At 48.9% G+C, this 144,179-nt stretch overlaps 1 protein-coding gene across 1 annotated transcript; it reads right to left on the bottom strand.

Moving 5' to 3' along the window:
* Window positions 1-37,749: 37,749 nt before the first annotated feature.
* LOC147740878 (prostaglandin E2 receptor EP4 subtype-like) lies at window positions 37,750-98,607 on the bottom strand. Its single transcript, XM_086935947.1, has 2 exons — window positions 97,633-98,607; window positions 37,750-39,219 (listed from the first exon to the last, which is right to left on the bottom strand). Exons 1-2 carry the CDS (start codon window positions 98,485-98,487, stop codon window positions 38,587-38,589), a joined length of 1,488 nt encoding a protein of 495 aa, XP_086792073.1. The 5' UTR covers window positions 98,488-98,607; the 3' UTR covers window positions 37,750-38,586.
* Between the last annotated feature and the right edge of the window lie 45,572 nt (window positions 98,608-144,179).

The raw sequence follows: 144,179 nt of genomic DNA, 5'->3' as shown, positions 1-144,179 counted from the left end.
GTCGTTATTACCAAGCTTTTTGCGAGGGATTGCCCCCTCTGCATACATTATACCTGATGCAGATATAATGTGGCGCAGAGTTTTAAAAAGTGACCCATGTACCTAGATGCGTCACTTTTTAAAAATAGCGTCAGGTATAATGCATGCAGAGGGGGTGTTCCCCTGCAAAAAGCTTGGTAATAATGACGCAGTGCGTCACTTTTAGGATGCTGTTGCGTCAGAATCTTGCGCCTGCTTTTTCCATGTGAAAGGACACATTACTGGAGTTGCGTCACTTTTGTGACGCACTCCAGCAATGCGTTACTTTTGTGTTTACAGATACGTCAGAAATACTGACATATCTGTAACTCCTTGCGAATTGATTAGTCATATATTAAATATGACATATCTGGAATGTCATAAGGATTGCGTCCAGAAAAGTGACGCATCGCTGTTTTCACGTAGCGATGCGTCACTTTTCAGAAATGAGGCCTCCAGTTTATTCACTGTGTCATAACTTTCTTTTCTAACACTCACCTTCTTTCATTCCTCCTACTTCACTTCCTTTCACCTCTCATACCTTTCTGTTCTTTCTTACTCATTCTCCTTTCAATTATCAATGCACTATATTTCACTTACTCTTCATTTTTTTAAGAATATAGCTCTTTGATGAGAATTGGAGGTAGTTCTGAAAAGAACTTTTGGTTTTCTTCTTTTAACTGAACAGGAACAAAAACAGGGAATGGAAACTGCTCAACAGGAGCAAAAAGAAAACAAAAAAATTAGGGGTGGGAAGGGCAGCGATGGTTCTCCAATGCTCGAACCATGAGCAGGACACTTTGCTCCCCATAGGTGAGGAGTTGGTTGCAGTATCTGCATTTGACGACCCCATGGTTAAATGCAGGTTGTATGTTTGGCACCTGCTCCTGCGATTGCTCTCTCCCAGAAGAAGTTGCTCCTCCGGTTGATGTAGAGGCCCCATCTCTGGGAACCTCTTGTGCCAGAGCCCTGACACTTTCCCGGGCAAAATTCTGGGGGTGCCTCCTCTCCACATGTCGAATCATGGTAAAGTTGCCAAAAGAGTACTTTTTTTGGGGGTTACCCCGTGACAGGACCTGTTTGCAGATCCTGCACTCCACTTTTGGTGCATTCACCTTTTTCTGGTCTGCTGGAAACTTAAAAAATTTCCAAATGAAATGCTCTTTCACCTTTGGTTGAGGAGGCTCTTCATCGATGAATTCAGGCTCATCTTCACTGCTGGATGGTCTGGCAGCCATGATTAACCAAGAAATATGCAAGAGCAAAAAGGCAGGTCTTTCAGTCACAAAAGTGAAATAAGAAGTGAAGGAAATGGGTGGGGATTTCATTCATTGTAAAAAAAAACTGTTAGCAACCAATGAAAAGTGTTATTTTAGGGTCACATGACCCGACGCGTTTAGGCTGCGCGCTCCGGAGCACTTCCGGTGCGTTTACGCAGCGCGATCGTAGGCGCTTCCGGGGCGCCTACGATCATGAGTGTCATGAGTGATGTAATATGTGACGTCATCAGCAGTGCATTGCACGCGCAAGTTATAGTGAGTCCATCTAACTATAACGTGGGAATTTCAATGGTTTTATATCAGTAAAATTTCCAGCTAACTATAACTGGTGTTAAACCTATGGTTTTTTCAGTGAATATATATATATATACACATATGTATTTCAAAAGGAAACTTTCAAAAAGAATTTTGTCAAAATACACTGTGTTTTCTAACCCGTGAACAAGGTGGGGTTGTTTGTTGAAACTGACCTGTATGAATTACAACTTCAGGATTTAAAGGAACTATAACTTTCCCATTAGTGTGACCCGTTCTTCTTTTTAAAAGTTTAATTTTGGTGTGATACGGCAAGGCTCCTCCCTCAGGTTTCGCACCGCCTGAGTGTTCCGTAGCTGCCACGCTGTGGAGGATATATACATATATATATATATTTGTAAATCCAAATAATTCAAACCAGAGGAATGAGGTGGTACACCAATTTCATAACGAGTGTGTTAATCCTGAGCCGTTTCAATTACTTGACAAAGGCCGCCTCCGCTGAAACGCGTTGTTCTCATGATTAAAACATTTGTTATGGAATTGGTGTGCCACCTCATTCCTCTGGTTTGAATTATTTTAATTTTTGTGGCTTTCTGCCACCACTGCTGGCACCGACACGCAAAGGTAGGGGCACGGCATTTTTGGGAAACTCTAATATATTTGTAAATGTTTCTATAAATTTAAACTGATAAAATAAATTAAATTAATAACGTATTGATTGTTTTAAAGTACAGTTATATGAATTATTATGTATGTGTGTTTAACTTTTTTTATTATTTTTTTATTTATATTAAATCTAAAAAAGTATATTAATGTTATTATTTAACATATTTCATATTTCTCTCTCTCTCTATATATATATATATATATAGAGAGAGAGAGTATATAGAGTATATATATATATATATATATATATAATATATATATATATATATATATACATATATATATATATATATATATATATATATATATATATATATATATATATATATATATATATATATATATTACCTACTGGCGTTCGCCAGTAGGTATATATAGTTAGGATAAATTCCCTATGGGACTTTTGAAAATTCTATGTCTAATAACTTTGGCGTTTGTGGATGGAATCGGCTGAAATTTTCAGGAAAATGGCACATTTTGTTTCTGAGCAGCTCCTGAAAATTTGGTGGGGTTTCGTCAAGGGGGGGCTGAGAAAAAAGGGGGGTCCCAAAACGCGTTTTTTGCATTGAGTTTTCCATAGGGCGGTTGGACTCACTTTTAGCTCGAACGGCTGAATGGATTTGCACGAAACTTGGCAAAATTGTAGGGACTGTTAGCCCGATGTGCCTTTGCTAGGTCTCAATATATGTGCTCCAGTAGTTTTTGAGAAATTAACGTTTAAATCAAGATATATATCTGTAACAGCGCTCTGGGCAGCGATCCGGTCCGCTTACTTTTCGCTTATCGGAACTTTGCGCGCAGAAAGCTGATTGGCTCTCCGGTGTCTGTCAACATTCTAAACAGTCCGGAGCGGCCGCCATCTTGTCTCTCGGTAGGATCGAGAGAGAAGAAGAGGTGAAAAACGAAGGGTGAATTTAATGAAAGGGGGCAAGGTATCCCCCTCTTGACCCCCTAGGAATGCTGTTGGGGTTATTAAAGGGACCCGTGGGGAAAAGAAAAAAAAAATGATTTTTCACGGTAGAAGCGCTTCACGGGCCGCGAACTGGGCCGCAAACTGGTAGCGAAACGGGAATTCGCCATTTTGTGCTTCGTAAATTAAATTACTAGTTATAAGTGGGTACGGGAGACGTATCCTAATCCCCTATGTTTCCTGAGGGTGGGTGAGGAGGCTGATATATGTTGATACATCTCTTCCAGCGGCTGTGCGTGAGCTTTTTTTTTTTTTTTGCTGCGTGACAGTCCGGAGCGGCCGCCATCTTGTCTCTCGGTAGGATCGAGAGAGAAGAAAAGGTGAAAAACTAAGGGGGAATTTAATGAAAGGGGGCAAGGTATCCCTCTCTTGACCCCCTAGGAATGTTGTTGGGGTTATTAAAGGGTCCCGTGGGGAAAATAAAAAAAAAATGATTTTTCACGGTAGAAGCGCTTCACGGGCCGCAAACTGGTAGCGAAACGGGAATTCGCCATTTTGTGCTTCGTTAATTAAAGTACTAGGTATAAGGGGGTGCGGGAGACATATCCTAATCCCCTATGTTTCCTGAGGGTGGCTGAGGAGGCTGATATATGTTGATATATCTCTTCCAGCGGCTGCGCCATCTTGCCTTTTTTCGAATGCCACAATTTTGTCGTGCACGGCAGCCATTTTAGATGCCAGGCTGGTCCCAGGCTATCACCTACCCCTGCGGATGTAGTTTATGGCCCCAGCTGTAGAGAATTCAGACATGCCAATCCTCCTGATTCAGGCGTGTGAGTACTGATTTCAGTGCTAGTCTCCCGCCTCCCGATTTCTGCAAGCAAAAACCCGGGGGCATATTACTAACAACTAGCGATAATTTTTGTCTATAACTTGTTTAGAGACAAAAATTATCGCCGCACATCGGCGATTTTTATCGCAGATAAACCTTGCTATTATCGCAGAAAAGTCAGCGATATTCATGTATTATCGACCTAATGCTCTTAGCCATGTTATCCACCTCCCATTGGATAACATGGCTAAAACCTGCTCAGGGCAGGTGTTAGCTTTTGGAGATATTCGCGCTTAGTGCGAATATCTCCAAAAGTTGGTAATAGAAGGTAGCGATGTTAGGGACTGTTTCCAGTCGCTAACATCTTGGCACGCCACTTTGCATGTCATTAGTGATAAGTATCACTGACATGCAAAGCCGGGCCCAAGATGGTCGCTATCTCCTTTTAGGTGTCACTAACTGGTGTTAGCGACAGCTTGATAATAGGGAAATAATTTTATCTCCGCTTTCATGGTTTTTAAAGCCAAAAAAGCGGAGATAAACCCCCTTGCTAATATGCCCCACGATTCCTTGGGGGTTTCAGCTGATAGGGCTTGGTATTGTGTTACATGGTAATTTTTCCATGAAACGTCAGAGGGTCGATGTAGGGGTTCTAGAAGAGGTGATAAACCATTTAAGCCTCATGAACAAGCGCATGGTCTTTTAAAGATTTCTGAAGTACTCGGGGCGGCGGTGTGTGTGTGCCCTCTTTCAGGAGCGGGCGGGGGGGCACTGCCAGCAACTTGCCAGGTCAGGTAGTGTTCAACACGTGCATCACCCTTTCTCTGCTTGCTATTGCGCTCCATGCTTCGGAAAGGTAAGAAAAAGAACGTGCATTTGAGTTTGAAATGTCCGATCCTGCAGCAGCACACTTCCAAAGCCCACACATGACAATAACCCGATTCAAGGCCCCATTCACCCGTTTTTCAAAAAATAGATAACACTCCAACAAAGTAAGGTTATAAAACTTTATTAACTTTTAACGATAATGAACAGAACAAAAACTAAAAACATTTAAACATTTATTAACACAAAAAGCAACAATGGTTAGAAGCTGTCTTTTGTGCGAATAGTCCCAAGGCAGCACAACGTGCAGAGTTCTGGACGGCACCCAGGTGATGTCGCCTGGGTGCCGCACTGGTTTAGGGATCCTACAATGCTGCTCCGAAAATTGGCGTGGGTCGTCCCGGGTGGGGCGGGGGGAGGCCTCGTCAGTAGCGGTCTGTTGTGCGAATAGTCCCAAGGCAGCACAACGTGCAGAGTTCTGGACGGCACCCAGGTGATGTCGCCTGGGTGCCGCACTGGTTTAGGGATCCTACAATGCAGCACAGAAAAACAGCGTGGGGCGTCCCGGGTGGTGCGGGGGGAGGCCTCGTCAGTAGCGGTCTGTGTCCAGTGTCACATGGCTGACACAACATGTACGACAGGCACCCAGGTGATGTCCAGTAAACTGCCGCACTGGTTTTGGTATCCTACAATGCTGCTCCAAAAATTGGCGTGCGGCGGCCCGGGGGGGGGGGGGGAGGCGGCGTGAACGGGCCTCCCCAGGTGGCGGCCATTCAGCTGTTTACCGCCCGCTCTTGCGACTACAGCGTCTCGCTCACCATGTAGTTGAGTTGTTCCCACTCTTGCGGTGCAGCGATAGGCGGCTGCCACATGACTCTTAAAATGGCGGACGGCTCTTCGGTTTTGGGCCTGGTCCACTGAAATGGCCCTGGGACACCTTGGAAGTCGGATGCTTGCCTGCTAGGGCTTGGGCTCCATTCTCGAAAAGCGTCCCCTCAGCCGTGAAGATTGTATAAAAGTCTTGGGGGCTCCCAACTCCCGCAGGCTTTCGGTGGGGAGCGGCTGCCATGATTGCTCGCGGAATGACCACGACGGAGCCACGAGATGGTGGTGCTCTCATGCTGACGCCAGCTTCAGTCTGAATGATCCAGAAACAAGGTGGGGCTTTCATCGTTTGGGAAAAAAAAATGTTCTAAACCAATGAAAAGTGTTATTTTTAGGTCATATGACCAAGCCTTCCATCTTTAGGAAACCAAAAGTAAAATGAACCAATGAAAAGTTTTATAAACAAGTCACATGACCTGTTATGCGACATAGGGCTACAAAAAGCGTAGAAAATCCGTTGGCACGTGAGGCGGCGTCAGTAGCGGACCGATGTGCGAATAGGCCAAAGGCAGCACAACGCGCCGAGATCCGGATGGCACCGAGGTGGTGTCCAGCAAATTGCCGCACTGGTGTGGCCATCCTACAATGCTGCGCCGAAAGACGGCGTGTCCAGCTGAATTGCGGTCACTGTTGCGGTACAGTGACTCGAACGCGCCGAGATCCGGATGGCGCCGAGGTGGTGTCCAGCAAATTGCCGTACTGGTGTGGCCATCCTACAATGCTGCGCCGAAAGACGGCGTGTTCAGCTGAGTTCCGGTCACTCTTCCGGCACAGTGACTCGAACGCGCTGAGATCCGGATGGCACCGAGGTGGTGTCCAGCAAGTGGCTGCACTGGTGTGGCCATCCTACAATGCTGCGCCGGAAGTCGACGTGGGGTGCCCCGTTGGCTTATGAGGTGATGTCAGTAGTGGACTGATGTGTGAATAGGTCGGAACCAGCACAAGGCGCAAAGATCCGAATGGCACGTCCTGGATGTTGAGTGCCTCAGTTGAGATTTCTGAGCAGTGCTTGTAGAACTGTCTGAAGCTTATTTGCACCTGCTGCAGCTTCACTAGGTCCGGCGGAACTTGTTGCCTTTTCCTTTCTGCTTCTTTTCCTACAATGCGTTTCTTCTGAAGACACGACCAGGTCCCTGAATGTGTGCAGGGGGACGTTATTGAATGAATGAACGCGCCGAGATCTGGATGGCACCGAGGTGGTGTCCATCAAATTGCCGCACTGGTGTGTCCATCCTACAATGCTGCGCCGAAAGTCGGCGTGGGGTGCCCCGTTGGTTTATGAGGTGATGTCAGTAGCGGACCGATGTGTGAATAGGTCGGAACCAGCACAAGGCGCCCTGCACTGTTGAGCCTTTTTCAATGTCTGTTTTTTGTTCTTTCCCTTCCATCAAAAACAAAACAAAAATACAAGGCGCCAAGATCCGAATGGCAAGTCCTGGATGTTGAGTGCCTCAGTTGAGAGTTCTGAGCAGTGCTTGTAAGACTGTCTGAAGCTTATTTGCACCTGCTGCAGCTTCACTAGGTCCGGCGGAACTTTTTTCCTTTTCCTTTCTGCTTCTTTTCCTACAATGCGTTTCATCTGAAGACACGACCAGGTCCCTGAATGTGTGCAGGGGGACGCTATTGATTGAATGAAAATGGCGGCTTGACACAAAGCTGACTCAAGCGTTACTGTTGGTGCTATACAGACAAAAATTGGTTTTCAGTTTGTACATTCTTCAGGTTTTTTTTTCCATCCAAGTCTGATTGAGAGTTTGTAGAAAAATGGCTTCAGATTTTCCACATACTACTCTTCAACATTCTTCCTAAATGTAACAATGTGAAACTCACTAGGAGAACGGCTGTTTCTGTTTCCTTTCAAAATGCTGCCACCAATATTTTCTGAATGGAAGACATCATCTTGTAACATAAAGGGCCGAAAGGGGTTCTGGTCTGGCCGATGGTTGGTGGAGACATTTTGACTATATCTTGGACCTGCCCGGCCTCGCCCAAAATGGCGCCGGTATAAATGGGACTCGTAACTCTTTGCCCGCAAATGTATATCTAGAAAATGTTATTGTAAGTGGCCCTGTCGTATTTTAATTACAAAATGTACGTCCACCGATACCGCAACTGTTAGACACCTTTGTTCTTGTCACCTAATGGCCCGCTCGTTACGTTCTTCTACAGTGTAAATGTCTCCTCATCATATACGATTTGAGTTTGCTCCGTGGCCGGCCCACGTGGTTATAGGCCCGTATTTGTATACTGACATTTTCACAATAAAGGTTTTTAAAACAAAACACGGTAGTAGTATTTTCATTTGTAAAGTTTTTACTTTTAGTGACTGTTTTCGAATCAGTAAAAGGCAAGTGAAATAAAGCAGTCCAATTACATGACGGATAAAAGGTATAATATGTAGGAACGCAGTAAAGATAAATGGTCAAGGGCAGTTGTGTTTTTCATGTCTGCAACATAAAGTGATCGATAAGAATCTGATAATCAGGCGCATCGGCGACTAAGACAGCAGGCCGAATCTCTTTTACTCAACGGCTCCGTCATGGAAGGAAGAAACGCCCTTTTTCTCGAAAAAGAAATATATTTTACTTGCCAGACAGTTGTAAATTTTCCGGGAAAGTACATTAGCCTGGAATATTATAACATATGTTTGAAAAAAAAATATTGTTCGAAAATAATAAAAAGCGTAATTTTTAGGTCATATGACCAAGCTTTTCATCATTAAATTAACAAAAGTAAAATGAACCAATGAAAAGTTTTATTAACAAGTCACATGACCTGTTATGCTTACGTTACGCGCTGCGCGCCGCGCCTCGGATCACTTCCGGGTGCGCTAACGCGGCGTGTCATAAAACGCATTACGCGACAACGTAGGTCAAGAATATAGTCTAAATGTCTCCACCAACCAGCGTTCAGAACACAACCCCTTTCAGCAGTCCAAAAAGTTCTGTTAAATGACAACAGAGGGGACAGGCAACAAGAACCATCAGTCAAAGAGGGGAGGGCAAGTTCTTCTCTTCCGGGTCATGTTGGGGCGCTACCGGAACTGATCGAATTGGTAGTCTACAGTGTTTCTGGATGTTTCAGACTAAAGCTGGCGTCAGCATGAGACCACTACCATCTCGTAGCTCCGTCGTGGCCATTCCACGAGCAATCATGGCAGCCGCTCCCCACCAGAAGCCTGCGGGAGTCGGAGGCCCCCATGACTTTTGTAGAATCTTCACGGCTGAGGGGACGCTTTTCGAGAATGGGATCCAAGCCCTAGCAGACAAGCGTCCGAGTTCCAAGGTGTCCCAGGGCCATTTTAGTGGACCAGGCCCAAAACCGAAGAGCCGGCCGCCATTTTGAGAGTCCTGTGGCAGCCGCCTATCGCTGCACCGCTAGAGCGGGCGCATCTCAACTACATGGTGAGCGAGACGCTGTAGTCGCAAGAGCGGGCGGAAAACAGCTGAATGGCGGAAGAGGCACAGTGTAGCAAAAGCGGGCGGAATGGCAACTAAAACGATAAAGGGGCGCCTCACTACAGCTTGTCTTCAGGTCAAACGGATTGTGGGACAAGGTCCAGAATTGAAGAGTCATCAAAAGGCAAAAAGTACCGCCGGACCCCGGGAGCCGGCCGCCTATGTCGGGGGCGATCTCAGGCTACACCAGTGCTATAAGACTTGGGGAGGGTGTCGGAGCCAAGCGTCTTCTCCGAGTCCATGGCCATCACAGCGCCCCTCAGGGGCCTCCGTCAAGCTGTTTAGGAAGGTAACATATCATATTGTTTTCTAATGCAGTCAGGTCCACAAACGACACTCACTTACTTTGAGAATAGTGAAGCTGCAGTAGGAGGAAATAAGCTTCAGACAGTGTTACAAGCGCTGCTCAGAACTCTTAACTATGGCACCCAACATCCAGAACTTATGCTATTTGAGAATGGTAGTGACATCGAAGCATCTCGGGGACCAAAACCATTAACGTACTTTCACGTATGAAAATCTTACTTGGGGAGGGGGCAGGAGCGAAGCGCCCCCTCCCAGTCAGCGCCACCACACCGTATGTTGAAAATCTGAAGCCATCGTTCTACAAAGTCAACCAAACTTGGATTGAAAAATCTAGAAAAATGTACAAACTGAAAACCAGTTTTGGTCTGCATAGCATCAGTAACAACGCTTGAGTCAGCTTTGTGTCAAGCCGCCATTTTGATTCAACAAAGCACAGGCATCGAAAAAGGCTGAAATTCAGAACTCTAAACTATGGCACCCAACATCCAGGAGCTTGCTATCCGGATCTTGGAGCCTTGTGCTGTTTTCGATCTATTCACACATCGGTCCACTACTGACATCATCTTATAAACCAACGTTATGTAAATAGTTTTTTAATAAAATGTTTTACCCTATTTCTTTGCTGGTGTGTTGTCTATATTTTTAATATTTGCATAGGGTTTGTCATTATTTTGTGCGGGATGGGTGATGGAGCCGAGCTGTCTTGCAGCCCTCATGGTGTGGAGCTCAGTTCATCTCACTATTTTCGTATTTCTCAAGAAGGGTTGTTCCTAATATTTCTATTTTAGCGAGGTCAAAAAGAGATCCAATTAGTGGCCTACTGATTTTGCTCGATTACTTTTATTTTTTTACACGATTTTTCACTATCTGCAAAGACTAAACAGAGTATTGCGACTTTGTGCTTGTTTGTAAATAGAGAATGATCCAAAGAGAACCAATTCTAAAACAGTAAATGCTTGGACAACAATCAATCAAATGGAGAGACAAGGAGGTACGACGGATTACAACGGGGGTAAAGGCCTGCGTTAACTACCCTTCTGTATCTGCAAAGAGAGAGTACTAACAAAGGCAAAAGAGGGGAGGGGGGGGCAGCGTTCAAAGCACATCAGCGTGCATAAATATGAAAATGTTTTTATCTATCACGTATTTGACATTTTAAAGCTTTTCATATTTGCTATTAAAAAACCAATGAAATTCACAGAAAAAACCATAGGTTATAGTGGATATATAGTTAGGAATTTGCATTTACAAAACCTTGAAAATTCAATGAAAAAACCATAGGTTATAGGCCATATATAGTTAGGAATTAGCATTTACAAAACCTTATTTTACTCGCATAAAACCATTGAAATTCCATATATAGTTAGCTAACTATAAGCGCTAACTATATATCGCGCACCCGCAATCCACTGCTGATGATGTCACATATTACATCATTCATGACATGGTCAGTGACATCACTGATGACATCACTGATGACATCTCAAATGACATCACTGATGACAACTCAAATGATATCAATGATGACATCTCAAATGACATCACTGATGACAACTCAAATGACATCACTGATGACATCTCATTTGTCATCACTGATCACATCACTCATGTGATAATACAATGAACCTCTTCAGACTCTAATATAACCTTACATACACTCAGTATAAACAGACACTCACAGACTGTCACTCATCCATGGACTTACTCACACACCTAGTCAGTCATGCAAAGAATCAATCACACCTCCATTTCCTCAACTATACAGTTATACACATCTTACTTATTCAAACATATAATAACACATATTTACTCTCTTATATAATCCCTGATACAAGCTCACAGTGATCGATACAGCCACTCACACATTCACTGGCTCTTATGTTCAGTTATTTATATATCTCAACTCTCACATGTATTGTGTTTTACATACGTACTTACTTGCACATGTAGCAATGAGAAATCCATTCACTCACCAACACACCCATGCACAGTCAACCGCTCATATAGCTGTTTCCACATGCACTCTTGAACTCATACTCCTAGTGAATCAACTGCTTACACATCTATGCACAGAGTCACGCACCTCCCAGCCACCCACACACACACTCAGCCTCCCATTCAAATATTTGGGCAACCAATCAATAACCCATATGGCTACTCTTATAGCTACTGATCAACACAAGCAGCAGTTTACACAACAACAAACATACTGATGCACGAATTAAGACAGTTTAGTCACTAACCCATGCACTCAGTGAGACACATTTAATCACTCACTCATACAGTCAGTCATGCACCTACTAAATTCTTCATCCAGACACTTATACATCCACTCATTCTTCAATATGTGAAACATATTTTAACTTTACAGAAACATACAGTCACTGGATGTTGTAATCAGTGATGTCATCAGTGATGTCACTGACCATGTCATGAATGATGTAATATGTGACATCATCAGCAGTGGATTGCGGGTGCGCGATATATAGTTAGCGCTTATAGTTAGCTAACTATATATGGAATTTCAATGGTTTTATGCGAGTAAAATAAGGTTTTGTAAATGCTAATTCCTAACTATATATGGCCTATAACCTATGGTTTTTTCATTGAATATATATATATATATATATATATATATATATATATGTTTCTCTGTTTATAAAACTGTGAATATAAAATAATAGATTAGCAGGGTTAACAGTCTAGTCTGTTTTTAAAGGAAATGAAGATGGGACTTTAAGCACTTTTCACTTTAAATGGACTGTTTGGACTGCGGGACTCTATGGTCCAGTCGAAGCCAATCGCCGAAACGCGTTGACCGTCCTCCTTGTCTGCACGATGGTGTTGAAAAAATAAAAAAACATCTTACCTGAAATCGAGTGTTGGACCCTGTTTGTGCTGTGGTGTTTCTGGACCTTCTGGCTGCGTACTGGAGCTGGTTGGGTCCGTTCTTTGCTGAAGAATATTGGTGCAGCGGTTGATCTGCACTCCACGAGCACTCCGCATTGAGGTGATACAGCGACACACCCTCGTTTCAGCCCCGGATCGAGAGAGGGAAAGTTGGAGCTGCCGCCTCGGCCACTATAGACGTTACACGGTCCCGGCTAACTTTAACAAGAAAAGGAGAGTTGTGAGACCCGGAGACCCGAGAATACATCGGAAGTGATTGCATTCACGAGCGGCGATAACCGGGCGGTGAGTACGGGGCTGCGGAGGGAGGCGTGGTGGGACCGCCTACCGCACTGCTTGTGTAGTGGGGAGGGGTGTTGTTTCGCCCGTACTAACCCGTTGGCCCCTGAAAGCAGCCTGTGTCAGTAACCGCTTGTTGACTTGGAGAGCGGAAGCCGGAGCACTTTTGCGGTGTCTGCGAGACAATCACTGAGCCTACAACTAGTGGCATACGTGGAACCGGTCTGCTCGCAATTACAAGACGAGCAAACCAAGGGAACAGAGGCTACTCGAGAAAGAGAAATATAAAATAAAAATATAAACAGATAAAACAACACGCAGTGCAGACATTTAAGAATACTTTACTAACCCTAACATCACAACAAAAACGAAGGGAAGAAAAAAAGAGAAAAACACATAAAAATGGCCGAAAGAATGACAAATCGCACGCAGAGAGCAAATCAACTATTGGATGACAATAGGGTGGCCCAAGCTCCCCAAAGCTCAACCAGCGCAGCAATATCTTCAGATAATCAAAAGAGGGGGGCGTGGCTAGCGGCTGAACATGGCGGCAGCATAGAGGACTAGCTCCGGCAGGGAAGCGGCCTCTCCATCTATCCGCACATTAATCCGTGGCTAAATCTTACCTCAGACGGAGGCACCGAACGCCCGAGACCGGGCGGAACTGGCGGCAGGTACCCGGACAGAAATCGAGGGCTGAATGACGGAGTTATCGTCGAGTGCTGTTCCGATCGAAGTACAGGCCTACCTCCGGGGACTCTAGTGGCGAGTGAAGCCGACCGGAAGTGCAGCCTGCTCAGCTACCACAGACAGGAAGTGATCGGTGATGGGGGACTACCCCGAGTAACGGCCGGCGGGCGAGATCCCTGTCTAGGGGCAGAACATTTGCCATAACTGGAGGAAGCTCATCGAAGAAGGTGCCCCCGGATTTTCAGGAAAACCATAAGAATACTGTTCTACCATCTGCTCCGTTAAGATCATCAGGGTGTTCCCCTCATTGCTGCGAAAGCTCCTCTTTGAACCAAACTGAGGGCCGCGCTGTGACGGTGGTCACTCCTGATGCCCCATCGCACCGGCGAACTGTATAATCTTCGTGATCGAACTATGGCCGGGAAAGGTGTTAAAGGCGGTACGACCCAAACTTGTATCGAGCGATACCCGAACGACAGAACCGCTTCCCCTCCGGCGGATGGGAAACTTTCTTCCACGAAACCAGGCGATCCTGTGGGGACGAAAAAGGCGACGCTCGATGATGTTATGAAGGCTCTCTCGCAGGTCCAAACGACGGTGGGTTCCATCTCGACCGAAGTCACCCTTATCCGAGCGGATCTCCACAAGATGGCCAAAAAAGTAGGTTCATTGGAAATGGTCACGAAATCGCTGGTTGAGGATGTCTCGGAACTGCAGACGGCCATGGAAGCGGTCATGGCGGAAAACAAAATCCTGAAAGATAAGCTGGACGACCAGGAGGGCCGTTCCTGGCGGAACAATGTACGCATTCTTGGTGTTCCGGAGTCGGAGGGCACAAGAGCGATTGATCTGTACGTGGAAGAACTCATTAAAACACACCTTCAACCTAAAGGACTGTCGGCCTTCTTTTCAGTTGAGCGGGCACATAGAGTTCCGGGGGGTCAACCTAAGCCAGGGGCATCGCCCAGGCCGATCCTAGCAAGACTGTTTAATTACCGCGACCTGGATGTCATCCTTCAAGCGGCGCAGGTTTCGCCGCCGGTGAAAATCCTCAACTCTACGGTGGCGTTCTTCCCGGATTATACGGCGGAGGTGGCCAGGCGGCGGAAGACCTTCCTGGACGTTAAAAAGGAACTCAGGAAACGAGAACTCCCTTACTCCATGATTTTTCCTGCCAGGCTCCGGGTGGTGGCGGAGAACAGGACCTGGTTTTTCGATAACCCTGAGACTGCACGAGACTGGCTGGACGGCTGGCGTCCTGCCTCCCACTCTCGCCGCCATGGACGGACTAAGAATGGCTCACATCAGAACGACCGGGACGACGCTGGAGAAGCTGGTACGAACAGTGGCAGAAGCTCGCCAATAAGAGACAATGGCGACCTGAACCTGGAGGTAGACTCATGAACACTCGACAGGTATGAGACATTGTCGTTTGGGACTGCGGCTGGAACCGCCATGGACACTGGGCTGAGGGCCTCTGCAGAGGGTATGAGGGGTCGCTAATTCCGGAGTACTCCTCACCCCAACGAGCAAGTAACTGTGTGTTTTCTTTGGGATGGGTATAAGCACTCTGCTAAATTGGGGTGGCGGGCAGTTTTGAGTCCGTGTAGCAGAAAAGCAGGGCGGGTGGAGGTTTTGGGAACGGGGGGGTTTCGTTGGTTTGTTTGTTTGAATTGTTTGGCTCTGTTCATCGTCTGGGAATCATTCATAGTCACACATGGCCGCATTCCTTATACCGGGTGTGCCACCTCTGATCTTCTAGCACTACGAAGGCACCGACAGGCGAATGGTTGCACAGGGCAGGGAAGTTCCTCGGCTACCATAGTTCTGTCCTACCCCATGGAACACCAACTCACACGCACGTCTACACAATGGCGGACCTCCCACGACCTAATAACATAACAACTGACAATGGGGTGGGGCCTGTGCCACCGCTACAGATAATGTCGTGGAATATCCGGGGATTGGGGGACAAAGTGAAGAGGGGACTGGTTTTGCAATGTATTAGGCGACTGAACTGCGACATTGCCCTTCTTCAGGAAACACACTTAGTGGGGGCGGCTACCAAAGCTCTGGATAGGAGAGGTTATCACATGGTAGCACATTCGGACTTCACTTCAGGGTCCCGGGGGACGGGTGTTTGGGTAAAGAAAACATCACGCTTTATACAACACTCTACAAAAACGGACAAACATGGCCGCTTCGCGGCAGTGTGTGGGCAATGGGAAGGTGTGCCCATTAATGTGGTGTCTGTGTACATCCCGCCAGCGCTACATTCATCGGCATTTCCGGACCTGGGCAAATTTCTTCTGGAACTCCCGGATGGGGACCTGATGGTGGGCGGAGATTTCAATGCACTAGCCAATACTGATATGGATAGATACCCGGTCCGCACCCCCCCCCCCCACTGGCCCAACGAAATTCGGGGACTTTCTGGAGGCGCAGGGTCTGGTCGATATCTGGAGGCAGCTCCACTCTACTGATCGCCACTATTCCTACTATTCATCCACTCATGACTGCCTGTCTCGCATTGACTACTTTCTCACATTGGGGGGTGGCAGGCTCACGATCGCTGACGTGCAGATTAAGCCCCGGGGTATATCTGACCATTCTCCCTTGACTGCTACACTGTCCTGCACAACAGCGGCTCACAAACGGCTCTATCCTATTTACCCTGGCTATCTTAAGCTCCCCCCAGTTCGAAAATCCCTAAAAACAACCACCAAACATTACTTTCAGGAGAATTCCGGCTCGGTGTCCTCCCCAACAACACTATGGGAGGCGTATAAGACAGTGCTGAGAGGCCAGGCGATCGCGGCTATAACCGACCATAAACGTAAGCAAAAACAGGAACTGGTAGAGTTAGAACTGCAGTTGGAACAGGCTAACGTAGCTCATATGGATGTACCGTCGGACGACACTCGACACGCATTGCATCTCTGCCAGCAAAGACATGACGACCTTCTTCGACGACGGACATTAGAACATATAGAGTCGACTGCGAGTAGGGTTTATGATGTGGGCGATAAGGCCAATAAATTATTGGCCTGGTTAGACAAGAGACAGGTCGGTGGCAGACACATTCTACAATTGCGGGACCAAGAAGGGACGTGTCACACGCACCCTTCCAAAATTGTTGACCTCATAGCGGACCACTTCCAGATGGTTTATACCCCGGAGGTGGTGGTCACGACGGAGACGGCGGAGCTAGCTCTCCAGGATGTAGAAGTAGAGACGCTGTCGCCGGAGGCGGTAACTGAGCTGGAGGCAGACCTCACGATGGAGGAGCTCAGTATGGCGATAGGTGCGCTGCATACAGGTAAAGCGTTGGGCCCTAACGGGATACCGATCGAATGGTTCCAAACGATGACGGATGTATTGGGCCCACCTCTGTTGGCCATGTTTGAGAACTGCCGAGGGACCGGAACGTTGCCTTTAGACCAGCGCTTGGCGACGATAGTGGCTATCCCAAAACCCGGCAGGCCTCCTGAGGACTGTACGTCGTATCGCCCAATCTCGCTCCTCAACGCGGAGGCGAAGATTTTGGCGTAATTGATTGCAAATAGGCTGACTCCGCATTTATCCAGATTGATCCACCCGGACCAATCGGGCTTTATGCCGCATAGGAGCCGGCACTGAATCTCCGTAGGGTGCACGGCGCACTGGCTCGGGCACACTTACTGAAGGAGCCGGTGGCCATTTTGTCGTTAGATGCCAGAATGGCTTTTGATATGGTAGAGTGGCAATACCTGTTTGCAGTTCTGACCTGGATGGGCTTCGGACCGAAATTTCTGTCGTGGGTTTGACTTCTCTACACAGACCCGGTAGCCCACGTGGCGGCCAATGGCCACATCTCTCGAGCAATTCCTTTGGCGCGTGGGACCCGTCAGGGCTGCCCCTTATCCCCGCTATTGTTCGCACTGGTCCTTGAACCGCTCGCTATTACTATTAGAAGGACACCACTACTGAAAGGTATTAAATGGACGGAGGCCTGGGAAGACAGAGTATCACTGTATGCTGATGATATGTTGGTCTACTTATCTGCTCCCGAATCGAGTGTCCCGATATTGCTGGCGCTCTGCGATAAGCATGGCTCGGCCTCCGGCTATACCATTAATTGGACGAAGTCGGTCCTTTATGTCCTGAAGGGCCCTATGCCGGTCCTCCCTGAACACTGTCCTCTGGTGTTGACCTATGTTTCCTTTAAATACCTGGGCATCCATGTCACCGGTGACGCGGCCATGTTCTATGATCGGAACCTGGCGCCCACCCTCCTTCGTCTGAAGGCAGACGCCCGACATTGGACAGCCCTGCCTCTCACGCTACTGGGGCGCGCTGCCTTATTTAAAATGATGGCGCTACCGCGCCTCCTGTATGCTCTGGAAAACACCCCAGATATAATTCCGCCCTCCTACTTCCATAAAATCACCGCAGTTGTGACTACTCTGCTGTGGGGTGAACGTCCAAAGTTTGTTAGCCCCGTTATATAACCCGAGTCTCCTTAAAGGACTGATTGGCCCTACTAAACATACAGTTGCCTTATGGTACAGGGCGCTCACTCGGCTGAAGTGGAAGGGGGTCATCACGAAACTCACCCCACTTTGGGACACCAAAAAACTGGGTTGCCTTAGGTCTAGCAAGGGGTTTACCCAGTGGGATAATATAGGCATTTCAACGGTGGGGGATCTCTGGACGTCCTCAGGTGTACTCCCCTTTTCACAATTACAACAACAGTATGCCCTAGGCCCCACTGAAACATATAGATACATCCAGATAAGGCACGCTCTTCTGGCGGTATTGGAACCAGGGACCTCCATCCCCGAGTCCTCACCCCTAGAAGACCGGCTTCTTACGGACTTTTTACAGACACGTGCCACCTCCCTCACATATCGCAAACTGTTGAACAATCTCCCGGATCCCCTGCAACACTTACGAGAAAAGTGGGAAAATGAGTTAGGAGCTATGGACGAGACGGATTGGAATGCTGCTATGGCATCTCCAAGGGAGGCAGGGGTGTCGGCCAGGTTCCGGCTTATACAGCTAAAAATACTGCATAGGGTATATTACACAAGAACCACCCTACATAGAATACATAGAGCTGAAAACCCACACTGTCTCAGGGGCTGCGGGGAGGATGGTACGTTACTACATACACTGTGGGATTGCCCATTCATTAGTAGGTATTGGCAACAGGTCATGCGAACAATATCCCAGGCCCTTGACACCTCCATTACACCGGAGCCCCGCCTCTGTCTACTGAATATCTGGGAGGGCACTGACCTTAATCTTAGACAACAGCAGTGGGTTACTATTGGTACAATGGTGGCCAAGCGAGATGTGTCACAAAGATGGGGGGTGGCGGAAGTACCTACATTGGCATTGTGGTGCAGAACGATGGATAAATTGATGCTAACTGAAAGAACTGTATATAAAATGAGAGCTAACCCAAAGAAATGGAACAAGGTATGGGAGGCATGGAACAGATACCGAGGGGACATATGTGAACCGCTGCCGGAGGATGATGACGACGATTCGGAGGATGAGGAGGAAATGGTCGATTGAATCGAGGGGGTGCTCTGGGGAGAGATCGGAAATGTTACTTTATTAATGGGATTTCGGCTTAGCGGGGTGCTTGAGGGGGGAGGGGTATTTACCTGGAAGGTTGGGATCGGCATACTTCATTGACAGCATTTTTTCTTCCTGCTTTGTGACTATGCAACACAGATGAGCCATTGAGTTTGTTTTGTTTATTTTCTTTTTTACAAAAATATAAAAATGGACTTGAAAACGTAAGATTTCATGACTTCGACTACTATATCCTGCTGGCACTCCGCATCATCTTTGACATTCGCTGCGGAACCGGAGGGTTGTCGGCTGAATAGCTGTGTAAAAGTACAAACTACTGCATTACCGTACGAAATGTATCACTGACTAAATGTACTATTGTTATATTGATGATAACTGTCAATAAAAATCTTACACCAAAAAAAAAAAAAAAAAAGATAATCAAAAGAGATCAATACAGAGCATCATCAAAGAGTTACAACAGGCTAAAATCGTGGAGGTCAATAACTGGTGGGAAAAAACAACCCTTGAAAAATATATTGAATTTAAAAGAGTTCCTAGGGGTTTGAGAATCATAATTATGCCTACACTAAATGACCTAGACATGGATTTGATCAAACAATGGCAGATGGATACTAATGAATGTTCATTAAATCTTATGAAGACATTAATAATACATGCTGAACGGAAGCTAGAGGGAGTCTTGGAGAAAATTCAAGAACTTGAAAAAGAGCTGGATAAATATCCAGAGAATGAGGAGAAAAAAGAATTATTGGAGACCATGGAGAAAAAGATTCTCAAACATGAAGCGGATGTAAGCGAGTAAATTCAACCGAGATCACATAGATTATGCAAATGGCAGGATATACACCTTCGCCAGGAAATATGACTCATTAAGAAATAGAGCAGCTATGGACAGATGCATCAGTCATGACAATCAGGGTGTCTATGATAGCTCTGACCAGAGTTCAACAGATGAAGAATCAGATTTGGCGAAGTTGGATTTTTGTGGGGAATTGAGGCTAGCCCAAATGGAGACGCGACAACGAGGAAGAGCACGAGGGACGACATGGGGAAGAGGGAGGGGATCAAATCCCCCGCAACCAGACGTGGCAAAAGAAGGAACAAGGCCCAAAAGAGGTGAAGACAAGAAAAAACAAAAATAAAAAAGATGGCACAGAATAAAGACTTGGTTATAAATTTGTCAAGCATGATCTTGAATAAAGACCATATTAGTCTCCTAAACAAAGGACTTTCTTTTTGACCCAACACTAAAATGGACATCCCCGATTTTCGTATCGACCTATACAAATTCTGTCGCAAAGCAAAACTAAAGAAACATTTTGAAGAGAGACCGCCCAATAAATCCAACTCACGTGTGTTACCAACTGAAACATCTCTGTTGACACGGAAGGAATTACCTGGCTCGAGGATAATGTCAAATCTACATACTGACGCCATAGGAAATAACTCCTCTGAGTCCACAACTAATGAAACTGATCTCGATATCTGCAGAAGCGAAGGCATTAAGACCAACAAGGGTAGAGAGAGTGGGCTTAAATCACAATAAAAATGTTGCCCACAACTACCGCCTGGCAATAAAATAGATCTATTCCATGAAATCGTGGTAGAGGAAATGAACCAGCTTACCAAAAAGAAAAAAAGATATGAAAAAGCATCATGGAATCTCACGAAATCAGAACAAAAGGCCTTGAAAGAACTGAGAGACAATCAAAAAGTCATCATAAAGGCCGCAGATAAAGGCGGAAATATTGTTATGTAAAATCGAGAGCAATATATCACAGAGGCCTACCGCCAACTGAACAACCAAGAACATTACACCAAGCTAGAGATTAACCCAACAGAACGCTGGACCAAAGAGTATCATTCGCTACTTCTAAATTGGAAAGATAGAGGACTCATAAATTTTGAGGAATTTATGTACTTGAAGGTGGAGAATCCCATAACAGCAACGATATACTTTCTACCGAAAGTACATAAGTCTCTCATCAATCCACCAGGCAGGGGGCGTGGCCAAGGCGCCGATGTAGGAGGAAGCGGGACTCCGGAGCTCCGGAGCGCCCGCCTCGCACCACCACATATCTTGGGTCCCGACTCGGACCCCGAGCCCACAGCAGTGTCCAGGAGTGTACTGAGGGCGAGTAGGAGGTATCCGGAGGCCTGGGGGCCCCTGGGTGAGCCCCCACTGAACGGCTGGCGGTGTCCGAAGCACCCGGAGCTGCGAGCGCCCAAAATGGCGCCCGCCGTCCTGCTCTGACACGCCTGGCGACGGAGCCCCGGGCAGAGCTGGGAAGCCCTGGAACACAGCGGATCTGGGCGTTTGTTGCTGGAGGCCTCTTGCACCCATCGGAGGTCAGAAGTAGCGGCGGGCGCCACAGGTCACACGGGACTGAAGGGCGAGAGACGACCGGCCTGCCTGACCCTAACATGGCGCCCGACTGCTGATATCTGCCTTGATCACCGACCTCGGAGACCCTGGGACCTCGTGGAGTGCAGTGTCCACCCTCCGGACGTGGAGATAGTCCGGTGGTCCCCCCCCTGCCCAGAGAAGTGCGGTGCCCCCACAGCCGGCAGGCTAGCGCCGAGCGGACACGGATGGTGGGGTGAGTGGAGGCGGAGGTACCGGCCACCCGCTGTTGTGAGGCCTGTGGGCGGGAAAAGGAGGCTCAAGAGCCAGGGGCGCCCACGCACCAGGAACCACCTTGGGGCTGACTCTAGCGGGCGCGAACTCAGACTGGCACACCCTGAAGGGAGAGACCTCATCCAGTGCCCAGACGGGGTGCACTGGTGGCCGGCAGCCCTGGTGGAGCGGGGCCTGCTCACTGAATTGCTCTGTGGTCCGGTGCACCGCCTGACGGGGGCCCAGAGGCGCGAATGGAGCGAGACGTTGAGGCGGACCTGGCAAGGAGGGCAGGAGTACTCTGTACCGCTAACGACCACCGCGGAGCCACGTAAGGCTAGCTGCCTGGCAGAATGGTGCGAGGGGGCAGGAAGAAGGGCTTTGAGGCCCTGAAGCTAGACGACCCGGGCCACCTCCTGGAAGAGGACCCGCCGGAGCTTGGAGAGGGGAGCTCGTCCCGCCCGCGGGATCCTTCTCTGGGGGACATCATGCAGGCAATAGTGGCGTCGCGGGAAGCCCTCGAGAAGCGCATGGATGCCATCGGGTCGGACCTGACCCTGCTGAAGGACGACCATAGGAAGCTAAAAGAGCGTGTGTCGACTGCGGAGGTAACCCTGAATAGCATGCCTGGGGAAGTGACTGAGTTGAAGGCGTCACTGGCGGAGATGGCGCAGAGGGTTCGAGTGCTGGAGGTCAGAGCTGAGGACAGTGAAGGGCGCTCGAGGCGCAACAACCTCTGCCTCGTAGGGGTCCCCGAAAAAGTGGAGGGGCAGGATGCGGTCTCCTACTTGGAGGGCTGGCTGCGGACTGAAGTGGCCCCAGAAGGACTTTCCCCGTTCTTTGCCATCGAACGGGCACACAGAGTCCCTGCGCGCCCCCCCCCAAGCCGGGGTGACCGCCGCGTCCGATTGTGCTGCGCCTCTTACACTTCAGGGACAGGGACTATATCCTGAGGAGGGTGAGAGACCTCCCGGACCTGAGGATCGACAACAGTAGGGTCATGGTCTTCCCGGACTTTACTAGGGACGTGCAGAAACAGCGGACCTCCTTCCTGGCGGTCAAGCGAAAACTGAGATCACTGCAGATGCCCTACGCTATGCTGTTCCCGGCGCGGTTGCGGGTAATTGCTGGGGAGCGCACCCACTTTTTCCTAACGCCACAGGAGGCTTGGAGCTGGTTGGATGCTAGGGGGAGCCGGACGCGGATCCCCTGCCGCGGACCCCATCCAGGAGGCGTTCCACGGAAACGACGCCGACACGACGATCTGGTTCCCCGTCGGGATGGCAGCAGGAGCATGCCAAGGCAGTGCAGGCAGTGGCGGCCATCAGCCAGGGAGACGCCAGCCCTTCCAGTAGTGCATCGGAGCAGTCGAAGGCCAGTGCTCCCAGCCCTGGCTCCAGCAGTGGGCACGAACTCTCGGAGACGGACCTGCCGGTGGTGACTCCCCAAACAGCAGATGATATTCTTGGCTGATCTGGACCGAGGGACGCTGGCCGAATATGTAAGGTACTGGGGGTGCAGATGGGGGGGCCGCTTCTGGACGCTATGCAGTGAGGTGCGGATACTCCCCCGGGACATATAACTGGTGTTGTGGGGGTAGGGGAGAGTCAGGAGACCTCTCCTGAGTATTGTTGGGGGAGGTGGGGTGGGGGCGGGGGGCTTCGGGCCTGTCTGGAGTAGGCGTTGCGGCCGCTCCAGCCCTATTCTGAAGTGATACACTTTTGATATTTGAGTTTGGATGGGGTTTCCATGTTGGTTGTCTGTCCTGGGAGTTGGGGTAGTGCGCTTGCACAAGTTGGGGGGGATCGGGGGGGGGACCTGGGCGTGCTGGGGGGGTCACGGTGAGGGTAGATAGGATGCGAAGGGCTTTCCCATGGGATCCGACATAGGCTACAAATGTCTCACATGGAACGTACGGGGGATGCATTCGATGCATAGGCGTCACAAGATCCACTCCTACTTAGTCAGACGGGGCATTCACATCGCCTTCCTTCAGGAAACGCATCTGCTAGCTAAGGAGGGGAAGGCGCTGCAGCGTTGCTGGAGGGGACAGGTCTTTCACACTGGCTATTCTGCTTACGCTAGGGGGGTGGCCATCTGGGTACGGGCGGGGGTGCCCTTTCAGTGCACACACCGGGTGATTGACCCGGAGGGGAGATACATAATGCTGCGAGGCAAACTGGATGGGAGGGACCTTAATCTGGGTTGTCTGTATGCCCCGAATGTAGACCAGCCTGCATTTCTCTCCCTACTCTCCAACAAGCTGGCCCCGTTCTTAGTGGAATTTTTGCTCTTGGGCGACGACTTTAACAGTGTAACTGACACTACCCTGGACAGATCATACCCCCCCCTGCTGAATGCACCGGCTGGCAAACTTGTACTTGCGCGTTCGACCTGGCAGCGCCGGTGGGGACTGGTCGACTGCTGGAGGGCTAACCACCCGTCGGACAGGGACTATTCGTTCTTCTCCGCTCTCCATGAGTTGCATGTTTGCATAGATGCCTTCCTGTGTTCGCATGACGTGCACGCGGAAGTGTGCCACAGTGAGTACCTTACGCGCTCGATCTCTGACCACAATCCGCTCCTCGTGCGGATGCGCTGGTCGCAAATCCGCCCGAGGATCCCGGCCTGGAAACTCCGCCCTGAGGTACTAGACGACCAGCTCTTCCGAACTGCAATAGCCTCGGGCATCGAGGCGTACTTCCAGGTGAATGCGGGCACGGCGGGCTCAGACGCATTTAAATCTGTGATGCGGGGCCAGTGCATCGCAGCGTCGTCGGGGGTGCGGAGAACGCTCCTGGAGGAAATCGCAAGGGAGGACGAGGCGCTACGTGTGCTGGAGAGGGCAAGGCCTGAACGCCCAGACACGCACGAGGCCCTGCTGGAGGCACGCGAGGCGGTGGCGGCGTCGGTAGAGCGCCTCCGGTGTTTTGACTACAAGGCTTACCTTACGCGGGCGCACTCGGAACGAGACAAGTCAGGGGCTCTTCTGGCCTGGCTGGCCAATCCGGCTCGCCGGAGCTCGGTCATACTTGAGCTCCGGGACCACATGGGGACGGCGCGATTTGACCAACAAGGGATCAACGCCTTGTTCTATGACTATTACACGGAGCTCTACCGCAGCAGGGTCCTTCCATCGCTGGAGGACTTCCAGGCCTTTACGGAGGATCTTGACCTGCCGGTATTGGGGGAGGAGGACGAGAAGCGGCTCGGAGGCAAGATCGAGGAGATGGAGGTGCGTGTCGCCATCAAGAGCATGGCCAGGAACAAGACGCCGGGCACTGACGGATTCCCAACGGAATTTTATCTCACCTATGCAGATCTCCTCGCGCCCCGGCTGACGTGGCTATACAACGAGTCAAAGCGACTGGGCCGTCTTCCTGCGACCACGAGGGAGGCATTGATCGTCCCCCTACTGACGCCGGGGAAGCAACCATGGGATAGAACGGCATACCGCCCACTGTCCATGCTCAACCTAGATTACAAGATCTTGAGCAAGATTTTAGCGACGCGCCTACTCCCCCATATGCCCATGCTGGTCCACGCTGACCAGTCAGGCTTCATACCGACCCGCAACACGGCGCTTAACGTGCCGCGACTCCTACATGTACTGGAGGCTGACACCTATGATACCGAGGAGGCAGTGGTGTTTGCTGTCGACATGGAGAAGGCCTTTGACAGCCTGGAATGGCCTTATCTCTTCCACGTTCTGCGCACGCTGGGCCTCGGCGAAAGCTTTGTAAACTGGACGAAGCTGCTCTACCAGGACGCGACGGCGAGGGTCAGAACTGGGAGAGTTATTTCGGAGATGTGCTTGGTGGGCAGGGGCACCCGCCAAGGGTGTCCTCTCTCCCCCCTGCTATTTGCCCTGGCTGTAGAGCCCCTTGCGGCGCGAGCCCGGCTGGGCCGGGCGTATCAGGGCCTCGACGTCTATGGACAGATGCACCACATCGCATTGTACGCGGATGATCTGCTGATGTTCCTGGCGGACTCGGCGGACTCCCTGCGTGGAGCTCAGAACCTCCTACAGTCGCTGAGTAGAGTGTCGGGCCTCCGAGTGAACTGGACGAAATCCCACCTGTTCCCAGCCCGCCCTCGGCGCATGTGCCCGCAAACCACGGAGGGCGTGACGTGGGAGGAGAGGAGCCTGCGTTATCTTGTCACCTCAATTTTCCACGACAGAGCGGATATCCTTGAAGGGAATATCGGGGCGGCAGTCAGGCACACCAAAGGTAACTTCGACTTTTGGAGCACGCTCCCGTTGTCACTCATGGGGAGAGTGGCGCTACTCAAGATGGTGACTTTGCCGCGGCTGCTTTATCTCTTCGGGACCCTCCCGATCTGGATCCCGGCGAGCTACTTTCGGCGGCTGCGATCGATGGTTATCGGCTTCCTGTGGGGGGGTGGGCAGGCGCAGGGTGGCGCATGCCACGCTGCTCCGACCTCGGGCGGATGGAGGACTGGCGGTGCCGGATTATGAGCGCTACTACCTGGCGGCGCAGCTGCAATGGCTGACGCAGTGGGTGGCCAGAGCCAGAAAGGGGGAGGACGGCTCGGGGGAACCGGCGGGCCCGGTCCAGGTGTTGTCCCGGATTGTCCTGGGACTTCCGATGGGAGATTTCCACCTCACTCAAGAGTTTGCGACGGCCCGGAAATGCTGGAACAGGTATCGCCGACGAGGCGGTATTCCGGTTCCGTACGCACCTGAGATCCCACTTAAACTCTGCGGGGCACTCCCGCATGGAGGTTCGTGGCACGGGCTGGATGACTGGGACCAGCGGGGGCTGTCATCCATGGGCGACCTGCACGAGAACGGGGCGCTATTGCCGTTTGACCTATTGAGGGACCGCTTTGAGTTGGCGGGTGGGGACTTCCTCCTTCACGCGGCACTGACGGCGGCGATCCGTAAACATTGGACGGCGGGCATGCTGCAACCACCGTTGTCTCTGGGCTGCCAGTACGTTGTGATGATGGCGGGGACGGTCAAGGCTGTCACGTGCCTGTATCGACGCATGGTCTCGGAGTCCGTCACCCCACTGCTGACCTTGAAGGCGAAATGGGAGGCTGACCTGGCGACGGAGATCCCTGAAGAGGCGTGGAATGGCATACTCGAACGGGCCCGGAATGGGACGCGCAATGCCAGGTTCCAGCTGGTGCACTTCTATGTCCTACACAGGGCCTACCTGACCCCGACAAATTACACAAATACTTCCCGACCCACCCGGCTTCCTGCTGCGTTGCCCGGCAGATCTTGCAGACTTCCAACACATGTTCTGGTCTTACCCTGAGCTGAGTTCCTTTTGGGGAGAGGTAGTGGAGGTTCTGAGGGAGGTAACGGAGAGGGACCTGCACCTGACCATGGCACACTGTATCCTACATTGGTTCCCCCACACTTCAAAAAACAAGGTCACTAGCAAATTTCTAGATTTGGGGCTCCTCCTGGCGAAGCGGGCCATCACGTCTCAATGGAAGGCGTCCAGGGGCCCAACGGTGGAGCGCTGGAAGACTGAGCTGCATAAATGGGCACGGTGTGAGGGTGAGCTTCGTCTGCAGGCAGCGCTCAGGGCGGGCAATGACATGGCGCTGGAGAGGGCAAGGGCGTGGGAGTGGCTGGTCCTGGACCTCACGCTCCTGGACATGGAAGAGGATGACACCCCGGCGCATAGCCCGGCTCCGGAGGAGCGCCCGCCGGATGCGGAAATGGGTTAGGCCCCCTGTGATGCTCCCATAGCTGCATTCCAATGTAGAGACTTGCGAATAATTGCTGATGAATCCTGATGCTTTGTTTCGGATCTGGTTTAGCCGGGAGGGTTGAGGGCTCGAATCGGTGGTACTCTAGCATGCCTGGGGGTGTGGGGGGTTCGGGAGAGGGCGGGGGGCGGTTTTGGGTACGTTCTAGGCGAGGGGGGGGCAGTTGGGGTTGGGAGAGTTGAGGGAGGGGGCGGGGGGAGGACTGTCCAGCAGGGGTGGAGAGAGATCCTTGGTTCAACTGGCTGCGGGCCACGGAAGAAGGAGCGTGAGAACTGAAAAGCAGCAATGCCAATTCCCGAACACTTGGTTGCTATGACTCAACACAGTATGCTCTGGTGCGGATTATCCCCTCCTGGTATTGCCGCTCGACCTCTGGGGTGTGAGCTGAATGGCTGTGTGACTCGGATGTGGGGACGTCGTGCATTCCTATGGCGACGAGGGAAATGCTCCTATATATACTCTCTGTATCAATGACCTTGCTGCAATAAAAAGATATTTACAAAAAAAAAAAAAAAATCAATCCACCAGGCAGACCCATAGTCAGCTCTATGGGTTCACTACTTGAGAAAACCTCACATTTTATAGACGTGTTCTTGATGGAGTATGTGAAATCTCTTCCGTCTTACTTAAAGGACACAACAGCCTTCCTGAACAAATTGAAAAATCTAACTTGGAATGAGAATCTTACCATGGTAACAATAGACGTGAATTCATTGTACACGTCCATCCAACATCAAAATTGACTGTCAGCTGTGAGGAAATTCTTGGATTTACGGTCATTAAGCTTCCTCGAACACTCGGAAATGCTCATGGACATGCTAAACTATTGCTTAACTCACAATGTTTTTCTCTTCAATGGGGAAATTTACCTTCAAAGGCAGGACACAGCCATGGGAACATCTGTAGCCCCAACATACGCAAATCTCTTTATGGCAGTATGGGAGGAAAACATATTACGAGGCAAGTACAAGTCCAATATACAAACTTGGATAAGGTATATTGATGACTTATTCGTTTTGTGGGACGGAAACCAAAATCATCTGTCAGAATTCTTAGATGATTTAGACCACAACGACTTGAACTTAACATTTACATCATCTAGTAGCAAAATCATAGTGTTCTACCTGAACGTGGAAGTCTTTGTCAAAAATCAACGGTTCTGTACAAAAATACATAGGAAACCCACTGCCACTAATAGTGTTCTTCATGCTAGCAGCGGACACCCGGACCATTTAAAGTGGAGCATCCAGTATGGAGAGATGCTCCGCGTAAAAAGAAACTGCTCAGAAGATGAGGACATAGAACAAACCATTGAAGATACCGGCTTCAGATTTTTGGCAAGAGGATATCCTATGGAGATCGTTGAAAAGGCAAAAACAAAAATTAAGGAAAGACCACGATCCGCATTACTGGAAACAATGGAGAAGGTTGAAAATGAAGAAACAACTCGTATCATCATAGATTTCAACGCAGAAAACCGAAGTCTTAAAAAATCATAAAGAAAAATGGGAAAATCCTGATGTTAGATGATTCATTGAAAAAAATACTCCCACCAACTCCCCAAATAACTTACAGAAAGACAGCTTCTCTGGGTGATATCCTCACACAAAGTCATCTATCCACCATCAATCCGCATAATGAGAAAGGCAAAAAATCCTGGCTAACAACACCTGGCTTCTGGAAATGCTCAAAATGCAAAGCCTGTGAGCACGGCAAAAACACTCTCTCATATGAATTACAAAACGGAAACATAGAAAAAATCACTGATCACATAACGTGTGAATCCAAATTTGTAGTTTATGTCCTGCAATGTCCATGCCAAAAACTATACGTAGGAAGTACAAGAAATAAATTTAAACTACGCATATTACAACACCTCAGGGCGATCAAGAATCAGTATCTCGCTTATCCAATGGCCAAACACTTTCAGGAAAAACATTCCAGTAATAACCAAGAACTCACATTCTTTGGTGCAAAATTGGTAAAGCAAAATGAAAGAGGAGGAGATAGAACCCTAGACTTAAGAAGAGCAGAATCAAGGTTCATCCGGGTGCTGGGTACGGAGACTCCTTATGGACATAATTTGGACGCAGAACTATATGTGCATTTGTAGAAGAATAACATTTCAGGATAATACATGTAGAGATTGTTGATCGAATGGGAAGAGAGAGAAAAAAATCTATGGTACATGAAAAAAGTTCTACACAACTATCCCAAAAATTCATTAAGCAAATAATGAAAATGATTATATGAGTAATATACAGGTGGATATATTTAAAAACATAATGTTAGGGTAAAGCATATTGAATGATTGAACGAGGTTGATTTATCTTTTTCTTGATTTCCGAAAAGATCCTTTTGGGAGAAAAAAGAAAAAATCTTTAAAATATGTTGCTCACTATGCTCGGTTTGTGTAAGTCTACTTTAGCTTGATCAACACACAGAGAGTGGGTTAATTTGTATTTCCTCGGTTCTTCTATATATGTAGATAGATAGGCTAGACTTTGTTGAGAAAGGATATGGGACAGGTCAAGGATAGGAATGCGTTTTTGCACATAAATGCTATTTGCACATAAAATGTTTACATATGATAATTTGCACAATGCACTTAGCACTTTATCAGTAATATCGCTGTTTGACCGACCCGATAGATAATCGTTACCTTTCCCTTTACTTCGTCTACCCCTCCCCCTCACTCTCCCTGGTCTTGCTATGAATTATTGAAACTGTTTGAGATAGTTATTGTGAATACATTGTATTTTATACCTACATTTCCCCTATTTATGTAATTCTTAATAACTTGTATTTTAATCATGAAGTTAAGATGAGAGTGACGTTGCTCAAATGAGATCTTACTTGCCTTTTTTGTCATAGGGTACTTTACCAATATGTTTCTCTGTTTATAAAACTGTGAATATAAACAAACGCTCAAAATGGCCACTGAAAAATAATAGATTAACAGTCTAGTCTGTTTTTAAAGGAAATGAAGAAGGGACTTTAAGCACTTTTCACTTTAAATGGACTGTTTGGACTGCGGGACTCTATGGTCCAGTCGAAGGCAATCGCCGAAACGCGTTGACCGTCCTCCTTGTCTGCACGATGGTGTTGAAAAAATAAAAAAACATCTTACCTGAAATTGAGAGTTGGACCCTGTTTGTGCTGTGGTGTTTCTGGACCTTCTGGTTGCGTACTGGAGCTGGTTGGGTCCGTTCTTTGCTGAAAAACATATATATATATATATATATCTCGATATTTAGTACAACTATATTTTTTACCCAATATTTTTGTACTTACCTGTTTAAGTATAGGGAGTCTATATTTTTGCATTCTATATTTTTGCATCGATATTTTTTACTTCTATATTTTTAACATCAATATTTTGTCAGTGAACCGATGGGAAAGTATGGAGAGGTTGGTTGAGAGCATGGAACATGCAGCATTATGACTGTTTTCCGCGTTCTGTGTTGGTGAGGGTTCTAGGGTGGCCATGTGTGCACAGCATGAGAGGGTTAGCGAGCTGCTAGTCGTGTCTATTGATGCTCCTCAGGTTAGAAGAATGAATCATGTCTTGGAGGTCTTTATATTGGAAGATATAATACAACTGTCCCAGTGTGTTCTTCTGTCTTCAGTGGATGGATTCAGTGGATGGATTCAGACAGCACTTTGCTTTCTGGGCAATGGTTATTGAACTATTATGGGTGAGGGTGGAAGATACATCCTAAGCTTGCAGGGTAGTGGTTCAAGTGCTGGGTGCAGAGGAAGGAGTACTCTTCGGTGAAGTAACAATGACGAGCATCACACTCCTTTTCACTTTCAGGATGCAGAGTCCTCTTTTTTTAATGTATTTATTAAACAGCATCTCATATAAAATCACAGTCATGAATATTATAACATAATCATCCATATAAGCGTCCTCAAATTTATACAGAACAGAAAGCGTAACAAAATAATAAAGAAGAAAAGAGACTAATCAGAAGGCTGTTAACACACATCTTCTATGCTTGACAATTTTACCTATATGCTCAACTTGGTTAGGTATGAATATTTTCCCAAAACTTTTGTATTTATTTCGAGCAATACCATTAGCAGTGTAGGACAGTACTCTCAAAGCAATAGAATCACTAATTTCATCTTTTATGTGGCAATATGGGAAAATCACGAGGTCTCTTAAATATCTATCATTACCACAGCATAGAGGAGGCTTAGCCCTTCCTAATATTTGGCTATATCAATGGGCGGTTTTTCTCCAACAAATGGCTCCCATGCTTCATACAAAAACGCTAGATTCCATAACACCAGTAGCTCCCTCCATATATGAATTATTACTTGGGAATAAACATCAAGGTCTTCTATTGAAACAAATAGAACCAAGCTATTTAAAAAAAAAAAATTTAAAATAATTATGAGCTCTTGGAAAGTTTGGGTAAAGATCTCAAAATTCTTATCAATCCCAAGATATAATAGATATATTCCTCTTCTTCCTCGGTTGGTAAATGATGATATGGCCAAGAAATGGAACAGAGCTGGTATAAGCACAATATCGGATTTATGCGAGAATACTGCAGACCTTCAATTTTCTTATATTCAGGAGAAATATAATATTCCCAATAGTCACAAATTTAAATTTTATCAGATCAAAGCGATCCTGAAAGCAAAAATTCCTGAGATATCATTTGATACAATACCTATGTTGAATATATTGACTATTAAAACAGTAAAAATAGGGATAATATATGATTTACTCTTAGAAAAAATAAAAGATGATATAGAACATACGGAATCATCATGGGCATCTAGACTAAATGATCTAAATGTTGATATTGACTATAGTTTGCTATTAACATCTAAGATAATTATGTCTTCAAACTTAAAAGCTCAGACTTATAAAACAATTTTCAATCTATATTTTACTCCAGCAAAATTGTTTAAATGGAGTAAAAGATCTGATGATCTCTGTCCAAGATGTGCAGTGCCCCGCTGATTTAATTCATATGTTTTATGGCTGCCGGGTGTTAATTCCACTTAAAAATGACTTGATTAAATTCTGGGAAGAATTATTTGGAAAACAGCTCCCGGTGTCAGCTATGCTATTCATGTTGGGCTCTGATAATACATTGGGATTGAATAAAATTCAAGAATCATGTTTATGTATTGGTGTAACTGTATATAAAATTTTATTAGCAGCTAGTTGGAAGGATGCAAATCCCCCAACCTACCAAATGTGGCTGGCAAGATTTTTGGCTATTTATAATCAAGAAACAGCAATATATGCAGCTAAAGGGACGCGGTCTCGAATGCGGGGCCAGAAAATTTGGGAACCGGTTGAAAGATGGATGCACGAGTCTAAGGGGTGAATTACTTAACCGTCAGTTATATAGTTCACGATGCAGAGTCCTCATCGAGCTATTTTGGAATGCTAAATATTTCTAGCTTTTATCTCCCAAAACACCTATCAAATCAATGCTTTCAATGAACAGCTTGTAATTGGCCTGCATCCTCATGTCAAAGGGCTAACCATGCAAATCTGGCTCCCCTGAGGCACATAGTCCAGACTTTTCTATTGTGTCCTTTAGTGGTCTCTATAGGCACTTTAGTGTTGACACTCATGTGCAAAGCTCTCAAAATATTTCACACAACATTACTATGATTGAGAAACAAATTCTATTTACAGTTGCCCAAGGAATTGAGGTAAATTCCTAAATCCTGGTCAGCAGACCTTTGGCATCATATTAATCTAAAATGGGCACGACGCATGCACATATCTTTTCCTGGGAGATCCTCGTTCACGCCCAAGTGGTGGTGCACTCGGGGTGCCCGAGAAAGATATTAGCTGTCGAACATTGAGAAAAGTATGTACCGAATAAATGATATTCCACATTTTGGTGCTTTAAAACCAGATTGTATTTTTTTATTACACAAGACATAAACTGAAAGCATAAATATTCACATTACATTGGTATAAACAAAAATATCCTTATTGAACACAGTGAACTTTGTTTCCATTTTTAATTGATCAGCTCAAATATTTTCCTGTTGGTAGGAAAAGTTTGTTTGTGGAAACAGCAATGCGTAACCCCCTGCTGTCATTTTCAGCATTTAATCAATTGCATTAAGATCAATACTCATAATAAATAAATCAATTTAATTATTCTCTGTGAACACCAGTGTATCAACCTTTTTGTGGTGGTCTGCGCTTGAGACCTTCACTAAACACCGAGTGCGACAATCCTCAAAGGTCCTCTCTGAGACCACCACGCGGATATCACATCTCTCATTTTCTTGTTTGAAGGAGAGTGCCCTTGCGATGCATCAGTGAGAAGAATGGCTGGCTCTTGGCACAAAAGGTAAAATTCAACTATAATAAAGTCCGTAAAAAGAAGGTACTCAAACGCCATCAAATTAAACCCAGATTAGTCTGGTTTCATCTTTCTTGCAGAAACAGCAGATGAAAATGTAATACAAATTGGTTGGAGGCACTAAAAATGTAAGCCTTAATCCCAGTTTAGTCCAATACCTCAGTTCTCCTGGATTTTGGATTGACTCAAACCTCTCTCTGCAAGGTGGATTCAGTTGGAGATGCTCTTGTTGTCCCAAAAAGACTCAAACATTTAAGAAAACTATCAGATTATGGGGCTGAAATTCAGGCATCATAACTTCCAGATTTGACTATCTAAATATATTTTTATCACAGCACCCAAAAACCCATAATAATTCTGGTGGACAATCGCCAGGCTTGTCTCTAGATTCCAAAAGGTAACCATAAAAATTAGTATTAAAGACCTTCGTAGGCTACTGTTGGAGATAAGAATGCAAAATCAGGCTCTTTAGCCTCAACTTCAAATCCCTCAGACATCACTAACTAGCATCTATTTTCCTGCTCTGTACTTATCTGCAGGGACCACAACCCTCAGAAGCAAAGAGGAACTTGAACCAAAAAACTCAAATCAATCAGAACAACTTGAATCAAATCATACATTAAGCAGAGACTCTTGAAACATATCACAAATTACTCAGCAACTTGAATCAAAGCACAAATTACTCAGACCCTCTTGAATCCAAGAACAAATCACTTAGAGCAGCTTGAATCAAAGCAAAAATCACTAAGCAGCGTGAATCAAAGCACAAATCACTCAGAGTCTCTTGAATCAAAGAACAAATAACTTAGTGCAACTCGAATCAAAACACAAATCACCCAGCAACTTGAATCAAAGCACAAATCACTCAGTGCAGCAGGAATCAAAAGACAAATCACCCAGCAACTTGAATCAAAGCACAAATCACTCAGTGCAACTTGAATCAAAGCACAAATCACTCAGGGCAACTTGAATCAAACCACAAATCACCTAGCAACTTGAATCAAAACACAAATCACTCAGAGCAACTTGAATTAAAGAACAAATCACTCAGAGCAACTTAAATCAAACCACAAATTACCCAGCAACTTGAATCAAAGCATAAATCACTCAGAGCAACTTGAATCAAAGCACAAATCACTCAGAGCAACTTAAATCAAACCACAAATCACCCAGAAACTTGAATCAAACCACAAATCACTCAGAGCAACTTGAATCAAAGTACAAATCACTCAGAACCTCTTGAATCAAAACAAAAATAACCTAGAGCAACTTTAATCAAGTCACAAATCTCTCAGAGTCACATGTATCAAATCACAAATCCCACTAGGCTGAGACCACAACATTTTTCTCTGGAGTTCACTCACATTGGAGATGTAATTCAAGGAAAGTGTTGACCCTTTCCAAAACAACACCATGAAAGCATTACTATGTCATGCTCACCTGAATGTGAAACTCCATGTCCATTCTCCCCCCCAACAGCTCTAGGATTATCTTCATGTTCTTCCTTCGACTTCGAAGCTCTCTTCCTTCTGTATGACTGTACCCATCTTTTTTCGCAGAGCTTTTCTAACATAATATTGACTTTGCTTCGATTTCACTCTGTCCTGCACTTTTCTATGTTTTAATGTGTTTCAGAGACCTCCATCTCTTGCTAGGAGTGACATGTAGACAGCACTGACACCTTCTTGTGGAAGAGTAGCCCTATATAAGAATTATAAAATCAACAATGAATAAAATCAATCTCTTACAATATCATCCAAGACACCTCTAGTTTACCTCCTTCGCTCCATCCCGCTGTAGGACGCTTACAGTTTTCCCCATTGCTGCACTCCCAGGTTTGTGTCCTCTTCACAAACACTCCGGGGTTAGTTATTTCCTACACTGTGCCTATAGGAGAGTGTGTTACAGGCTCCATTCAGACACCTCTAGGCCAGTTCATTTCACCCCTCCGACACTTTAATACAGGCTCCTCACATACACAGAAGCACAACTGACTTTACACCTACATCTATGTCAGAAACACAACTGACTTTACAGTCATGTCAGAAGCACAACTGAACTTACACCAATATCAGAAGCACAACTAACTTTACACCTATGTCAAACACATAACTGGATTTACATATGTCAGAAGCACAACTGACCTTACAGTCGTGTCAGAAGCACAACTGACTTTACACCTATGTCAGAAGTAGACCTGCCTTTACAGCCGTGTCAGAAGCACAACTGATCGTATACCTGTGTCAGAAGCACAACTGGCCTTATACCCATGCCAGAAGCACAGTTGACCTAAAACACCCCTGTCAGAAGCACAACTGACTTTACATCTATGTCAGAAGCACAACTGACTTTGCACCCCTGTCAGAAGCACAACTGACTTTATACCCATGTCAGAAACAACACTGACTTAACACCTATGTCAGAAACAACACTGGCTTTACACTCATGTCAGAAGCACAACTGATTTTACACCGTGTTAGAAGCACAACTGACCTTACAGTCATGTCAGGAACACAACTAACATTACACCCATGTCAGAAGCACAACTGACTTTACAGCCATGTCAGAAGCACAACTGATCTTATACCTGTGTCAGAAGCACAACTGACTTTACAGCCATGTCAGAAGCACAACTGTTCTTATACCTGTGTCAGAAGCACAACTGACCTTACACCCATGCCAGAAGCACAGCTGACCTTACACCCATGTCAGAAGCACAACTGACTTTACACCCATGTCAGAAACAACACTGACTTTACACCTATGTCAGAAACAACACTGACTTTACACTCATGTCAGAAGCACAACTGACTTTACCACGTGTTAGAAGCACAACTGACTTTACACTCGTGTCAGAAGCACAACTGATTTTACACTCATGTCAGAAGCACAACTGACTTTACACCCATGTCAGAAACAACATTAACTAAACACTCATGTCAGAAGCACAACTGACTTTACACCCATGTCAGAAGCACAACTGACTTTACATCTATGTCAGAAGCACAACTGACTTTGCACCCCTGTCAGAAGCACAACTGACTTTATACCCATGTCAGAAACAACACTGACTTAACACCTATGTCAGAAACAACACTGGCTTTACACTCATGTCAGAAGCACAACTGATTTTACACCGTGTTAGAAGCACAACTGACCTTACAGTCATGTCAGGAACACAACTAACATTACACCCATGTCAGAAGCACAACTGACTTTACAGCCATGTCAGAAGCACAACTGATCTTATACCTGTGCCAGAAGCACAACTGACTTTACAGCCATGTCAGAAGCACAACTGTTCTTATACCTGTGTCAGAAGCACAACTGACCTTACACCCATGCCAGAAGCACAGCTGACCTTACACCCATGTCAGAAGCACAACTGACTTTACACCCATGTCAGAAACAACACTGACTTTACACCTATGTCAGAAACAACACTGACTTTACACTCATGTCAGAAGCACAACTGACTTTACCACGTGTTAGAAGCACAACTGACTTTACACTCGTGTCAGAAGCACAACTGATTTTACACTCATGTCAGAAGCACAACTGACTTTACACCCATGTCAGAAACAACATTAACTAAACACTCATGTCAGAAGCACAACTGACTTTACACCCATGTCAGAAGCACAACTGACTTTACACCCATGTCAGAAACACAACTGACTTTACACCGATGTCAGAAACAACACTGACTTTACTCCTATGTCAGAAACAACACTGACTTTACACTCATGTCAGAAGCACAACTGACTTTACACCGTGTTAGAGGCACACCTGACTTAACACCCATGTCAGAAGCACAATTGGCCTTACAGTTGTGTCAGGAGGACAACTTACTTTACACCCATGTCAGAAGCACAACTGACTTTACACCCATTTCAGAAGCACAACTGACCTTGCAGTCGTGTCAGGAGCTCAACTGACTTTACACCCATGTCAGAAGCACAACTGACCTTACTGCCATTTCAGAAGCACAACTGACCTTACAGTCATGTCAGAAGCACAACTGACTTTACAGCCATGTCAGGAGCACAACCGACTTTACAGTCATGTCAGGAGCACAACTGACTTTACACCCATGTCGGAAGCACAACTGACCTTACAGTCATGTCAGGAGCACAACTAACTTACACATGGGTCATAAGCACGACTGACTTTACACCCATGTCAGAAGCACAACTAACTTCACACCCATGTCCAAAATAACACTGACTTTACACTCATGTCAGAAACACAACTGACTTTACACTGTGTTAGAAGCACAACTGACTTTACACTCTTGTCAGAAGCACAACTGACCTTACAGTCATGTCAGGAGCACAACTGACCTTACAGTCATGTCGGAAGCACAACTGACCTTACAGTGATGTCAGGAGCACAACTGACCTTACAGTCATGTCAGGAGCACAACTAATTTTGCACCCATGTCGGAAGCACAACTGACCTTACAGTCATGTCAGGAGCACAACTAACTTACACCCGGGTCAGAAGCACAACTAACTTCACACCCATGTCCAAAACAACACTGACTTTACACCCACGTCAGAAGCACAACTGACTTCACACCCATGTCCAAAACAACACTGACTTTACACCCATGTCAGAAGCAAAACTAACTTTACAGTCGTGCTAGAAGCACAGCTGACTTTTCAGCCACATCAGAAGCACTTACACTTCCCAAAAGGTGGTAGCGAGCTTCCTTTCCAGACAAGAGCCTTCAACATTAACTGCAGCATCAGCATCTCAATGATCGTCAACCCAATGCCTACGACTTGAAACCTACATACTGTGCTTTTTAGATACTGATATCGCGTCATCCACCCATTGGAGACCTGAGGCTTCCCTCCAGGAGGGTGTAGTTGCACTCCATTAGGACAGGCTATGAGTTGAGCTCTGTCTTGGAATCTCCACGGATACCTTCTCTTCCTTGGACACACCTACTCAGATGCTTTTCTCTGAGCAACATGAATTTGGGGTGCTGAAGGAGTAGGTAACTATTTCAAAGGGTTCCTCGTTCCTGGGCTGTCTGCTGAAGTTTTGTCTCCTCAGAGGTGGTACTACACCTGGGTTGTCATGCAGGATGGTGCACAGGATGGCCTTGGTCTGTTGAGGGGTTGCAGAGTGGCTTTTCTCAAACTCTGCGGGGTTTTCCAGTGGGAAGCGGAATGGGTGGCAGTTGGCCCCCTGGTCTTCCGGGTCCCAGGCATGGGGTTTGGTAAAGTCTGTAAAGGACTTGGTCCTTGAATAGTCTTGGGCGCTAATCTTGTTACTCTCTTCTTGAAGGCGCAAAGAAGCGTAGCTGGTGGTGAGGCTGTTGGCAAAGGATGGGGGGCTGGGTTGGCTGCTGGCCCAGCCTACCCGGTGGGTGCGGCCCTCCTTAGTTACGCCCATGGTGCGCTTGACTCGCTCACATCCCTTGACAAGGAGGTTCTTCCTGCAGAGTATATACACCCATGGGTCAAGGATAGGGTTGAATGATGCAAAGCGGATGGCCAGTAGATCTTTCCGAATATCTGGTGGTTCTCCTGTCCAGATTTGGACCGTCTCATTAAGCTGATTCACAAAAATCTGCACCTGAAAAAAAGGTAAACATTGTGTCATTTACCAACTCCAGACAGAGTTTGGGATAAACAGACAGGCAGGCAAAGATAGACAGAATTTGGGGTAAACAGATAGGTAGGCAAAGATAGACGGGATTTGGGATAAACAGACAGGTAGGCAAAGATAGACAGGAGCAAGCAATCAAACCAGGCACTGAGCAGGGTAACTAGTATGAGAGTAGGTCACTGGTCACAGGTGGAGTCAGGGAGAGGACAGGGTGTGATAGGGTACCTGAGCACAACAGGAGTAGCCTTTTGAATCTTGAAGCCTCAGTGTGGGAGGGAGTGAGACTTCCAAACTGTGCTTTACTAAAGGGAGAGAAATAAGGAAGCCAATATGACCTTTTTTTAAGTGCTACCAATGGGGATGATGGATGGACTGATTTGCATATGGCCATGTCTGAACTGGGGTGGTGGAGTGAGCTAAAGAATGATGATGGATTAAACCCAGATCAGTTGACTTGGGATGAGTGTTTGATTTGCTCCAACGCTCCGTTCACCATCCCCTTTGGTATAGCTTTTTTTAAGTGCGGCAACAGCCAGAAAGCTTCCAAACATATGAACCAGAAAGTCAAAGACTTTGATAGATTGTGTTGTGTTTGAGTAGTATTTCTAACTAGTTGTCTAACAGTTTATTTTTTCTTTGACGTCTCCTGTGGTCCATCCTTTCCTTCTGCTTAGAGTGAGAATTTTACCAATCCCATTGTCTGCCTTGCCTTCTGGCTCTCTCTCAGAACTGAAAACATGGGGCAGAAGGACCCTGACTGTCACCGTACCCAACTATTAAATACTGATGTTCGAAATTAAGTAATTTTACGCAAACCTTTGTGAGGCATGCCTCTCCCTGAAAATGTCTCTCTACAAGGCTTTATCCACATGAACCGGTCTGCGGTGGGTAAATATAACGCAAAATTGAAAGGTGCAAAATTCAGGAATTTCAGAAAATTCACTGGCGTAATTTAAGTTCACCCAGGCCTACTTATCACACTTGTTACATTTGTTATTTTTGTCAAGGCAGCCTTTACTCATAAAGGTTTAAGCATAGAAGTAATTAGACTTTCAAACAGTAGAATGACTACCACAATTCTAGGCATTGAGTTTTATGACATCTACTTCCAAAAAGAAATGGAAGCTCTTCTGAAAGGAAATATAGGGATAGGTGAGATTAGCAGTAAAGACATCCAGCACCCAGAACACAGCTGGTTTGGAAAAGAGATAGTCAAGAATCCAGAATTCGAAGGGTGTGGACGAGAGCAAGTCAAGGATTTCGAAGGTCTGAACAAGAGGTAGTTGGGGATACACCTCAAGCCTGTATAATCCATAATATACACTCCCTGCCCCTTTATCTGGAGGTTTCTGGTTTCTTGTGTGGTGACAATTTTCCATCTTTCTCCTCCTTTCCCTTTTGTGTGTTTCTCTCTCTCTTACTCTTGGTAAAAGTCTGATGGGGGAAAAATAAATGTTGGTCCCCCAAAAATGAGTGATGGTGGGCTTCACCAGCAACCACCCGCTCAAACTAAATGCTGTTGGTGGACCTGGAAAAGAGATCTTTGAGGATCCATAAATCAGCAGGCGTGAACAAGAGATAATTAAGAATCCAGAAATAGCAGATGTGGATAAGAGAAAATTAAGTATCCAGTAATCACAAGCATGGACAAGAGATAGTTAAGGATCAAGTAGTCAGCAGACATGAACAAGAGATAGTTAAGTAGCAAGTAATCAGAAGACGTGAACAAGAGATAGTTAAGGTTCCAGAAATCGGCAGATAAGGACAAGAGAGTGGTAGGAATCCAGAAATCGGCAGGCGTGGACAAGAGATAGCTAAGGATCCCAAAATAAACAGGATTAAGAATCCAGGAATCAGCAGGTGTGGACTAGAGATAGTTAAGGATCCAGAAATCAGCAGGTGTGGACAAGAGATATTTAAGAATCCAGAAATCAGCAGGAGTGGACTAGAGATAGGTAAAGATCCAGGAATCAGCAGGTATGGACTAGAGATAGTTAAGGATCCAGAAATCAGCAGGTGTGGACAAGAGATATTTAAGGATCCAGAAATCAGCAGGCGTGAACAAGAGGTAATTATGAATCCAGAAATCAGCAGGAGTGGACTAGAGATAGGTAAGAATCCAGAAATCAGCAGGTGTGGACAAGAGATAGTTAAGGATCCAGAAATCGGCAGGTGTGGACAAGAGATATTTAAGGATCCAGATATCAGCAGGCATGGACAAGAGATAGCTAAGGATCCAGAAATCGGCAGGCATGAAGAAGAGGTAATTAAGAAATCAGCAGGTGTGGACTAGAGATAGGTAAGGATCCAGAAATCAGCAGGTGTGGACAAGAGATAGTTAAGGATCCAGAAATTGGCAGGTGTGGAAAAGAGAGAGGTAAGAATTCAGAAATCAGCAGGCGTGAACAAGAGATAGCTAAGGATCCAGAAATCAGCAGGCGTGGACAAGATATAGTTAAGGATGCAGAAATCGGCAGGCAAAGACAAGAGATAGTTAAGGGAACAGAAATCAGCAGGTGTGAACAAGAGATAGCTAAGGATCCAGAAATCAGCAGGCATGGACAAGATATAGTTAAGGATGCAGAAATCGGCAGGCAAGGACAAGAGATAGCTAAGGATCCAAAAATCGACAGGCGTGAACAAGAGGTAATTAAGAATCCAGAAATCAGCAGGTGTGGACTAGAGATAGTTAAGGATCCAGAAATCGGCAGATGTGGAAAAGAGATAGGTAAGAACCCAGAAATTAGCAGCTATGAACAAGAGATAGGTAAGGATCCAGAAATCACCAGGAGTGCACTAGAAATAGTTAAGGATCCAGAAATCAGCTGGCATTGACAAGAGATAGTTCAGGATCAAGTAATCAGCAGACATGAAAAAGAGATGGGTAAGGATCCAGAAATCGGCAGATATGAACAAGAGATAGTTAAGGATCCAGAGATTGGCAGGCTTGCTCAAGGAATAACCCAGGAGCTCAGCAGGCCTGGACAAGAGATAGTCAAGAATGAAATGTAAGCAGTTATCCTAGTAAAAGTGACCACTGAGTGGTTCCTTCAAGCTTTTGATGGTCAACGGGGAGAAGAGACATTGTTGAAATAATCCGAATGCGATTATCCTGTCGATGAGGTATTTTAAACGAGCGCCGATTTATCATGAATAAAAATGACTAACCTCGTCTTTGATCACGAAACATTTATTCACATACATATCTACTAAATGCTAAGGCTGTGAGCATTTTTAAATATGGTATTTGCTTGCCTGCAGGCCAGCCTGCTCACCCTCGTGGGTCCCCCGCACTCAGTGCTTAATTTGAGCCAGTGGTTTTCTTCGCTCAGCACCGGCACTTAAATGTCAACCCCGGTACTTATGACAGCTGCCACATGGTGGCACTGTTTATGAAATTTTGAGATAAGCGGGATAACATTTGTTTATTAACCAATTAAGTGCTCCCGTCGGCCAAAGGCCATAGCGAGCACTAACTCTGTAGTGCTGCGCACATCCGTTGGCCGACGGGGCCCCGCCCACTCATTAAAACTGCAGCACTGCGGCGGAATTCGCGACGCGGTTAAGCTGTTAATTCAATATACATTAAAAACAACTGAAACCTGCCTCCCAAGCCATTGTTATAGATTTGGGGGCCTGGAACATTCTTAAGTGTCACACTTATAGCAGTGTAATGATTAGTAGTTGTGCAGGCACTGTCATTGGCAGTGACAATGGGCGGTGCAAAGTATGGTGGTACCCTGCTGAGGGCCCTGGCACTTATTGTTTTACAAATTAAGCACTGCAGTGCACCTCTTGACTTCTGGTGTTCCTTTTCAAAGGAACAACATGGGTGCAACATGGACCGGTATGTCGGAGTTTGAGACTTAAGTAACAAGATAGTGTGCGTTATCTTGTGTCAAAACTCCCAAGAAAAGTGCAATATTAAAACCAATACATCTTTACTTCCCAGTGCTTAAATTGTAAAAGCAATAAGTACCAGGATCCTCATCATGTGGCCGCTGCAGCTTGCTTCATCCATTACACCTTTCAGCGCTGCCAATGACAATTCAGACTATTCCAAGCCCCCAAAGCTATAAGAATGGCTTGGGAGGTAGATATTAGATGTTTATAACACTTCCAATCCCACCACCGACAATCCCACCACCACCAATACTACCCCCAATAAGACCATCACCAATACCACCACCACCAATACCATCACCATAACCAATACCACCACCACTACCACCAATACTAATGCCACCACCACCAATAGCACCAGTACCACCACCACCAGTCCAATACCACCACTGGCAATATCAATACCACCAACACCAATACCACCACCAATACCAATACCACCAACACCAATACCACCACCACCAATCTAAAACCACCACCACAACTGCCAATACCAATACCACCACCAATACCAATGCCACCAACACCATTACCACCACCACCAATCTAAAACCACCACCACCAATACCACCATCCCCAATACCACCACCACTACCACCAATACCAATGCCACCACCAGAAATACCACCACCAGCACCACCACCAATACCACCACCACCAATCCAATATCACCACTGCCAATATCAATACCACCAACACCAATATCACCATTACCAATCCAAAATCACCAATACCACCACCAATACAAATACTACCACCACCAATACCACCACCAATACCAATACCACCAACACCAAGACCACCACCACCAATCTAAAACCACCACCACCAATACCACCAACACCAAGACCAACACCACCAATCTAAAACCACCAACACCAATACCACCATCAATCTAATACCACCACCACCAATATCAATACCACCATCAATACCAATACTACCAACACTAATACCACCAGCACCAATCCAATACCACAGCCAATAAAAATGGCACCACCACCAATACCAATACCCCTACCACCACACATACCACCACCGCCAATACAACCACCATTAATACCAATACCACCACCAATACCACCACTAATACCACCACCACCAATACAACCACAACTAATACCAGCACCACCACCAATACCACAACCAATACCTCCATTGCCAATACTACCATGACCAATACCACTACCACCCCCACCCCCACCAATACCATCGCCACCAATACCACCCACAAAACAACACCACCAGTACCACCATGACCACCAATACTACCACCAGTACCATCACCACCAATACCACCACAACCAATACCCCGCCACCACCACCAATACCTCCACCAAAACCACCACCACTACTAATACCAATACCACCACTACCAATGTCAATACTACCACCACCAATACCTCCACCGCTAATACCACCACCACCAATACCAGTACTGCCACCACCACCAAAACCACCACCACCAATATCACCACCACCACCAATACCATCAGCAACACCAGTACTGCCACCACCACTAATACCACGACTACTGCCAATACCACCACCACCAATACTACTACTACCAGTACCACCACCATTACCCCACCACCAATACTACTAATCACCTGCTGTGATGGTAGATGGTAAAGACCCCCGAGTTCGCTCCAGATCGGCAAGGAGTCTTTGCCTGGCACCAAGATGGCCGACGCTGTGGACCTCTCCTGATGGTCCCAATGCAGACAGCCCTGCTTTCTGCAGTTCTTCCCGCTCCTGCCCACCTCAGCTCACATCGGTTGGAAGACTTGGCTCCACCCCCGTTGTCCTGCCAAGAGGGTAGTTAACTGAGAGCCTCGACTCCACCTTGGTTCTGCATGGAGGGGTCGCCTGGTCCTAAGATGGCCGATGCTGTGGCCCTTGCTTGATGGTCCCTATGCATACAGCCCCGTTTGCTGCAGTTTTCCCGCTCCCCCAAACCGGAGCTCTCATCGGACGGAAGTGCAGCTCTTCCCTCCTCTGACACACCCCGGAGGAAGCCTGGTGAGGAACCTGACTGACACTGCGCTGATACCTGGCCTTGAGATGGCCTCCGACAGTCCCTCACTGCAAATGGAAAGTGGCATCTGACTGTCTAGAGGGGTATCCACGCAGCTCAGGATCGTGCCTAGATCGATTTCTGGAGCACAACCCGAACTAACACAGTACCTGACCCTCTTAGGTCCCTGATGTGGATTTGGGACATCCTCCTGGAGCCCAGGACTGCCCTTCGACTGCCCCAAAGATGCTGGTGACGCCTGGCCCACACAAAGGTACCTGCTCTGTCTGTGTCATTTTCACCCCCTGGCAGCACTCACCTCAATCTCCCTACTGAACTCCAGATCAGCACTGGATCGGGATCAGCACTTACAATACTGTTCCATTACTCCAAAGCCCTCTCTACCTACCGAACTCATCGGCGACCATGGTAGCGACGGCCCCCACATACCTGCCAACCACACGAAACCAAAACAATGTCACCGGCCACCCCAATTTCCGTCAACTCATCCTTGATCCACAAGAAATCGCTAGGCATGAACGCCTTTACAGTTAGCTTCCCCCCCCCCAATCTCTCCATCAAAGTGAGAAGAAACCGCAAACACAATCTAATCAGAAAACACTTGGAATCATTATTTGTGGACACCTACCACTGCACCTCCAAAGGACAGGTAAAGATGGATCTCATTTTCCACACGGACAGACCCGAGGACTGGATCACTACACTAAGATCGCAACTTCACATATATAAAACGACGACCACCACACATAGCTGTAAATTGACGACCTCTCTCCCTAATCATACGACTAGAAACAGGAACACAACAGTGACCATATACTCAAATGGAACAGTGTTGATACAGGCCAACAACGAGAACCTTGAGGCCTTTGACTCCCTCTTCCCTGCTCTCTGTTCCGCCTATCTGCACTCCCTTCGATATGCCCCGCCCAAACCCCCTTCCCCGGTCACCCTTCCCCACCAGGGGACGTAAATACCCATTCCCTTCCCTTGGTGAGACTATTCAGCCCCCCCGATAGACGTTCCTCCCACTCCTCCGTTCATATTAACCACGACCATCAACCTTTCGAGGTGGATCTGACGCCTTCACCTCCTCAGACTCACCCTCCTCTACACCCCATCACGATCCCACGAGTCTGGTCCACTGACCCCCTTTTCAATCCTGTAGAACCACAGAGGAAGAGCTCTGGACACGACCCCTCACTGAGGGTCGTGGACAGGGGCAGTCTGGGCGACCCAATTAGCATCTCGCCCCCCTCCTCAAGGGCGGCCCATACCCACAACAGCATGCCCCCTGCGCCTGCTCCGGAAATCATAAAGCACTGGCTGACCCTACTAGAGAGTCAGCTAGAAATAATACTCAGAGGCCTTGACGAAATCCTAATCAACCTAGACAAGGCTTGAATGCCCCAGCAATCCCATACCAGGCCCTGCTCACCAACCAACTCCAACTTCTTAAAACCCCACTTCGAGCCCTCCTTCACCTTCGAAAACCGGCTCCAGAGGCCTACAAAATCGGACCCTGAGATCCCGCCTCAGACCCGCCCTAGAATCAAATCCCCTGTGTCTAGGCTTCAGAGTCTCCCTGTTAAAGATGGGGTAACCCAGACTCAAAGACCCTCTAGGACCATCAATCAATCAGTCACGTCATTTGTATAGCGCACTACTCACCCGGGAGGGTCTCAAGGCGCTGAGGGAGGGGAAAGTTACTGCTCGAACAGCCAGGTCTTAAGCTGCTTCCTGAAGGCGAGATGGTCTTGGGTTCGCCGAAGGTGGGTGGGGAGGGAGTTCCATGTCTTGGCTGCCAGGTAGGAGAAGGATCTTCCTCCGGCGGTGGCTCTGCGGATGCGTGGTACGGTTGCGAGTGCGTGGCCGGTCGATCGTAGCTGGTGGGTGGGCGTGTAGAAGGTCATGCGGTCGTTGAGGTACTTGGGACCCAGGTCATGGAGAGCCTTGTGTGCGTGGGTGAGAAGTCTGAACGTGATTCTCTTGCTGACGGGGAGTCAGTGCAGGTCTCTCAGGTGTCCGGTGATGTGGCTGTGTCGGGGGATGTCGGGGATGAGTCGGGCGGAGGCGTTCTGGATGCGTTGGAGTCTTTTTTGAAGTTTCGCTGTGGTTCCGGCGTAGAGGGTGTTCCCGTAGTCCAGTCGGCTGGTGACGAGTGCCTGGGTGACAGTCTTCCTGGTTTCCGTGGGGATCCATCTGAGGAACTTGCGGAGCATGCGCAGGGTGTTGTAGCACAAGGATGAGACGGCGTTGACTTGTCTGGTCATTGACAGGGAGGAGTCCAGGATGAAGTCCAGGTTGTGTGCGTTGTCTGTCGGTTTGGGAGCGGTGCCCAGGGCCGGGGGCCACCAGGAGTCATCCCAGGCGGAGGGTGATGATCCCAGGATGAGGACTTCCGTCATGTCCGAGTTCAGTTTAGGTTTAAAGTATTTTATTGCAGCATTGAAAGAAAAGGACAACATTACAAACAAATAACCACAGGTGCCCCCCGCGAAATAGTGCCTACAGTTCATCACAGACGTGTAATCCGTTCGTGCAGTGCGATGGGCACATCCTGCTCCAGAGTCACATGGTTAGTGCACCTGTGGGCGGGGAAAAACCAAAAGGAGAAAGAAAAACAAACCCCCCCCCCAACCAACTGCCTCCCCCTAACCCCCCGATTCCCCCCCCCCCTCCACCCCCCGTACTGTGTTAATAGACTTCCTCCCTTTCACCATGGCAGCGTAGTCATCCGTGCCCCCCTCTAACGAACTACCCGGGCAACTCAGATGGGCGGGGCTGGCTGAGGCGTCAGCCGTAGCAATCTGAGGTATCTAGGGCAAGTGATTTCTTTGAAATCTGACCGTAACAGTGTGTGAAATGGTAACCACAGCTCCTCAAACATGTCCACCTCCCCCGCAACCACCAGGGACATCGTCTCCATGCCCCAGACATGCCACAACCTATGTAGCCAACCAACAACAGTGGGAAGCGTGGTTGTGCGCCAGTGAATGAGTATATTCTGAATCGCCGATCCCAGGGCGATCGCTATCTGCCTACCCTTCTTAGATCTTAGGGGGTACATCAAACCGTTTGGCAAGCCAAGCAAAACATAGGCAGGAAAGCGGGGTAATTCAATCTCAAAGCATTGGTCAATCTCATTCAGCACCTCCTCCCAGTAGGGAGTCAGTAGGGGGCATTCCCATAATATATGAGTGAGTGTGCCAGTCTGTCCGCAGTCTCGCCAGCAGGTCCTGGGTATTGAGTGGTTCATTTCGTGACGTTTTTCGGGGGTGCGATACCAGTAAGTGGAAATTTTGGTGAAAGTCTCAGTGAGCCCAGTGTGATAAGCAGAGTGTCGTGCCCGGTAGGAGATGTGGTCCCAGTCAGTGTGGCTCAGCGATCGTCCTAGCTCCCGCTCCCAGCGTTCTCTCCCGGGATTGTAGATGTGAAAAGGGGGAGGTTGCAACAGTTTATAGAGGTCAGAGATAAGCTTGGCGTCTGAGGAGCGTGTCACCAGCCAACGCTCATATGCCGTAAGTTTCCGGTCCGCCGAGGCTCGCACCTGCGGCTGGAGCGCCCAATGACGTGCCTGCATGTATCTCATGCGCTCCGTCTCGGGCAGACCGAAGTCCCGCCGAAGATCCTGGAAGGAGACGGCACCCTCCGGGCCATACATATGGAATAGGGCGGAGCCAAAGCTCAAAGGCTCCAGGTTCCATACCAGGGCTAAAGTCCGGGTTTCCGATTATTGGTGTAAAGGGAGAAGGAAAGGTGGTAAGGTCGTGTTTGGTGGACACCGAGTCCCAGATTCGGAGCGGAACCCGCGTGATGAAAGATGCATAGAGGTTGGGGGGGGCGGTGGGCCCTCCGCAGGAAGGGCACTTCCTGCAGCGTCCTGCCCGCCACCGCCTGGTCCTGAAACAACCAATGTTTATCTGATTCCCACCGGCTCCACTCTACTAGGTAGCGCAGTTGTGCAGCTTGGAAATACTTGTGCAAGTCCGGTATACCAAGGCCACCGTACTCAGGCGCCAGCGTGGCTATGGCTCTCTTGAGCCTAGGTTTGCGACCCTGCCATACAAAGCGTGTTATGTCAGACTGGGTCTGTCCGAGCCACCCCTTGGGGGGTTGCAACGGGAGGGCCTGAAAGAGATACAGGACTTGCGGTAGGAGGGTCATCTTCACCGCGGCCACTCTGCCCAGCAATGACAACGTACCTTTGTCCCAACGGGCCAGTTCCTCCTTAATCTTCTTACTTAAAGCCGTGTAGTTGGCCGTGACCATGGCAGGAAGAGAGGGTGCTAAGAGGATCCCCAAGTAGGGTACTTGGTCTTTAGACCAGCTCAGCGGAAAAAGCCTCTGTAAGTCGGCCCTGGTGGAGCCGGACAGCGAGATGTCGAGGGCCGCCGATTTCCCAAAGTTTACTTTGAAACCTGCTACAGTCGCGAAGGTTTCCAGCTCCTCAATACAAGCAGGCAACGACCTCCTAGGGTCGTCGAGCGTCAATAACACGTCGTCCGCGTAAAGACTAAGGATGTGGTGGAACTCCCCCATGCGGACGCCTGTGACATTGGGGTTCTGGCGAAATCTTTGTGCAAACGGCTCCATATAGAGAGCGAAAAGCAGTGGCGATAGTGGGCACCCCTGCCTGGTGCCCCTCTCTATCGCAAATTGCCGGGAGCTGCAACCGTTCACCCTCACCACTGCGGATGGGAAGCGGTAGCAATTGAATACCAGGTGCCTAAACCTCTCCCCTATGCCGAATTTACTCAATACCTTCTCCAGGTAAGGCCAATGCACTCTATCGAACGCCTTCTCCGCATCGATGGAAAGGAGCATGCGTTCCCCGGGTATTCGGGAGGCCTTCTCCAATATGTGGGTCACCCTTTTAGTATTATCGACAGTCTGCCGGCCCGGGACAAACCCGGCCTGGTCCGGGTCAACTATACCCGGTAGGTGGAGTGCCAGACGTGCCGCGAGAATACTGGTGAATATCTTCAGGTCCGAATTTAAAATTGAGATCGGGCGGTAGGATCCGCATTCAGTCTGGTCCTTGCCCGGTTTAGGGATCACCGACATCGTCGCTTGAAGGAACTCCGGAGGGATAGCGCCCGGTTCAGAGAACGAATTAAAAAGGCGCGTCAACAGTGGTGCAAGGTCCTGGCAAAAGGTCTTGTAAAAGAGAGGGATAAAACCGTCGGGCCTCGGGGCTTTCCCGAGTTTGAGTCGGGAGATGGCCGTAACCACCTCCTCAATCCGGATCTCCCGCTCAAGATGTTGGGCCTGGTCCGGCGTGAGGGACGGGAGCGACACCGACTCGAAATAGTCAGCGTAGTAACTACGGAAACCGTCCGCTATCTGGCCATCCTCCGTGACTGTCCCCCCAGTGGGGACCGCCAGTTCTTTCACCCAATGCTGCTGGTGTTGTACGCGGAGTTTGTGCGCAAGAAGCCGGCCACACCTGTCCCCGCCAGTGTAGTATTTGTGTTTCAGGCGAAGTACAGCGTGCTCCGCTCTGTCCATGTCGAGCGCGGACAGGAGCTTCCTAGCAGCCTTAAGTTGCCTCCAGACTCGAGGGGCTCCTGTCCGTTGATGCACCCGCTCTAGCTCCCTCACCTGGCGTGTAAGTTCGTCCTTTTTAAGCTGACGGTCTCTATTCTCCGCTGAGGAGATGGCAATAAACTCGCCGCGGAGCACAGCCTTTAAGGCGGCCCATTGCGTCGCGCGGGTGGTGTCATCATTGTCATTATTACGCTTGTACTCCTCTATGGACTCGCGGATATGTTTCACCACGGATTGTTTGTGCAGCAAAGTGTCCCTGAGACGCCAGACCCCTCGCGAGGGAGACACCGGAGGTAGCTGGAAAGTGCCCTCCACCGGGGCATGATCCGAGAGAGACAGGACCCCTATGTCGGCGGCCGAGGCCAGCTCATACATCGGACCCGTCACCAGGAGATGGTCCAATCTCGCATAGGATTTGTGGGCATGAGAATAGTATGAACAGGCGCGGGTCGTGGGGTGAAGGCGGCGCCACATGTCATGCATATCAAGATCCTCCAAACGGGATCGAACCGAGCCCGAGAGCTCTCCCGATTGTAGGCGCCTTTGCGCCGACCTGTCCAGGGACGCATCAAATACCATATTCAAGTCCCCCCCAATTACGATGTGTCTGTCAGGAGTGGATGTCACGTCTTCCAGTGCCCTGTGTAGAAACTGTTCCTGATGGTCATTGGGGCTATATATGGAGCCCACAGTGAACACTAGACCTCCCACCCTGACTCTGTACGCCAAAAGCCTCCCCTTTTGTTCCGCTACCTTTTGCATTACCTCCCCCTTGAATCCTCCTCCTAGATATCATGAGTGCTACACCTGCTGTTTTGGAAGCGCAGGAAGAGAAGAGCTGCGTGGGGAACTTTGGGGTCCGCAGCCTGTGACAGTCTTTAGCTAGAAGATGAGTCTCCTGTAGAAGACATATGTCTGCCTGTGAGTCTTCCAGGAGGGACAGTACAGCCTTCCGTTTAACCGGATTGTTCAGCCCCTTCACATTCAGGGTAACAATCTTAAGGGCCATCAGTGAGGGGAATACCAGCATTGCTCATCAAGGCGGGCACGGTCCACCGGACTAAACTCAAAGACATCAGATCGCGGCCACAGCACACAGTGATAGTAAACCACATCATAGCACAGTACAGTCCCCGGGCCCCCAATCCCCCAACTGTGAGGACCCCCTCCCTGGAACCCAACACTCCCCCCTCTCCCCCGCCGCCCAGTGAACACCCCAAACCCCAAACTCACCCATTCAACTCCCTCGCCCACCCCCCCCTACCCCCAACCATGCAGAGTACTTCATTGTCCCAGTCTGGTCCTCAACGGACAAGGCCGTGGAAAGTTGTTCAAGTGGACGTCCAGCCACCACCTCCAGCGCCCCCGCCACCCCCACCCCCGGAACCCCCGCACCTGCAATGAAGATAGGCTACTGCAGTCTCCCCCCGGAGCCTGTTCAGGCCGTCAAGGCCACATCACCATGCGCCGTAGTCCTGGAAGCCTCCTGTATGGCGCTGGACATTTCCGCCCGGATTGTAGGCAAGTCGGGTCTCGTAGGTGGCGGGGATCGTCGTTCCCCGACTAGCTGCCAGCCATCTCGCGTGCTCCGCCTGCGACGAGGCGCTGGAGTGTCCATGTCCGATGCAGTGATTCCCAGCACTCCGCAGACATCCTGGAGGGACCGGAGCTGGTGCAGAGCCCCATTCCAGCGAAAGATGAGGCGGAAGGGATGCCCCCACGAATACTGTGTGCCATGCTCCCTCAAAAAATCTGTAGCAATTTTAAAGGTCTTCCGTTTCTGCAGTGTTATTGCGGACAGATCCTGGTGTAGAGCCACTGGGTGATCTCTGAAACGTAGAGGCTGTTGTCGTCGGGCCTCACGAAGAATCCGCTCCTTCAGGGGGAAATCCGGCAAGAAAGCCAAAATGTCCGGAGGAGGCGCTGAGGCCCTGCGGGGCCGACCAACTCTATGTGCCCTGTCGATCCGAATTGGGAAGTCTTCAGATTCTCCCTGAATATCGCGAAACAGGGCTCCTAAGTAGGCGGCCGCGTCCTCACCCTCCTCGCTGGATGGAATGTCTCGGACCCGTATGCTGTTACGTCTAGACCTGCTTTCAAGGTCCTCGGCATGGGCCTGTAGGTCAATCTGCTGGTCTCTCAGCCTCAGAACCTCCTGTTGCAATTGAGTGATTTCCTCATCCCTAGAGTGGCCAGCGGCCTCCACCTTGTTCACTCGTTCTCCCAAGGAGTCAACCTCCCTTCGAACTTCCCGGACCTCCCCGGCCACCTCTTGTTTCAAGGTTTGAAAGTCCTCTCTCAAAGAGCTGAACAGTGACTCCAGGAAAGATCTAGTTACCAGGGGTTCCCCGCCTTCCGCGCCCCGAGAGCTAGTCGGGGGGCTCGGGGCTGGCTGGTTCCTGTCCTGCCTCGGGGCACCTCTACCCAGCATGTCCGGCAAGGTCCGGTCACCCTTCTTCGACCCTCTGGCATTCGACATCGCAGAGGGAGGGGATCACCAAAGCCCACGTGCCGTGGCGAGGAGGGAATACAGGCACGGGCAGCAGTGCGGCAGGAGATGGCAATCCACACCGCTCGCGGAGTCTTCGAGCTCTAAAGCGCCGATGCAGACCTAATCCCAGGGAGGCGCCTCCAATCGCCTTGAGCGAGGGCCGCTCCAAGAGGCCGATGCGTTCGTTCCGCTCCCGTCCAAGATGGCCGTCCGCGACGGCCTGGGGAACCAGCGCCGGTGTGGCGCAGTCTCGTCTCCCGGGCTATTTATGTGCCGTTCCGCTCCGCCCAAGTTTGAAGTCAAGGTCTGTCGGTACAAAGAAAGCACTACTGGACAGTCCTCCCAATGATCGTCTCAGAACACCACATCCAGCGATTCCGTCTAGGCCCGCTCTCAGGGATCACTGCACTCATCCCCCGCTGGTCCACTCGATTATCACATCAATCAATCAATCAAAGACATTTGTAGAGCGCACTACTTACCCGGAGGGTCTCAAGGCGCTTGGGGGTGGGGGGGTGCTGCTACTGCTCGAACAGCCAGGTCTTGAGCTTCTTCCTGAAGGAGAGGCGGTCTTGGGTCAGGCGCAGGTCGGGAGGGAGGGAGTTCCAGGTCTTGGCGGCCAGGTAGGAGATGGACCTTCCTCCTGTTGTCGTTCTTCGGATGCGGGGGACGGTGGCGAGGGCGTGACTGGCTGATCGGAGATGGCGTTTGGGAGCGTAGAAGTTGATGCGGTTGTTGAGGTAGCTCGGGCCTTGATTGTGTAGGGCTTTGTGTGCGTGGGTGAGGAGACGGAAGGTGATTCTTTTGTTGACGGGGAGCCAATGCAGGTCTCTCAGATGTCCAGAGATGTGGCTGTGTCGTGGGATGTCGAGGATGAGTCTGGCTGAGGTGTTCTGGATCCGCTGGAGTCTCTTCTGGAGCTTGGCGGTGGTTCCGGCGTAGAGGGCGTTGCCGTAGTCCAGTCGGCTGGTGACGAGGGCCTGGGTGACCGTCTTCCTGGTCTCGGTGGGGATCCACCGGAAGATCTTCCATAGCATGCGCAGGATGTTGAAGCACGACGAGGAGACGGCGTTGACTTGTCTGGTCATGGAGAGGGAGGAGTCCAGGATGACGCCCAGGTTCCGTGCGTGGTCTGTCGGTTTGGGTGCGGTGCCCAGGGCGGGGGGCCACCAGGAGTCGTCCCAGGCGGAGGGCGAGGAGCCCAGGATGAGGAATCCGTCTTGTCTGAGTTCAGTTTCAGGCGGCTGGTCGTCATCCACTCGGCTACGTCTTTCATCCCTTCGTGAAGGTCGGCTCTGGCGGCGGCGGGGTCGTTGGTCAGGGAGAGGATCAGCTGGGTGTCGTCAGCGTAGGAGATGATGTTGAGGTTGTGCTGGCGTGCGATGGCCGCGAGGGGGCTCATGTAGACGTTGAAGAGGGTGGGGCTCAGCGAGGATCCTTGAGGGACGCCACAGATGACTTCGGTGGCCTCTGACTTGTACGGTGGTAGTCGGACTCTCTGTGTTCTTCCGTCGAGGAAGGAGATGATCCACTCCAGTGCCCTCTCCTGGATTCCGACGTTGCTGAGGCGCTGCACTAGGGTGCGGTGGCAGACAGTGTCGAATGCCGCGGAGAGGTCTAGGAGGATGAGGGCCGCTGTTTCTCCGTTGTCCATCAGGGCTCGGATGTCATCGGTGGCAGCGATGAGGGCGGTCTCGGTGCTGTGGTTGGCTCGGAAGCCAGACTGGGAGGGGTCGAGGGATCCATTTGTCTCAAGGAAGGCGGCCAGCTGCTTGTTGACGGTCTTCTCGATGACTTTGGCTGGAAACGGGAGGAGCGAGATGGGGCGGTAATTCTTGAGTTCGGTGGGGTCCGCTGTAGGTTTCTTGAGTAGGGTGCTGAGTTCGGCATGCTTCCAGCTCTCCGGGAAGGTGGCGGTGTCGAAGGAGGTGTTGATGATGTCCCGCAGGTGGGATGCGATGACAGCGTCGGCCTTGTTGAAGACGTGGTGAGGGCAGGGGTCGGTTGGAGATCCGGAGTGGATGGAGTTCATCATGCGGACGGTGTCTTCGGTGCTGATCGGAGTCCAGGCGCGGAGGGTGGTGGTGGGGGGCGGTGGTTCGGTCGTGGCGTGCGTCGGTTGAGTGCTGAAGCTGTTGTGTATGTCCGCGATCTTGTTGTGGAAGTAGGAGGCGAGGGAGTTCCAGAGGTCTTGCGATGGGGTGATGTCGTTGTTGCCGGCGTTGGGGTTGGAGAGCTCTTTCACGATGTTGAAGAGTTCCTTGCAGTTGTGTGCGTTGTTGTCCAGCCGGTCCTTGAATGCAGTTGCGGCACGACTTGCACATGGCCAGAGGCCGGTCGTGCAAGTCGTGCCGCAGTTGGGACCGGAGAAGGGTTAGGTCCCGCGGGCCGCAAAGGCGACCGTGAGTGCTTGAGGGGCTGGAAGCACCCGGCAGTGGCGAAGGGCGGGGCTCAGGGCCGGGCCATGTGGCGCAGGCCTCGCGGCCTACCTGATCCCCGGGCTTGCGTAGCTGCTTCCTGTTGGCTCCGCCTCTTCACTCTCCGCTAATGCGGCTCCTCTCCGCTAAGAAAGGTCGTTTCAGGCCACGGCGGGGTCGTAGCGACGGAGCACCCGCAAGCAACTTGTCTACTCCGTGCCACTGGCCTCCCTCGCTGGATAACCGAGGGCCCGTGATCGAGGGGCCTCCGGTCCTTCCGGCGGTTCCTCGGGCGGCTCTCGCCGCAGGCCGGCTCCTAAGCGGCTCCGCCGCCCCTGCAAGGAGATTGAGGGCTGCGGACCGCTCCACACCACCACGGGGTGCTCTGGGAGCGTTTTCCGCTCGATCCGGGGGAGATCAGCGGTGGAAAAAGGTGCAGGGTTTCCAGGGGCCCGGGAGCTCACGGCAAGAGCGTCCTCTCAGCCCGCCATCTTGGCCACGCCCCCCGGTGGTCCCGAGTTCAGTTTAAGGCAACTGTTCCTCATTCAGTCGGCGACGTTTTTCATCCCTTCGTGTAGGTTGGCTCTGGCGGTGGTGGGGTCGCTGGTGAGGGAGAGAAAGAGCTGGGTGTCGTCGGCGTAGGAGATGATGTTGAGGTTGTGCTGGCGTGCGATGGCTACGAGGGGGCTCATGTAGACGTTGAAGAGGGTTGGGCTGAGTGAGGATCCTTGTGGTACGCCGCAGATGACTTCGGTGGCCTCGGATCTGAACGGAGGGAGGCGGACTCTCTGGGTTCTTCCGGTGAGGAACGAGATGTTCCATTCCAGCGCTTTTTCTCGAATTCCGATGTTGCTGAGGCGCTTCACTAGAGTTCGGTGGCAGATGGTGTTGAATGCCGCAGAGAGGTCCAGGAGGATGAGGGCCGCTGTTTCCCCGTTGTCGATCAGGGTTCTGATGTCGTTGGTGGCTGTGATCAGGGAGGTCTCGGTCCTGTGGTTGGCCCGAAACCCGGATTGCGAAGGGTTGAGGGATACGTTCGTCTCGAGGAAGGCGGCCAGCTGTTTGTTGATGGTCTTCTCTATGACTTTGGCCGGAAAAGGAAGGAGCGAGATGGGACGGTAGTTCTTGAGGTCGGTGGGGTCTGCCGTTGGTTTCTTCAGGAGGGCGGTCAGCTCGGCGTGCTTCCAGCTCTCCGGGAAGGTGGCTGTGTGGAAGGAGGAGTTGATGGTGTCTCGGAGATGGGGTGTGATGGTGGCGTCGGCTTTTTTGAAGACGTGGTGTGGGCTCGGGTCGGTTGGTGATCCGGAGTGGATGGAGTTCATCGTGCGGGTGGTGTCTTCGGTGCTGATCGGGGTCCAGTTGCAGAGGGTGGTGGTGGCGGGCGTTGGTTCGGTGGTAGGGTGCGTGGTCTGTGCATAGCAGCAATGTCAGCGGAAGAAGCAGCAGACTTAGCCGCTACTTACGACTCTCCCCCCACAGCCTCCCCTAAACCCAATATCCAAACGGTCACAGGCTTCAGAAGAGAATACCCCCCCTCAAAAGCCTCAAGACCCCCACCCTCCCTCTCCTCCATACCCAGGGCCCCATCAGGAAAGTATCCTAGTAAAAAGAAACTATCCACTAACTGCCTGCTCATTAACTGTAGATCTGCACCCAAACATGCAACAGAATTAGTAGTAGCCATCCTCTCGCATGATCTAGAAATTGCGTTCATCACGGAGACATGACTAAATGAGATTTCCCCTTCCTCTCTTGATATGCTCGTACCCCCAGGTTTCACCATCGTCAACAAAGATAGAAAAGATCAACGAGGTGGAGGTGAAGCCATCATCCACAAGGACGACATAGACATCACTGTAACGTAGAGTGCCTTTCTGTCATCATTAAGACTAAGGACAACAGCCCTTTAGCCTGTCACCTTCTCTATCACCCTCCAGGCAACACCCCCACATTTGGCGAACACTTATCCGACCTGATTACCCATTGCACACTAAAAGACACCAACTCCCTAATCCTGGGTGATCTTAACCTACGCTAGAATGAAACAAACAACTCTCTAATCCAATCTCTCAAAAACCTCTTCTGTGACAATAACCTTTCCCAACACTGTTTGGAAGAAACTCAGAACAAAGGAGCAACCTTAGATGCCATCATTGCCCACCGTGATGCAATCACGATCGACAACATTCTTCCAGTTGACTGGTCTGATCACCACATGATCTTATTCCACATCAACCAAAAAATCTCAATCCTTCCTCCTGTTCAGGACCCCCCCAAATGGTCCAGAAATATCACCCAGATTCCCCTAGATGTCATGGAAGAGAGGCTAAATGTGCTCCTCCCTAGAGACAACAAGCTCTCCACAACTGAGCTCACCTCGCTTTATAACTCGAATATGGTAACCTTGCTCGACCAACTTGCACCCCTGAAACTAAAAAAAAAAATCGTCCTTTTCCGTCCAGATCTTGGTTCGACTCAGACATCAATGATGAAAGGAGGCAACTAAGAGCCACAGAAAGACGATGGAGGACCATGCCCACTACCGTTCATCGTGACCAACTTAGATCTTTCCGGAATAAATACAACAGTCATATCAAAAACAAAAAATCCATGAACTTTCGCTCCGCTCTGGATAGCGCCAAGAACAGACCCAATGAGCTCTTTAATATGATCAGACGCCAAACCTCCAAGCCCGATACGTCCCTAGGGCATGTCTCCAAAGAACGGTGCGACAACTTTGCCAACTTCTTCAATGATAAGATTTCCAAGATCGAGTGATCTCTCAACACCAATTGCACCCCCCTTTCCGGTTGCAACCCGGGTGGGGTGTTTGGGAGCGCTCCCTCTCTCACTAATAAACCCTGGCCACTCTTCCAGCCCATCCCTGAAGAAGAGATAACTAAACTTATCTCCACCTCCAAACCGTCATCCCATGCCCTAGACCCTTTACCTGCTCAACTCATCAAAAAGCTGAAACTCCACCTAGCCCCACTCTGGTGCAGGATTATTAACAGCTCCCTAAAAACCGGAGTTGTTCTGGATTGTCTGAAAGTGGGACAAGTAACCCCACTGCTGAAAAAACCAGGCCTTGACATCAACGACCTGAACAACTTCAGACCCAACTCCAACCTTCCCCTTCTCTCCAAAATCCTAGAAAAATGTGTACTCCAATAACTAACCCAACACCTGGACAATACCAACCTTGTCAACTCCCATCAGTCAGGTTTCAGGAAAGGTTGCAGCACTGAAACCGCGATCCTCAACATAATTGATGATATCCACAAATCATTGGACTCTGATCAATGTTGCCTCCTCATTCTCTTAGACCTATCGGCAGCATTCGACACAGTTAACCGCAAACTTCTACTCAAGGCTCTCGAAGACAGGGCCGGTCTGGACGAGGTGGTCCTCAAATGGTTCGCTTCTTTCCTCCACGGCCGCTTCCAGAGAATCAAAATCAAAACCTTTGAGTCCGACCTCCACCCCGTCACTTAAAACTGAACCCGGACAAAACTGAATTACTCCTTATTTCAAACAAAGATGAGAACCCACAAATGGTAGAGTGGTTGAAAACTATTGATGCGCTCAAAGGGAACCTCACCCTGGCTGATTCTGTCAAATCTTTAGGCATCACCCTAGACTCAAAACTCGACATGACTAAACACATTAAGATCTCGGCGAAGAGCGCCTTCCTCAACCTGAAGCTACTGAACAAAATTAAACCTTTTATCCGACCCAAAGATCTTAAACAAGCCACCCAGGCATTGGTGCTGTCTAGACTGGACTATGGTATCGCAGTCCTCTCTGGAATAGCAAAAACACATCTTGCCCCTCTGAAAACAACTCTCAACGCGGCTGCCAGAATGGTCACGGGAATAAATACATTTGATCACATCTCTCCTGCACTCAAAGATCTCAAGTGGCTACCAATAGAATTGCGGGCGAACTTCAGAACAGCCTGTCTCACCCACAAAGCCCTTCACACAGGCAAACCTGAATATCTGACGGCTAAACTTAAAAAAGCCGGCCAGAACAGAACTCTTAGAAGCTCTAACACCCTACTTCTCATCCCGCTAGAATCACGAAAACAAAAAACTGTGCCCAGGTCCTTCGCTGGTAACGCGCCCAAAATCTGGAACTCTATTGCCCCCCACATCATAACTATTCCTTCTTTCGCTAAATTCAAAAATCAGCTCCAAACCCTCTTCCTCGATCGAGCCCTAGCGAACAGATAGAAACAGCTGGAGCCCTGAGATTGACACCTCACCCCTCCTGAATGCGGTGTTTTTAAGTCCTCGCGACGGAACTCTGTGTCATTGTCATTACGACTGTCTTGCTTTATTGTATTATGTTCTGCTCTTATTTCATCTGCTCTGTAACTGATGTGAAGCGCTCCGATACCCCCCGGTCTGGCTACCGCTATATAAAACTTCTTAAATAAATAAATAAATATCAATACCACCACCACCCCATACCACCACAAATACCACCACCACCAATACCTCCACCCATACCACCACCACCAATACCACCACCACAACCACCACCAATACCTCGACCGCCAATACCACCACCACCAATACCACTACCATCAATACCACCCCCACCAATACTATCACCACCAATACCACCACAAATACCACCACCAGTACCACCAAGAATGCCACCATTACTGCCACCACCAATACCACCACCACTAATACCACCACCACCAATACCGCCACCATCACCAATACCTCTACCAACAATCCAATACCACCACCACCAATATCAATTCCACCACCAATACCAATACTACCAACACTAATGCCACCAGCACCAATCCAATACCACTGCCAATACCAATGGCACCACCACCAATACCAATACCCCTACCACCACAAATATAATCACTGCCAATACAATCACCATTAATACCAATACCACCACCAAAACCACCACTAATACCACCACAAATACCACCACCAATAAAACCACAACTAATACCAGCACCACCATCAATACTACCACCACCAATATCACCACCACCAATACCACCACTACCACCACCAATACCTCCACCACCAATACTACCACCACCAATACCACTACCACCTCCACCAATACCATCACCTCCAATACCACCAGAAAAACAACACCACCAGTACCACAATCACCACCAATACTACCACCAGTACCATCACCACCACCACCACAACCAATACCACCACCACCATTACCCCATCACCACCAATATTACCTCCACCAAAACTACCACTAATACCTATACCACCACTACTAATACCAATACTACCGCCACCAATACCGCCACCGCTAATACCACCACCACCAATACCAGTAATGCCACCACCACCAAAACTACCACCACCAATATCACCATCATCCCCAATACCATCAGCAAGACCAGTACTGCCACCACCACTAATACCACCACCACTGCCAATACCACCGCCACCAATACTACCACTACCAGTACCACCACCAATACCACCAATACCCCACCACCAATACTACCAATACCACCACCAATACCACCACCACCCCACACCACCACAAATACTACCACCACCACCAATACCTCCACCCATACCACCACCACCAATACCATCAACACCAATACCACCACCATAACCACCACCGATACCTTGACCGCCAATACCACCACCACCAATACCACTACCATACCACCACCAGCACCACCAAGAATACCACCACCAGTAATACCACCACCACCACTACCGCCACCACCAATATCTCCACCACCCTATACCACCACAAGTACCATCATCACCAATACCTCGACTGCCAATACCACCACCACCAATACCACTACCATCAATACCACCCCCACCAATACCTCCACAAATACCACCACCAGTTCCACCAAGAATACCAGCACAAATACCACCACCTGTAATACCTCCACCCATACCACCACCAGCAATACCACCACCACCAATACCAGTACTGCCACCCTCACCACCAAATCCACCACCACCAATACCACGAATACCATCACCAATTCCACTAATACCACCACCACTAATACCACTACCAATATTACCACCAATACCACCACCAATACCACCACAAATACCAATACTGACTCCACCAATACCAGCACCACCAACAATGCCATCAATGCCACCACCACAACCAATGCCACCACCGGTACCATCAATACAACTGCCAAAACCACCACCTCAGCACCTCTCGCTCGCTAGTAATAGCAGGGGCACCGTACGAGGCCGGAGCTGCAGCCGAGACCATCCTTCCGTCCCTCCATGTCTGCCATAGAGCACAGCCCACCCTGCACCAGGAGGTGGACAGGGCCCTACTACGGCTGGAGTGTGTTTTATTAGGCCAAAGATAGCAATGCAATTACGCAATGCCACACTGCACACTCAAATCACGGAGAGGGCAGGAAATAGCCCCCCCCCACACTCTTCCTCCTTAGCTGCGACAGTATAATCACAGATTGAAGAGGTTTGGAGCGCTTTGTTAGTGTTTATAGCTCGGAATATATGTAACTCTCACTTCACACTTTGTGTCTGTGTAATTTACAACACTTGCACATCTTCACTGCACTATTTGTCACTACTTTGAAGACATCGAAGGCCGGTCCCTTCCTCTGATATTTACAATCTAACAAGCGGTCGAGAAGGCCCTTTATAGCAATGCAATCTGTGTCTTGCATTTGCCAGAGTTTAAGCTATTAGTATTGTAAATGAAAATGCCTTTTATTTATGTTTTAAAACCCAAGTCATAAATAAAAAGCATTGTCGTTTACCAAAGCTCAAACTTGCGTGAATGCGAGACCTATTGCATTGCAAATGCTTGTTTGTCTTTCTCGCCCCTTCTTTCACCCTTTGTGTTTTCTCTCTCTTGCTCTGAGTCAAAGTCTGATGAAGAAAAATATGAAATGAAATGAAATATCTGTCGAACCCGCCTCGCCCCTCCCCGTACCTTCATGTCAGGGCCCCTCCTGATGATGTCTGCACTCCCCCCGCCCCCTCCCCCCAGCTGGTGACTCGCCCAGCTCCGGGCTGCTCTCGCGCCTCTGAAATCGATCCAATGGCGCGGGGGCGCGCGGCGGGTGTAATGACCCCTCTCCAGGCCGCTGATCGTGTTTGAAATGAACCCTTTGTCTCATTAAGGTGAAGGATCGCGCCAATAAAGGAGGCCGTGGCTGTGATCCTTAAACAAAGAGCCCGCGATAAACCGCTCAAGACAAACTCAAAGCAATAGACAGATACGAGATGAAAAGGGCAAAGGTCAAGGGGGGCTGTCATGTGGCAGGGAAGGGAAAGAGGAGGGAACGAGGGGGGCGTGGGATGAAGCCAAGATCCGGGGATGTAAGAGAGAAGGAATGCATCATTGGGGCGAAGAAAGGGACCTGGGACAGAGGAAGCAATAAGGGAAAAGGAATGCAACACCTTGGAATGTCACTGGCCATGTGACTGAGCAGGAATGGAGCAGGGAGCGAGGGATGCGACAGAGGAGAGAGGGATTCGCTTGTATCTGTAACGTGTAAGTGTGTACATTTCCTCATGTACTTGGTTCTGTTGTGAAGCGCTCCAACACCTTCTTTGGCTAGAGTCAGCGCTATATAAAATTGCATACAATAAAATACAATTTAAAAAAATGCAGAGAAGGGGTGTAAGAGAGTCGAAATGTACGAGGGAGTCAGTGAAGTGAGAAGTATCACAGAATGTAAAACTCAACTGTAAAAAAGACATGAAGTAGGAAATGTACCAAGGAACATGAAATGAACCACAGGACAACACACGAAGCAGAGAGAAATTAATGCACAGAAGACCATGGAGAAACCAAGGAATGTATCACAGAGAGTGGAATGCAGCAGCGCAAAAGGGGCAACAAAGAGGAGGACATGAATGGAGTCAGAAACCTATCAGGAGTCACAAATGTGACAAGAAACATCAGAGCAGGGAATGTGTTAGAGCAGAGAATGTTTCAGAGCAGGGAATGTGTTAGAGCAGGGAATGTGTCAGAGCAGGGAATGTGTTAGAGCAGGGAATGTGTCAGAGCAGGGAATGCATCAGAGCAGGGAATGCATCAGAGCAGGGAATGTCTCAGAGCAGGGAATGCATCAGAGCAGGGAATGTGTTAGAGCAGGGAATGCGTCAGAGCAGGGAATGTGTTAGAGCAGGGAATGTGTCAGAGCAGGAAATGCATCAGAGCAGGGAATGCATCAGAGCAGGGAATGCATCAGAGCAGGGAATGCGTCAGAGCAGGGAATGCCTCAGAGCAGGGAATGCCTCAGAGCAGGTGTATCGGAGCAGGGAATGCATCAGAGCGGGGAATGCATCAGAGCAGGGAATGCATCAGAGCAGGGAATGCATTGGAGCAGGGAATGCATCAGAGCAGGGAATGTCTCAGAGCAGGGAATGTGTCAGAGCAGGGAATGCATCAGAGCAGGGAATGCATCGGAGCAGGGAATGCATCAGAGCAGGGAATGCATCGGAGCAGGGAATGCATCAGAGCAGGGAATGCATTGGAGCAGGGAATGCATCAGAGCAGGGAATGTGTCAGAGCAGAGAATGCGTCAGAGCAGGGAATGCGTCAGAGCAGGGAATGCGTCAGAGCAGGGAATGCGTCAGAGCAGGGAATGTCTCAGAGCAGGGAATGCATCAGAGCAGGGAATGTGTTAGAGCAGGGAATGCGTCAGAGCAGGGAATGTGTTAGAGCAGGGAATGTGTCAGAGCAGGGAATGCATCAGAGCAGGGAATGCATCAGAGCAGGGAATGTCTCAGAGCAGGGAATGTCTCAGAGCAGGGAATGTCTCAGAGCAGGTGTATCGGAGCAGGGAATGCATCGGAGCAGGGAATGTCTCAGAGCAGGTGTATCGGAGCAGGGAATGCATCAGAGCAGGGAATGCATCAGAGCAGGGAATGTATCAGAGCGGGGAATGCATCAGAGCAGGGAATGCATCAGAGCAGGGAATGCATCAGAGCAGGGAATGTCTCAGAGCAGGGAATGTCTCAGAGCAGGGAATGCATTGGAGCAGGGAATGTATCAGAGCAGGGAATGCATCAGAGCAGGGAATGTGTCAGAGCAGGGAATGCATCAGAGCAGGGAATGCATCAGAGCAGGGAATGCATTGGAGCAGGGAATGCATCAGAGCAGGGAATGTGTCAGAGCAGGGAATGCATCAGAGCAGGGAATGCATCAGAGCAGGGAATGCATCAGAGCAGGGAATGTGTCAGAGCAGGGAATGCATCAGAGCAGGGAATGCATCAGAGCAGGGAATGCATCAGAGCAGGGAATGTCTCAGAGCAGGGAATGTCTCAGAGCAGGGAATGTGTTAGAGCAGGGAATGCATCAGAGCAGGGAATGCATCAGAGCAGGGAATGCATCAGAGCAGGGAATGTCTCAGAGCAGGGAATGTCTCAGAGCAGGGAATGTGTTAGAGCAGGGAATGCATCAGAGCAGGGAATGCATCAGAGCAGGGAATGTGTCAGAGCAGGGAATGTTTCAGAGCAGGGAATGCATCAGAGCAGGGAATGCATTGGAGCAGGGAATGTATCTGAGCAGGGAATGTAACAGAGCAGGGAATGCATCAGAGCAGGGAATGCATCAGAGCAGGGAATGCATTGGAGCAGGGAATGCATCAGAGCAAGGAATGTATCAGAGGAGGGAATGTGTTAGAGCAAGGAATGTGTCAGAGCAGGGAATGTAACAGAGCAGGGAATGCATCAGAGCAGGGAATGCATCAGAGCAAGGAATGTATCAGAGGAGGGAATGTGTTAGAGCAAGGAATGTGTCAGAGCAGGGAATGCATCAGAGCAGGGAATGCGTCGGAGCAGGGAATGCATCAGAGCAGGGAATGCGTCGGAGCAGGGAATGCATCAGAGCAAGGAATGTCTCAGAGCAGGTGTATCGGAGCAGGGAATGCATCAGAGCAGGGAATGCATCAGAGCAGGGAATGCATCAGAGCAGGGAATGTCTCAGAGCAGGGAATGTCTCAGAGCAGGGAATGTCTCAGAGCAGGGAATGTCTCAGAGCAGGTGTATCGGAGCAGGGAATGCATCAGAGCAGGGAATGCATCGGAGCAGGGAATGTCTCAGAGCAGGGAATGCATCAGAGCAGGGAATGCATCAGAGCAGGGAATGCATCAGAGCAGGGAATGTCTCAGAGCAGGGAATGTGTTAGAGCAGGGAATGTATCAGAGCGGGGAATGCATCAGAGCAGGGAATGCATCAGAGCAGGGAATGCATCAGAGCAGGGAATGTCTCAGAGCAGGGAATGTGTTAGAGCAGGGAATGCGTCGGAGCAGGGAATGTATCAGAGCAGGGAATGTAACAGAGCAGGGAATGTCTCAAAGCAGGGAATGCATCAGAGCAGGGAATGCATCAGAGCAGGGAATGCATCAGAGCAGGGAATGCATCAGAGCAGAGAATGCGTCAGAGCAGGGAATGTCTCAGAGCAGGGAATGCATCAGAGCAGGGAATGCATCAGAGCAGGGAATGTCTCAGAGCAGGGAATGTGTTAGAGCAGGGAATGTATCAGAGCGGGGAATGCATCAGAGCAGGGAATGCATCAGAGCAGGGAATGCATCAGAGCAGGGAATGCATCAGAGCAGGGAATGCGTCAGAGCAGGGAATGCATCAGAGCAGGGAATGCATCAGAGCAGGGAATGCATCAGAGCAGGGAATGTCTCAGAGCAGGGAATGTGTTAGAGCAGGGAATGCATCAGAGCAGGGAATGCATCAGAGCAGGGAATGTCTCAGAGCAGGGAATGTCTCAGAGCAGGGAATGCATCAGAGCAGGGAATGCATCAGAGCAGGGAATGTCTCAGAGCAGGGAATGTGTTAGAGCAGGGAATGCATCAGAGCAGGGAATGCATCAGAGCAGGGAATGCATCAGAGCAGGGAATGTGTCAGAGCAGGGAATGCATCAGAGCAGGGAATGCATCAGAGCAGGGAATGCATCAGAGCAGGGAATGCATCAGAGCAGGGAATGCGTCAGAGCAGGGAATGTGTTAGAGCAGGGAATGTGTCAGAGCAGGGAATGTATCGGAGCAGGGAATGCATCAGAGCAGGGAATGCATCAGAGCAAGGAATGTATCGGAGCAGGGAATGTGTCAGAGCAGGGAATGCATCAGAGCAAGGAATGTATCGGAGCAGGGAATGTGTCAGAGCAGGGAATGTATCGGAGCAGGGAATGCATCAGAGCAAGGAATGTATCGGAGCAGGGAATGTGTCAGAGCAGGGAATGCATCAGAGCAAGGAATGTATCGGAGCAGGGAACGTGTCAGAGCAGGGAATGCATCAGAGCAGGGAATGCATCAGAGCAGGGAATGCATCAGAGCAAGGAATGTATCGGAGCAGGGAATGTGTCAGAGCAGGGAATGTGTCAGAGCAGGGAATGCATCAGAGCAAGGAATGTATCAGAGCAGGGAATGTGTCAGAGCAGGGAATGTGTCAGAGCAGGGAATGCGTCAGAGCAGGGAATGCATCGGAGCAGGGAATGTATCAGAGCAGGGAATGCATCAGAGCAGGGAATGCATCGGAGCAGGGAATGCGTCAGAGCAGGGAATGCGTCAGAGCAGGGAATGCATCGGAGCAGGGAATGCGTCAGAGCAGGGAATGCGTCAGAGCAGGGAATGTGTTAGAGCAGGGAATGTGTTAGAGCAAGGAATGTGTTAGAGCAGGGAATGCGTCAGAGCAGGGAATGCGTCAGAGCAGGGAATGCGTCAGAGCAGGGAATGTGTCAGAGCAGGGAATGTGTCAGAGCAAGGAATGTATCAGAGCAGGAATGCATCGGAGCAGGGAATGCGTCGGAGCAGGGAATGCGTCAGAGCAGGGAATGCGTCAGAGCAGGGAATGCATCAGAGGAGGGAATGCGTCAGAGCAGGGAATGTGTCAGAGCAGGGAATGCGTCAGAGCAGGGAATGCGTCAGAGCAGGGAATGCGTCAGAGCAGGGAATGTGTCAGAGCAGGGAACGTGTCAGAGCAGGGAACGCGTCAGAGCAGGGAATGCGTCAGAGCAGGGAATGCGTCAGAGCTGGGAATGTGTCAGAGCGGGGAATGTATCAGAGCAGGGAATGCGTCAGAGCAGGGAATGCGTCAGAGCAGGGAATGCGTCAGAGCAGAGAATGTGTCAGAGCGGGGAATGCATCAGAGCGGGGAATGCGTCAGAGCAGGGAATGTGTCAGAGCAGGGAATGCGTCAGAGCAGGGAATGCGTCAGAGCAGGGAATGCGTCAGAGCAGGGAATGTGTCAGACGGGGAATGTATCAGAGCAGGGAATGCGTCAGAGCTGGGAATGCGTCAGAGCAGGGAATGTGTCAGAGCAGGGAATGTGTCAGAGCAGGGAATGCGTCAGAGCAGGGAACGTGTCAGAGCAGGGAATGCGTCAGAGCAGGGAACGTGTCAGAGCAGGGAATGTGTCAGAGCAAGGAATACGTCAGAGCAGGGAATGTGTCAGAGCAGGGAATGTGTCAGAGCAGGGAATGCATCAGACCAGGAAATGCGTCAGAGCACCAAATGCATCAGAGCAGGAAATGCATCAGAGCAGGGAATGCATCAGAGCAGGAAATGCGTCAGAGCAGGGAATGCGTCAGAGCAGGAAATGCGTCAGAGCAGGGAATGCATCAGAGCAGGAAATGCGTCAGAGCAGGGAATGCATCAGAGCAGGGAATGCGTCAGAGCAGGAAATGCGTCAGAGCAGGGAATGCATCAGAGCAGGAAATGCGTCAGAGCAGGGAATGCATCAGAGCAGGAAATGCGTCAGAGCAAGGAATGCATCAGAGCCGGGAATGCATCAGAGCAGGGAATACATCAGAGCAGGGAATGCATCAGAGCAAGGAATGCATCAGAGCAGGGAATGCGTCAGAGCAGGGAATGCATCAATGCAGGGAATGCATCAGAGCAGGGAATGCATCAGAGCAAGGAATGTATCAGAGCAGGGAATGCATCAGAGCAGGGAATGCGTCAGAGCAGGGAATGCGTCAGAGCAGGGAATGTTTCAGAGCAGGGAATGCATCAGAGCAGGAAATGCATCAGAGCAGGGAATGCATCAGAGCAGGGAATGCATTGGAGCAGGGAATGTATCTGAGCAGGGAATGTAACAGAGCAGGGAATGCATCAGAGCAGGGAATGCATCAGAGCAAGGAATGTATCAGAGGAGGGAATGCATCGGAGCAGGGAATGTTTCAGAGCAGGGAATGTATCAGAGTGGGGAATGCATCTGAGCGGGGAATCCATCGGAGCAGGGAATGCGTCAGAGCCGGGAATGCATTGGAGCAGGGAAAGCATTGGAGCAGGGAATGCATCAGAGCAGGTAATGCATCAGAGCTGGGAATGCATCAGAGCAGGGAATGCATCAGAGCAGGGAATGCATCAGAGCAGGGAATGCATCAGAGACGAGAATGCATTGGAGCAGGGAATGCATCAGAGCAGGGAATGCATCAGAGCAGGGAATGCATCAGAGCAGGGAATGCATCAGAGACGAGAATGCATTGGAGCAGGGAATGCATCAGAGCAGGGAATGCATCAGAGCAGGGAATGCATCGGAGCAGGGAATGTATCGGAGCTGGGAATGCATCGGAGCAGGGAATGTATCAGAGCAAGGAATGTATCAGAGCAGGGAATGTGTCAGAGCAGGGAATGCATCAGAGCAGGGAATGCATCAGACCGGGAAATGTGTCAGAGCAGGGAATGTTTCAGAGCAGGGAATGTATCAGAGCAAGGAATGTATCGGAGCATGGAATGCATCGGAGCAGGGAATGCAGCAGAGCAAGGAATGCATGAGAACGGGGAATGAGTCAGAGCAGGGAATGTATCGGAGAAGGAAATGCATCGGAGCAGGGAATGTGTCAGAGCAGGGAATGTTTCAGAGCAGGGAATGTATCAGAGCAGGGAATGTATCGGAGCAGGGAATGCATCAGAGCAGGGAATGCATCAGAGCAGGGAATGCATCAGAGCGGAGAATGTGTCAGAGCAGGGAATGTGTTAGAGCAAGGAATGTGTTAGAACAGGGAATGCGTCAGAGCAGGGAATGCGTCAGAGCAGGGAATGTGTCAGAGCAGGGAATGTGTCAGAGCAAGGAATGTATCAGAGCAGGGAATGCATCGGAGCAGGGAATGCATCAGAGCAGGGAATGCGTCAGAAGAGGGAATGTGTCAGAGCAGGGAATGCATCAGAGCAGGGAATGCGTCAGAGCAGGGAATGTGTCAGAGCAGGGAATGCGTCAGAGCAGGGAATGCGTCAGAGCAGGGAATGCGTCAGAGCAGGGAATGTGTCATTGCAGGGAACGTGTCAGAGCAGGGAACGTGTCAGAGCAGGGAATGCGTCAGATCAGGGAATGCGTCAGAGCAGGGAATGTGTGCGAGGGGGAATGTATCAGAGCAGGGAATGCATCAGAGCAGGGAATGCGTCAGAGCAGGGAATGCATCAGAGCAGAGAATGCGTCAGAGCGGGGAATGTATCAGAGCAGGGAATGCGTCAGAGCAGGGAATGTGTCAGAGCAGGGAATGCGTCAGAGCAGGGAATGCGTCAGAGCAGGGAATGTGTCAGAGCGGGGAATGTATCAGAGCAGGGAATGTGTCAGAGCAGGGAATGCATCAGAGCTGGGAATGCGTCAGAGCAGGGAATGTGTCAGAGCAGGGAATGTGTCAGAGCAGGGAATGTGTCAGAGCAGGGAACGTGTCAGAGCAGGGAATGCATCAGATCAGGGAACGTGTCAGAGCAGGGAATGCGTCAGAGCAGGGAATGCGTCAGAGCAGGGAATGTGTCAGAGCAGGGAATGTGTCAGAGCAGGGAATGCGTCAGAGCAGGAAATGCGTCAGAGCACGGAATGCATCAGAGCAGGAAATGCATCAGAGCATGGAACGTGTCAGAGCAGGGAATGGGTCAGAGCAGGGAATGCGTCAGAGCAGGGAATGTGTCAGAGCAGGGAATGTGTCAGAGCAGGGAATGTGTCAGAGCAGGGAATGCATCAGAGCAGGAAATGCGTCAGAGCACGGAATGCATCAGAGCAGGAAATGCGTCAGAGCAGGGAATGCGTCAGAGCAGGAAATGCGTCAGAGCAGGGAATGCATCAGAGCAGGAAATGCGTCAGAGCAGGGAATGCATCAGAGCAGGGAATGCGTTAGAGCAGGAAATGCATCAGAGCAGGGAATGCGTCAGAGCAGGGAATGTTTCAGAGCAGGGAATGCGTCAGAGCAGGGACTGCATCAACGCAGGGAATGCATCAGAGCAGGGAATGCATCGGAGCAGGGAATGTATCAGAGCAGGGAATGTAACAGAGCAGGGAATGCGTCAGAGCAGGGAATGCGTCAGAGCAGGGAATGTTTCAGAGCAGGGAATGCATCAGAGCAGGAAATGCATCAGAGCAGGGAATGCATCAGAGCAGGGAATGCATTGGAGCAGGGAATGTATCAGAGCAAGGAATATATCAGAGCAGGGAATGCATCAGAGCAGGGAATGCGTCAGAGCAGGGAATGCATCAGAGCAGGGAATGTTTCAGAGCAGGGAATGCATCAGAGCAGGAAATGCATCAGAGCAGGGAATGCATCAGAGCAGGGAATGCATTGGAGCAGGGAATGTATCTGAGCAGGGAATGTAACAGAGCAGGGAATGCATCAGAGCAGGGAATGCATCAGAGCAAGGAATGTATCAGAGGAGGGAATGTGTTAGAGCAAGGAATGTGTTAGAGCAGGGAATGCATCGGAGCAAGGAATGTTTCAGAGCAGGGAATGTATCAGAGTGGGGAATGCATCTGAGCGGGGAATCCATCGGAGCAGGGAATGCGTCAGAGTAGGGAATGCATTGGAGCAGGGAAAGCATTGGAGCAGGGAATGCATTGGAGCAGGGAATGCATCGGAGCAGGGAATGTATCGGAGCAGGGAATGCATCAGAGCTGGGAATGCATCAGAGCAGGGAATGCATCAGAGCAGGGAATGCATCAGAGCAGGGAATGCGTCAGAGCAGGGAATGTTTCAGAGCAGGGAATGTATCAGAGCAGGGAATGCATCAGAGCAGGGAATGCATCAGAGACGAGAATGCATTGGAGCAGGGAATGCATCGGAGCAGGGAATGTATCGGAGCAGGGAATGCATCGGAGCAGGGAATGTATCAGAGCAGGGAATGCATCAGAGCAAGGAATGTATCAGAGCAGGGAATGTGTCAGAGCAGGGAATGCATCAGAGCAGGGAATGCATCAGACCGGGAAATGTGTCAGAGCAGGGAATGCATCAGAGCAGGGAATGTCTCAGAGCAGGTGTATCGGAGCAGGGAATGCATCGGAGCAGGGAATGCAGCAGAGCAAGGAATGCATGAGAACGGGGAATGAGTCAGAGCAGGTAATGTATCGGAGAAGGAAATGCATCGGAGCAGGGAATGTATCAGAGCAGGGAATGCATCAGAGCAAGGAATGTATCAGAGCAGGGAATGTGTCAGAGCAAGGAATGTATCAGAGCAAGGAATGTATCAGAGCAGGGAATGCATCGGAGCAGGGAATGCATCAGAGCAGGGAATGCGTCAGAGCAGGGAATGTGTTAGAGCAAGGAATGTGTTAGAGCAGGGAATGCGTCAGAGCAGGGAATGCATCAGAGCAGGGAATGTGTCAGAGCAGGGAATGTGTCAGAGCAAGGAATGTATCAGAGCAGGGAATGCATCGGAGCAGGGAATGCATCAGAGCAGGGAATGCGTCAGAGGAGGGAATGTGTCAGAGCAGGGAATGCATCAGAGCAGGGAATGCGTCGGAGCAGGGAATGTGTCAGAGCAGGGAATGCGTCAGAGCAGGGAATGCGTTGGAGCAGGAAATGCGTCAGAGCAGGGAATGTGTCATTGCAGGGAACGTGTCAGAGCAGAGAACGTGTCAGAGCAGGGAATGCGTCAGATCAAGGAATGCGTCAGAGCAGGGAATGTGTGTGAGCGGGGAATGTATCAGAGCAGGGAATGCATCAGAGCAGGGAATGCGTCAGAGCAGGGAATGCGTCAGAGCAGAGAATGCGTCAGAGCGGGGAATGTATCAGAGCAGGGAATGCGTCAGAGCAGGGAATGTGTCAGAGCAGGGAATGCGTCAGAGCAGGGAATGCGTCAGAGCAGGGAATGCGTCAGAGCAGGGAATGTGTCAGAGCGGGGAATGTATCAGAGCAGGGAATGTGTCAGAGCAGGGAATGCATCAGAGCTGGGAATGCGTCAGAGCAGGGAATGTGTCAGAGCAAGGAATGTGTCAGAGCAGGGAATGTGTCAGAGCAGGGAATGTGTCAGAGCAGGGAACGTGTCAGAGCAGGGAATGCATCAGAGCAGGGAACGTGTCAGAGCAGGGAATGCGTCAGAGCAGGGAATGCGTCAGAGCAGGGAATGTGTCAGAGCAGGGAATGTGTCAGAGCAGGGAATGCATCAGAGCAGGAAATGCGTCAGAGCACGGAATGCATCAGAGCAGGAAATGCATCAGAGCAGGGAATGCATCAGAGCAGGAAATGCGTCAGAGCAGGGAATGCGTCAGAGCAGGAAATGCGTCAGAGCAGGGAATGCATCAGAGCAGGAAATGCATCAGAGCAGGGAATGCATCAGAGCAGGGAATGCGTTAGAGCAGGAAATGCATCAGAGCAGGGAATGCGTCAGAGCAGGGAATGTTTCAGAGCAGGGAATGCATCAGAGCAGGGAATGCATCAGAGCAGGGAATGCATCAGAGACGAGAATGCATTGGAGCAGGGAATGCATCGGAGCAGGGTATGTATCGGAGCAGGGAATGCAGCAGAGCAAGGAATGCATCAGAACGGGGAATGAGTCAGAGCAGGGAATGTATCGGAGAAGGAAATGCATCAGAGCAGGGAATGCGTCAGAGCAGGAAATGCGTCAGAGCAGGGAATGCATCAGAGCAGGAAATGCGTCAGAGCAGGGAATGCATCAGAGCAGGGAATGCGTTAGAGCAGGAAATGCATCAGAGCAGGGAATGCATCAGAGCAGGGAATGTTTCAGAGCAGGGAATGCGTCAGAGCAGGGAATGCATCAACGCAGGGAATGCATCAGAGCAGGGAATGCATCGGAGCAGGGAATGTATCAGAGCAGGGAATGTAACAGAGCAGGGAATGCATCAGAGCAGGGAATGCATCAGAGCAAGGAATGTATCAGAGCAGGGAATGCATCAGAGCAGGGAATGCGTCAGAGCAAGGAATGCGTCAGAGCAGGGAATGTTTCAGAGCAGGGAATGCATCAGAGCAGGAAATGCATCAGAGCAGGGAATGCATCAGAGCAGGGAATGCATTGGAGCAGGGAATGTATCTGAGCAGGGAATGTAACAGAGCAGGGAATGCATCAGAGCAGGGAATGCATCAGAGCAAGGAATGTATCAGAGGAGGGAATGTGTTAGAGCAAGGAATGTGTTAGAGCAGGGAATGCATCGGAGCAAGGAATGTTTCAGAGCAGGGAATGTATCAGAGTGGGGAATGCATCTGAGCGGGGAATCCATCGGAGCAGGGAATGCGTCAGAGCAGGGAATGTTTCGGAGCAGGGAATGCATCAGAGCTGGGAATGCATCAGAGCAGGGAATGCATCAGAGCAGGGAATGCATCAGAGCAGGGAATGCGTCAGAGCAGGGAATGTTTCAGAGCAGGGAATGTATCAGAGCAGGGAATGCATCAGAGCAGGGAATGCATCAGAGACGAGAATGCATTGGAGCAGGGAATGCATCGGAGCAGGGAATGTATCGGAGCAGGGAATGCATCGGAGCAGGGAATGTATCAGAGCAGGGAATGCATCAGAGCAAGGAATGTATCAGAGCAGGGAATGTGTCAGAGCAGGGAATGCATCAGAGCAGGGAATGCATCAGACCGGGAAATGTGTCAGAGCAGGGAATGCATCAGAGCAGGGAATGTCTCAGAGCAGGTGTATCGGAGCAGGGAATGCATCGGAGCAGGGAATGCAGCAGAGCAAGGAATGCATGAGAACGGGGAATGAGTCAGAGCAGGGAATGTATCGGAGAAGGAAATGCATCGGAGCAGGGAATCTATCAGAGCAGGGAATGCATCAGAGCAAGGAATGTATCAGAGCAGGGAATGTGTCAGAGCAAGGAATGTATCAGAGCAAGGAATGTATCAGAGCAGGGAATGCATCGGAGCAGGGAATGCATCAGAGCAGGGAATGCGTCAGAGCAGGGAATGTGTTAGAGCAAGGAATGTGTTAGAGCAGGGAATGCGTCAGAGCAGGGAATGCATCAGAGCAGGGAATGCATCGGAGCAGGGAATGCATCAGAGCAGGGAATGCGTCAGAGGAGGGAATGTGTCAGAGCAGGGAATGCATCAGAGCAGGGAATGCGTCGGAGCAGGGAATGTGTCAGAGCAGGGAATGCGTCACAGCAGGGAATGCCTCGGAGCAGGGAATGCGTCAGAGCAGGGAATGTGTCATTGCAGGGAACGTGTCAGAGCAGGGAACGTGTCAGAGCAGGGAATGCGTCAGATCAGGGAATGCGTCAGAGCAGGGAATGTGTGTGAGCGGGGAATGTATCAGAGCAGGGAATGCATCAGAGCAGGGAATGCGTCAGAGCAGAGAATGCGTCAGAGCGGGGAATGTATCAGAGCAGGGAATGCGTCAGAGCAGGGAATGTGTCAGAGCAGGGAATGCGTCAGAGCAGGGAATGCGTCAGAGCAGGGAATGCGTCATAGCAGGGAATGTGTCAGAGCGGGGAATGTATCAGAGCAGGGAATGTGTCAGAGCAGGGAATGCATCAGAGCTGGGAATGCGTCAGAGCAGGGAATGTGTCAGAGCAAGGAATGTGTCAGAGCAGGGAATGTGTCAGAGCAGGGAATGTGTCAGAGCAGGGAACGTGTCAGAGCAGGGAATGCATCAGAGCAGGGAACGTGTCAGAGCAGGGAATGCGTCAGAGCAGGGAATGTGTCAGAGCAGGGAATGTGTCAGAGCAGGGAATGCATCAGAGCAGGAAATGCGTCAGAGCACGGAATGCATCAGAGCAGGAAATGCATCAGAGCAGGGAATGCATCAGAGCAGGAAATGCGTCAGAGCAGGGAATGCGTCAGAGCAGGAAATGCGTCAGAGCAGGGAATGCATCAGAGCAGGAAATGCATCAGAGCAGGGAATGCATCAGAGCAGGGAATGCGTTAGAGCAGGAAATGCATCAGAGCAGGGAATGCGTCAGAGCAGGGAATGTTTCAGAGCAGGGAATGCATCAGAGCAGGGAATGCATCAGAGCAGGGAATGCATCAGAGACGAGAATGCATTGGAGCAGGGAATGCATCGGAGCAGGGAATGTATCGGAGCAGGGAATGCAGCAGAGCAAGGAATGCATCAGAACGGGGAATGAGTCAGAGCAGGGAATGTATCGGAGAAGGAAATGCATCAGAGCAAGGAATGTATCAGAGCAGGGAATGTGACAGAGCAGGGAATGTGTCAGAGCAGGGAATGCATCGGAGCAAGGAAAGTATCTGAGCAGGGAATGCGTCAGAGCAGGGAATGCCTCAGAGCGGGGAATTCATCAGAGCAGGGAATGCCTCAGAGCAGAGAATGCATCAGAGCAAGGAATGTATCAGAGCAAGGAATGCGTCAGAGCAGAGAATGCATCGGAGCAGGGAATGCATCAGAGCGGGGAATGTATCGGAGCAAGGAATGTATCAGAGCAAGGAATGCGTCAGAGCAGAGAATGCATCGGAGCAGGGAATGCATCAGAGCGGGGAATGTATCGGAGCAAGGAATGTATCAGAGCAGGGAATGCATCAGAGCAGGTAATGCATCAGAGCGGGGAATGTATCAGAGCGGGGAATGCGTCAGAGCAGGGAATGTTTCAGAGCAGGGAATGCATCAGAGCGGGGAATGCATCAGAGCAGGGAATGCATCAGAGCAGGGAATGCATCAGAGACGAGAATGCATTGGAGCAGGGAATGCATCGGAGCAGGGAATGTATCGGAGCAGGGAATGCAGCAGAGCAAGGAATGCATCAGAACGGGGAATGAGTCAGAGCAGGGAATGTATCGGAGAAGGAAATGCATCAGAGCAAGGAATGTATCAGAGCAGGGAATGTGACAGAGCAGGGAATGTGTCAGAGCAGGGAATGCATCGGAGCAAGGAAAGTATCTGAGCAGGGAATGCGTCAGAGCAGGGAATGCCTCAGAGCGGGGAATGCATCAGAGCAGGGAATGCCTCAGAGCAGAGAATGCATCAGAGCAAGGAATGTATCAGAGCAAGGAATGCGTCAGAGCAGAGAATGCATCGGAGCAGGGAATGCATCAGAGCGGGGAATGTATCGGAGCAAGGAATGTATCAGAGCAAGGAATGCGTCAGAGCAGAGAATGCATCGGAGCAGGGAATGCATCAGAGCGGGGAATGTATCGGAGCAAGGAATGTATCAGAGCAGGGAATGCATCAGAGCAGGGAATGCATCAGAGCGGGGAATGTATCAGAGCGGGGAATGCATCAGAGCAGGGAATGCATCAGAGCAGGGAATAATTCAGAGCAGGGAATGTATCAGAGCAGGGAATGTATCAGAGCAGGGAATGTATCAGAGCAGGGAATGTATCAGAGCAGGGAATGCATCGGAGCAGGGAATGCATCAGAGCAGGAAATGCATCAGAGCAGGGAATGCATCGGAGCAGGGAATGCATCAGAGCAGGGAATGCATCGGAGCAGGGAATGCATCAGAGCAGGGAATGCATCAGAGCAGGGAATGCATCAGAGCAGGGAATGCGTCAGAGATGAGAATGCATCAGAGCAGGGAATGCATCAGAGATGAGAATGCATTGGAGCAGGGAATGCATCGGGGCAGGGAATGTATCAGAGCAGGGAATGCATCAGAGCAAGGAATGTATCAGAGCAGGGAATGTGTCAGAGCAGGGAATGCATCAGAGCAGGGAATGCATCAGAGCAGGGAATGCATCAGAGCGGGGAATGTGTCAGAGCAGGGAATGTTTCAGAGCAGGGAATGTATCAGAGCAAGGAATGTATCGGAGCAGGGCAATGCATCGGAGCAGGGAATGCATCTGAACGGGGAATGTGTCAGAGCAGGGAATGTATCAGAGAAAGAAATGCATCAGAGCAAGGAATGTATCAGAGCAGGGAATGTGACAGAGCAGGGAATGTGTCAGAGAAAGAAATGCATCAGAGCAAGGAATGTATCAGAGCAGGGAATGTGACAGAGCAGGGAATGTGTCAGAGCAGGGAATGTATCAGAGAAAGAAATGCATCAGAGCAAGGAATGTATCAGAGCAGGGAATGTGACAGAGCAGGGAATGTGTCAGAGCAGGGAATGCGTCAGAGCAGGGAATGCCTCAGAGCAGGGAATGCCTCAGAGCGGGGAATGCATCAGAGCAGGGAATGCATCAGAGCAGAGAATGCATCAGAGCAAGGAATGTATCGGAGCAAGGAATGTATCAGAGCAGGGAATGTGTCAGAGCAGGGAATGCATCAGAGCAGGGAATGCGTCAGAGCAAGGAATGTATCGGAGCAAGGAATGTGTCAGAGCAGGGAATGCGTCAGAGCAGAGAATGCATCGGAGCAGGGAATGCATCAGAGCAGGTAATGCATCGGGCGGGGAATGTATCAGAGCGGGGAATGTATCAGAGCAGGGAATGCGTCAGAGCAGGGAATGCATCAGAGCAGGGAATGCCTCAGAGCGGGGAATGCATAAGAGCACGGAATGTGTCAGAGCAGGGAATGTATCGGAGCGGGGAATGCATAAGAGCACGGAATGTGTCAGAGCAGGGAATGTGTCAGAGCAGGGAATGCATCAGAGCAGGGAATGTATCAGAGCAATGAATGTATCGGAGCAGGGAATGTATCAGAGCGGGGAATGTATAAGAGCAAGGAATGCATCAGAGCAGGGAATGCATCAGAGCAGGGAATGTATCAGAGCAAGGAATGTATCGGAGCAGGGAATGTATCGGAGCAGGGAATGCATCAGAGCAGGGAATGTATCAGAGCAAGGAATGTATCGGAGCAGGGAATGTATCGGAGCAAGGAATGCAGCAGAGCATGGAATGCAGCGGAGCAGGGAATGTAACAGGGCATAAAATGTGACTAGGATCATAATAGTAGTCCTCACTGATTAGAGAATGTAACAGAGGAAGGGATGTAAAACAGAATAGGAAATATAGCACAGCCTGGAAAGGTAACACAGAGAATGTAGCATAGAGCAGGATATGTAATAAAGTGGGCAAAACTGTAACAATGGGGCGGGAATGTAACACAGATCAGGAAATGTAACACAGCAATGAAGGTCACGAGGAGAAATGAATCTACCAACAAGAAGGAACTGAAACAGAGCGGGGGATGTAAAAGAGAGTAAGGATTTAAGCATCGACATGAAAAGTAACACAGAGCAGGGAATCTGTCATGGACAAGGAGTATGTCAAGCATCATAGAATGCCACATGTAACTGGAAATCTCATGTGCAGTGGGGACTTTAACTCAGAGGAGGTAGAGGAACCGAATTGATGGAAAATAGGAGTACATGATTCTTGAGAATCCCTGGAATCCACAAGATGGGACAGTGACAGTGCGCAGCTTGTGGAGGTGCAGTGTAAAGAGGGGTTCAGAAGGCTGTGTTGGGGGCCAGATGGCAGTGAGCTCAGGTACGCAATGGCTAAGTTCCCGTCTCCCATTAATGGAGAGTTAATAATATGGTAGGCAGTGGGCAGGTAGGCGTGAATCAAAATGTATGTACTATTTAGGGGTGGGTGGAATTTGCATAGTCGCAAAACAGTAAAAAATCTTAGCGAGTACGCAAAAGTTATGCGAACACACGGAATTGCTTGTTCTGCCCGTTCGCAATGCTTCTTTCCTGTTCGCGAACATTGTTGGTGTACTTGGGGAGAAATATCTCGCAGACACGCATTTTGAAAGCGCAAACGAGGAAACAATTACGCAAAGCCACAGATAGTGAAATTTTTGGCAATTCCGCAGAACGCAAAATGACCCAAATTCAGCGAGCAGAATGGAATTTACAGCCAAGGCCTAGTACTAATGCACAGTTATATACAAGACAGCCATATCCACGACAGGGGGCCCAACGTAAATGAAGCGGCAGGCCGTAGGAGCCCCACAGGTGAGTTTTGCCATACAACAGGACAAAGAGCCTGAAGGGTTCCGTAAGGGCTCAAAGGAGGGGGAATGAAACTAAAATAAGTAGGCAAATTGAGATTTTCAATAGGGTGGGCTAAGGCAATATCCAGTTTTATGGAAAGGGACAAGGGTAGTACGGGTAAAAGGAAAGCAGCAACATTAGTCCAGTAATGTGATTGAGTGAAGCTAGGTTATAGCATGGCGGCGAGGATAGCGTCCTCGGACACTAGTAGTGTATTCCAGTGGCTAGACTAGGGTGGAGACCCGACAACGAAGTGAGGAGGATGGAGACAGAGCTGCCTTTACCAATTTCATGAGGACTTCATTAACAAAGGGCTACTGATTAGTTCTTCATGAGCACTGCCATTTTGGTGGGTGGTAGGGGCGAGGCGTGGGACAGTTTCTGTTGTTCGAGGTGAGGAAGTTTGAAGACAACACCTTCCTTTTTGTCTCGCCCTGATTACCCCTGTGGGAAGGAGATGCCAGAAAACTAACACTTTACCGTACTCATATTTAGGATACTCATGCTTTCAACTAGTCTTATGGCGACCTGCTGTTAGAAATGGGAAACAGTGTTTACAACGATGTCATTACATTGTTGTACCATTACAACGCAGTTGCTACAACGACTGGCTATTTGATCATCTATAACGTCCCTTTTTATCTGTCCTTCAGCTTCAGTGGAGTTGTACGCTAGCGCCATGAGATCCCCCGGGTGATATGTGTGCTTAATAAATCTCCTTGACTTGACTTGACTTGACTCCATTTTGCTTAGCTGGCCATGGCTCCCTTGTGGCGTTCATAGTCCATGGATCAATGGCAGCAGCTCCAGCATGGTGGTATCCGTGTTGTGCCTGTGGCGTCCATGCCGCGCCACTGCAATACAATCCATCTCATCTGTTTGAATATTGATCTTGCCTCCATCGACATCGACATCTCCCTGATCTCCAATGGATAATCAATCGCTTTTCGTTGAGGTGTGAATGTGGCTGATGCAGGCCAGGTCTGTCCTGGTAAAGGGTCCCAAACCTACTGCGTGTCTTCCGTCTGGTGGCCTTCCGTGGAACAGGGTCACATGTTCTATGTATGTCAGCTACTCTTTGGGAATCTGTACGGATCATGACGTGGAGAGTCCATCATTCATGCCTCGCGGAGAGCGGGCTGCGTCGGCATCTCCTACCTCAACTCCTCAGTGGCTCATACTGGGCCAACGCCAAGCACTACTGTGATTTCACTGGGCCTGGGCGGAGCTCGCGGAGTTTCACTCTGTGGAATTCCGCAAAGTTACAAAAAGACTCTGCGGAGAGCGGGCGGAGGAAAGCTTCTTCTTCTGCAGTCTAGCAACACGGAAGAGCCAGGAATACCCAGACACACGTGCAAGGATTCCCTCCAGCACAAGCAGCAGGAACCAGAGAGCTGGGTCAGTCCCACTGAGAGGGACAGCGACGCCCCCCCGCCAGCAGCCAATGCTCAGTGAAGCTTGCGCTGACCGCTTCTCCCCACAGAACCAAGCTCTGCTGCACCTCTGATGTCATGCCATTTCCTGAAAACGAGGTTTAATCAGAAATGCCAGGTCACAGAAACAGAGTCAGAACATGCCCCCTTGTCTGTAAGTGTACGTGGTGTTATAACCAGGCGCTTTGAAGCAGTCTATGCCATTAATTCATTGCTTTAAGACACAAAACATTGGTTAGTAAAGGCACTTGTAGATTATGAGCCTAAGCATGGCTTTAAGTGAGATGAAAAAACTGAGGGGTCTCCTAAAGGGGCGTGGCCCATGTAATTAGGGGCGTGGCTCAAAACATGACAGCTAAAAATCTGTGCTTAGCTTAGTGTGCCGCCCGACTTGTATTTTGCTGTTTCTGTCATTGCATCCAGATATGTGATACAACTAGTAACATCGTACCAGCAACAAGTCTGGACTATTGGCTTTGTCAATGGTTGTTAGTTGCATCAGATAAATAAGCAGCAACTGTGGCTTGTATATAATATTGAAAAAGCTTTCAATTAAAGCCCTGGGGACACCACAACAATGTTGCCGCTCTTGAGTTTCAAAAAGAGATGTGAAATAAAGAGAGAAAATGACTCTTTAAAGGATTTCCCTTCCCCTACAACACTCACCTGACATGACGTCATGACGTAACTTCTCCACTAGTGAGAAGTGAGCAGTGTGAGCACACACACCATGTGCATGCACTCACTGCAGTCCGGGTAAAACAAACGCCTGTGTCCGGGCACAAAACAGAGCCCGAAAGAGACCCGTTTAGAGGCCTCCTTTAAAAAACTGCCGGTGCTCAGCACCGGTGAGACCCGGGCCACTTAAAGCCCCGAGCCTAAGAGAATCTAGGAAGGAGGTGCACGAAGCGGAACTTTGAACCAAAATGGCCCATCTTGCAGTGCATGGTCAACTTTACTGTTTGCAACAACTCCCTGCACTCCAAACTCAGGGCTATTCTTAGGATCATCCCCTCTGGGCTCTTCCGCAAATGGACGGACACAGAAACCAATAGCAACCATTAGCCCAATCAATCGCCCTGTGGCAAAATAGGGAATACTCTCTCACCGTTTGACGTAGCGCCAATTACAGCGCTAATGTTGTCAGTGGTTACCGGCATTTTGCTTTTTCAGCAGCATTTACACAAATTTAAGTAGGGGGCGACCAGTTTCACATGATTTGCAGCATTTGCCCTAAATGTGCCCTTCCTCTGACATCAATGGCACAAGAATGTTTCTACTGCTATGACCTCCCCAAAAAAATCAAAAAATATCTAAATGCTTCACTCTTCTATCCCTCCACTATCCATTTCAATCAAAATAACAGACTAGAATGTTCACTTCTCAAATTTCATATTTCACTATACTAATTCACCACTAATCCTTTATGGGTTCCAGAATAGCGTGGCACTCGCCAATAAAGCGCTTCAACACCCCATCAGGGTTACAAGCACTATATAAATGCAAACCTTTTCCCTTTTCTGCACCTCCCCACCATTCTCAATCCAAATAACTGAATAACATGTCCTCCACTCTAATTACTTTCATATTTCACTATACTGATTCAACACTAATCCTTATTGATACCAGAGTAGCGTGCTACTCGCTAAAAAAGTGCTTCAAAACCCCATTGGGGTAGCAAGTGCCATATAAATACAAACCTCTTTCCCTCTGTATCCCGCCACCAACCCTTCTCTCAACAAATAACTGACTAATATTCACCGCTCAAATTACTTCATATTTCACTATACTAATTTTCAACACTAATCCTTTATGGGTTCCGGAGTAGCGTGCAACTCACCAGAAAAAGGGCTTCAACACCTGATCAGGGGTAAAAGGCACTATATGAATACAAACCTTTTTTCCCCTTCTATCCCTTTGCTATCCTTCACACTCCAAATAACAGACTAATATCCACTACTCAAATTACTTTCATATTTCACTATACTAGTTCACCACTAATCGTTTATGGGTTTCCGGAGTAGTGTGCTACTCACCAAAAAAAGCGCTTCAACACTCCCTCAGGGATAACAAGTGCTATATAAATACAAACCTTTTTTCCTCTTCTATCCTTCCGCTATCCTTCCGAATCCAAATAACTGACTAACCTATCCACCACTTAAATTACTTTCATATTTCACTTTACTAATTCAACACTAATCCTTTATGGGTCCTGGAGTAGCGTGCTACCTGCCGAAAAAGCGCTTTGATGCCTCGTCAGGGGTAGAAAGTGCTATATAAATGTAAAGTTATAAAAAATAAGTATCTTTATATATAGACTTAACACAAGACCAATAACGGTAAAAAGCCACAATACTGAAAAATGGGGGTACTCTTGAAAAGCTGGAAAGAGTTCAAATAGGGGTTCAGTTCAAAGCAGTGGTCTCTGCGACCCTTTTACTTACAAAGTACCTGGATTTTGTAGCAAAACCAACAAAATGTCGCAAAGGAGCTGTAGCGATGATTTTCCCCACGCTAGGCCGGCGATGCGTTGAATCCTTGCCGCAAGGGAGGATGATGCACCGGGCTGCAGGTGCATGCGGAACAAAGCGACTGATTTCTATACGCAGGCCAGCAATGCGTTGAATCCTTGCCGCGAGGGAGGATGATGCGCTAATCCTGCTGTGTGTGCGATCTTGTTGCGATGAAAGAAAATGGCGCCCCGCAAGGGAGCGACGATCCGGGTGCGATGCAAGGAAAATTGCAGACGCCCGGCGTCCGCGCTGCGATGATCTTGATGCGATGATCTCTGGGGTTAGCGAGCAGTTTGGGGCCCGCAAGCGTTTAATGTGATGATCTTTGGTTGGCGAGCCCTCGGCAACAGCAGCTCATGGATTTTTCTTACGCTCTTCAGCTGCTGCGGCTCGCAAACGGCGTTAGCGATGATTTTCAGCTCTCTCTTCTCTGTAGTGGAACTCACAGGGGCCTCACCTGCAGATAGAAATCCTTGCTGGGAGGAATCAGGAGGCTGGTGGGGGAGTCAGATGTGCCTGTGACTCCAGAAGGAGGCTCGCTCTCTTCTAGCCCTTGAGTGATTGCTTAGCAAAAATAAAAGTCTCTCTAAAAGTCCTTTTCCCTCTTCTTCCAAGTCAAAGGGGAATTACTGCAGGCCAATCCAAGAAACAGCACACAAGCACAAGGACAGTCCTACCCTGCAGATTCCTTCAGTAACACGGACAGAGGTTCTTCTTGACATCCAGGAGCAATACCAAAATCAGGAGTTTGGGCACAGATATTTATACCCCAAAAGCAGTGGTGGCTGGAGACTTTTGAAAGAGGTAGGGCGTAAAAGTTTTGTATGAGTGCCCGAAGGCGAGTGAGTGTAGCGAGCGAGTCCAGCCACCATATGGTGGGGCTCCGCGAAATTCAGGGGGGGAAAAAAGAGAAGGCAAATGGTGCATTTAAGCAAATTTAAGGAAGCAAGAGAGTTGATAAAGCAATTGTGAAAGTGTAATTATGAAATAAACAAAGAGATATCATGATAATGGTGTAGGTAGCTTAAAAAGCATGCACCTTTAATTCCAGCTACATGCACATCGTGTTTTTCCACTTAAACAAGCCTGTTTTACTTTCAAGATACCCGCGTGTTTCCTTGCGTGCAAGGAATGGGTGCTTCTTTCTCACTCATAGAGTATAGATGGCACCAGTCTAGTAGAGAGTGGTGGGTGGGAGGAGAGAGAATGTAGATCCAGGAAAGGGGAGCTGGGTGGACAGAGACCTAGAAAGGTAGAGGGATGTGGGTGAAAGGAGAGAGTGTTCAGAGAAAGGAATGGGGAGCTGGGTGGACAGAGAGAAAGGTAGAGGGAGTGATGGGTGAGAGGAGAGAGGAGAGGGTAGAGAAAGGAATGGGGAAGCTGGGGCAGAGACTAGAGATCGAGAGGTAGAGGGAGTGGTGAGTGAGAGAAAAGGAGACGGTGGTCTAGAAGAGGAGTGAGAGGGAGAGAAGTAAGGAGGGAAGTGGTAGAATAACCGAAGGCAGGGGAAGGAATTGGTGACAAGCATAGAAGGGAAAGAGGATGAAAGGAGGAAACCTGGTGGGAAAGTGGAATGGAGAGAAGTGGAGTGAGTGTCAGAGAGAGGACAGAAAGGAAAGGCGGAGTGGTGAGTGAGGCAGTGAGGAGAGAGACAGAAGGCGTTGTGGGTGTGAGGAGAGAGAGGGGGAGAGAAAGGAAAAGGGTTGTGGTGGGTGAGAGAACGAGGAAAGGCAGATGTGGTGGGTGAGAAGTAGGGAGGCGAAGAAGGAATGGGGAGTAGTGGTTGAGAGTCAGGAATGAAAGGCAGAGGTTTTGAGACAAAACGTAGAGAGGGAGTGGAAGGAAGGACGGGCGAAAAAGAGGAGGGAAAGGAAGGTAGTGGTGGGTGAGTCTTGTGAGAACATCTCTTCGCGGAACCAACGTGTCCCTTCCTCCGGAAGTAATCCGCGTGGTAAGAATATTCTGCTCTGGTTTTCATATCGTCCCAGGAGGGGAGTTTCTGCAAAAGGAGCGGTAAGATTCTTGTTCAGGAAAGAGCCCCAAAGCTGCCCCACCCCCTTCTCAGCTGCTCGGCACCTTCACAGCAACCTTGTTGAAGTCTTGTTTTCGGGTCTCCTTCGTCTTTGTGCTTGGAGAATAAAACCTGGGGGGTGGATAGGTGGGGTAGGGTGCACTGCGCGGAGAACTTGGTCATTGTGGCTGCCGACATCTATTTCCATGGCGAAATGTGCACACTCTTAAAAAACCCCACACACAAACTCTCATCCTTCCTTTGTGATCGGGATCAGATTGCGTGAAAACCTCTCTCTTGTGCTCTCTCGTGAACCGCCCCCGCAGTCTCTTGGGGACAGACCTAGTCGACAAGGAAATCATTTAAAGAGGCTGACTCACAGAATGCTGAGGTGACGAGCGGCTTTGTCCATTTGATCTGCATTGAACTCCTTCGTGCAGAACTTCAAGGCGCTAAGAAGATGTCCTGCCCTGGGCGTGCTGCTCATTGTTACAAGGCAAACAGCGGCCCAAGGTGTTTAATAAATTAGCACTAAAACACAACCCACATCAAACGACGCGCTTGCTAGGGGATGCTGTAAGCCAGCTCAGTGGGTTAACAGCGGGCTCATCTACTGTGTTGTCGTGTTTTGCAGGCTGTTTCAGGATCGCTTATTTGTACCATTCTTTTGTATTCCTTTTCTAAAATAACTCGCATTTAGCTTCAGTTGCTGCAGTTTTATAAAGCGCGTTTCATTACAAAGACGCATACATATTGCAGTTTCACCCTCTGTTGCTGTCGTTCACAATCACAGGTGCACGCCACACAAGAGACCACGACACTCAGAAGGGATGCATCAATCCGAAATTCAAATTTGGTTCACCCCGAAGACTAAAGAAACAGGCAAAGCCGGGTCGCAGCTCGTGCCCTCCCCCACGCGGGCTCGCATTTGTAGTCCAACAGGTGCCTGAAGTTTGAGCACCGGGGGAGAAACCAGGCCATAAGACTGCTGAATGTGGTGTGGTAATACAGTAAACCTCCCAGCCCAGCTATCCTATTCCCTGCACTCTGGGCCTTATTTATGAAGGCCTTGCGTCACTTTTTGTGACGCACCAGCGGTGTAAAAAATGCGCCTCGTTGCACCATATTTAAAAAGTGACGCATCTAGGTAGATGCGTCACTTTTTAAACCCCTGCGCCACATTATACCTGCGTCAGGTATAATGTATGCAAAGGGGGGGCGTTCCCCGCAAAAAGCCTCGTAATAGTGTCGCAGTGAAATCTATGAGATTTCACTGCGTCACTTCTAGGACGCTGTTGCATCAAAATCTTGCGCCTGCCTAACAACAGGCGTAAGACTGACGCAAGCCCTTTCACATGGGGCTTTCCCCATGTGAAAGGACGCATTGCTGGAGTTGCGTCACTTTAGTGACACACTCCAGCAATGTGTCACTTTTGCGCTTACAGATACGTCAGAAATACTGACGTATCTGTAACTCCTTGCGACATGATGCGTCATACATTAAATATGACGCATCAGGAATGTTGTAAGGAGTGCGCAGTGAAAAGTGACGCATCGCTGTTTTCACTCAGCGATGCGTCACTTTTCATAAATGAGGCCCTCTGTATTTACCTAGCCTCCCCCTGCCGCTGAGAGGCTATGATGTCTACATCTACCTGCGGAGTCGCGGCGGGTCGCAATACTTGGGGGGGGGGCGGAGGAGGGGGTGTTAAAATTAAAACAAATCTTACCTGACCGCATTACACAAATAGATGTCATTCTCACACCGGTCCGTGAGCTGGGGTGCACTTAAGACGTAACTGCCGGTTTCGCTGAGCACAGACAGGGAGACACAGTCCAGAGTCCTTCAGTGAATTCATTGTTCATAGCGCAGGTTCGAATTTACCCCGCCGCCGTCACCTACGTCTCAGCCAATCCAGACACTGCTCCAGCAGCAGCGCAAGGATTGGCATGAGCAGTAGTGTGCATGTTCTGTTTAGGGTTTAACAATTTTTGCTACCAGCCCGAACATGCGCACTAGGCTGCTCATTAGAAGAGCGGCATGGAACAGCCCTCGCTCTTCTAATGAGCAGCGCCTAGTGCGCATGTTCAGGCTGGTAGCAAAAATTGCTAAGCCCTAAACAGAACATGCGCACTTTTGGTGTGCCCTCCGCCGATTTGCACTGAACTCCTGCTGCCCCTCCCCCTTCGGAGCCGACTGCCTCCGGGATCCCGGGAATGTAATTTACAAATGTGAGTGAGACTAACGGCAATATCACGCACTGCACACTTGTTACTCCACTCCTGCCTCAAATTAATTAGGGGGGCAACGCCCAAGCGCCCTAATGGCCTAATGGCCAAAAGTCTTTGTTCTCAGAAGTCTCTAGTCACTGAACCCATCCAGAACCAGTTCTGCTCAGGCCTGGAGCACTTTGTTTACCAGGCTGCATCCTTCCTTTCAGAAAGAGGGGGTCTGCCATCAGACACACAGTAGGAGGTGGAGCCAGAATTCACCTTGCCAGGCACAGCCCTGTTCAGTGCAAAGAGCTATCCCTCCCCAGTACCTAATGCAGATCTCTCTATTCAACCCAGGTCTGACTCAGCCTGCCTTGCCCCTCTAAACCCAGACAGCCAATACACATAACAGCAGAGCACACTGGAGGCTTAGGCAAGAAAATACCTACTTCTAAAAGTGGTATTTTCAAACACAGAATATTAAAACCAGCTTTACTAAAAGATGTATTTTATTATTCTGAGCTCAGGCATACTAAATTCGAATTTCACCCATGTTCCCTGAGTCAGATAGGACTATACAATGTAATAGCCAGTCTGCCCATTCTAGCCTATGGAGAACAGGTAGCCTTGCAGCAGTGAAAAACAAAATGGAGGGGGATTCACTACCAGGACATGTTACACATATCAAGCCATGTCCTACCTTACGCACACAACACACCTACCCAAGGGGTGACTGACATGAGGCTAAAGGAAGGGTCAGGGGCTGGGATGTGAGGGCACTTCACAGCCAAGATGGCAGTTCTGGACTGCACGCAGACACTGCAGTGGCAGGTCTGAGGTACACTTTACAAGCTGCTTCTGTGGGTGGTGCAAACCAGCGCTGCAGGCCCACCAGCAGTATTTGTGTTACCAGCCCTGGGCACACACAGGCCACACTACTAGGGACTAACAGGTAAACCAAATAAGCCAATCAGGAATATACCAATTCACAAACATATTTACACAGATAGCATTTGCGCTGTGGCATGGAATGGCAGTGGCACAGTGCCCAGAGCATCTAATACCAGCAAAAACAGAGGAGGCAACAGCGAAAAATGGAAGGGAGACCCACGCCAATGGTGCCAGGTCTAACAAATCCTTTTTCGGATAGTTGGGTATGCAGAAAGCCCTGCTTTCTTACACAAGTGAGCACAATGGCCCCACTGCCCCTAATTCAGTAGTAATGCGCAGCCATATTCGGGTTACACTGGAACAGGGAAGGCCTGTGCCCCGGTGACACTGCACCCGCTGCACTAACAATAGCTCTGATTTAGTGAGGTAAGATGAGCTATATGCATGAAGGCTCTGGGTCCAATTCATAATGAAGGAACTATGACAGACTTACTCTATGTTCATATGTACGTGTTGTTATGATTGCTGATGGGTTCAGCAACAGATTGACAGTGACCACAGAAGAGCTTGATCTCCAACACCTAAGACACCTTTCCTGCAGCCAGCCTCCCACATTCGGTTTTCAGACCCATAGGGGAGACTGTTCCAGAGCTGTCCAAAAAGCAACACAGATGGTATTACTAACAGCATTTGCCTTTGTTTGCACAATGTTGTCAGGAACACCGCACCAACACTCAAAATGCAGACACGACAATAGCCTCCGTAGAACTTGGGAGCGAAATGCAAGGGCAGGAACTTGAGTCCACTGATGTGCTCCCTCATTGGTTTACTACCGAGTGACGTATATGTTTCAACCAATGAAAACTACTTATAATAATAAATTTTATAAAGCGCCTGGTTACACTGAGATCAGTGTGTCCCCTCGCTGTGATGTGGCTAGCTACAGTTAGTCAGGCATATCTCCCCTCCAGCTCCTCAGATCCGGACCTTCTCACTCTCCCACCCGAGGAAAGAGGTGGGTTTTCAGTTGTTTCCGGAAAATACGTTCCGAAGTCTCTGCTCCCATTTCGGGTGGGAGTCTGTTCCAGTGTTGAGCCGCTTGAACTCGGAAGGGGCGCCCACCCATCCGAGCTCTTCTAAACTTAGGAACCTTCATCAGCCCTTTCCCGGAAGATCTCAACTCGCACCCAGGGATATACGGGCTCAGCAGTTCCAAAAGATAAGATGGCCCCTTCCCCTGCATGATGTGATGGCTAATCAGCAAAGTTTTATAGAGCACCCGTTCTTTAATCGTCAGCTAATGACGAGATTCCAGGGCTTTCTTTGCTCATGCTCTCTTGGGCAACATCAAGATCATACGGGCAGCCGCATACTGTATGCACTGTAGCCTGATGATACATCTGACATTAGCTCCCAGGTACAGAACGTTCCTATAATCCAACCTGGAGGTAACGAGAGCATGAACCAGGGTTTTCCTGGCCGAAGTAGGGAGTAGGCCAAGTGTTTTCCACATATTTCTCAGGATACCGAAGCATTGTCCTGCCACACGTCTGGTGTGATACTCGAAGGAGATTTTGTCTTGATCGCTGGGAGAGGGTAGAGGCCCCAATACCTGCGGCCACCATGCCGATGTCCACACAGATGGTGAGTTCCCCACCACCACCAGCTCCGTCTTGCTTCGGTTTAATTTCAAGCAATTATTGGCCATCCAGGCCGCTGTAGCTTGTAAACACAACGAGAAGTTATTGGCTGCTGCCCTGTCAGATTGAGCAAGAGACACCACAAGGTGGGTGTCATCAGCATAGGTTACAACTTGAACCCCAAACCTTTCAGTGATCTCTGCTATTGGTGTTACATAGAGATTAAAAAGGGTGGGGCTCAAGCTAGATCCTTGGGGCACTCTCTGATTCAGCCTAATACTCTTCGACCGGAGGGGTCCCTGGGCTACTTGAAAGCTGCGATTCTGGAGGAACGATTCCAGCCACTCCAGAGCTCTGCCTCTCACACCCCCTTTTTTCAGACACTGCAGCAAGATGTGATGTGCTACAGTGTCGAAAGCAGCGCTTAAGTCCAAAAGGATCAGCGCTGCGGTGTGGCCTTCATCCACCAGCTTGTGTATGGTTTCTGTTGACAGGAGTAAGGCAGACTCAGTCGAGTAGGACGCCCAGAAGCCTGATTGGGTAGGGTGTAGAAGTTTACATGTTTTTATATGTTCCGTCAGTTGCTTATTAACAACTTTCTCCGCAATTTTAGAGAAATAGGGGAGAAGAGAGATTGGGTACAAGTTATCTAACTGCTCCGCGCTAATGTTAAGTTTCTTCTTGAGCGGGAGTACCACTGCCTCTTTCCAAGCTGGGGACACTTCCCGATCCCAATGAAAGATTCAGCAGATGGCGTATGTCTCGTTCCAGCGTATTAATACTTTCCCTAAGTATTTTCGCGGGCACCGGGTCATTGGGGGAGCCTGATTTAATTTTAGACGCTATGTCAATAAGGATATCCTGCTGGGGAGTACTGATGGGTACTAGTAACTGAGTTCCATCAGATTTTACAATTGCTTCTTCACGAAAGTCGAGTTCTAGTGTATGCGAGCACCTTAACCTTCTTCACGATTCTCAAACATGGGTGAGCACCGGTATACCCCACCATGCGGCCATGGGCATATTTTTGCTGCACTCTAAGTGGAGCGCAGAGAGGCAAAACTTTGCAAACTCCGCTAATAGAGTGGAGTTTACCGCCCTAGATTTTACCAACAATAAAGGGAATGTCCTCACTGTCTGATGGGCAGTAGGGCTGGGCCACATTTTCTAGTTAGTCCACTTTCTTCAGTTAGTACTTCCTACACCTCGACTTCCATTGTTTACAAAGACTTGGAATTAGTGCCTTGTAACTGTTAAGCCTCCAACATGCCAAGTTCAAAAGACTCTTAAAGGCGTGGATGTTCTAATTGCATTGTGCCACTCCTGAGTAGCAAAGTGCGGAAATACATCTCCACGTGTGAGTCGCTGAGCTATAGTATAGCCCATAACATACCATGACATGACATGACATAACATAAAAAAAATTACCTAACACACCCCAACATATACCATAACAACAAACCTCAGATGAACAATGGGGTGCCTTTTCTTCATCTGAGGCGCATTGAAAAGCACCTCTGCATTCTCCAGATACATTTGTGGGTGTGACTTATTTTCTGGGAGATGGGTTCTCATGGATCCTACAGGGCACTCAGGGGCTGATACCCACATTGGCTGGCATGTAGTGTTACCCACAATATTAATGAACGTACACTCACAGATTTTCTAATCATCAAAGTGAAACTATTGCCTTTTGGAGAAAAGGAAAGCTCCTAGGAATAGCTCACTCATCTCCCACTAAGGTATGCTCTTGTAGATGAAAGTGGAGAGATCAGGCAAACCTGTAATAGAATCTCTCGTCTGCACATAGGAAGAGGCCATGTGGTAGGCTATTTTACACTATATTCAGGCTATACTGATTTAGGTTTAAACCTATAATAACTGATAAAACCCCACCAAAAGGGAAATAGCCCTCACCAGTATAAACATAAAGGAGCCGATTCACAGAACTAGTCTGAGACAAAATCCTAAACTTACTACTTTTGGTATTCACAGAAGGCATTTAGTAGTCTTACATTAGGATGTTGTCTTAAATTAGGATTTTGTCTTAAATTTGAATTTTGTTTTAAAACAAATTTAAGTTGAACTTAAGACAAAATCCTAATTTAAAACAAAATCCTAACTTAAGACTACTAAATGCCTTCTGTGAATACCAAAAGTAGTAAGTTTAGGATGTTGTCTCAGATTAGTTCTGTGAATCGGCTCCATAAACACTGAAAAAACACCTGCACAACTACAAACGAAATCCCATTCAAAGAAAGGAAAAGGAGAGTTAAAGATTCATTTTTATTTTTTCCTGAAGGGGGGCAATACAATGTAACTTTGTTATATAAGGTAGAAGCAAGAAAGACTGAGCTAACATTATTCTGATTGACTTTTTTTGTTTAGGGATGTCACTAAAATATTGTTTCTTGTGCTTTTTTTCAGTTTTGTTGTCTTTGATCTAAAGAAGCTTGGTTTAGATGCATGTTTTAGGTCTTATTTAATTATTATATAAACTGTAGAGAACCAGGAAATATCAAAATCATATCTGACATTGTGTCTATGTTTGATTCTTTCACTGATAGGTAAAATGGCTGGTTTCCCAAAACTATTTCCCAATAGGTACCATCACATTTACCACAAGAGAATGGGTAAAATGCTTTGATACACACACACCCTTTTCTAGCGAGTCAGTATTGATAGTAGGTGAATCGCCAGACACCTCAGGCTTTAAACATTCAATGCAAGGAGTAGTGACAGGTATATGTAAAGAGTGCTGTCACCAAGCATCTGGGATAGTGGTGAAAATATGACACCAGACTTTTTGAAAACATGGAACGCAGTGTCACTTGGAATACTGCTGCAAACAGTTCTTATCAAGTTCAACAAAGATTGGAGAGATATTGTTTGTATTTGCAGTGATTCAGCTACGGAAATGAAAAAGCTGTCTGATGACCTGTCAAAATCAATACCTGAGCTGAAGTGCAGCCCTGTAGGAGATCCTTGCCACTTGCTAGATGGCATGCTGAAAGCATCTTTACAATCTTCAGAGTAAATGATGAATGGCATTGACTTTGAAGTCGATTCTGATGCACTGCTTCGTTACTCACAGGAACTAAAATGCAAATATTTCTCATTTTGTGCTTTTTGTGGCATAAGAGAAATAGTTATCCCAACTGTGTCATTTAGCTGGTGGTTCTCAGTTCTGGTGACTGTATATGCTATGTTATACATGTGGTGACCGGTTACAGAATTTTTGCTGAGTGATGATGAGTGAAATGTGAGGATCTTCGGTCGCATATTGACAGTGATGTGAAAAAACACTTTCACTCTACTGCATTCTTAGATTTTTACAAGAAAACATGACTGCTGTGATGGCCATAATAAAAAGCTTGAGTCTGAAAACACCTGTGTCTACTGAGTGTTTAGCATAATTGGATTAGATATGAAACATCTCCTTGAGCGTGGGCGGGGTGACACTTTTAGGGACTTTGGTAAGGCAACTTATTCCATGTTAGAGTGCTTGCCACTTGGTAAGCAAAGAAATGTTGAGAAGCAATTCAGGAAATGTTATTGTAGAATGCATGAGAAATCAGCTTGTAATGATGCCTAGAAATGCCCCCTCGCCAACCGTGGCATCTGAAGTCAGTGAAACCTCACTATACTACTCTGCACAAGTTCTAGATCCCTTCCCTAAAGCGGACTTTCCTTCAGGCTTTGAAAAGGGCTGCTTCATTTTTTAGCGCTTCAATAGCCCTGAGGACAGACCCTGTCCAGAGATTTGAAATCCGCAGGTGCACCAGCATTGGCATGGAAAGCTATGTCAGTAGCCAGAGTCAGAAATGTGTGTACTGGATATTTTGGCATTGCCAGTCTCAAGTGCCAATGTTGAGAGGGCCTTTTCACAGATAAAAGTTTATATGGGAGGAAAGAGATAGAGCGCATGACCAAAGATTCACTGAAGAAGCATGGTATGGTGACCTACAATGTTTGATTTATCAAAATGTATTTGGACCTCATATACACTGTACGTACACTGTCTGTATACCATGTGCTATAAGGGGAAAAAGCAAGCAATAATAAAAGCACAACATTCCATAAACACCGCAAAAACACTGTTTCTGTTGTTTTTAATGGCGCGAAAATGTGTAACCAAGGATAACCACTGTTTTCTTAAGGCATTGAAACCACTGGAAAACACTGAAAAAAAAACACCAGAATTGGCCAAAAATAGAAACTGAAAACATGAAAGCCTACCTATACAATTTCTTACAATACACTACTTGTACATAGATTATGAGCATTAGAATGACTGTGAATATTCTAAACAGTTTACCAATAAGGATATATATTAGGATAAAGGTTAAAGCAGATTTATCCTAGTAATTTAAACTCTTCCTCCTAGCATCCATGTATTAGAAGATCACAATGGAAGTCAGAATTATGTATTCCAGCATCCCCTCCGGTAACCGATCTGTGTGTCCAACCCGCCCCTTCACCTGTATCTTAAATACCTTTCTTATGCGCACTAATCTATGCCCTTGCATCATTGACTTATATACCTCTTATGCGACCTGATCTATGCCTCTGCACCATCAACTTATATAGCTTTCTTATGCACACTGATCTATGCCCCTGCACCACTAACTGATATACCTTTCTTATGCACACTGATCCATGCCCTTGCATCATTAACTTATATACCTTTCTTATGCAACCTGATCTGTGCCTCTGCACCATTAACTTTTATACCTTTCTTATGCACACTGATCTATGCCCCTGCACCATTAACTTATATACCTTTCTTATGCAACCTGATCTATGCTTCTGCACCATTAACTTATATACCTTTCTTATGCACAGTGATCGGTGCCCCCGCACCATTAACTTATATACCGTTCTTATGCAACCTGATCTATGCCTCTGCACCATTAACTTATATACATTTCTTATGCACACTGATCTATGCCTCTGCACCACTAACTTATAAACCTTTCTTATGCACACACATTAACGTATATCCCTTCCTTATGCCTGGTGTACTATGGATTGATGAGGCGTTGGCTTATGCTTACCTTCTTGTTTAATTGCACACAATAGCCAACAACAGTTAGAGTAGGAATGCAAGAATAGTACAGAAGCATAATGCTGGTTTCCTCTTCTTCATCCCAGGCAGCACTTATGCGAGAGCATCTCTCCTCCCATCTATACTCCACCTGCTGTGATCAGGAAAAGCCCCCCTTGCACCTATGGCACGTCATAGGGAGGCATACTGGGAGGTAACAAGGGGGCAGCAGGGAACTCATGCCAAGGGGGGTGTACTGGGTGACAGGTAACAAAGGGGCAGCAGGCCACTCATGCCACGGGGGTGTACTGGGTGACAGGTAACAAAGGGTCAGGAGGTCACTCATGCCGAGGGGGGTGTACTGGGTGAGGGGTAACAAAGGGTCAGGAGGTCACTCATGCCGAGGGGGGTGTACTGGGTGAGGGGTAACAAAGGGTCAGGAGGTCACTCATGCCGAGGGGGGTGTACTGGGTGAGGGGTAACAAAGGTGCAGCAGGTCACTCATGCCAACGGAGGTGCACTGGGTGAGGGGTGACAAACTGGCAGCAGGTCACTCATGCCAAGGGAGGTGTACTGGGTGACAGGTAACAAAGGGGCAAGGGGTCACTCATGCCAAGGGGGGTGTACTGGGTGACAGGTAACAAAGGGGCAGGGGGTCACTCATGCCAAGGGAGGTGTACTGGGTGAAGGATAACAAAGGGGCAGGAGGTCACTCATGCCAAGGGAGGTGTACTGGGTGACAGGTAACAAAGGGGCAGGGGGTCACTCATGCCAAGGGGGGAGTACTGGGTGACAGGTAACAAAGGGGAAGGGGGTCACTCATGCCAAGGGAGGTATACTGGGTGATGGATAACAAATGGTCAGGAGGTCACTCATGCCGAGGGGGGTGTACTGGGTAACTGGTAACAAAGGGGCAGTAGGTCACTCATGCCAAGGGAGGTGTACTGGGTAACTGGTAACAAAGGGGCAGTAGGTCACTCATGCCAAGGGAGGTGTACTGTGTAACTGGTAACAAAGGGGCAGTAGGTCACTCATGCCAAGGGAGGTGTACTGGGTAACTGGTAACAAAGGGGCAGTAGGTCACTCATGCCGAGGGGGGTGTACTGGGTGAGGGGTAACAAAGGGTTAGGAGGTCACTCATTTCAAGGGAGGTGTACTGGGTGACAGGTAACAAAGGGGCAGGAGGTTACTTATGCCAAGGGCAACAGGTCGCTCATGCCAAGGGAGGTGTACTGGGTGAAGGGTCAGGAGGTCACTCATGCCGAGGGAGGTGCACTGGGTGATGGATAACAAAGGGCCAGGAGGTCACTCATGCCAAGGGAGGTGTACTGGGTGAAGGGTCAGGAGGTCACTCATGCCAAGGGAGGTGCACTGGGTGAAGGGTCAGGAGGTCACTCATGCCAAGGGAGGTGCACTGGGTGAAGGGTCAGGAGGTCACTCATGCCAAGGGAGGTGCACTGGGTGAAGGGTCAGGAGGTCACTCATGCCGAGGGAGGTGTACTGGGTGACAGGTAACAAAGGGTCAGGAGGTCACTCATGCCGAGGGAGGTGTACTGGGTGACGGGTAACAAAGGGGCAGCAGGTCACTCATGCCAAGGGCAAGAGGTCACTCATGCCAAGGGAGGTGTACTGAGTGAAGGATAACAAAGGGTCAGGAGGTCACTCATGCCGAGGGGGGGTGTACTGGGTGAGGGGTAACAAAGGGTCAGGAGGTCACTCATGCCGAGGGGGGGGTGTACTGGGTGAGGGGTAACAAAGGGTCAGGGGGTCACTCATGCCATGGGCAAGAGGTCACTCATGCCAAGGGGGGTGTACTGGGTGAAGGGTAACAAAGGGTCAGGAGGTCACTCATGCCAAGGGGGGTGTACTGGGTGAAGGGTAACAAAGGGTCAGGAGGTCACTCATGCCAAGGGCAAGAGGTCACTCATGCCAAGGGGGGTGTACTGGGTGAAGGGTAACAAAGGGTCAGGAGGTCACTCATGCCGAGGGAGGTGCACTGGGTGACGGGTAACAAAGGGCCAGCAGGTCACTCATGCCAAGGGGGGTGCACTGGGTGAAGGGTCAGGAGGTCACTCATGCCAAGGGGGGTGCACTGGGTGAAGGGTCAGGAGGTCACTCATGCCAAGGGGGGTGCACTGGGTGAGGGGTAACAAAAGGCCTGCACTCTACTCACCACCAGAGGGATGGAGCACACCAGCACGACGGTGCTCATCAGGATGAGCAGCCAGAACATCTGGATCTCGGCGGCAGAGTCGGGCGAGGGCAGGCGCGGGAAGCGGCGGCCGGGCCTGGGGGCCCCGAGTCCGGGCCCCTCGGCCCGCACCAGCCGCGCCCGCTGGCTCATGCGCACCAGCGAGGCGCAGACGGCCACGTTGCATGCCAGGGTGACGGCGATGAGCGCCAGCATCACCCCGCCGTAGAGGAAGGAGAAGGAGGCGGCCAGGGCGTCCCTCGCCCGCCAGTCCAGGAAGCACCAGGTGCCCGGGTAGTGGCGCACGTGCCGCCCCAGCCCGAAGCTGGGCAGCACGCAGAGCGCCAGGCTGCAAAGGTAGGTGCCCAGCAGGGCCGCCCGGGCCAGGGCGCGGTCCACGTAGTGCGAATAGAAGTAGGCGTGGCTGATGGCCAGGTAGCGCTCGATGGCCATGGCGCACAGGATGCTCATGCCAGCCGCGCCGAAGAAGAGCATGGAGAAGGAGAAGAACTGGCAGAGCCGCTCGCCCCCGGGCCAGCGGCGGCTCAGGTAGGTGGCGATGACCACGGGGCTGGTGCAGCAGGTGCCCAGCAGGTCGGTGACGGCCAGGCCGCAGATCAGGGTGTAGAAGGTGGTCTCCTTCTGCTCGCGCTTCGAGGTGCAGAGGACCACGATGGCGATCAGGTTGCCCAGGACCCCGATGGAGAACATGGTGGCCGAGGTGGCCACGTGGCTGGACTTGAGGCTGAGGGCCGGCGCGGGGGTGCTGCTGTTGGCCGTGGAGGGCGAGCCCAGGTCCCAGGGGGTGCTGTTCAGAGGCTGGAGGCCCGGGAGCATGCTTGGGGCTGGCAGAGCTCAGGTCCAGGCGGGGGGCATTGGGAGAGTGTCAGGGGTTCCCTGTTGCATGAGGGGCAGAGGGGAATCAGGAGAGGATGGGGTGGAGCGACACATCCGGAGATAAGATAGCACAGCAGGACAATGCACGCACTGCAGTGCAGACTCCTGTCTGGGACATGCAGATCGCAGACTTTAACCCCGCTGGGCCGTTCGGACTTTCATCCAACCGAGGTCGATAAGCTGAGCCCGCTGAGCCTCCGTGCCTCGGTACAGGCTCGTTCATGTGACCTGAGATACGAGTTCAGTCGAGGTCCGTTGCACGTGGGAGGAAGAGGCCCCGGAGGGCGAGGGGTTGGGGCCGGGTCACTCCATCGGCTCATCCCTGGCCTCACTGGACCTTGCTCCCTGTGCCTGTTGGTGGGGTTGGGCGGGGTGGCAGCATCGCTCCTCTCCTGCAGCATCTATTGCCCCGGGGTGGGGCAGATGGTGAGTCCGGGGTGACAGCGCCCCTGATCCCCGTGCGGGTACAGCTCGGTGCCCCTGTTAGCGGCGCCCCATCCAGCAACCCGCCCTCTGTACTGGCAGTGAGGGGCGCCCTGGCCAGAGTTACTGCCCCCTCCGAGGGGCGTGTCCTTGGGCAGCGGTGTCCGTGTCTGCCCCTGCCCAGCAGCCCCTGCCCCGTTTGGGTAGAGTGGTGCGTCCGGGTCCGCTGTCACTGCCCCCTCTGGAGTTCGTGTCCTCGCGCAGTGATGTCCGTGAGTCTGTCCGCCCCTGTCCAGCAGCTCTTGCCCTCTGTAAAAGTTCAGTGGTTTGCCCTGGTCAGCGGTAGCTGCCCTCTCTGGAGTTCGAGCCCTCGGGCTGCGGTGTGCATGTCACTCACTGTCTGTCCGGCAGCTCCTGCCCCGGTCGGGTAGAGCGGCGCGCTCTGGACTGCGGTTACTGCCCTCCCCGGGTGTCAATCTGTCTCGTCTGCCCCTGCCCAGCTCCCGTGTGTGCGCGGGTGGAGACGGCGCTCCGGCCAGCAGTGCTGCTGCACAACTGCCCCGGGCGGCAGAGCTGATGCCCCCTGAGCCCAGGAGCGGCGGTCCTTTCCCTCACGAAGGTGCAGGCGAGCCCTCGGCACACGTGAAGGCGCAGATGGGTCCTCTGGGAGCTGGGACCCCCGAAGGTGCAGCGTGTCCCCTGCTAGCGCTTCTCCTTTCCCTCGCGAAGGTGCAGCCGTGTCTTCGCTCAGCAGTCCCCCTGCCCCCTGAAGGTGCAAGTATATCCTCGGGGAGCTGGGACCCCCTCAAGTGCAGGTGGGACCTCTGGGAGCAGCCCCCAACCTCCTCCGATTCCGAAGGTGCAGTGTGTGCTCTGTGAGCGCGACTCCTTTCCCTTCTTAAGGGACAGTTGTGTCTTCTCCCACCAGTGCTCCAGCCCCCTGAAGGTGCAGTTATGTCCTATCTCCTCCTGAAGTTGGAGCTGTGTCCTCTCTCAGCAGTGTTGCTGCTCTCCTGAAGGGAGAGTTGTGCCTTCTCCCAGCAGTGCTCCTGCCTCCTGAAGTTGGAGCTGTGTCCTCTCTCCTCCTGAAGGCGTAGCTGTGTCTTCAATCAGCAGCGTTGCTGTCAGCCTCCCTGAAGGTGCAGCTGTGCCCTCTTCAGACAGCAGCCCCTACCCCCTGGCATCCGCACCATGCCCGCCTCTTCCCCGTGCCCGCTGCACCTTCGCCTCTCAGCAGCTCGGAGGAAGGAAGGAAGCGCCTCTTTTTAAATGTCTCTCGAGTGATGGAAGCTGTGACGTCGGGCCCGCTTATGAGCGGCAGCGTGACTCCTCTGTGCTCTCATTGGCTGCAGTATCCCTCTCTGGGTCCCATGTCAAAGACAGCCTTTCTTCTCTGCGCCCTCATTAGCAGCAGTGTCTCCCTTCCGTGCTCTTCTGTGCTCCCGGTGTCAGCCCTCGCTGCCCTCCAGTGCTGCAGTGCCTATCTCTGTGCCCTCCAGTCTCCCCCCCTTCCCTCCAGTGCTGCAGTGCCTATCTCTGTGCCCTCCAGTCTCCCCCCTTCCCTCCAGTGCAGCAGTGTCCCTCTCTCTGCCCACCAATGCATTAGTGCCCCTCTCCCTGCCCTCCAGTGCAGCAGTGTCCCTCTGTCTGCCCACCAATGCATCAGTGCCCCTCTCTCTGCCCTCCAATGCAGCAGTGTCCCTCCCTCTTCCCTCCAATGCATCAGTGCCCCTCTCTCTGCCCTCCAATGCAGCAGTGTCCCTCCCTCTTCCCCCCAATGCAGCAGTGTCCCTCCCTCTTCCCTCCAGTGCAGCAGTGCCCCTCTCTCTGGCCACCAATGCATCAGTGCCCCTCTCTCTGCCCTCCAGTGCGGCTGTGTCCCTCTCTCTGCCCTCCAATGCAGCAGTGTCCCTCTCTCTGCCCTCCAGTGCAGCAGCGTCCCTCTCTCTGCCCTCCAGTGCAGCAGTGTCCCTCTCTCTGGCCACCAATGCATCAGTGCCCCTCTCTCTGCCCTCCAGTGCGGCTGTGTCCCTCTCTCTGCCCTCCAATGCAGCAGTGTCCCTCTCTCTGCCCTCCAGTGCAGCAGCGTCCCTCTCTCTGCCCTCCAATGCAGCAGTGCCCCTCTCTCTGCCCTCCAGTGCAGCAGTGCCCCTCTCTCTGCCCTCCAGTGCAGCAGTGTCCCTCTCTCTGCCCTCCAGTGCAGCAGTGACCCTCTTTCTGCCCACCAGTGCAGCAGTGCCCCTCTCTCTGCCCTCCAGTGCAGCAGTGCCCCTCTCTCTGCCCTCCAGTGCAGCAGTGTCCCTCTCTCTGCCCTCCAATGCAGCAGTGTCCCTCCCCCTTCCCTCCAGTGCAGCAGTGCCCCTCTCTCTGCCCACCAATGCATCAGTGCCCCTCTCTCTGCCCTCCAGTGCGGCTGTGTCCCTCTATCTGCCCTCCAATGCAGCAGTGTCCCTCTCTCTGCTCTCCAGTGCAGCAGCGTCCCTCTCTCTGCCCTCCAATGCAGCAGTGCCCCTCTCTCTGCCCTCTAGTGCAGCAGTGCCTCTCTCTCTGCCCTCCAGTGCAGCAGTGTCCCTCTCTCTGCCCTCCAGTGCAGCAGTGTCCCTCTCTCTGCCCCCCAGTGCAGCAGTGTCCCTCTCTCTGCCCTCCAATGCAGCAGTGCCCCTCTCTCTGCCCTCCAGTGCAGCAGTGCCCCTCTCTCTCTGCCCTCCAGTGCAGCAGTGTCCCTCTCTCTGCCCTCCAGTGCAGCAGTGTCCCTCTCTCTGCCCCCCAGTGCAGCAGTGTCCCTCTCTCTGCCCTCCAGTGCAGCAGCGTCCCTCTCTCTGCCCTCCAATGCAGCAGTGCCCCTCTCTCTGCCCTCCAGTGCAGCAGTGCCCCTCTCTCTCTGCCCTCCAGTGCAGCAGTGTCCCTCTCTCTGCCCTCCAGTGCAGCAGTGTCCCTCTCTCTGCCCCCCAGTGCAGCAGTGTCCCTCTCTCTCTGCCCTCCAGTGCAGCAGTGCCCCTCCCTCTGCCCTCCAGTGCAGCAGTGTCCCTCTCTCTGCCCTCCAGTGCAGCAGTGCCCCTCTCTCTGCCCTCTAGTGCAGCAGTGCCTCTCTCTCTGCCCTCCAGTGCAGCAGTGTCCCTCTCTCTGCCCTCCAGTGCAGCAGTGTCCCTCTCTCTGCCCCCCAGTGCAGCAGTGTCCCTCTCTCTGCCCTCCAGTGCAGCAGCGTCCCTCTCTCTGCCCTCCAATGTAGCAGTGCCCCTCTCTCTGCCCTCCAGTGCAGCAGTGCCCCTCTCTCTCTGCCCTCCAGTGCAGCAGTGTCCCTCTCTCTGCCCTCCAGTGCAGCAGTGTCCCTCTCTCTGCCCCCCAGTGCAGCAGTGTCCCTCTCTCTGCCCTCCAGTGCAGCAGCGTCCCTCTCTCTGCCCTCCAATGCAGCAGTGCCCCTCTCTCTGCCCTCCAGTGCAGCAGTGCCCCTCTCTCTCTGCCCTCCAGTGCAGCAGTGTCCCTCTCTCTGCCCTCCAGTGCAGCAGTGTCCCTCTCTCTGCCCCCAGTGCAGCAGTGTCCCTCTCTCTCTGCCCTCCAGTGCAGCAGTGCCCCTCCCTCTGCCCTCCAGTGCAGCAGTGTCCCTCTCTCTGCCCTCCAGTGCAGCAGTGTCCCTCTCTCTGCCCTCCAGTGCAGCAGTGTCCCTCTCTCTGCCCTCCAGTGCAGCAGTGTCCCTCTCTCTGCCCTCCAGTGCAGCAGTGTCCCTCTCTCTGCCCTGCAGAACAGCAGTGCCCCTCTCTGTGCCCACCAATGCAGCAGTGCCCCTCTCTCTTCCCTCCAGCGCAACAGTGTCCCTCTCTCTGCCCTCCAGTGCAACAGTGTACCTCTCTCTGCCCTCCAGTGCAGGAGTGTCCCTCTCTCTGCCCTCCAGTGCAGGAGTGTCCCTCTCTCTGCCCTCCACTGCAGCAGTGCCCCCATCTCTGCCCTCCAGTGCAGCAGTGCCCCTCTCTCTGCCCACCAATGCAGTAGTGCCCCTGTCTCTGCCCTCCAGTGCAGCAGTGTCCCCCTCTCTGCCCTCCCGTGGCTCTACCGCCATTACGTGCCCTCTGTATTTTCTGGGTGCACAAAAGGTTGGTATTGCTGGATCTCAATTGTCAGGCCGGTTGATACCACCTAAGTTTGTCTCTAAGGTAGGCCAGGCCATTCCCCTGTAGTGATCTGAAGACCACACAAAGCATCTTAGAGATAGCTCTTTTCCTCACCGGGAGCCAGTGTAACTGGTACAACAAAGGGGCTGATGGTGTCCTGGCCAGCTTGTTAAGGGCAAGGCGGGCGGCCGTGTTCTGAACTACCTGGAATCGTGATAAGAGGTCCTCCCGTGCTCCCACCAGTAGCGAGTTTCCATAGTCCAGCCGACTCACCAGGAGTGACTGTATAAGGGTCTTCCTCGCCAACAGAGGGATCCAGGGAAAGACCTTCCTAAGCATCCTCATGGTGCCAAAACACGCACCTGATACCGTTTCAACCTGTTCCTCCATGAATAGTTTGTCGTCTATCTTAATGCCCAAGTTCTTCGCACACCTCCTAGATAAAGGGGCCTCACCCAGCTCAGTGGGGCACCACTCTGTAGACCAGATGGCTTCAGCCTTCCCAAACAGCAGGATTTCGTTTTTTGAGGAGTTAAGCTGTAGAAAATTCCTCCTCATCCAGGTGGCAATGCTAAACATGTAGCTTCTGAACATCAATTGGGTGGATGTGATGTCCTCCCCGATGGTGACAATTAGCTGCGTGTCGTCCGCATATGAGATGGTCTGAAAGCCATGGCCCCTGATGATATCGGCCAATGGGGTCACGAACACATTGAACAGGGTCGGACTGAGCACAGATCCCTGCGGCACACCCCTGTCTTTCCCTGGGGTCTGTGATACAAACCGGTAAGAAAACTTTGAATCCACTTAAGGGCCCTCCCCTTCACCCTAATCCCCCTCAGTCTGTCTAGCAGCATCCTATGCAAGATGGTATCAAACGCAGCTGACAGATCAAGGAGGACCAGGATTACTGGGGTCCCTCTATCCAGAGTCATCCTTATGGTGTTCGTCACCTCAAGCAGTGCGGCCTCCGTGCCATGTGATGCACGTAATCCAGACTGCGAGGGATCCAGAAGGCTGTGTTGTTCCAGGTAGTTGGATAGCTGCTGGTTCACCAAAGTTTCCAGGACCTTTGAGCAACAGGGGAGAAGCGAGATTGGCCTATAGTTCAGTAAGGCTTTCGGGTCTGCTGCCACCTTCTTTAGGAGTAATAATAATAATAATAAGCATTTATTAAGCGCCTGGCTGCACAAACTGTGTGTCCCTGCGCTGACTGCAAATGCAAACCATCAAGAAGACCAAGAGTCGGGCGAACGGAGTTAATTTTTGGGAAATAGGTGAGTTTTGAGTCTGGCTCTGAACCTTGTTTCAGATGGCTCCATCCGCAGCTGAATTGGCAAGGCATTCCAGAGCTTGGTGGCTAAATAGCAGAAGGATTTTCCTCCCTTTTTAGCTTTGGTGATGCGGGGGATTTTAAATAGCATCATGCCCGCTGATCTAAGATTTTTGATCGGCCTGTGGATGGTGATGAGGCCTCTTAGATAGCTAGGGCCTTTATTTTGGGCAATGCGATGTGCGTAGCAGAGAGTTTTGAATATAATTCTCTCTTTGACAGGGAGCCAGTGAAGCTTGGCAAGCGCATTTTTTGTCGAGGCTCTCCGAGGGAGACCGAGCACCAGTCGCGCTGCAGAATTCTGTATGCATTGTAACTGGTGCAGGCTCTTTTGATTGAGACCAAGTAGGAGAACATTACCATAGTCCAGATGGGGGGGATATTAGGGCATGGACTATGGTCTTTCTCGCTTCAATCGGAAGAAGGTCAAGTACTTTGCGCAGTACTTTTAGGGTGCTGTAGCATTTACTTGTCACTTTGTTTACCTGGGCTCTGCCTGAGAGATCTGCGTCAAGCATGACTCCGAGATTCTTCACCTTCTCTGCAGGCACAGGTAATTCTCCCAATTCGCTAGGCCACCAGGCATGTGACCAGACAGAAGGATCCTTCCCTACAATCAGTACCTCTGTTTTATCTCCGTTTAAACGGAGGCAGTTGGCGTTCATCCATGTCGCTATCCTTAGCATACAGTTAGAGAAGTTGGAGGCTAAGTCTCTACTGTCTGGCGTTATTTTGAACACCAACTGGGTGTCGTCAGCATAGCTGACAATGCCCACCCCAAATTCCTCTGCAATGTGTGCCAGGGGTTCCATGTAGATGTTAAATAAGGTAGTGCTCAGACTTGAGCCCTGTGGAACCCCATGGCTAACACTGCGAGGTGATGACTTAAAGGGTGGGCAATGAAGTTGGAAAGTTCTGTCAGTGAGGTATGATTGGAACCAGGTGAGGGCAGAATCTTTTACTCCCATGTCTGAGAGCCGAGACAGAGTGGCTTTACCCACGCACTTTTTCATTTATTCGGGACAATAGCCGTCTCCAATGAGATGTCATATATCTTGACAAGAGCACCTGCTAGGACCGTACTGAGAGTTGCCATAACCACCGGGGGAGCCGGGTCTAAAGGCGAGCCTGATTTTATGCAGCTTTATAGGGGATCTACTTGCTCTCTTGTTACATTAGTGAAGGAATCTAACCCACAAGACAGACCACTTCCTGCGGCCGGGCTCTGGGTGGAGATTCTTCCACCGGATCATGTAACGACACGTCAAAAGACAAATCAGATCTATTTTATTGGTAAAGTACTTGGCTAGATCTTCACATAGTTCCTGAGTGGGAGGGGGAGCCTCATTGCCCACCTTAGGATTTGTGAATTCCTTCAGGATCCTATAGAGTTCCCTAGAGGAGTTTTTAGCCTCTACTATGCGTGCACCCAGATATGTCCTTCTTGCTGTGTTACAGCTATTTCGGTAGGCTGTGTGTGATTTCCGATTCAATGATTTATCTGATTCCTCCTTTGTTTTTCTCCATCTCCTCTCTAAAACCCTGCACAAGGACTTTTCCTTTCTAAGGGTATCTGAGTACCAGGGGGCAGGAGCTGCCCTCTCCTGGGTGGTGGCCCTTTTCAGAGGGGCTATGGTGTCTAAGGCTCCCTGGATCGCTCCCACCAGTCTATCCCATGCGGAGTTCGGATCTCCGTCCAAATTGAGTGGAGGGTCAATATGGACCCGGCTAAAGGCTGAGGGGGTTACTCTCGCCCAAGGTCTTCGAAGGTTCTTCGGTCCGTGTGTCCGCACCACTGGATAAGAGGAAGGCAGCGTAAAGCTTAAAGCCATATGGTCAGTCCAGTCTAATAATTGAGGAAGCTCGACTGCCAGATCGCCCATGTTGGAAAAGATGGCGTCTAACGTGTGGCCTGCACTATGGGTGGGGCTGGTGACTCTCAGCGATAGCTCTAAGGCTTCCATTGTTGAAATTAAGTTGTCCACATCTGAGTTAGAAGACAGTTATAGATGGTGATTCAGATCGCCTATCAATAGAAATTTAGTGGCTTTCAAGACATGCTGTGCCAATCTGTCCAATAGTGCAGTGCAGAATTCCTTATTACTACCCCCCGGAGGGTGATATACCAATGCCCCTGTACATTCTATGACCTGGAACTGCTCCACTCTGAATATTAGGAGCGCCATGTTGGCAGAAGACACCCTGTCTAACGTCCTGATATAATAAGGATGCCGTGTGGCAATAGCTAATCCCCGCCATGTTTACCGGGCCTGTCTAGCCAAGTGACTACATACTCATCTGGAAAGGCCACTGCTAATATTGGTGTGGCCTCATGATTGAGCCATGTTTCAGTAAAGAAGCATATGTCAGGTTTACTTTCCGGTCCTCTAGTAGGTCCCATGTCTCTGTTGCATGCTTAGAGATGGATCTGGCGTTCAGATAGAGTCCTCGCATGTCAGGTATCTGTCTATCCTGCCTTGTCCCCGTGGTCTCCCCCGACTACATTGTGCCTTCCCTGCCGTTGTTGTTTCGTCTGTATACAGGGGTAAAAGTCGAAAAAGGAGGGGAGTTGTTTAGTCCTAACCCATCCACAATTGACACACCTGTCATTCCTTGTAGCCCTCTTACCATTGTTTATACCGGGCTCTTTCTGCCAAATGCAACATGGTGTATGCCTATGTGCCAGGAGTGTCTCTCGTGTGTAGGTGATTCAGCTCACTGACGGTCCTTGCTGTAGGACTGGCAGCATTTTGTGGCGGCTGGCGGTGTACTAGCGCGGACGGGCGCAGACGGGCTTGCCTTTGGTGTGCCTTTGGCACCCTGGCGGCGCGCCCGCTGCGCGCCCGCGAGGGACCTGGAATTTATGCCGGCGGCGAGTTGGAGACTAGACTGCCAACGGCCTAGCTAGTGTCTACTAAAAAAAGACTTAAAGAGCTCTCTCCACTCAATCAATCACCAAATGCGATTGCGGTGGACTGTAGAGTATTGTAAGTGTCCCTGCGGCGTTTAAGATCCAGCAGTCAGGTGTTAAATGCCCCCCTTTGCAGCCCAATTATCAAACAATAAAAATCACAGTTAAAAACACCTTCGGGTTTTTCAATACTGCCCCCAGTACCTCACTCCTTATACCAGCCCGCTAGGGAGCTGGAATTTATGCCGGCGGCGAGTTGGAGACTAGACCGCCAACTGCCTAGCTAGTGCCCACTGTAAAAAGACTTAAAGAGCTCTCTCCACTCAATCAATTGCCTAATGTGATTGCAGTGGACCGGAGAGTGTTGTAAGTGTCCCGCGGCGTTTAAGATCCAGCAGTCAGGTGGTAAATGCCCCCTTTGCAGCCCAATTATCAAACAATAAAAATCACAGTTAAAAACACAGTCGGTTTTTTCTATACTGCCCCCAGTGCCTCACTCTCTGCCTTCTTGTTTGTGCATCTCTGTTGGAAATAGTCCTTTTTGCAGGGTATCCCCAAACTTTTTGCTTCTTCCTCCTATTTTGTTCCTGACTTGTTTGTGTTGGCTTTAGGACTCTGGGCACTTTACCACTGATGCTCTCTGTCTAAATTGTATTTTGAATTGGTGTTTCCATGATTGGATATTTGATTTATCTGTTAGTCGCTAGTAAAGTGCACTGAGTGTGCCAGGGCCTGTAAATCAAAGGCTACTAGTGCAGCACTGATTGTGCCACACACGTGAGTAGTTCTAAAAAGGTAACTCAGATCTGCCATTGCAGAGTCTGCACGCAGTTTGTAACTGCCATGTCGACTTGGCCAGTGCACACACTAGCCAGTCCCTAACCTTCCCTTTTCTACATGTTAGTCACCCATAAGGTAGGCCCAAGGTAATCCTGTGGGCAGGGTACAGTGTATGTGAAAGGTAGGACATGCCCTGGTGTGTGTGGCATGTCCTAATAGTGAATTACAGCCCATTTCGTTTTTCACTATTGCAAAGCTACCTGTTCCCCATAGGACAGAATGGGAAGTTTGTTTATAACATCTTATAAACATAACTGGCCCTGGGAACTAGGTAGGAAAATAAAGTTTAGTATGCCTGAATTCAGAATCTAAAGATGCATCTTTTAGTGAAAGTGACTTTTACATTCTCTGTTTGAAAATACCACTTTTAGAAAGTAGGTATTTTCTTTCTCAGTCATCCCATGTGCCTCTGCTGGAATGTGGATTGCCTGTCCGGGTTTTGGATGACAGAAGACTGGGGAGCAGCAGTGGCTCCAGATAGTCTAGGTAGGGTCAGGAAAGGGCTGAATAGACCTGGGCTGCAATGGGGGAAGTAGAGGAGAGGTCCTTGCACCTCAAAGGGCCTGCTCTGCCTCTGATCAAGCGGTCTCCACCTCCTGCCGGGAAATCACACTAGAGAAGGCAGAACTGGTTCTGGCTGGGCACAGACACTATCTGCTTAAGAGATCAAAGGATTTTGGGATAGAAATATGAGGGCCCAGACCCCTGAACTTTAGAACTCTTTTGGACCAAGACGACTGCCAAGAAGAAGAGCTGGAGAAGCTGTGAGGAGGGATTACCACTTTGCTGTGTGCTTTGCTGTGTTGGGCTGCAGTGGCTGCTTCTGTTTTGGGCAGGGAAAGGACTGGACTGAACTTTATGCAATCTTCTTTTGTGAGTTTCTCCAAGGGCTTGAGGTAAAGCTTCAAGAAGTCTCAGGAACAGCAAATACTTAAAGCTCTTCTGCACTTAACACTGGGGACTGTGTGTTTGGTGCTGCTACAGAAGAAAAGCAACCCGTCGACGTCTACGATGCCGTTGCCGACTACTGGTCCTAAAGGCACCCTCGAGGGCACCTCCGTAACGCCGTACCACAACCCTGGTCTTGCCGATGACGCCTGCTGACACCCCCACCAAGCCGCTGCCCGCACCTCAGCCTGTGGGCACCGCACTCCACACCGCCTTGCTTCACGCTGATGCCTTGGTATCCCCGACGCTCCACGCTGAAATCAACGCTGCTGCTTGCACCCTGGTTTGAGGGCACCGCTCGTAAAGTTACATGATCGACCACCCTCCTCCCACACCTCAGCCTTGGCCTCCCAATGCTCAGTTCGTCAGCCGACGACAACCCTTCAGCAACGACAACGCCGATACATGCACCGTGATCTGCCAGCACCTTGAAGAGCAACGCCTTCATCTCACCATCTGACGGCGTCACCGAGCTGCTAAGCTGCTACTCGCACCACAACCTAAAGGCACTGCACACCGCACTGCTGTACTTCGCACCGCAGCACATGACGCCTGCCGGCATCAGCCCTCCTGACTCCAAAAGAGAGGAGGTAGACCTACAACACTTGTGACTTTGAGGGCCCCAATGACTCCTACACTGATCTTCGGAACCGACGCCTTTGGACGCTGTGTTTTCGGAAGCTCAATGAGAGGTCACCGACGCCCTGCATTTCTAAAGGTAATATTTGCGGGTCTTCCCGACACCGTAGCTGGTCCGCGACGCCGCAGTCAGCCAGAACTGTTTGGATTTGTTTGCTCACAACGCCGTGGTAGCTCCGGACGGAGCTATTGACATCAAGTAACTGTTTTTAAAGTGTGTTTTGATAACGGTGGATTTTTAAGTGCTGTATTGTGTATTTGTATTGGTTTTGGTCGTCTTAAATATATCAAAATATGGGTATTGTTCTAAACAGGTGTGGTGTCCTTTTGTAGTGCTTATACTGTATTACTGTTGGTTATGTGCAAATGTTTTACACACTGCCTCTAAGATTAGCCTGACTGCTCGTGCCAAGCTACCAAGGGGGTGAGCAGGGGTTATTTTAGGAGTGTAACTCACTTATCCTGACTAGAGTGGTGGTTTCTGCCTGGCTTTGGCACATGCCCTAGCCTGCCAAAAATCCCATTTCTAACATGCTCTGTCACTCCTCTCTGTCCTCTTGTGCTGCAGTGTCACTCCTCTTTCCTTTATTGTGCCACAGTGTCACTCCTCTCTCCCCTCCTGTATTGCAGTCTCCTCTCTCCTCTCCTCTGCTCCAGTGTCACTACTCTCTGTGTGGAGTTGGCTACATGTGGGGAGTTCAACCGTGCGGGACAGGGGTTGGGTCTACATATGGTAATTAAATATATCTTTAGATTAAAGCCTCTCCTACTCTTCCTCACCCTCTCTATGCCTCCTCTTCCTCATCCTCTCCATGCCTCATCCCTCTCAGCACAGCCTACTCTCCATCACTTGTGTGTGTGTTTTAATCTCTAATATTGCATTTCTGCAAAGCAACCACAGCTCATCTCAAAGATAACATCCTCTGCCCCCTCTCACCCCTGCACCCATTTAGTAGCAAATATGTAGCACATCTATTAAAACTGCAAAACACCTGCATGAATGGAGGTAGGCACTCTTTAGCCGAAGATCACGGCTAAGTTCTATTAATTAAATCTACCACAAAGAAACTGGAGTAAATGCATGGAATGGTGTCCTCAAAGGCACCAGATTAATCTTAATAACCAACAAACATCACTAGAAACAAACTAACCTTGGGATCTGGAGCTGCGTGCTGCCTGGTGTAAAGTGCATTAGTGCCTCTTCAGGGATAGTAAGTGCTCTGTGAATGCAATTACAATACATAACCCTCCTGGCTCACAGGAATATTACCATAGCATTCAGGGTCGGGCGGATAATTGATGTTCATACTAAATGCATAATAATTCTATTATACTGTTTGACATTTTCACACTTACATAAGAGAACTGTCCTAGTGCACGTCACAAATAGAGCAGTCATGGAAACTACAACACCTACCTCATGCCACCGACAAACGGAGACCTTTAATTCATGCCCCAACTATGCACAATATGAATGCTTCTTCAACTCACAATGAGGCATGTGTGAAATTCAAATTACACTGGCATACTGTGTTAATTTTAGGTATTTCATGTTACACTTGTTATGCAAAATTTCAGTAATTATGGCTTTAAACCACTTTGTGTAAATACAGTAAAATGTTACAGTGGTTTGCGCCATTCGAGGTAAAAGTTTGCTGCAAACGCACGCTAACAACCCAATGTCAGCAGCAGCTGCTCGCAGGGCTTTGTTTAAATGCGCCCAAGTGTCAAAAATTGATGTGAGGACACATTTCATGTTAAAATAAAGCAAGAAATAACAGATTTGTATTTTGCGTAATTAAGTGTCATTTTTCAGAATTTCCACATAATTACGCAAAAGCAAATTAGGCGAATTCCGCACACCCTTACTCACAATGACAATTAGGTATGGTATCAAACTAACAAAGTCTATCCCTGCATTTATCACCAACATTACTCCCTCTAACCTATGCCTGCTCAGGACCATAAACAAAATATCTCAAAATGGACAACCTTTTGAAGCAAACAGCTAAGTCGTAGGTACTCGCAAACATTTTCTGGGGGCCACAAAGTTTGGTCTATGGTGTGAGCGAGGGCCGCACTGATGCCAGCGGGGGTGTAAAGTTGGTGTAGGGGAAGCAAACCACGTATATCTAGTGGTTGAACTCAATTGCGCAATAAGAAACCAGAAAACCTGGGATGAATCAGGCTTCTCCACTTTATCAAATTATGTGACCCTGGCCAATTGTTTTATTACAATTTCCCTCCTTTTCCTTCATTATCACATAGAAGAGGAACTCGAAATACATGACTTCAGGATGTGAGCTGTACAAAACCATTGCCTGTGCTTGGGTGTAATCACTAATGGCATCGGTGTCGGGTGGGGGTGGGAGGACATGAACATTTCTAAATTCATGTTTGAGAAAAAATCACTTAAAAAAATACTTGTGAATGCACTGCTATAATTTGATTTACTAAGGTGAAGTTGTTCTACAGGTCAAAAAAAATCCACTTTTTAAATTTTGAAAATACTATCATATTTATTATACATTTCCTGTCTTTACAAATGAAGGAATTCCTAAAGTTAAGTTCCTAGTTCACAGCTTTCCAAACTTTTCATGTTGGGGACACACTTTTTGGAGATGCATCACTTTGGGACACAGTGAGGCAGTGCAGCGAGTGAGCGTAGCGTAGCGAGCCCGAACCACCTAAGGGGGGGTTCTCACTCACTCAGTCTGTCTCCCTCTCTCTCTCTAACTGTCTCCCTCTCTCTGTCTCCCTCCCTCTGTCTCCCTCTGTCTGTCTCCCTCTGTCTCCCTCTGTCTATCTACCTCCCTCTGTCTCTCTCTGTCGGTCTCCCTCCCTCTGTCGCCCTCCTCCCTCTGTTTGTCTCCCTCCCTCTGCCTGTCTCCCTCTGTCTCTCGCCCTCTGTCTCCCGCTATCTGTCTCCCGCGCTCTGTCTCCCTCTCTCTGTCTCCCTCTCTCTGTCTCCCTCTGTTTCTGCCCCTCTGTCTCCGTCCCACTGTCTCTGTCCCTCTGTCTCCCTCCCTCTCTCTCTCTCTCTGTCTCCCTCTCTCTAGCTCCCTCCCTCTCTCTCTCTCTCTCTCTCTCCCTCTGTCTCCCTCCCTCTCTCTCCCTCGGTCTTCCTCCCTCTGTCTGTCTCTGTCTGTCTCCCTCTTGTCTGTCACGATCCCTCTGTCTCCCTCTATCTGTCTCCCTCCCTTTTTCGCCCTCCTCCCTCTGTTGCCCTCCTCCCTCTGTCTGTCTCCCTCCCTCTGTCTGTCTCCCTCTCTCTCCCTCTGTCTTTCTCCATCTCTCTCTGTCTCCCTCCCTCTGTCTCCCTCTCTCTCTCCCTCTGTCTCCCTCTGTCTCCCTCTGTCTGTCTCCCTCTCTCTCTGTCTCCCTCCCTCTGCCTCACTCCCTCTGTCTGTCTCCCTCTGTGTGTCTCCATCTGTCTTCCTCTCTCTGTCTCCTTCTCCCTCCCTCTGTCTCCCTCTCTCATTGTCTCCCACTGTTTCCATCTCGCTCTGTCTCCCTCCCTCTGTTTGTCTCCCTCTGTCTGTCTCCCTCCCTCTGTCTCCCTCTGTCTCCCTCCCTCACTCTGTCTGTCTCCCTCTGTCTCCCTCTCTATCTCCCTCCCCTCTGTCTCCATCCCTCTGTCTCTGTCCCTCTGTCTCCCTCCCTCTCTCTCTGTCCCCCCCTCTCTGTCTCCCTCTCTCTGTCTCCCTCTCTCTCTGCCTTCCTCCCTCTATCTACCTCTGTATCCCTCCCTCTGCCTGTCACCCTCTGTCACCTCACCCCAGCTTACAGGGCACACACACAGCTGCACCAGAGTACTTTGCAGGTCTTTAAAAGACCATTTACTTATTAAGGAGGCTTTGTTGTGAACTGCCCGACCCCCATAGAGCAGAGTGTCTCGGAGTCGGCGCTGCTGCGGCAGACTCTGAGACACTCTTTCAAAGGAATGCTTCTTAATTAGCAGCAGCCAGCCGTTATGTGCTAAGTGCCCTTAATACAGGTGGTGTCATCCCGCAACACACCCACCACTTGCATGCGACACAGTACTGTGTCGGTACACAGTTTGGAAAGCTCTGTCCTAGTTACTTCCTTTCCCTAACTGAAATTAACGTTTAAATAAGTGCTTGCTGTATGTTTTACTTTTTTTTCATGTTAGTGTGGGTGGAGTGAACAGCAGCCCAGTGCTGCGCTGCCCACGGGACCGCATGTAAAGGTCAGGAGGGCCGCACGCGGCCCCAGGGCGCACTTTGAGTATCACTGAGCTAAGTGAACTATAATCATGAGAAATACCACAAAGGCTGTCAGTTTACTGAAACCTGTAAACTGTGTGCCTCTCTCACACTTCCTCATACATCACACTGCTAAGCTCTGCATCCTATAACAATAGAACTGCACCTTTGTAGTCATCACGCATGACATGGAAACATTTCCCACATAGGATCAAAGCAAACATAATTCACTTTCAACCACACACCCTACATGTGTGAGCGTGCTACCCAAGTAGATACACACTTTAGCTCTCCACATACAGGTAGTTAGTGCTATGTAACTTTTGCAATGCAATACAATACAAGAGCAACCAAAGCATGTGTTACATCCTCCATCCTTTTCCTTTTATGCTCTGCTGTTACTTTAAGTATTCTGCATCTTTTAGTATGGTTTGAGTTCCATATAGAACTCAAGTGGCTGCTAGGCACCAGGTCAGTTGCACTGTTCGTGTCTGCATGTGAAGCTGCTTTTGTGTTGCTGTGTCGCTATCATTAAATCTCTTCTTAAGAATTAAATTGTTCCTGTTTAATTCATAACAAAAATTGGCGACGAGGGTAAACAGGACCTTTGGACACCCTACCAACGTTGGAGCGGCACATGGGTCGTGTGTCCATGAAGGAAGTTTGAAATTATAAGGAAAGAACAAGTGAGGCAAGAATACATCTGCTCTAAGGTACGACATTTCGCTTTGTGAAGTTCCAGTGTGGAGGACGTGTACCCTCTTCTAATGGCAGATTTCTAAAGATTTACTGAAATTTCAACATTGGTTTACTTTTGAATGATACGTGTGAAGAGCTTACCGGTATTTGGAATGAAATGAGGAGCGTGCTCTGATACGAAGTGCAGAGCGAGCTCTGGATCAACGCGTCTCTGCACCTCGGGAGAGAAGGTCTGAATGCGCCTGGGAATCTACGTAAGCTGTGAGTCTTGCGAGCAGCGCGAGGTGAGAGGAGCGGAAGACGCGTCTGTATTCCGTCATCACGTTTGACGTACGACGTGGAAGACATTTTTTTTCTTTTGTGTTGCTACCACAGAAACGCCGACTGGAAATAACGCATCGGGGAAGATTTATGAAGAATTTCTGTAACATGGAACACTACGCAAAGTTGTTAAGAGTTTTGTTGACAAGTGCTTCGCTTTTATGGCATAGTAATTTTATTGTCTAGAAGTAAGTGTCAAATTCTCCTTGTTTTGTTTGAGACAATATTTCGCTTTTGGACCCTAAGAAATCACACAGTTTTACTACAAGGTTGCACATTTGATTATGTGCTGCGTTAAAATTCATTCATTATTTATTTTGTTCTTCAAGAAACTTCTTTTTCATAATTTTTCATTTTAATGTTGTGCAAACCTTATTCAGTTTAACTCTGGTTGTAGTCTTACTTTTAATCGAACGATACCTTATAACATCTCAGCATGCAGTTTGATCCACCAGAATTTTTTTTACAGAATAAAGGGGACCCACCCATCCCATGGACACAATGGAAGGAGGAATTTTTCAACTACATGAAGGCAATTGATGGAGAACGCATGGGTGCGGAGAGAAAGAAAAGCATTCTGTTACATTGCATAGGTTCAGAGGGACAGATGGTATTTAGGGCTTTACCACAAATCCTACCTTCTGAGGGTAAAGGTGAGGGAGGTAATGTTTATAAAGAAGTGTTGCTTAGGCTAGAGAAAAGATTTAAACCGGTTACTAACATTGCCCTCAACCGGTATAAGTTTTATACACGTGCTCAACATGATACAGAATCGTTTGATGATTTTATTACTGCATTAAGAGCTTTATCGATACATTGCAATTTTGGAAATATGTGTGATGAAATGTTGAGAGACCAAATTATTGTCCATGTTAAAAATAAGAAAACACAAGAACATCTTTGGGAGCTTGGAGATCCCAAGTTGTCCAAAGCCATTGCCATCGCTAAATCTCTAGAGCAGTCAGAAAAATGGATGCTTACTGTTAAGAAACACAATGAGCATAAACATGAATCTTGTGATAAAGTTTGTGTGGGTAAACGTACGGATGTACAGGTTAATGAAAATGTACAAACTGGTCCCAGTTCCTCGAGGTCCAACAATTTTTTGGTATGTTAGGAGATTTGATAAATCCTCCATATGTTTCAAGTGTGGTAGTAGGTCACATATGGCTTTATATCCTGGATGTCCGGCAATAAATAAAGAATGCAGGAAGTGTGGGAGGTTGGGACATTTTTCTACAGTTTGTAGGGATGTCAGGAACTTTGTTCAAAATTCTAAAGCGAAAATAGCTTCTGCGTCTGAGGAATCTCCCAAAGTTTGCAAGTGTCCTTGTGGAGGTGGGGATGGGTGCAATGATGACAAAAAAGGTTTTGTGGTCTACCTTTCCGAAGAGATTTCAAATGTTAATGGTTCTTCTATTTGCCTCTGCACACGGAAACCTTTATGTGAGGTGTTTGTTCTTGGTGTCAAACTTGAACTTATGGCTGATTCGGGATCTCTGTGGACGAACATTTCTAAAGATTATTTTGACAGATGTTTAGGATCTTTATTGGATTTATCGGAAATTTTACCCTCTGACATAAATGCAGTGAGTTTTGATGGGTCCAAAATTGACATGTTGGTTTATTTTGGCGTGGATCTTACTTTTGAAACCAAATGTTTGGCAGTAAAATTATATGTAGCGGTTAAGGGTGTGAACCTCCTAGGTTGGAGAGACCAGTGGAAGTTTGGAATTATTCTTAACCCTTGTGCTCCAGAACCGTTAATGTTAGATGAAACTGTTTTTGTGGATAATATTTCTCTAGTTAAGTCTGAAGAGAAAGGTATGCTTATTAAATCTGAGTTCAAGGATGTTTTTTCAGATAAGTTGGGCATGATTAAGAACTACTCACATATGATTAGACTCAAAACTGGTTCTGCCCCGTCAAACAAAAGTTAAGGGGAGTACCGATTAATGTTAGAGAGGAACTGAAGAATACATTAGATGAATTCGTTTCTAAAGGGATCATTGAACCTATAGATTCTGCGGAATGGGTTTCTCCCATAGTTTTGGTGAGGAAACCGGATAAAAATGTAAGAATGTATGTTGATCTCAGAGCCCTAAATTCTTCCATTATTGTTGACTGTCATTCCCTTCCCAATATTAATGAAGTGGCATCTATGTTGGAGGGAGCTAAGGTGTTTTCTACGCTCGACCTTAGATCGGCTTGCCATCAGATTCCCCTTGCAGATGACTCAAAATGCCTTACAGCTTTTATTACTCCCCAAGGCCTGTATCAGTACACCTGAATGCCGTTTGGTTTAGCCTCGGCGGCATCAGTGTTTCAAAGAGTCATGTTCCAAATTTTCAGGGACGTTGATGATTTTGTTTAGTGTTTCCAAGACGATATTTTGATTTTTTCAAGGACCAATGAAGAACATTTTTCACATTAAGTTGTGTCTGTGAGAAGTTAAGGGAAAATGGTCTAACTTTAAAGTTGAGCAAATGTAAATTGTTTTAGAACTCTGTTGAATATTTAGGCCACACATTATCTGCTGATGCTCCTTCCCCTAACAATAAAGAACAGTTTCTTTCTTTCGCAGGTATGTGCGAATACTATAGCAAATTTGTGAATAATTTTGCATCCAAAATGGAGCCTCTTAGAAAAATTCTTAGACATGATACTCCTTTTATTTGGCAACAAGAACAAGCCTGCGTTTGAGTTAATCAAATCGGATATCCTGCCCCAACACTCAGGCCGTTCTGTATGAATAAGACTTGTATAATTACAGTGGATGCCAGCATGTATGGCATTGGTTCTGTTTTGTCACAAACATGTGGTAAAGAAGAATGGAATGTTTGTTTTGCTTCTCGCACTCTCAATGGAACTGAACGCAGATATGCAGTAATAGAAAAAGAGCTTCTAGCTTGCGTTTGGGCAATTGAACATTTCAGAAATTACATTTAGGGCAGTGAATTTGTGTTGCGAACAGATCATAAACCTTTAGTTAACATCCTATCCCCAGGTAGTGGTTGGAATTCAACTGCTCGCATTGCCAGGTTGACTTCTAGATTACAGGAGTATTGTTTCACACCTGAGATTGTTCCAGGTAAGAAAAATGTTATTGCAGACTTTATGTCTCGCCTTCCTTGTCAAATCTCCTGCAATGACAATTTGTATGATTCTGAAGTGGTCACTTGTTTACAAGATGTGTTGATTGGTTCTTTTGGAGATATTTATGAGGAGTACTGGAAACTTGCAGATAATCAGGATCTTTCTTTACAGACCATTAAGAAATATATTTTAGAGGGTTGGCCTGATCAGAAAGATTTAACAGAAAATGTTATCCCAATGTTAATGTTTATCATGAATTAGAATTGGAACGTGACTTGGTTTTCAAAGCGGGTAAATGTGTACCACCTTTTGGCATACAAAATTCCATCTTGGATCTGGCATATAAAACTCATCCTGGCATGTCTGCCATGAAACGTTTGACAAGGAATTATTTTTGGTGGCCAGGTTTAGATCGGATGGTTGATCGCAAAGTGAGAGAGTGTGAAGTTTGTATGGAGAGCGAGAAAATTTTGAAAGTCAATGTCCCACCATTGAAGAATGTAACCAGGCCCACAGAACCGTGGAAAAAAATAGCTTTTGATATTTCTGGTCCTTTCATGTGTCTTCTAGTCGATTCTCTCTATGCATTTATTCTCATCGATTACCACTCTAAATGGCCTGAAGTCAAATTGATGTCTTCTGCTTCAACCAATATGGTTATGGAATTCTTCAAAGAAGTGTTTTCTAGAGAGGGTGTTCCGTTGACACTTGTCACGGACAACGGAGTACAACTTACATCATTAGAAATGGAAGATTACCTTAAACGTCAGAACATTAAACACCATACTGTTTCTATTTATGAACCCCATGAAAATGATTTAGTAGAATGGTTCAATAGGGTTTTGAAAGGTTTTGTTTCAGAGGTGGTCAAGTCTGGTGGTAATTGGAAAAATGTATTAAGGGAAAAACTGTGGTTTTATTGCATTACACCGCACTAAACAACTGAAGTCAGTCCTTTCCGTCTCCTCAAAGGGCGGGATCCTGTTTACACAATTTGTCCGTGGTGGTTCAAGGACTAAACAACTGAAGTCAGTCCTTTCCGTCTCCTCAAAGGGCGGGATCCTGTTTACACAATTTGTCCGTGGTGGTCAGGTGTTAAAACAAACAATTTTCTATGGAGTTGGTAAAGGATGTGCCTCAAAAAGTTGAGTGTAAACAAGCAAAAACAAAAGTGTGGTATGACAACAAATGGAAGGTTAAATCACCCAATTTCTCAGTTGGTGATTGGGTAAGGATTAAAAGACCTGGGGCCCGATGTAGGTCGCCAAATACTGGTCGGTAATGGCCGAATTCGGCCGTTACCGACCGGTATTTGGTGATTGAGATGTAGGGGCCATTATTTTACAGTATCGGTAAATTTACCGAATCAGTAAATTTACCGATTCTGTAAAATACTGAATTGGTAATTTCTACCGATTCGGTAAATCCCAGATGTAGGTAGCACTGTTTACAGTGCTACAGGCCTTCAGAATTCAGTATTTTATCACCCAATACAATTGGGTGGTAAAATACCGAATTCAGGTGTACATACACATCTGTGCATGTACACCTGTGCCATGTGACACACAGACATGCCCTTAGGGCATGCATGTGTGCCACATGGCACACAAGCCTGGAATTGGGGTGCTACAGGGTGTCAAAGTGACACCCCGTTCACCCTTGCAGGATTCGGTATTTACCGATTTGGTAAATACCGAACCGGTATTTCCCATTGATTCCTATGGGCTTCAAGGCCCATAGGAATCAATAGGAAATACCGATTCTAAAATAAGAATTACCTACATCTGCCCCCTTCCTATTTACCTACTCTTAAATACCGAATCGGTATGATTCGGTATTTAAGAGTAGGTAAATAGGAATTACCTACATCGGGCCCCTGGTTTTCTCACTAAGGGCCAGATGTAGGTAATCCCATTTTACCGATTCTAAAATACCAATTTTTACTGAATCAGTATTTTAGAATCAGAAAATGGGTTGTAGGTAAAAAATCGGAAAAATATACCGAATCGGTAAAATTTGGAATCTCCGATTTAGTATTTACCGAATCGGTAAATACTAAATTGGTAAAATCCGAAACGGTAATAGGAATGAATGGGGTTTACCAAATCGGTATTTACCGATTCGGTAAATACGGAATCGGTAAATACCGAATCGGAGATACAAAATATAACCAATTGAGCTTGTCAACCAATCAGGTTCAACCACCATACCCCACAACAAAGCAACAGAGGAACCAACCAATCAAATGCATCTACCCCACCCCACAACCAGGAAGTGGCCACATCCATGCAGGTGCAGAGTACCTGAACATTCTGGAGAGCTGTGAGACACAGAGCAACTGGCTGCCCTGAGCTGAGCTGAAGTGCACAATGGATTCCCAGGAGTCACAGAAGGAAGGAGCAGAGCGCAAGAGAAAACTGAAATTCAGCACAGCTGAACTGCAGGTGCTGGTGGAGGAGGTTGTGAGACACCACACCCAGCTATTTGGTAAACAGTCTCTGCATGTTGCAGAGTCTGTGAAAAGAAACACCTGGCTGGGGATCCAGACAAAGTTGAATGCCATCGGGGTCACAACCAGGGAAATTGATTACCTCAAAAAACGGTGGTATGATCGTAGGATCATAACCAAAAAAAGCTGGCAGCACAGAAAAAAGAAGCCAGTGCCACAGGGGGAGGAAGTAGCAGGGCACCTGCCCTAACAGACCTGGAGCAGCTGGTGGAGTCCACCCTGGAGCCAGAGAGTGTCCTTGGGGTAGGGGATGCTGACAGCTCAGCCAGAGCTGCATCAAAACAAGGTAAGCTGAATGGACATCAATCCTTCCCCCTTCCCTGTCCCCCTTCCCCAATGTAGTTGTGTGTCTCACACTCCAGTACAGGTATTAGGATTTACCGGCAATGCATCATGGGTGACGTAGTCATAGAAACATACATCATTACATACATCACAGAAAACAGCAAGTCATGCCACACACTACATACATAAGCAGATGAGGACTTTGCAATTGTGTGACATGAATGTGATTTAATATTGACACACAGGTACACAGCACCACTGAGCCAATGTCCATATCTGTCCACAGGGGAGTCATCGCGCAGGACAGGGCCAGAAAGGGAGAAGGGGGACCCCAACCGAAAGGAGTGAGGACGCAGGCACAAGTGTAGGGCAAAGCACTGAGCCACTACCCGCACCCACAGCACAGGCAGCATCAACACCAGAGCGACCCACCACAGCACTGCCTTGTTCACCTCTGCTGTACAACTCACCACAGCAGGACCCACCAGCACTCTCTCCAACACCAGCGACTGATTCCTTCGAACTGGTAAGGCCAAGGAGGCATGATGTGCCACCTCTGAGAATCTTGAAGACATCCGATGAAGATGAGAGGGAGGGTGACACCCAAACGGCTACACTAGAGCCAAACAACACTGGGCAGCAGTCCGCATCTGAAGGTGTGCGTACCGATGCCACACGCCGTAGGGTACGGGAGAAGAGCACATCTCAGGATAGCGAGGGGGTCTTCTGTGGGCTGGAGGCCACAATGGTCAAAGTGCAGCACCTGCAGGCAAAGGGAATTTTATCTGTTCAGAGACAGGTGCGCTAGTTAAATACAAAGATTGGCAACATAGACCGGTGAATCAGCTCCATGGCAGAGAGCATGAAAGAAATGGCAGATGGAATAAGGGACATGTCGCAGACCATGATTGCTCTCAGTGAAAATGTAAAGTCAGACCGCACACAGAGGCACTGGGAGAGGCAGGGCATACAACAAAATACAAAGGCAATAAACCGTCTTGCAACAGCCACCTCCCTGCTATGTCGGCGCTCTGTGGCAATGCAAGAGGGCCTTGTGCACTGCTGCACAGATGTGTCTAGGGGGATGGGGAGAGTGACTTCTGCCATGGAACTGCTACTCACAAACCAGTCAGCCAACGCTTGGGACCTAGGTCTGGGGGACACAGATGACACCACCAGCAGGAGCAGCAGTAGCACTCCCATACCAGACATCAGAAGAAGCAGCAGGCACCAATCTGCAGACCCTGGCTCTACTGCCACTGTTGAGACCCAGCCTCGGGCATCCCGCACCGTTGTTCGTGGTCGCAAACAATAATGCAGCCCAAACTCCACAGGACATGTCAGGGTGAAGTAACCTGTGACCGCCCAGTGAGGTAGTCAGACATTTAAGTACCAAGGTGTGCTAATAGTAATGTGCTGTAGTGACCATTAAACTACGTCATTCACATGCAAAGCCTGGCTATGTCTCCTTACTTACTTAGAAATAGCTGCGTGTGATCTCTGCCCGTCTCAGTCTCCCATCTGTTGCTGGTGCTGCTCCTGCTACATAGGGCCCCGGCTGTTCAGTTCCATCATCAATGTCCTCATGATATGTTATTTCCACTTCTGTGCCTTTCTTGGTGGCAAGGTTGTGCAGCATGGCACAGATTGCAATGATTTTACAACAGATGATAAGAGTGTACTGGCGTGCACCTCCGCTCTTGTGGAAGCAGCGGAACCTGCTTTTTAGAAGTCCAAATGTGCGTTCAACAACGTTGTGAGTAGCTCTGTGTGCCACATTGTAACGCCTCTCACTCCTGGTAGATGGATTCAGGTAGGGGGTGAGGACAAAGGACCGCACAGCATAAGCGCTATTGCCTAGGTGGAAAAGAGAGTGCCATAAGTTCATATTCCAAAAACATTCATCTGCAGTAACTATCAGGGTGTGTCACAGTTATTTACCTAGCAGGTATCCTTCCCCAAATTCTCCAGCAGCAAGGCGTGTGTAGATCCCACTGTTTTGGAATATACAGGGAATTTGGCCACAACATCTGTTATGATGTTGCCAGCGTTGCATATCACCTGCACATTGATTGAGTGGGTTGACTTTCGGTTCCTGTATATGTATTCTGTGGATGCAGGTGGGCAGAGTGGGATGTGGGTGCCATCTATACACCCTATGACTTGAGGGAAGTGTGCCAGTTGATAGAACTCAGTTTTGGTCTTCAGCAGTTCTGTATGTGTGTCAGGGAAACTGACGTAATGATGCATTCTCTGCATCATGGCCTCCAGGAACTTCCTGAAGAAACGGGACAGGCAGCTCTGGGACACCCCACCTACCGCAGCAATCACACTCTGGCAACTCCCAGATGCAAGCAGGTGTAGACTACATAGCACCTGCACATGGGGTGGGATGGCGTGTGCTCTTGGTGTTGGGTGCTCCAGGAGTGGGTGCAGGTCCCTGATCAAGTCCAGGATGGTTTGGGGGTGTAGCCTGTACCTTTGCAATATCTCTGCCTCAGTGAGTTGGAAGAGCGTAATCCTCTGCCTGTAGACTTGCTCTTCCCTTCTCCAGATCCTCTCTCCTGCTGCCTGTAGCCGTAGCCGCCTTGCAATGATGTAGAATGCCGCCATTCAGGTCAAACTGTTGCATTTTGGGGCCTTTTTTATAGCTTGCACCTGGTTATCACCTGCTCTCACTCCATGGTAAATACCGACTCTTAAATACCGAATTTCATGAAATTCAGTATTTTTGAGGTTTCCTACATCTCAACAGTCATTTTTTACCATTTCTTATTTACCGATTCGGTAAATAAGAATTTGGTAAATAAGAATTCGGTAACATCCGAATCGGTAAATTACCGACTCCTATTCACTGAATCGGTCTATTTTAACCTCCTACATACCAAAAGCCAAATATTGGTCTGTAACGGACAAAATTTGGTAATTTCGGCCGTTACCGACCGGTATTGGGTGACCTACTTCTGGCCCTAATTGTCCTGACAAGTTTGGTAAACCAATGAAAGTGGTTAAAGTTTTTAGTAATAGTGTTATCACTCAGGATGGCAAGTTGTGGAATATCAGAAGGGTTGCTAAGTGTCCTTCTGTTTACAAAGCCACTGTACCTGATATACACCTTGTACCAAAAGAGTCTGTTGCTTCTAGGGTAAAGACTTCTATTAGACCTAAATGTTTGTCCAGAAGATTTGCTGACTATGTTTCTTAACTATACCAGTTCTGTTATTCTTTCAACTTTGTTTCACAATGAAGGGAGGTGTGTTACATCCTTCATCCTTTTCCTTTCATCTGCTGCTGTTCCTTTAAGTATTCTGCATTTTTTAGTATGGTTTGAGTTCCATATAGAACTCAAGTGGCTGCTAGGCACCAGGTCAGTTGCACTGTTTCTGTCTGCCAGTGAAGCTGCTTTTGTGTTGCTGTGCCGCTATCATTAAATCTCTTCTTAAGAATGATATTGTTCCTGTTTAATTCATAACAGCATGAGGTCACAGAAATATGTGATGCTAACATTTTCAAGGGGGTTTCAATTTCTGAAACATGGGAGAAATAATCCGTATTTTGAGTGCTTATCAGACGTTGCTGTTCGTTTCCTGCTTCCTTGTTGGTTTATTTTTCCCTGCGGCATCCTGCGAAACACAGAGCTTCAGGAGAGAGATATTGTTGCGTCTGTGCCAGGAACTTACCAGCAGCACAGCGTACACTTATGAGACGCAGCGTGGTTCTCGTAACCATGCTCAGCGTGTGGTGAGGCAGTGTGGCTTCGGAACCGGTGCTCAGGATATGGGAAAGTGTCTCTCCTGTTGTTGCGTAGACTATGTAGGTGTTTCTACATCCATGGTCACTTTTAAAGGTGTTCCGTTGCTTCCACAAAACGCTGTCTGTGAAGGGCAGCAGTTGCAGAACAGAAGCTTCCACAAATAGAATGTTTTAAATGTGGGATTCGTCTTCTTATTTTTGTAAGACATCAAGGTGCATTATGTATACGGCGCACTTTCCCTGTTTGCACCACGTTGCGCCTTTCAAAAGATACATTGGGTGCAAACAGGGACAGTGTACTATATTAGAAAGAATGCACTGCCCCCCCCCCGGGGGCCGCCAACTCGCGCTGCCCTCGGGGCAGCCATTCATGTGAAATATGGAACGGCTGCTGTAAAACTGCTCTGTGTTTCACATTGCAGGCAGAAACCCGCGTGCACTTTGTAGAGGCGTGAAAGAGCCCCTTGCAGGCGGATGCTTCGATAATACTGCACGGGCACAGAACAAAAAGATTCCCTCAATTGCATGAGTCGATGCTACACGTGCACCAGCACTATCAGTATTACAGAAGGGGACGCACACGCATCTGCAACACTTTCTGTATTACCATTGTGCCCGGCGGCATACAATGCAGATGCACACGCCTGTTACGCACACAGGGCACAATGTATAATACGGCCCCCAGATCTCTGAAGATGTAATTTCCGTTTTGGACCATATAGAAGGAGGCGCGTAAGATGAGATGGATGCCTCACAGCGCATTCAGTTAGTCGTGTGCATCGCCCATTCGCTACTATTTGTGTCACAGATGTTTTGCTCTAGTTTGTATCTGGATTTTCTGCTTGGATTTCTAGTTCTGGAAGTTGTATGCTGAGCTCTTTCTCACCCCTGGTTCAGGGGACTTTGATGCCATTCGTTCAACTCCTGCATTCATTCATCAACTACAACTTCCAAGATGTGCACAGAGGGTTTTATCCCCTTTGATGCTGGTTCCTACTAACTGGGACCCTCTAAAGAGACCCATGACAGCTTTCGCATGTACATTAAAAACAGTGTAGCATCAGGCCCGGCTCCAGGAATATTTACTTGGGTGAGCCAAGGATGCCTTTTGGTGGGCCTCCGCGGGCCCGATTTGTCACTTATATGTCTAGCCAGGCCTGCTTCAGGGCCCTCCTTTATCTCTCCTTAGTCTTACAAAGGCCCTGTAAAACGCATTATTTTCTTTCCAAATCTCTTTCTAAAAGTTATCACTCTCATAAAAGTGTTTTTTCCATGTAATGTCCCTTTAATGGGAAGAGGAGGTTCCAGAGGTGGGAGTATCAAGCAAGTGACACTTCTCGGGCTCTCCCTCATGACCTCCTCCTCGGATTCCCTCACTGCCACCCTCCACCAGCGCCGCTCATCTCTCAATAGCTCCTAGCCTATTAAACTCCTCCTCGGATTCCCTCACTGCCACCCTCCACCAGTGCCCCTCATCTCTCTGAAGCCCCCCCCTTTGACATCCTCCTCAGACTCCCTCACTACCACCCTCCACCAGTGCCCCTCATCTCTCCATCGACCCCCACCATGGACCTCCTCCTCTGATTCCCTCACTGCCACCCTCCACCAGTTCCCCTCATCTCTCTGAAGCCCCCCCCTTTGACCTCCTCCTCGGATTCCCTCACTGCCACCCTCCACCAGCGCCCCTCATCTCTCAATAGCCACTCTTTCATATGCATTTAATTTGTTGTATCGCGCTACTCATACCAGTGTAGGGTGTCACAGTACTTTACACCACGCACACAATATATAGAGACAATCCATCATGCAAGTATGTAAATCAGTCTACATAGAATGTCACATAAGCCAATGCGGATTACCAGGTGTGGGAATCACCTGTCATCCATATTGGTGGGCAGTATATTTTAAGAGGGTTTGGTCTGGAGAAGCGCAAACGCAGGATTTAAAGCATACCCTAGTGGTTAGGGGTTGACTTTACTGATAAAAATGTTTATCTGCCCAAACAAACGCTTTTTAGCAATATTAGAATAACGAAAGACAGGGGAAGTTGTAACTATATTACAGCACAAAATAAAAAGCTATGTTATAACTATACCGTTCAGGTTTGCGTGCAGCTCTTTGAAAACTATTCATTGGTCACTGTCCTATGATAGGATTGTAACTTCTCAACTGCAAGTAAAACAAGAATCTCTGTGACAAAGGCAGTAACCCACTGAGCTACCCATATAAAATACAGTTTATCTGCATTTCCAAACTGCCAACAGACAAATGATTGTTCTCCAGCAGGATCATAAATCACCAGAGTTATCTGGTAATTTTTTATTGTAAATGAATGTTAGAATTGGGGGTCTCTAGTTGGCGCAGGTTAGGCACTTGTGACAAATAGGGACCCTCATCTCTAGTCAGGTTAAGGGGATTACACTCCTAAAATAACCCCTGCTCACCCCTTTGGTAGCATGGCAAGAGCATTTGTAACCACATACTCTAACCTAGTGACAACACTACAAATGGACACCACACAAGGTTTTATATCATAAATAAGTATACTTTATATAGAGTTATCACAAGACCAATAAACGACAAAAAGAATCCACAGTACTATTAAGTTTCAAGAGTTCAGGTGTAAAAAGGCTTAATTCAAGATTCTGGGCGAGTTGGTAGCCTCGTCCGGCTACAGCGTTGCTGAAAAGAACACAGAGTCTAACACATCCAGCGGACCGCGGCGGTCCGGGCCCACTAAAAAATGACGACAGACTCAGTCACAGTACCTTTTCCTTTAGGCGGCCGGCATGGATGTGCGAGCCGGGTCCGGGGGTTTGTTGCGGTGTAGAAAAGAAAGCGATGCAGGTCACGGTGTCCTTCAAGTCGCTGTGCAGGCTACGGCTCGTTGATGGCGTCGGTGAGCTCAGAGCTTGAGTTGTTTGAGGCGGACGTTGCTCGTTGCGGTGCTTGCAGCTTTACGGTGCGGTGACAGAGCTGGAGTTCGGGAGCTGATGTCGATCAGTCCGGACATCGGTGCGAGTCGGGCGGTGTGTGCGCGCCGGTGCCCAACTCCAGTGCGGTAACAGGACTCGAAGTCAGCAGCAGTGACCGCGTCGGTCAGACTAGTTCGATTTGTTGTAGCGAGGCATTGCACGTCGCGGTGTTCTTCCAGTCGCGGTGCAGGCTACGGCTCGGTGATGGCATTAGGACGGAGTCGGTGAGCGCAGAGCTTGCGTTGTTCGAGGCGGACGTTGCTTGATGCAGTGCCTACAGGACACTGGGCCGGTCATGAGAGTCGGTCGCAGCTCCCTGCCTCTGTAGCCACTGGCAAAAGCAACAGTTGATGGACAGAATGCAGAACAATGTCATACATTCACCCCAGTACAGAGATCTGGGCCTAAATCCATCGTTTTTTTGAACTCCACACCACCCCAATTCAGACATGGCCATATGGAGATCAGCCTTGACCCTGTGCGTCATGGGAACAGTCCAGCCCGCACTGCCAAGCCATGTCTTTCCTGGACCGGAATCCAGTATCCTAGGACCAGTTTCTGGCTATCAGCTGTCATCAGCCAGGATAGCTTGATTCCAGTGCTGTGGAGAGCATGGGACTCCCATCTGAGCATAACCATCCCACTCGGGTGACAAATGCAAAAACAACAGTTGATGGACAGAATTCAGAACAATGTCATACATTCACCCCAGTACAGAGATCTGGGCTTAAATCCATCGTTTTTGTGAACTTCACACCACCCCAGTTCAGACATTGCCATATGCAAATCAGCCTTGACCCTGTACCTCATGGGAACAGTCCAGCCGCACTGCCAAGCCATGTCTTTCCTGGACCGGAATCAAGCATCCTTGGACTGGTTATCCACACCACTGGAGTCAAGCTATCCTGGCTGAAGACAGCTGATAGCCAGAACCCGTCCTAGGATGCTTGAGTCCGGTCCAGCGAAGACATGGCTTGGCAGTTCGAGCTGGACTGTTCCCATGAGGCACAGGGTCAAGACTGATTTGCATATGGCCATGTCTGAACTGGGGTGGCTTGGTGAGCAAAATAACGATGGATTAAACCCAGATCTGTGAACGGGGGGTGAATGTCTTGCCATTGTACAACATTCCGTCCATTATCTTGTGTGTTTTTCTGTAGCAATTGGGACAGCAGCAATTCACAACGTCTGGTGAAGTCCACTGGTCCAGGGACTTCGGTCAGGGGGCAAGCTCTCTTCCAAGCCCTTGGAGATCTTTGCAAAGTTGAAAATAAAGGTAAAATCCACAACGTCCTTTCTCCACTCTTTGGCAGTCAGGCAACCACTGCAGGCCAATCCCCCAAGCAACACTTTAGCTTGGGAATAGTCTCTCCTCAGTTTCTTCAGGTTCCTTCTCCTCAGCAGAGGTTTCATCTTGTCAGTTCCAGGAGTGATCTAATTTCTTGGGATCAGGGTCCCAATATTTATACCCCAAAATCCTTTGTTCTCCGAGGGGACAGGGGCCTGTGCCTAGTCCAAACCAGTTCTGAAGCACTCTGTTTACCAGACTTCTCCTTTCCTTTCACAGCGCAGGGCAGGCACATCAGACGCCCCACAGGAGGTGGAGCCAGCATTGTGGAAGGCAAGTACAGTCCTGGAGCACTCTGTTGCCAGTCTTCCTTCTCTTCTTTCAATGTGCAGGGCAGAGACATCAGACACACCACAGGGGGTGGAGCCAGCACTGTGGGGGGCGGGCACAGTCCTATTCAGGTCCCAGGTGCAACTCCTCCCTCCCATCTAGACGCACATCTCTCTATTCACCACTGAGCTGACCCATCCTGTCTCTTGGAATCCCCCAGCCCTGTCACTCACACAACCAGACAAAGGAAAACACATCCTAGCAGAGGCAGGCTTAAATGGTTAGGCAAGCAAATACCTACTTTCTAAAAGTGGTATTTGCAAACACAGAATATTAAAATAAACTTCACTAAAAGATATATTTTATTATTCTGAGTCCAGGCATACTAAACTCGAATTTCTACCATGTTCTCTGAGCCTGTTAAGATTATAAAGTGTAACAATTCTATCAGCCCATTCTGGCCTATGGAGAACAGGTAGCCTTGCAATAGTGAAAAACGAAAATGGGTGTAATTCACTATTAGGACTGGCAAGTGGGTGCACTAGCCCAGTCAGTATGATAGTACCAGACTGCACGCAAGCTCTGCAATAGCAGACCTTAGACACATTTTACAAGGTCGCTTCTGTGGGTGGCACAACCAATGCTGAAAGCCCACTACTGGCATTTGGATTTACACGCCCTGGGCACACTGAGTGCACTGTACTAGGGTCTGACAAGTAAACCAAATATCCAATCATGGAACCACTATTCAATACATACATTAATTTAGTAGGGAGAGCATATGTACTTTAGCACTGATCAGCAGTGGTAAAGTGCCCAGAGTCATAAAATAGCCAACAACAGGTCAGAAAGAAAAAAGGAGGGAGGCCCTGCAAAAAGGGCCAAATCCAACAATGAAGTATACACAAACCATGTGTTTTGCTGGGCCATTCCTGATTTAAAAAAGAACAAATAGCCACACATTCTCTTACCTGCTTGGTTCCTTATCACAGCCCAGTTTGATAAGCAGCTGCAGTGTCCAGGAAAGGTCACTCAGGATAATTAAACGTTTTCTTTCCTGCATGGAATAGAAAAGGAAATATCCTAGCAGAAGGAAGGTTAAGGTTACCCGGTGCCAAAGAAAGCATTTGTCCCCTTCCCATGCTTCTATTTTACCTGCACAAGTGGGCAGGGGGACAGCTCACCTTTCTAAAAGGAGATGCGTTATTGGGGGTGCCTGTGAGAGAGATCCCAGGCCCAGTCACGCAACTCTCAGAACACCCATGGCTGCTGGAAGCAGTTGTATTTTCCTTGAATAATGAAGAAGGAAACTTGATAAATTTATACTGTGTCTAGTCCTTAAGATACATTCATGTACAGCACCACCGCACTATCTCAGCAACAGCCTACCTAGATCTCAGAGGCATGTACAGTTCAACAGCAGTATCTAATCAAAAGCAGGTATAGAACCCAAAAACATGTACAGCACAACAGCACCACTTCAGCAACAACAGGTCCAGAAATCAAAGGCATCTGCAACAAAGCAGCATCACTTCAGCAACAGCAGGCCTCGAACCCAAAGACGTGTGCAACAAAGCGGCACCACTAGAGCAACAGGAGGCCTAGAAACCAAAGGCATGTGCAACAAAGCAGCACCACTTCAGCAACATCAGGCCTAGAACTCAAAGACATGTGCAACAGAGAAGCACAATTTCAGCAATAGCAGGTCTAGAACTCAAAGATATGTACAACAAAGCACAGCACCACTTCAACAACAAAGGCATGTACAGCACAACAGCACCACTTCAGCAACAGCTGGCCTAGAACCCAGAGACATGTGAAACAAATCAGCACCACTTCAGAAACAGCAGGCCTAGAACCCAGAGACATGTGAAACAAATCAGCACCACTTCAGCAACAGAAGGCCTAGAACCCTAAGACATCGGAAACAAATCAGCACCACTTCAGCAACAGCAGGCCTAGAAACTAAAGGCATGTACAACAAAGCTGCACCACACCAGGAAAAGCAGGCCTAGAACCAAGAGACATGTGCAACAAAGCAGCACCACTTCAGCAACAGGCAGCCTAGAACCCAAAGACATGTACCATAAAGCGGCACCACTTCAACAACAAAGGCATGTACAGCACAACAGCACCACTTCAGCAATAGCAGGCCTAAAACCCAAAGACATGTGCAACAAATCAGCACCACTTCAGCAACAGCAGGCCCAGAGACATGTGCAACAAAGCAGCACCATTTCAGCAACAGCAGGCCTAGAACCCAAAGGCATGTACAGCACAGCAGCACCGCTTCAGCAACAGCAGGCCAAAAACCCAAAGACATGTGCAATAAAGCAGCACCACTTCAGCAACAGCAGGCCCAGAGACATGTGCAACAAAGCAGCACCATTTCAGCAACAGCAGGCCTAGAACCCAAAGACATGTACAACAAAGCAGCACCACTTCAGCAACAGCAAGCCTAGAACCAACAAACGTACAACAAAGCAGCACCACTTCATCAACAGCAGGCCCTAAGACATGTGCAACAAAGCAGCACAACTTCAGCAACAGTAGGCCTAGAACCAATAAACGTACAACAAAGCGGCACCACCTCAGCCACAGCATGCCTAGAACCCATGAACATAAACAATGAAGCTGCACGGTATCATCAAAAGCAGGGGTAGATCCTACAGACATATACCATTGTTATATCTCGGGGGAATAGTAAACGCTGTAGAAGGTTGGAATGTCGCCAGCATTCCAGCATCTCACGTCCTCCATATTCAACCTCAAATGGGGCTTTGTCAGTTGGTGCCTGGACCACACTACATCACCAACAACTGGGCTGCATCCCCCATATGTGCACAACACGGCAGGAGCCTATCATTTTCATTTCATTAAATCTTTATTTCGAAATTTTTTCAGTCATAAAAGATTACAATAAAAAGAGTATACCTAAAAAGCATAAAATTGTTTAGATAAAAATGAATTTGTCATGAAATGTACACAGTCACTGTATAAAATCACCCCTGGGTGCCACTGTAATAAGAGAGGATATTTTGGACCACATTGCTAAAAGGAACTTTGAAAGTGCAAAAACTATATGTGGTGATGTATCTGTCTTGAAAACTCTCATTGCAACAGAACATTTATCAAAACCCATGTTCTTGCATAGGGGAACAAGCCAGTACTTTCTAGCTTTTCTATAGGCAGGGCAGAAGAAGAGCATATGCATTTCATCCTCCTTAGACGCACCACACCCAGGGCAGGATTTGCTCATGGAAGACGACCACTTGCCTACAAATACCCCTACCGGTAATGATCCATACCTCTATTGAATGTATAACTTCCTTGCTCCTACTGGGTAAATAACATTCAAAAACTCCTCAAAAGCAAAAGAATATTTGAGTGTTAGAAAAGTTATTGTCAGCTAGCATGGTTCAGCACATCCTTCAATTCATGCCTATAATTGAACAGTTCTGGTGTTATCAATAGCCTGCGCCAAAACCTTAGAGGTTTCAGAGCTAGCTCATCCTGGATAAAACTCAGTCCTAAGTCCAATCTCAATGGAAGGAGAGGAGTGCTTAGAGGGAGTGCAAGTAACTGCCTCATAAACTTGATCTCCACTTTAACGATATCAGAGTTGCAGGAGTGCCCCCAGAGTTCCCCACCATAGAGTGGCAATGCCCTTGTCTTAACTTTGTAGATCTCCAATGCGGGGCTCACTGGTTTAAGAGTAGATGTATTTGCCATTTTAAGGATGCCACCCGCTATCTGGGAGAGTTTGAGTTGGGCTTTCACCTGTTGGGGACCCCAGGAAAGATTTTCATTGATCGTCACCCTCAGGTATTGAAAAGTCTGTACCCTCTCCAGTCTGACCCTACCAAGGAGCGGTGTTGGGCGAGTGTGTGCCGGGGGACTGAAAATCATATATTTGGTCTTATCAGCATTGATTTCCAGTCCCCGGCAACGTCAATCTCGCCAACTCTGAACACCTTCACTTCCAGATCCACATCAACCCCAAGACCACACTCAGAGGCACCCTCCTCTACAGACCACCAGGACCCCGCGCAAAATTCAGTGAAGACATCACGGACTTCATCACTCCACACGCGCTCCCCTCCAAAGATTACATCCTTCTGGGAGACCTCAACTTTCACCTTGAAAAGAACAACGACCACAACCCCACCACCCTCTTGGACAACCTCGCTAACCTCGGACTTAAACAACTGGTCACTTCCCCCACCCACATCGCAGGTCACACACTCGACCCTATCTTCACCTCCAGCAATCACGTCTCCTTCAGCCACACTACGGATCTCCTCTGGACTGACCACAGCTGCGTTCACTTCACCTACAACAAGCTGAAACCCATCAACCACCCCCAACCAACTCTGCAAAGAAACTGGAACAAAATCACCATCGACCAGATCTCCTCATCGCTCCTTCTAAACACCCCAGTCCATTCTTCTAACCCAGACCAAGCCGCCACCAACTTCACCCTATGGTTATCCAACAGCGCCGACATCCTAGCACCACTGAAAAAACGTCAAAGCAAACCTGGCAGCAAGAAGGCCTCATGGTTCAACGATGATCTTAAGAAGTCCAAGAAACTCTGCCGCTCCCTTGAAAAGGCCTGGAAAAAAGACCCAACCACTAGCACTAAGGACGCCTTCAAAAACGCCACCCGCACACACCACCAACTAATCCGAAAGGTCAAGAAAACAGCATTCAAGGATCGACTAGACAACAACGCCCACAACAGCAAGGAACTTTTCAACATCGTCAAGGAATTTACCAATCCCTCGGCCAACTCCAACAACATCACCCCCTCTCAAGCCCTCTGCGACTCCCTGGCTTTATTCTTCCACAACAAAATTGCAGACATCCACAACAGCTTCGACAACCAACCCGGAGACCAACCCACCCAACCATATGCTGAACATTCTCCCCCCTTGAACACCCTTAACGACTGGAACCCAATCTCCACTGAGGACACCATCCGCCTGATGAACTCCATCCACTCAGGATCCCCCACAGACCCATGTCCTCACCACATCTTCAACAAAGCAGACTCCGTCATAGCACCGCACCTCCGAGACGTCATCAACTGCTCCTTCAACTCCGCCACCTTCCCGGAAAGCTGGAAACACGCTGAACTCACCGCCCTTCTGAAAAAACCCACAGCAGACCCCACCGAACTCAAAAATTACCGCCCCATCTCGCTCCTTCCTTTCCCGGCCAAAGTCATCGAGAAAGCTGTCAACAACCAGCTCGCCGCCTTCCTCGAAGCCAACAAATCCCTCGACTCCTCACAGTCTGGCTTCCGAGCAAAACACAGCACTGAGACCACCCTCATCGCAGCAACAGACGACATTCGAACTCTACTGGACAATGGAGACACAGTCGCCCTCATCCTCCTCGACCTCTCTGCAGCCTTCGACACAGTCTGCCACAGCACCCTTTTACAACGCCTCAGAAACATCGGAATACAAGGAAAAGCACTTGAATGGATCACCTCGTTCCTCACCGGAAGAACCCAGAGAGTCCGCCTTCCACCATTCAAGTCCGAGGCCACTGAAGTCATCTGTGGCGTACCACAAGGATCCTCACTCAGTCCCACCCTCTTCAACGTATACATGAGCCCCCTCGCGGCCATCGCCCGCCAACACAACCTCAACATCATCTCTTACGCGGATGACACTCAACTGATCCTTTCTCTCACCAATGACCCCAGCACCGCCAAAACTAACCTACACGAAGGAATGAAAGAAGTTGCCGAATGGATGAAACACAGCCGTCTGAAACTGAACTCAGATAAAACAGAAGTCCTCATCTTAGGTACATCCCCCTCTGCATGGGACGACTCTTGGTGGCCGGAAGCCCTTGGAAAAGCACCCATCCCGACAGACCACGCACGGAACCTAGGCGTTATCCTGGATTCTTCACTTTCAATGAACAGACAAGTCAGCGCTGTCTTCTCATCCTGCTTCAACATTCTTCGCATGCTCAAAAAAACATTTCGCTGGATCCCCACCGAAACCAGAAAAACAGTCACCCATGCTCTGGTCACGAGCCGACTGGACTACGGAAACACCCTCTACGCAGGTACTACCGCTAAACTCCAGAAAAAACTCCAACGAATCCAAAACGCCTCAGCCAGGATCATATTAGACATCCCGCGTAACGAACACATCTCTGGTCACCTGAAAAACCTCCACTGGCTACCCGTCAATAAGAGGATCACTTTCCGACTTCTAACCCACGCACACAAATCACTCTACGATATCGGACCAGAATGCCTCAACTCACGACTGTCCTTCTACACCCCCTCCCGCCAACTACGTTCTTCCAGCCAAGCCCTCGCCACTGTACCTCGCATCAACAAGACCACCATGGGAGGTAGATCCTTCTCATACCTGGCAGCTAAAACATGGAACTCACTCCCCACTTACCTTCGCCTTACCCAGAACCACCTAGCATTCAGAAAGCAACTTAAAACGTGGATATTTGACAAGTAATCCTCCTCCCCTCCCTAAGCGCCTTGAGACCCTCTGGGTATGTAGTGCGCTATATAAATTCTTTGACTTGACTTGACTTGACTAGAACTCAAAAAAGCCATCCAGCACTCGCTGGATACCCATGGGGGACTTGGAAAGCAGGAGGGTGTCATCGGCAAACATTATCGCTGGCACCCTCCTGCCTGCCAGTCTCGGTGCGTCATTGTTGGGAACTGCATCCCGGTGCACTACAACACCGTTCACATAAAGACAAAACCCCTGCCTGACCCCCCTGGCGACCGGAAACCGGGCCGACAGCACCCCTTCCCTACCACATCTAACCTGAGCATAATTTTGTGTATGCAGCCTCATCAGGACGGCCAAAAGTGTGTTTGGGACTCCCATGTCTTGGAGCACCGCCCACAATTTGCCCCTAGGTACTAGGTCAACTCCGGACCGGAGGTCCACGAAGACCATATAGAGGCTGCCACCCCCCAACGTTGCCGTCTTCCAGAATAACATTAGGAGATGCAAAAACTGATCCACAGTAGATTTTGTTTTCTAAATCCCGCACGGTAGGGGCTGAGGATGTCGTGCTCGTCAATCCATTCTTGTAAGCGATCTAGGATTAATCGGGAACATTTTTTTTGAGGGACATCTATGAGGCTAATGGGCCTGTAATTGGTTGGGAGCAGAGGGGAACCTTTCTTAAAGATTGGAACAATCTCTGCTCCCAACCAAGTACCCGGTATCTCCATCCCTCCCAAAATCGCATTGAAAAGGGCACAAAGGTAGGGGGGCCAAATGAATGGTTGATCTCCAAATAGATCACCGGGAAGCCTATCAAGGCCAGGGGCCTTGCACATGGCCAAATTACTTATGGCAGTATAGACTTCTTCAACCAAGAAATCTTTCTCTGCACCTTCCCCTGGTCTAGATGTATTTACCAGCGAACATTCTACACCTGCGACTGCTGCGTATAAGGTCTTAAAATGGAGCTCCCAGACCCCAACCTCAATATTGGGTTCGATCGCCGATCTAGGCTCTCCTGACCCTGAGTTAACTATTGCCCAGAATCTGCGTGCGTCTCTGGAATCTAATGAGGAGGAAAGATTAGACCATTTTTCCATGTCCCACTCCTTGGCATGGTGCATTATATCTTTATATTGTGATCTTAGGGTGTTAATATTAGTTTTGTCTCTCCCATCTTTAATGGCCCCGATAAGCTCTGATTTTAACTTCCTGCATGAGGCGTTGTACCATGTAGATACAGGCACCCTCCGCCTCCTATTGGGGCCCGGCGGGTTAAGAAATTCTGCTAGGCAGGCAACTAGATCCTGATGGACGCGCTGCATATTGTCATTAAAATCTGGTACAAGGGCTGCGAAATTAAGGAGCCTACTTCCTCAAGAATGGGTACAGCAGCACTGTATAGTTTGGGCAGTGCATCTCGTGACACAACCAGTTTGTCCCACTTGACTCTGCGCCTGTTGTTAGTTATAACCAACCCTTCTACTGCTTCCAGGCCAGATTCCTTTTCATTTGCCCTAGCCCACGGGCACTCTATCCTCATACTCAGTGCATTGTGATCACTGTCCACCCTGGGCAGAACCTCAAAGTCGATGGCCTTTGGCCATAGACATACCTCCACCAAAATATAGTCCAATCTTGATTCCTGTCCCCTTTTGTTGAATGTGCACTTGGAGGGAATTGTCTCTAAAGAACAGGAGAGCAAAATAGAGATCAAGAACACGTTGGAGAGACTAAGGGCACGGGGATACCCCCCACCGATCCTGGATTTGGCTGTTGACAGAAGCGAGAAAATTATGAGGAGAGACCTCCTTCACCCAAAATCCAAAAAACACTCAGACCGCATGGTGGTGGTTTCGAAATATTCTGTGATCTCCAACCATTTTCAACACATCATTCGCAAACATTGGCCAATCCTTACCATGGAACCAGATTTCCATGGCCTTTTCAGCCACCCTCCTATGTTTGCCTTCACCAGAGGCAGAAATGTGAAAGAAATCCTTACCAAACCCAGTGAACCAGACACACAGACTACGTATAAAGGCTTAAAACCCTGTTACAATTGTAGTAATTTTATTAACTGCATTCCAGGTAATATGACTAACCATCCCATGAAAGGCCATCCGATCAAACTACGAGTCAATGTCACCTGCAACAGTAGCAATGTCATCTATTTACTAAAATGCCCCTGTGGGAAATGTTACATAGGCCATACAGAAAGAAAGATCAGAGTCAGGATACTCGAACATAAGAGTAACATTAGAACCCAGAACTTGAAATCCACAGTGGCGACACATTTCCATGAGAATCGACACAGTGTGGCTCAGCTCAAATTCCAAGTGTTGGAGCAAGTCAAGGTTACCCCGAACAATAAGAACACTTTACTGAAAAGAGAAAATTTCTGGATCCGATTTATGTCCGCCATGGTGCCCCATGGGTTAAATGACCGTATGGAATTTCAATGTTATTTGTAATCTTCACATTGACTATGCTTTTGTTCATTCCTGTATCCTTATCATTATCCGACATGGATTTATTTTGTTCACCTATGCTTTTTGTATTTTTGTATTTACCCGGTGAATACCTGCCCGTTACATCATGGCGCCCACAGTGGTGTTCTTTCCACTGTAGTCTGTTTACTATGTTAACTTCCCCGTGCACTTTAACACAGCTGCTCAGCTGTTGGCTCGGTTCACTGTTCACTGCTCGGAACTCCGCGGAGTTCTTGCGTAGTTACGCTATTGTAAGTACCCTGTTGGGACCTTCATTGTTTTACTCGTCTACCAGTATGCTGAACGTTGTTGCATGTTTGGCACGCTGAGTTTGGCATGACCACACGCACCGCGAGTGCTCACCTTGAGTTTTAGACGCCTTTCTCTCACTCCCTCGGGGTGAATTCGGAGTGAATACGGGGTACCTTGGGACTGAGTTTTTTCCATGACTGCTTTTGGTTTGTGTATTTATACACGGTATTTTCTTTACACATTTTAAAGTTCTTTGCTCACTGGTTGTATATTGCTTAATTTTCCTTTCATTTTTAACTTCGGGTATAGGAGATGTGATGCATTAATTGATTTATTTATGTTTGACTGTCAGGATGAGGATACATAGCTGATTCTTTGACTTTCTGTTTTGCTTGTAGAGTAATCCCCTGAGGAAGGGCGTGGCCCAAAATGCATCGGGATTTGCTATCATGTGTAACAATGCATTACTGATCAAGATGTTTTGAATACCAACTACCCAGTGATTCACTTTAAACCATGAACTTATAATGAGTTTAATAAACTGTGAATGTTGGAAGAACACCAACGTGCGTTTGGAATAAACTTTTGTTGAACCTCACATTTATGGAATAAGACCTCGTGGTCCCCATTAAGTTGTGCTTGAAGGTGCTCTCTCCCAAGAGGGGGAGCATTGTAGTAGTTCTTGTGGATTTCTCACTGCTTGGCCAGACAGCGATTTCCTTTGAGCACACTACAGAACATTACAACTTTGCAACTTTACCTATTGAACTAGCTGTGCGAGTTCCATTTGCTTCTTAGTTTGTACTACTTTCTGACCCAGGAGCTCAGCACGCTGTTTACATTCAAAATGAATTTCGACTCGGTCTCAGGCATGACCGACCAAAAGGCGAGTACATTGGCCTTTACCACTGAGGATGCAGAAAAAATATACGGCATGATCCATGATTACATCACCTCCACTGCAAACACTCGCAGTGTGGAGAGCAACATCAGACAAGTACTCTACTTGCTTAAAAAAGAATCCAATCAGAAATTACACGCTAGCACCCTTGTGCGGTACCATCGTGCTCAACGGATCCCGCGGGGCCTGAGGGTCCCTCTAAAACCTCTACTTTGTAAAAACAACGTCAAGTTTGTTGAGCGATGGTATTCCATCCTCAACAAGTGTTCTCTCGACCTGATCCTCCTGATCGTGGAAGAGTTATCAAAAACACTGGAAGAATTGTCCCAGGAGATAAAGAGCGTTAGGAATGAGCTGGACAATGCCATGTCCGAAGAAGACCTAACTAAAATGTTAGAGGATGTTAATACCCAACTGGAGAAGCACACACGTGAAACACAGGAAAGAAAGTTTCGGAAATTCAAACGAGACACCATAGACTATAAGCTCGGCGAGGTGTACCCCTGGGCAGAGGTGTATGCCCGCCGACGCCCTAACAAACCATATAACCCTTTTTCTGGGAACGAAACATCATCTTCTGAGGAAGATAACAGACAGAAATCGACCCGTACAACACCCAATACTGAGTCACAGACACCAAGCACCTCCACTGAACCTGCGGTTCATTTTTTGGAACCGGGCCAGGATCAACTATCCGATCCCGGGGGTGAAAAACCCGCCGAGGAAAAAGAAAAAACGCCGCCAGCAATCAAGGGCAAGAAAGCCAACAAACGACGATGAATTCCGAGGATAAGTTAGTCATCAACATTTCCTCCATACAATTGTCCACGGAAGAGATCAACACCCTACAAAAGGGGCAATCATTTGTGCCAACTACTAGAACTAATACTTTAGAGTTAGAAGTCAGTGCTTTTAAACTCGTACAGAATATTCGGCTACGACATTACTTCCAGAACATCTGCCCGATGCCATTACAAGAGGAGGACATGCTTCGAGGACTTTGCCCACACAGTACCTTTATGGCACCACAAAGTCATAAGATTATCGACTCTTTTGAGAACTTGATTAAACAAGAGATTGCGAGTTTACCGTTCCAACAACCCATGAAACATGGGAATTTGTCGAAGAAAGAAAGAAACATCTTACAAAAGCTGGCTAACAATCCCACCATCACTTGCCAGAATGCAGACAAGGGCGGCGCCCTGGTGATTATGGATACCACTTTTTATGAAGAACAAGTTGAAGCTCACATCACGGATACCAACACATACGATGTTCTTCCTGGGGACCCCACACTGGAGTTCTCGATGAACTTGACACAAATCATCAACCGTGCTTTTGACAATGGCACTATCAACGATAAAACCAGAAAATATCTGGTACCTATTAACCCGAAACCACCTGTGTTGTACATGTTACCCAAGATGCATAAGCATCCTACCAAACCGCCATTTTGACCCATTGTGTCCACCAAAGGGAGCATCCATGAGAACACCGGAAAATTCTTAGATAAGTACTTTCAACCTTTTGTCCTCAAAACAGGGTTACATGTACGAGATACCACGGATTTTGTTTTGAAACTGGAATCCACCATGGAAGAGTTAAAAAATACAGAACTCATCATGTGTACAGTGGACGTCTGTTCAATCTACACCTCGATCCCCCATGACTGGGGCATGGAAGCCATCGAACAGGTCTTAGCTTCATCGGACCTGGATCCAGATCTGAAAGTTTTCTTGATGGAATTGACCATGTTTACCCCCTACCATAGCTACTTTACGGTACAGGACAAGTGGATGCATCAATTGAATGGTACGGCCATGGGAAATTGCGCAGCTCCTTGCTACGCGAATATCTTCATGAAACAATTCGAGGAGACACACATTCTGAGTCAAACCAGTTGGTTGGAAGTTTGGAACATGGAAAATTATATCTCAGATACATCGACTATATCTTTTTGCTATGGGGCGGCCCAGCCGATACACTGGCTGATTTTTTGAGGACTTGGAACACCATCAATGATAGAATACAATTCACATGGGAATACGATGAGAAATGTGTCCATTATCTGGATGTGGAGATACACAGAGAGATGGGAGATTGGTCCACCACCATCTTCCGTAAACCCACTGATAGTAACTCCACTCTGCATTAAAAAAGCTTTCACCGTTTGGGTCTAAAAAACAATCTACCCTACGCACAACTACTTTGTGTCAAGCGAATTGTCTCTAAAGAACAGGAGAGAAAAATAGAGATCAAGAACACGTTGGAGAGACTAAGAGCACGGGGATACCCCCCACCGATCCTGGATTTGGCTGTTGACAGAAGCGAGAAAATGATGAGGAGAGACCTCCTTCACCCAAAACCCAAAAAACACTCAGACCGCATGGTGGTGGTCTCGAAATATTCTGTGATCTCCAACCATTTTCAACGCATCATTCGCAAACATTGGCCAATCCTTACCATGGAACCAGATTTCCATGGCTCTTTCAGCCACCCTCCTATGTTTGCCTTCACCAGAGGCAGAAATGTGAAAGAAATCCTTACCAAACCCAGTGAACCAGACACACAGACTACGTATAAAGGCTTAAAACCCTGTTACAATTGTAGTAATTGTAATAACTGCATTCCAGGTAATATGACTAACCATCCCATGAAAGGCCATCCCATCAAACTACAAGTCAATGCCACCTGCAACAGTAGCAATGTCATCTATTTACTAAAATGCCCCTGTGGGAAATGTTACATAGGCCATACAGAAAGAAAGATCAGAGTCAGGATACTCGAACATAAGAGTAACATTAGAACCCAGAACTTGAAATCCACAGTGGCGACACATTTCCATGAGAATCGACACAGTGTGGCTCAGCTCAAATTCCAAGTGTTGGAGCAAGTCAAGGTTACCCCGAACAATAAGAACACTTTACTGAAAAGAGAAAATTTCTGGATACGATTTATGTCCACCATGGTGCCCCATGGGTTAAATAACCGTATGGAATTTCAATGTTATTTGTAATCTTCACATTGACTATGCTTTTGTTCATTCCTGTATCCTTAGCATTATCCGACATGGATTTATTTTGTTCACCTATGCTTTTTGTATTTACCCGGTAAATACCTGCCCGTTACATCATGGCGCCCACAGTGGTGTTCTTTCCACTGTAGTCTGTTTACTATGTTAACTTCCCCGTGCACTTTAACACAGCTGCTCAGCTGTTGGCTCGGTTCACTGTTCACTGCTCGGAACTCCGCGGAGTTCTTGCGTAGTTACGCTATTGTAAGTACCCTGTTGGGACCTTCATTGTTTTACTCGTCTACCAGTATGCTGAACGTTGTTGCATGTTTGGCACGCTGAGTTTGGCATGACCACACGCACCGCGAGTGCTCACCTTGAGTTTTAGACGCCTTTCTCTCACTCCCTCGGGGTGAATTCGGGGTGAATACGGGGTACCTTGGGACTGAGTTTTTTCCATGACTGCTTTTGGTTTGTGTATTTATACACATTATTTTCTTTACACCTTTTAAAGTTCTTTGCTCACTGGTTGTATATTGCTTAATTTTCCTTTCATTTTTAACTTCGCGTATAGGAGATGTGATGCATTAATTGATTTATTTATGTTTGACTGTCAGGATGAGGATACATAGCTGATTCTTTGACTTTCTGTTTTGCTTGCAGAGTAATCCCCTGAGGAAGGGCGTGGCCCGAAATGCATCGGGATTTGCTATCATGTGTAACAATGCATTACTGATCAAGATGTTTTGAATACCAACTACCCAGTGATTCACTTTAAACCATGAACTTATAATGAGTTTAATAAACTGTGAATGTTGGAAGAACACCAACGTGCATTTGGAATAAACTTTTGTTGAACCTCACATTTATGGAATAAGACAAGCACTTGGACGGAATGTCAGAAGGCATGCGACCATTACAGACCCTGATGGAAATATTCAGGGTTAGGGTCTGGATCTGAATGGCCAGAGGGGACCATGAATTTGGGTGTGGGGACTGGCAAGGCGGGACTCCCCAGTGTTCGTCCTCGCCTGTCAGTACTCCCTCGTTTAAACCATTGAGTGGCTCATAGTGGCAGTTCAGGTCCCCCGCGACCAAGTAATGAATATCCCCACTAAGGGAGCCAAGGAAAGTTGATAGATCTTCAATTGTTTTGGACTCATTAGCCACACTTGTCGGCCGTGAGTAAACATTTACAATAGCAAGTTTGTAGTGGTTAAGCCAGGACAGGAGAATACACTGGATATCATCAGAGTACGTCGGGATAGACTCGCCTGAGCACCCCAAGTTTAGACCAACCCAGATTGTGAGGCCCCCGATGGGCCACCCTTGCCTCCCCATCGTGCAGCAATATTATATGCTGCAAACCAGACTCTGTGTTGGTCCTCCCTGGCCCAGGTTTCTTGGAATACAAAAATATCACTACTGTCTACAAAGGAACCACACCCTGGGCAGGCCAACTTATTTGGTAAACCTGCCACATTCCATGATAGGATTGACATAGAGTTTGTGTTCCCTTTACTAGACAGTATGTAATGCGATATGGTATCGGCTCTCCCCGTTAAATTTTCAACCCTGGTAGAAGGTAGGGGCAAAGCAAATGAGTGGTTTTGAACTGCCCTATCCAAAACACACATATTACCATTCTTCGAGTTCCCTGTTAGGGGATTATGTGCTCCAGACAGCTCATATGCCTTGTCTCTCTCCAGCATAGTTCGGCCAACCCCAGCATCACTGAGAGCGACTGGACATCATCCTGTGTGACCTGGTCGACCCTAATGAG

The sequence above is a fragment of the Lissotriton vulgaris genome, chromosome 1_1 (assembly GCF_964263255.1).
Source record: "Lissotriton vulgaris chromosome 1_1, aLisVul1.2, whole genome shotgun sequence".
NCBI classification, from domain to species: domain Eukaryota; kingdom Metazoa; phylum Chordata; class Amphibia; order Caudata; family Salamandridae; genus Lissotriton; species Lissotriton vulgaris.
This window is presented reverse-complemented; position numbering and strand designations above follow the sequence as displayed.

Bases quoted from the DNA above. Each gene is read 5' to 3' on its own strand.
- LOC147740878 (XM_086935947.1), bottom strand. From the start codon at position 98,487: ATGCTCCCGGGCCTCCAGCCTCTGAACAGCACCCCCTGGGACCTGGGC. The intron at 39,220-97,632 runs GTGAGTAGAGTG...CCTTTTTTTCAG, and splicing joins TGTGCTCCATCCCTCTGGTG to GTGCAGATTTTTGTGAATCA.